A 144,179-nucleotide genomic window follows, 5' to 3' on the forward strand; every position below is an offset into this window, starting at 1 on the left:
GCCCCGCGTCAGGCTCTGGGCTGATGGCTCGGAGCCTGGAGCCTGTTTCCGATTCTGTGTCTCCCTCTCTCTCTGCCCCTCCCCCGTTCATGCTCTGTCTCTCTCTGTACCAAAAATAAATAAAAAACATTCAAAAAAAAAAAAAAAGGGAGTGGAAAGGGGATTATGGGCTGAACTGTTTTCTTCCCTCAAATTCATATGTTGAAACCCTAACTCCCAGGACCTCAGAATGTGACCGCATTTGGAGATAGGGCCTTTAAAGAGGTGATTCAAGGGGCGCCTGGGTGGCTCAGTCAGTTAAGTGTCAGACTTCAGCTCAGGTCATGATCTCACCATTTGTGAGTTCGAGCCCTGTGCCGGGCCCTGTGCTGGCAGCTTAAGAGCCTGAAGCCTGCTTCGGATTCTGTGTCTCCCTCTCTCTCTGCCCTTTCCCCATTCGTACTCTGTGTGTCTCTCTCTCCCCAAAATAAATAAACAGAAAAAATACTAAAGAGGTAATTCAATTAAAATGAGGCCATTAAAGTGGTCCTAATCCAGTCTGATTAGTGTCCTTGTACAGGGAAAAAATTAGGACATACAAGAGAGGCCCCAAGGATGCTCAATTGCACAGAGGGGTGGCCATGTGAGGACACAAGCTGAGAAGAGGAGCCTCAAAAGGAGTCAATCCTCCCAGCACCTTGATCCCAGACTTGTGACAAAATAAATTTGTGTTGTTGGAGGCACCCAGTCTGTGATACTCGGTTATGGCAACCCTAGCAAAGGAATGCAGGGTGTGTGCAGTTAGTGACCCTGAGTTTTCTAGTACAGCTTAAAAAAAAAACTTTTTTAATGTTTATTTTTTGAGAGAGACAGACAGAACATGAGCAGGGGAGGGCAGAGAGAGAGAGGGAGACACAGAATCCAAAGCAGGCTCCAGGCTCTGGGCTGTCAGCACAGAGACCGATGTGCGGTTCAAACCCATGACCTGATCAGATCATGACCTGAGCTGAAGTTGGACGCTTAACCGACTGAGCCACCCAGGCAGTACATTAGTACAACTTTAAACTCAAACTTAGAGTGATCCCCTGTGGCCTCTGAGAACCTGTACATGATTTGTTGCACTGATAGGAAATGGTGGCATAAATGCCTTCTGCCTACACGTAATTCCAAAACTCTTATTAGCCTTTCCTCTCAACCTTCCCCCATACCAAATCTCCATGGTTTCTAGAACTTTATGGCTGAGGTGTATCACCTGGGTGGCTCATTCAGTTAAGTGGCCAACTCTTGGTTTCAGCTCAGGTCATGATCTCATGGATTTGTGAGATCAAGTCCCATGTTGGGTTCTGCACTGACAGCACAAAGCCTGCTTGGGATTCTCTTTCTCCCCCTCTCTCTCTCTCTGCCCCTACCCCCTCCCCAAATAAATAAATAAATAAATAAATAAATAAATAAATAAATCTTTGTGGCCAAGAGACCGGTTTGAAGTCCCAAGTCCACCTGGGATTCTGAGATAGCACAAGCAGATCAAGGGCAGGCACAAAAAAGGATACAGGAAGTTAGAAGTCTAGAAAATACACCATCCAGTTAATCAGCCCCTTTACAGATAGTTCTAAGTTAGTTGCACCTAACGATGGAAATGAAAGCTTATAGTGTAGAAAAAAGAAACTGACAGATTATTAGCCTGACACTCTCCATTTGCTAAACAGAGATAATAGATTCATTATCTCAGCCCCCCTCTCCTTAACAGTATGGGTTTGATTGCCCTCTTGCCTACAGGTAATTCTCCATCAAAATTAAATCCGTCAGCTAGTTCTCAATTTTATAAACTATGCAGGCAGGGGGAGAGAGGAGGTCGGGCGGAGGCTGACGCTGGGTGGGAGGGAGGTTATCTTTCCCGGGGCTGCTAAGACACCTATCCAGAGTTTCTCTGAACCGAGGACCTTGAAATATGCCTGCATTCACGGTCCCATAGTGACATCAGCTGGTCAGATCCCAAACAACAGCCTAGCTAGGGAGGAAAAGGTTCAGGGAACAGATTAAAAAGTTAACTATAGCCAGGAATCACTGGGTAAACATTTTTTTTTCCAGCCCTGGCACATAAGCTAGATTTTCATATTTCTTCCAAATACATATAGGCATTCCTCATGTTATCGCACCTCGCTTTGTGTTTTGCAGATATTGCTTTTTTTTTCTTTAATAAATTGAAGGTTTGTGGCAACTTGGTGTCAAGCAAGTCTATCAGTGAGATTTTTCCAACAGCATTTGCCCATTTTGTGTCTCTGTGTCACATTTTAGTAATTCTGACAGTAGTTTAAATTTTTTCATCATTATATTTGTTATGATGATCTGTGATCAGTAATTAGGATTCACTGAAAGCTCAGATGATAGCATTTTTTTAGCAGTAAAGTATTTTTTAAAATTTTTATATGATTTTTCAATGTTTATTTTTGAAAGAGAGCATGGCGGAGGGGCAGAGAGAGAGGGAGACAGGATTAGAAGCAGGACCCATGCTGACAGCGCAGAGCCCAGTGCAGGGTTCAAACTCACAAACCGTGAGGTCATGACCTGAGCCCAAGTCTGACACTTAACCTCTTCACCGACTGAGCCAGCCAGGCGCTCCAGCAGTAAAGTATTTTTAAATTTAGATGCATTGTACATTGTTCTTTTAGACATAATGCCATTGCACTCTTAACAGACTATACAGCAGGGTGTAAACATAACTTTTGTATGTACTGGGAAACCAAAAAAGTCATTTGACATGCTTTATTGCCATATTCGTTTTATTGCAATATTCACCCTATTACTGGGAATAGAACCCAGTATCTCCTGGGCATGTCTGTAATGTTATAGCTGGCGGTAAGTTAGAAGCAAGCTCCTAGAAATGGGACTTTAAAACCTTCCAGTGACAACAGGATGATAATAAGGCCAAGGTAGCTACATGAATTTTATAGATCAGGAATGAATTTTAATTTGAGAATTTAGAGTGACAAGTGAGCGCAGAGTGAGATCCCAACTGACACTGAACTGATAGAGTTTCTGACAATATTAAGACATAAAGTGACTCCTTTTGGAGAGTTTTGAAGCTCTGCCAGTTAGCCCAGGCCCAGTGTAAAATACAAGAAAATAAATGATTCAGAGGGGTGGTTATAAGAAAATATAGCCACGGGGCATGTGGGCAACTCAGCTGGTTGGATGCCCGACTCTTGATCTAGACTCCCATCATGATCTCACAGTTTGCGGGTTCCAGCCCCAAATCACAGTCTGTGCTGACAGTGCAGAGCCTGCTTGGGGTTCTGTCTCTCCCTCTCTCTCTGCCCCTTCTCGGCTCTCCCTCTCCCACCCTCCCTCTCTCTCTCTCTCTCTCTTTCTCTCAACAATAAATATTGAAAAATCTTAGGAAGAAAGAAAGAAAGAAAGAAAGAAAGAAAGAAAGAAAGAAAGAAAGAAAGAAAGAAAATATAGCCGAGTCTATCTTAGTCAGACCTCTTTTACTGGTAGATCAGCAGAAGGCCTTTGGTGGGAATTTTGGCACGGTGCTGATAATTTCTTAACTGTCATTTCCATTTTTGTAAGTTTATTTACTTATTTTGAGAGAGAGAGAGCACGAGCAGGGGAGGGGCAGAGAGAGAGGGAGAGAGAAAATCTGAAGCAGGCTGCATGCCATCAGTGCAGAGCCCAATGTGGACCTCGAACTCCCCAACTGCGAGATCATGACCTGAGCCGAAATCAAGGGTCTGATGCTTAACCGACTGAGGCACCAGGTGCCCCTCCATTTTTTTCTTAACGGTACAGGAGGTTCTGTGGTTGAAGAAGAACCAGAATGCAAGTATGGAAGAAGAATCTAGAGCCCTATGCCTGTAATTCACAGTAGGGAGCAGAGGAGAGATTTAAGAAATATTCTTGGGATCCATAGAGAACAGTATAAAAAAAAAAAAAAAACTGTCTCAAACCTGAAATATGCTCAGGAAAAGAAATCAAATGACCAAGTATTAAGTGAGAGAAGCTGGGCACTCAGGAAACGATTTATTTCTTAATTCAAAAAAAAAATTTTTTTAAGAGTAAAGGAAATATATTGGGTTTTTTGTTTTTAATTTTTTTAATGTTTATTATTTTTGAGAGACAGAGTGCAAGCAAGGGAGGGGCAGAGAGAGAGGGAGACACAGGATCCAAAACAGGCTCCAGGCTCTGAGGTGTCAGCACAGAGCCTGACGTGGGGCTCAAACTCATAGACCTCGAGACCATGACCTGAGCTGAAGTCGGCCACTTAACTGACTGAGCCACCCAGGCGCCCTAGTAAAGGAAATATATTGTTAAAGAAAGAATAAGGAGACTGGTTAAAATTGAAAAAGCCTTAACACTTAGATACTGGAATGTTGTATTATCATAAAAATACAACCGATAATTCAGTAATTTGAGCTGATTTTCTCATGCAGAAAGTCGCTAAGCTCTTATTCGTACCTATCACCTACAATAAGATTTCTTGCTCACTACCCGTCTCAGCCACAGGCACACACTTGTTCTGTTTTATGTGCCTTCTTCATTCAGACTCTAGGCTGAAGAAGTGCCCCGTGTTGAGGACACAGTAATTTTGTGGCAGAGAAAAGAGCTAAGACCAAACCACTTGATGGCGTTTCACGTTTCTGCTTACATTTCATTGACCAAAATAAGTCAAACATCCACCCCTGACATCAGCGAGGCAGGAAAGTGTAATCCTCACGTAGACACTGAAAGCCAGGTGGTTACAAACAGGAATGGATAATACTCTTACAGAGAGGGCAGAAAACAATTAGAAACAATAATCCAGTCTACCATTCCACAGAACGCCCATTGTCTAGCGCGGGGTCTTGTAAAAAAGAAGATGCTTAATAAATGCTTTGAATTAGTACGTGAATGACGTAACTATTATAATTAGTACGTGAATTAGTATGTGAATGTATGGTAACCTCACACTAAATGCAGAGAGATTCATCTTCTCTGGTGTAGAGTTTTATCCCATGGAGCATTACAGAATAACTCCACTTTTCTACCATAAATGACCTACTAGGAATAAATCTCACAAACGTGCTGTTAAGCAAAAAAAAAAAAAAAAAAAAAAGCCAGATGCCAAAAAGTACCTACTAACTGGTGGATGGATAAAAAAAAACCATGGTATATCCATACAAAGAAATACTACTCAGCAGTTAAAAGGAATGGATCTTTTGATACACACAACTGCACGGATGAGTCTTAAACTAATTATAGGGAGTGAGAGACAAAAAAAGGAGAGTACATTCTGTAAGATTGCATTTATATAAAACTCTATAAAATGCAAACTAATCTGTGGTGACAGAAAGTGGTGGCCTGGGGAGAAGAGAGGTAGGAGTGGAGACAGATAAGGAAACTCTGAGGATGATGGATATGCTCATTATCTTAATCATGGTTTCATGAGTGCATTCATACGTCAAAACCCAGCAAGTTGCTCACTGCAAATATATGCAACTTATTTATGTCAATTATGTCTCGATAAAGCTTTTAAATGCTTTTAAAGGAGAACTTGCCGTACGGTTACATTTCTATGACATTCAACAACAGGCAAAACTAATCTATGGTGGTTCCTCTCTGGATAGGTCGTGACTGGAAAGGGTGCGGGAAACCTCGCTTCTTGATCTGGATGCACACTGGAGTCACACACGTGTGTTCTATTGGTGAGATCGCATTGAGCCATATGTTTACTATTGGTGCACCTTTCTGTAGACAAATTGCGCTGCTGTTCTTTTAACAAATAGCAACTATCTTAAAAATATGAAAGAAAGCCATCTTCACCAATAATTTATCCATCGCAGAAAAATAATAGTTATGTGATTGCATTCAGTTATCATCTACCTTTGAGATTCAATTCGAGGGCTGTGTGTGGATTTTTTCTGGCAAGTCTCCACGACTGGGGACAGGCCACAGAGACATATAGGCTGTAGTCAAGGGGAGTGAGCAACCACAGGGACCAGTGGAGGAACGTATCAGCATGTTGACCAGGGGGCCATTATCTGTCCCCAAAAACCGTGCAAATCCTCATGCTTCTGCTCTCTTTTGTGTCCCTAATTTCACTCACTGTCACCTGCAGTCTCTTTTTATGTAGGGACACTGGGGAATCCACACATATATCCAAACGGTGCACAGGCACCCAAAGCGACTCGAAAAGCAAGAGAGCCATGTCAGACTCACAGATGGAATAATGCTACTGCAAACAGCTGAGCAAGATAAGAAATAAAAATTCCCATTTTCATGAACTTATCATTTGCACTTTGTGATATATTTAAAAAAGAAATGGTTCAGTCAATGGTTTGGTGGCCAAAGGGGATTGTTTCCCTTCCTCACAAGAATAAGCTTAAATAGGGACACCTGGGTGGCTCAGTTGTTTGAGTCCCTGACCTGGCTCAGGTCATGATCTCATGGTTTGTGAGTCAAGCCCCGTGTCAGGCTCTGTGCTGACAGCTCAGAGCCTGGAGCCTACTTCAGATTCTGTGTCTCGCTTTCTCTCTGCCTCTCCCCTGTTCACACTCTGTCTCTGTCTCTCAAAAATAAATAAACATTAAAAAAAAATTTTTTTTAAGAATAAGCTTAAATAAAAATGATTCAAAAGTTTATCGTTTACAACAACCCCCGCCTCCCAAAAAAATTAGTCTGAATATCAGTCAGAAAATCAGTCTGAATATCAAATAACTTTGACCTTTGTATTTATTTTATACACAATTACTTGGTTACTATGAATGCCCCTATGGAGTAAAAACAAATTACGATGTCTCAAATTGCATGCTTAAGTAATTTTATTTTTTAAATTTATTTATTTACTTTGAAGTATTTTTTTAACATTTATTCATTTTTGAGAGACAGAGTGCGAGAAGGGGACGGGCAGAGATTGGGGTGGGGGGGGCGGGCGGGGGGAGACACAGAATCTGAAGCAGGCTCCAGGCTCCGAACAGTCAGCACAGAGCCCGGCGCGGGGCTCGAACCCACGAACTGTGAGATCATGACCTGAGCTAAAGTCGGACGTCCAATCGACTGAGCCACCCAGGTGCCCCTATGTATTTATTTTGAGAGAGAGAGAAAGAGAGAGTGGGGAGGGAGAAGGAGAGAGAGAGAGAGAGAAGAAGAGAGAGAGTCCCAAGCAGGCTCTGCACTACCAACACAGAGCCCAACACAGGGCTTGAACTCATGAACCACAAGATCATGACCTGAGATGAAATCAAGAGTCAAACACTTAACTGACTGAGTCACCCAGGAGCCCCACGTGCTTAAGTAATTTGAAAAGAAAAGTTTTCAAAATGCCATTGATCCATTGTAAAAACCACTATTCTCTTCTCATGCATAAAACTTTAAGACAAGGGGGCGCCTGGGTGGCTCAGTTGGCTGAGCGGCCGACTTCAGCTCAGGTCATGATCTCGTGGTCTGTGGGTTCGAGCCCCACATCGGGCTCTGTGCTGACAGCTCAGAACCTGGAGCCTGCTTCAGATTCTGTGTTTCCTTCTCTCTCTGCCCCTTCCCCACTCATGCTCTGTCTCCCTGTCAAAAAATAAATAAACATTTTAAAAAATCTTTTTTAAAAACTGTAAGTCTCCATCATTAAAAATGTGAAAACAACAAAAATAAAGAGCTGACAATTCAGTTCCACAGCAAATATCCACTACTCACCAGGTGCTGTGCTGTGGATGACCTAGATAAATTTTAAAAAAATTTTTTTAAAGGGACGCCTAGGTGGCTCATTCGTTTAAGCGTCTGACTTTGGCTCAGGTCATGATCTCATGGTTCATGGGTTCGAGTCCCAAGTTGGGCTCTGTGCTGACAGCTCAAAGCCTGGAGCTTGCTTCAGATTCTGTGTCTCCCTGTCTCTCTCTCTGCTCTAACCCACTTGTGCACTCTCTCTCTCTCTCCCTCTTTCTCTCTCTCTCTCAAAAGTAAATAAACATGAAACATTTTTCAATTAAAAAAAAAAAAAACCAGATTTTGGTACCCAGAAGTAGGGTACTTCCCTCCCCAACAATATCATAGAATACATGCAGGCTTTCAGACTGAGTGGTTGGAAGAAGTCCTGATGACCTTCGGGAGGCTGTTAAGCAGAATCGTGACCATAGCCCCAAGGAGAAGGTTGCCAAATAACTCAAAGGAAAATGAAGAAAATGTTCCAAGAAGCTTAAAGAAAAGGGATCCTTGTGATGTAGTAACAGAAAATTTAGCAACAGCATTGCTGTGGGAAGGTGGAATAGAAGATGTGTTTCTGGAAGGGATAACCTAGCTCAGGGGATACCCAAGCAGAGTACTGAGAATACAACCTGCCTTTATTTGCTGTGTATGGTAAAATGTGAGTAAGAGAAATAAAGCAAATTAGATAAGCTAAGGAACATATACATACAAAGGATCCAGGATTGCATTCAAAAATAAATTCTTTCTAAGAAATACCTTCTGGGGGCGCCCAGGTGGCTCAGTTGGTTAAGCGTCTGACTCTTCATTTCAGCTCAGATCATGATCTCATGGTTCTCAAGACCAAGCCCTGCATCAGGCTCCATGCTGACAGCGTGGAGCCTGCTTGGGATTCTCTGTCTTCCTCTCTCTTTCTGCCCCTCCCCTGTTCACTCACACTCTAAATAAATAAATAAATAAATAAATAAATAAATAAATAAATAAAACCTTCGGAACAAAGATCAAATCCAAGGCATGATCAGGAAAACCGTCTAAAGATGAGGCCAAGGGTGTGACCATACAGTCTTTTGTTGAGATCTCGGAAGACAGTACCCCTTTAAAATAGAAAAAAAGTCATTGTCCCTCAACTGTCTTAGAGGGAATCTAAGCTGCAAAGGGGTTTATTCAGGGGATTTGGAGTGTTGCTTTCCGCCTAATGAGATGGGTTACAAACCAAGTCCCGAAAAAAACTTGCGAATTTTTTAAAGGAATAGTATTAGTTTGAATTGAGAGGGATAGACAGTACAAACGGAATGGTAAAATTTGCATGCTTAAGAATTACTCAGCTTTAAACAAGGACCACATTTGATGGAAGAGGAAAGCTATTTCAGCGGATGAGGCCAAGAGCCACAGTGAATCACTTCCAATCTTTAAGCCTGAACCCTAATTGTGGAATTGGCAACACTTGTGCAGCTGGATTTCAGGATTGCTATGAACCCTTAAGGGCTGTGTACCTTCACCTTCTCTGAACAGAATGCTTACAATGGTTATCCCATGCCTATCCCATAATTGTGTATTGGGTTAAATGGGGCCCGTATACTGTGTCACTGTACTTACAGCTGTTTCAGTCAAAAGGAAGAGTTCTCATGGTGCCTGGGTGGCTCAGTCGGTGAAGCATCCGGCTTTAGATCAGGTCATGATCTCACGGTTCGTGGGTTCGGGTCTCTCATTGGGTGAGCAAGAACCCTGCACTGGTTGAGCACGAGCCTTGCTTCAGGTGAGCCCCGCCTCTCTCTCTTTCTCTCTCTCTCTCTCTCTCTCTCTCTGGCCCTTACTCAATGGCACCCTCTCTCTTTCTCAAATAAAAGAAAGAGTTCCCAAGGAGTTGTTTCAGAGGTGTAATGTTCAAAAGCCTGCCTCATCCTCACCTGGACAAGATTTAAATGATGGGATACTGGATATTGAGTTGGAGCTTGCTCCTGGGATGAGGGTTTGGGCAAGTGCGGTTTCCATGCAGGACAGACTTGAATTATTGTGGCCAGAAGGGAGATGTTAGCAGATTGCATTTTCTAAAAATGGCTGCAACAATAGTTTTCATCCCATATGCTCTTCCAGAACTTTGCAGCTAGTCTTCCAGAGGCAGAGTCTACTTCCCCTGCCCCTAAATCAGGGCATCCTTGATTAATAGACTAGGATGGAAGTGATACTCTGAGACTTTGAAGGCTTGGTAATTTTAGAGGTAACTTTTTCAAAATGCCCTTGATCTGTATGAAAGCTGAACCCCTCTTCTCACCCAGCATGCTTTAAGATTCCCCACGAATCCCCACCAGAAGAGAGGGAAAAATTCAATCAACCAGAATAACGTCTGACCATCACTTGAAATGTGAAAGAGGCCAAAAGAAAGAACTAGAAGTGCAATTCGGAACTGGATATCCACCAGTTCTGGCTCTGTGATAAGCCTGGGTGTGCCCAGAGGAAAGAGAAGTAATCTCCTGATGGAGTTCACTGACAGAGGGGACAGAATGTGAGCCATTATTATAACACAAGGTAAGAAGAGCTATTAAAGATGCCCAGATACAATGGTTTAGATATAAAATAGGACAGCAAATAATTCTTTTGTGGAGAAGACCAAAAAAAAAAAAAAAAAAAAAACCAAAGAAACCTAGCTTCAGAGTGACTATATTGGAATTAAATGCTGAAGGATGAATAAAAATCTTCCAAGTGGACAAAAGTCATTCACATAAAGGCCCTGAAATAATTAGGACTAGGTTTCACTAGGTGTGTGACAGAAAAACACACACACAAACAAAAAAAAAGAAAACTGGCTTCACAAAACAAAGTTTTATTTCACTGTTGCAAAGAAGCACCTGCAGCTGGGATGGCATCTTTATGACCATCAGTGAGTCAGGCTCCTTCCATCTTGTTCATCTGCCGTCCTCCACGTGTGTCTTCCTCCTCATGGTCCAAGGTGGTTCTTCCAACACAAGCCATCATATCTGGACTCCAGCAAAGAAGGGAGAGCTCTTTTGTGTGGTGCTTTAGTTTAAATCATGCTAAGCAGAACGCAGCCTCACCTGGATGCATGAGAGACTGGGAAATGTGGTGTTTATCCTGGACAGTCAAGCGTCCAGGTGAGAATCAAAGGTTCCATAACTAAGGAAGAAGAGAACAAGTATTGGAAGATATGATGAGTCTCTGCCACAGCTGTGGAGGAATTAAAGTGTGTGGCCCATGGAGGAGCTGGAGGAAATTCAGCATTGTGAGACCATAGCGAGTGCAGAGGTGAGAGAGTAGGAAAGGCAGCTGGGAGATAGGAGGGGGCCACTTGATGATGCGTCCCTGCCAAACTAGGGAATTTTGGAATGGCTGTCTCAACACTAAGGAATCACGAAGAGATGGACTGGATTGAGCATTGTTTTAAGATAATCCTGGCAACAGTGAGGTGATGGCTCTCACAGTGAAAGAGAATACAGGTAATATAGTACGTGTGGCCAGCTAGCATCTCTGAACATCCTCCCTACATTCTGGTAATTTCCCTAATTATGAGTTCCACCTTCTCAAGGTAGAAGCTGGAAGCTCTCAACCCCAGACTCCCTTGGAGCTGATAAGTGGAATCCAGGTCACAGCCCCAGACCCCCTTGGGAACTTGTATAAATCTATGGATGGGAGAAATGGGATTAAGATCTGGGAATACCCATGAGGGTATCCTGGGTATGCTCCTCAGGAAGGGTATAACTTCTGGGATAGGGCCAGTTCTTGAACTAATGGGCCAAATTTGGATTCAATTTTAGCCTTCTTCCTTTTGTTATAATTCCCTGTAGTTGCCTTGACCCTTCAGGAAAATCAGGTGGTGTGAAAGAAAACAAAGGAAGACAGCAGAAAAAGTTGTGAAGCCTGCCTATCTTCACCCCTCCACAGGCACACAGAGAGGGAGCAAAATGTATCAAAAAATTGTATCCAGCAGAGAAATGAGTAGATGTCCATGGGAAAGTTAGGAGCAGAGATGGAGAGGACCAGCGGCCAAGAGAATAGCTCAGGAGGAGCACAAATCAAAATCTTCTCTTTCAATTTACACCAAGACCCTTCAAGACAGGAAAGTTTAAGTTCCCTATAAAATTGAATCATGGGAACTTGTGATATCACCCCAGCCAGCAGTTTCTAAATTCATTTCCTGTGGCAGCCCCTGTCTTCAAAGGAAATGTTATAATTGTTGAAACTGAGGGATTGGTAATGGGGATTCATTCTAGTATTCTACTTGGTGTGTGTTTGAAATTTTCCATAAAAAACTATTAAAGAAAAACTGCATTGACATTTAATACATAAAACAAACTAAATGTATGGTTTGAACACTGCGAAATTAGTCTTCCAAGATCCAGCATACTTGCTAAGAACCATTTCCAAGGAGTCCTTGGCAGATGGTCTACCATTGCCTAAATACTTATAATGACAAGAAGCACACGGATCTTGAGGCACTCGGAGTTGGCTCTGCTTGTCAGAAAATGCTGATATTGATCCAAAATATGACCCCCTTACAACTTCAATTGAGAACCAGATAGTTCCTCTATCAAGGAATTAGATTTATCCTTTTTACTTCGTTCAGTGCATTTTCAAATAATCCCAAATAAGTGGCAAAGTTTGGTATTCTATATCACAGTAATACATGCTACGAAGTCTGTGAGAGAGATGCTAAGGGCCATGTTTCTATCCTCTGGGTTAAAAAGATGTGAGCAAAATGTTTAAGTTCAATTAAGATGCCTACAGGCAAAACCTGACAGAGTGTTTTACATTGTGCTACATAACAGATTGAGATTTTTTTTTTAATATCATGGTACTCGTCCGTCTTCACCCACCTGTCAACTCCACATCATTTGTTATTAATTTAACACCAGAGAGCCTGGAAAGAGCTGCAAGCTACCAAGGGCACACAAATCAGGAGCGAAGACAGCAAAGCCTCCCTGGAGATTCTTGTTCACAAACTTTAAAGGAATTTGAAAAATGCCCCTCAATTTGGAAAATGCTTGATATGAAATCAAGGGAAGTCTAGAAACACAAGTCTCAGTTGCCTAATCTCAATGCAGCAACTGAGGATAAGGTACGAATAGACAAGTCATCCGTGGAACCCCAAGACCACTGTGGGAACACATACCTGTCCCTCTGATTTTCTTTGGCATCTCCTTCCTCAATTACATGGACCTGTTTCCAGCACCAGCTGATTCTAACACAGGGACATCTATGTGCACCTCAGCAGGATGAGCTGGAGGAAGAAGTGTGTCTAGTTTTCAGGCTGATCCTTGAAGTAATGCTCCCTTACAAAGAATCACAGTTGGCCTTACACTGGAATATTATATGAAACATGCTTTTCCCATGTTAGCCAGAGCCCAGTCTCAGATGAGTAGTGTTCATTCCATGTCTAAATGCCATCCTACTCTCAAAAATGTTTTAAAACAAAGTGACACTTTAGCGTCAAGTACATGGAAAAAAATCCTCCTCTACTAAATGCCCTAATCAAATCCCATCTACTTACGTTGGCATGCATATATATCCAAATCTGTTGAAAGCCAAGGATAAAACTTAAATATTGGCACTGACCATCATGCAACAGCAACTAACAAAATGCTCAGCAAACCTGCTATCTTTTCCAGCGTAAATCAGGATTCTTGCAGGAAACAGAATCCAACTCTGATGATTCAAGAAACTTTAATGGAAGAACTATTTACAGAGGTGTGGACATGATTAAGGAAAATCAAGAAGGGATGATGAGGTACCCAGGGATTAGCAAGAAGAGAGAGCCATTGCCACTACTAGGTTGCCAGCTGCTCTCAGATAACATGGCCTATCTTCTGCTCATTCCACACACAGGATGGACTCCTCCTCAAGGCTGGCCATCTTGACTGACAACACTTCTTCATCCACTAAGAGAGTTGGAAGGAAGTCTATTACACACACCCAACGGACTTCAGGGGAAAGAAGGGTAGGTGCAAGGCAGTCTAGAATGGCAAGAGCAAAGAGCAAAGAAGGGCTTTGGCCTTCATCATGCCTAGGGCATCAGAGCGGAGAAGAGTTCCCATACCCAAGCTAGGACTATAAGATTCAAGTTTCCTGTTGATGTCAAGACCTCAAGGAGGTATGTGGAGTTTCCTTACATAAAGTACCAGATGTGCACTGGTGGGGAAGGGTTAGGTTGATGCCTAAAAGCTGTCAGCCATCAAACCTCAAAACTGGAATCAGACTCTATCAGATAACCAAACAAATGCAAGAAGGGAGAAAGATATAGAAACTCCAAACTCTAGCCCTCCAATCTCCTGCCTGTGCCTACCACATTGAACCTTTCTGGAAGCCTGAATCTGAATCTGGAAGATTCAGAGATCTTGGGTGATGTCATCCATAGTGTGATGTCAGTCTTCTGGGGCACAGAGCAGAGCTAAAGAGAGTGGAGAATGGAACCAAGGGGCAAAGGAAGAAGAACCAGCTGATACACAGACACCATTACTCAGCCTCCCTTCAGCTAGGTGAGGCTTCGTGACAGAGTTCTAGCATGTGGACAGAAGTGATGTGCCACATTTTTGGTCCTGGCCCATAGCACTTGGCATGGCCCTCAATGCTCTGTCTGTGCTCTCATCTATGGCTAAGACTGAAAGGATCCAGAGGATTTTTGAGGTCTTCAGTGATCATGGAGCCATTAGACTAGCTGAGCCTGGGTATTTAAATGACTGTGTCTGTCACAGACCCACACTCAACAGTGACATGAGTGAGAAACCAATTTGTATGTGCTAAGCTTCTGAGATTACGGAATTACTTATTACATAGACAAATGTAGCCAATACTTACATGAATATTTGGGGGGGGGTGGAGAAAAATTCTAAAATTAACCAAAGTTTGCAAAAGATTTTAAGAATAACTTTAAAAAATCTATCCTAACAATTATTAGCAGAAAAGGACCATGAAATAATAGGTTACCCACTTGGGGCCAAAGCAATCAAACCTTTGCATCTTAAGTTTCTCCTGTACTTTCTGTCAGTATTATAGAAGCTGTGCCCTATTGGATGGAGGAAAAGGAAAGAAAAATAGCTTCTGGGTATGAATCCAACAGTAGCTGCCATAAATGGGGACAAGTGCGGCCCTTCAACACCAGCATGTGGACCAATAGTCCTTGGGTATATATATAGTTTGGACCCCCTTTCTTCAACGCTATTCTGTCTCCCTAAGATTTCATTCCTAAGATTACTATTCATTTAACCTTCATTCCTTCATTCTAGAAACATTTATTGAATGGCAACTCTGTGCCAGTCACCTTCCCAGTGACTTAGTGTCTACTTGTAAGAGACCTACAGGTCAAGTGTAGCAAGTGCTTTGTTGGAAGGACCTATGGGGTTCAGGAGGACCCAAAATGGGGAGTGACCAGCTCTGCCTTGGTCAGGAGCAAGGGTATGGATGGATTAGAAAAGTCTTCAGAGAAAAGGTGACCCTGAGCAGGCTGAAAAGTAGTAGCTATATGGACACCTGTCCTTCTAACAGCCTGTACTCTTACGTGAAAGAATTAGCCTGTGCCAAGAGATGGGTCAGTGTATGCTAAGTCTTCACTTTAAGGGTAGCACGGAGGACACGCCGCGCCTGTGGGCCTTCCTCCAGAGAGGTTGGGAAGATATTCTGCCGCTACAAATCCTGTGATTATCTGCCATCATCGCCCCCAAGGCTGAGGTTGAAGCTGGGCCAACAGCTCTTCCCTAACGCATTCTCAGCTCAGCAACAATATTGGCACCAGCAGCAGCTGCTGGCAGGCGGGAGAGCCGCCACGGCACAGCAGTGACCCTTGGATGGCTCTCCGGCTGAGTTCTAGCTGAGTTGTGATGAACTGCTGTCCCCAAGAAGAGCCTGGAGCTTCGCGGAATTGCCACTGAGTCTGAGAGTTATGAGGCTGTGAGAACAGGTCCAGCAGGGGCGGGTCTCAAAACCCACTGGGAATTGGATTCTTTCTTTCTTCTAAGGCATTTCCCTCTCTGAATGCTCTAGAAATTCATTTTCTTACCCTTATTTGAGCCTCAATTTCCTAATCTGTAAAATGGAGTTAATAATAGTATTTGCTTCAAAGGTTGTGGTGAGGATCCGTAAGTCAATACAAGAGCCCAGGGCGCTGTCCAGCACACAACAGTGATAAACGTTTGACAGTCCAATGAAGAGAATAAGATGGCCGTGATGAGGTGATAAGTGGCCACTTCCAGAGCTCAAAGAAGGCAGGCAGTTCAGGAAATCAGTAAAGGAGTGACTGGGGGCTGCTGAAAGGAAATGATTTTTCCTTTAGGAAACTGCTTGCCAACTCCTGATTTGTAGTTTTCGGAATCGTTTTTATTTGCACTGGCCCACCCATCACGTGTGGATTTTTTGCTTTTTGGGTTTTAATATTTACATAAAGGCAGAACTCTACAACATCCTCATGGTTTGTGTGTTCATTGCTTTGACCCATGGCCCTCGCTTTCAACATCATTCTGTGTCTCTGTGCATCCATTTTTTCATTCAACAAATGAATTTATCAAGTCCCCACTCTGTTCGGAGCCTTGTACAGGTGCCAATGACTCAGCAATAAATAGGACACGGTCTTTGTCCTCAGGGAGCTTGCTGGCGATGGGCAGAGAGACAAGAAAGCAGTTTCAGTGCCATGGGCTACTTCTGCCTTGTGGAGGGAACATTCCCAAGGAGGCTCTGAGAGCTCTGACCTCAGCCCTAAGCGAGGGTGGTGGCATTCTTGGTGGGAACAGATGCAAAGACCCAAAGGCAAGAGGGCACATGGAGCTTTCAGGACTGTGAGGAGACAGGCAGGGCTGGAGCAGAGAGCACCAGGCAGGAGGCATCGAAAAGTGAGTTTGAAGAAGTCAACGGCAGTCAGGTTATAAAGGACCTTCGTTGACAGGCTAAGGAATCTGGACTAAATTCTCAGTCCTTGGCAGGGGACTGACAAAATAAACTGGCACTTTAGATAGATGTCTAAAGCTGCAAGGTGGAGGACAGAAGGGAAGAAGCCAAAATGATGTGCGGAGCCCATGTAGGAGCTACCCCAGGTAGCTGAAAAATTTCACACAGTCGATGACAGTATTTATGCTAAGGCATGAGCAGTGAGGATGGGGAACAGCAGATACAAAAAGCAGCTTTCAAAGGCTAACAGTGACCAGAAGGCAGTCTGGGCTCAAGTACAGATCCAGTGTAGACACTCTGAGCCAGTCTGCCCATGCTAGGGAGGCAGGGAGGGCATAGAAGACTGCCTTGAATCCACCCTGGGTTGTCCTGCAGTGGGACATGAAGGAGAGGGAAGACTCAAGGTTGGTGCCTGGACTTCTGACTTGGGCAAATGTTTGAATGTCATTCAGTGAGATGGAGACCAGGAGAGAAGGGGTGGCCCTGGGGAAAGGGCACGAGACAGTACAGGGAGCTCAGTTCAGACATGCTGCGTCTGAGGTGCCTAAGAGACTTTGGAGTAAAGACTTCCGAAGCAGCTTACAAGGCTCTTCTGACTCAGCCTCTACTTACCTGTCCAGCCTCCCCTCTCACTACTCACCCTGAGCGGTTCCTGCAAAGAATCAGGTTCTCCTCACATTACAACCTTTGCACATGCAATTCCCACCACCTGGAACTCTCCCCTAACACCCAACCACCCCAGCTCTCTCCAGACCAATCCATGCATTCTTCAGGTCTTGGGTTCGGTGCCAGGACCTCCTGGAAACTTCCCTGACCTCCCCCAGTTCCACATTAAGTGTCTCTCTGTGTGTTCTTGTCACTCTCTCTATTTCCCAATCATTGCCTGCCACAGGATCCCAATTATCTGTTTTCTAGTCTCTTCCCTCAAGAGGCCCTAAACCTAATAGGGCGGGGGTTGCTCATCAGTGTGTCCCTAGTGTTTGGTTCAGTGCCTGGCACATAGTAATGGCTTAACACGCACATGGAACACCTGTAGATGTGTGAGGTGCCTGTGACAAAGAGAAACGGGCGCACAGGGTGCAGGCATCACCTATGTACCTTTCAATCGATGTCGCTTAAACATGCGTTCAAAATCCCAACATATTCTGAAATAGAAAGTTACGTTCCCCCAAACTGCTAAGAGCAATCTGATACAGTAACAGTTTCTGGCATCTGCAGCTCATTTTAACAGATGCCAATATGACACACAGAAAGCTGTCAGGCCTGCTCCGAAAAGGAAAGTCAGCCAGTTCATGTTCCACTTGCCAAATTAATTTCACTTGACGTTCAATTCGTATCCTAAGGTGCTGTGGACTTAAAATTTGACTGTAATAAAAGCAGATTAGAGAAGTGTTCCATCTGACAAACTCAGGTCCTCGAGTTATCTTTATTGTGAGTAAGGCTGCCTCGACAGGGAGCTCTCCGATCAAATATGCGAATCATCTAAGAAATGTGTCCATTGATTATTTTAAATAAAATACCTTTCTCCTCTTTCCTATGCCTGATGTTGACTGGAGAGGAGGCCAGCTCACCATAATCACAGAGAAAGGAGACAGCAGGAAGTTAGAACTCTGGGGGCTTGAGGACAGAAAACTGAGTTGAAATCTCAGATCCTCTATTTGTTTAATGTTTATTTATTTATTTATTTTGAGAGCACAAGGAGGGGAGGGACAGAGGGAGAGGAAGAGAGAGAATTCCAAGCAGGCTTTGCGGAGCCTGACGTGGGGCTTGATCCCATGACCCTAAGATCATGACCTAAGCTGAAATCAAGAGTTGAACACTTACCTGACTGAGCCACACAGGCACCCCTCCTCTATTAAAGGGGGTCTCTATTAAAGGGGGTCTCAACCCCAGTTGCACATTAGAATCACTTGGGGACTGTTTTTTGTTTTCTTGTGGGCTTTTTTTTTTTTTTTTTTTTCAATACCAATGCCTGGTCCCAACCCAGATAAAGTAAATCAGGATCTCCTGGAATATAGCATGACATCTGCATTTTTTAGAACTCCAGGTGATTCATGCACGTATTTATTAGCTATATGAATTTGAGTAAGTAATTTAATATCCCTGGTATGCAAAATGGAATGTGGTCGATGTGTGCCACTGTAATGGCTGACTGCCAACTTTTTTTTAATTTAACAGTTTTTTGCTAGAATTAGGTTTAAGAAAATATCCATACATTGCAATTGATTGATATGTCCCTAGACCTCTTTAAATTTTTAAGTTCTACTTCCCTCTTTTATTTTTTCTTCACAATTTATTTATTGAAACTGATCATTTGTTCCAAAGAGTTTCCTATGATCTGGAATTTGCTGATGGTTTAACGTGTTCTTCTTTCCCCCTATGGGTTGCTAGAGCAAAAAGCTTAATTACATTCAGATTCAATTGGCAAGACTACTTGTTTTTAATTTTTTTTTATTTTTTATATGTTTTATTTATTTTTGAGGGAGAGAGAGAAAGAGACAGAGCATGAGCAGGAGAGGGGCAGAGAGGGAGACACAGAATCTGAAGCAGACTCCAGGCTCTGAGCTGTCAGCACAGAACCCGACATGGGGCTCGAACCCATGAACCGTGAGATCATGACCTGAGCCAAAGTTGGATGCTGAACCAACTGAGCCACCCCGTCGCCCCACCTACTTGTTAATGTACCTTTCTCTGAAGCACTTTATATCTATTGTCTCCATTTTTGTGATGTGAGCAACTGTTAATAACCATTGCCTAGATCTATTATTTCATTGAAGGATGCAAAACAATGATAGTCTATTGTTTTATCTTCATTTCTTAGCTTGAGCACTTCCATAAAGAGAAAATTACCCCTCAACAGTATTTGGTTTCCCCAAAATGCAGTAACTATATAATAATCGAGAGGGAAAAAAGTTCCCTTTTTTGATTCTATTATTTATCATTTTTCAAAATGATGAACTGGATCTCTAGAATCACCCAAAGGTGATCAATGAGGGTCGCTTTGATTTTGTTCTTTTTTGTTTTTTAGTATCATTATGAATTCATAGATTCAAATACATTTAAAGTGTTTTAATCCACTGCAGTCTTAGTGACACTCAAATGATCTTATCTCACCCTTTCACGCTTCCTTGTCACTCTTTGATAACTTCTTTGCTTTCTGCTCTGACAAGATGATCCAGGATCATCTGATACATGTCTTGTCCCAGATCTGGAATCAGTTCTCCAAAGAACGATTATTCCTTTCAGTGGAAATAGTATTCGAAACTAAAACCTGGGTCTGATTGACTCTCAGTGTTATGCAGTTGTTCCTGTTTCTAAGACTTCTAAGTGAACAGAGCTAGATAGAAAATACTTTTCATTTTCTTTAAGATAAAATCATTATGAGCTCATATTAGGATTTCAATTCAACGAAATCTTGCCATTTGCAACTACGTGGATGGAACTGGAGGGTATTATGCTAAGCGAAATTAGTCAGAGAAAGACAAAAATCATATGACTTCACTCATATGAGGACTTTAAGATACAAAACAGATGAACATAAGGGAAGGGAAACAAAAATAATATAAAAACAGGGAGGGGACAAAACAGAAGAGACTCATAAATATGGAGAACAAACTGAGGGTTACTGGAGGGGTTGTGGGGGGGTATGGGCTAAATGGGTAAGGGGCACTAAGAAATCTCCTGAAATCATTGCTTCACTATATGCTAACTAATCTGGGTGTAAATTTTATTTTATTTTATTTTTTTATAATTTTTGCTTCAACCATCAAAGAAAATTTATTTATTTATTTATTTATTTATTTATTTATTTATTTATTTTAATATATGAAATTTATTGTCAGATTGGTTTCCATACAACACCCAGTGCTCATCCCAAAAGATGCCCTCTTCAATGCCCATCACCTACCTCCTCTCCCTCCCACCCCCCATCAACACTCGGTTTATTCTCAGTTTTAAGGGTCTCTTATGCTTTGGCTTTCTCCCACTCTAACCTCTTTTTTTTTTTCTTCCCCTCCCGCATGGGTTTCTGTTAAGTTTCTCAGGATCCACATAAGAGTGAAAACATAATGGTATCTGTCTTTCTCTGTATGGCTTATTTCACTTAGCATCACATCTCCAGTTCCATCCACGTTGCTACGAAGGGCTGTATTTCATTCTTTCTCATTGCCAAGTAGTACTCCATTGTGTATATAAACCACAATTTCTTTATCCATTCATCAGTTGATGGACATTTAGGCTTTTTCCACAATTTGGCTATTGTTGAGAGTGCTGCTATAAACATTGGGGTACAAGTGCCCCTATGCATCAGCACTCCTGTATCCCTTGGGTAAATTCCTAGCAGTGCTACTGCTGGGTCACAGGGTAGGTCTATTTTTAATTTTTTGAGGAACCTCCACACTGTTTTTCAGAGCGGCTGCACCAATTTGTATTCCCACCAACAGTGCAAGAGGGTTCCCGTTTCTCCACATCCTCGCCAGCATCTATAGTCTCCTGATTTGTTCATTTTGGCCACTCTGACTGGCGTGAGGTGATATCTGAGTGTGGTTTTGATTTGTATTTCCCTGATGAGGAGTAATGTTGAGCATCTTTTCATGTGCCTGTTGGCCATCTGGATGTCTTCTTTAGAGAAGTGTCTATTCATGTTTTCTGCCCATTTCTTCACAGGATTATTTGTTTTTCGGATGTGGAGTTTGGTGAGCTCTTTATAGATTTTGGATACTAGCCCTTTGTCCGATATGTCATTTGCAAATATCTTTTCCCATTCCATTGGTTGCCTTTTAGTTTTGTTGATTGTTTCCTTTGCAGTGCAGAAGCTTTTTATCTTCAGGTCCCAATAGTTCATTTTTGCTTTTAATTCCCTTGCCTTTGGAGATGTGTCAAGTAAGAAATTGCTGCGGCTGAGGTCAGAGAGTTCTTTTCCTGCTTTCTCCTCTAGTGTTTTGATGGTTTCCTGTCTCACATTCAGGTCCTTTAGCCATTTTGAGTTTATTTTTGTGAATGGTGTGAGAAAGTGGTCTAGTTTCATCCTTCTACATGTTGCTGTCCAGTTCTCCCAGCACCATTTGTTAAAGAGACTGTCTTTTTTCCATTGGATATTCTTTCCTGCTTTGTCAAAGATTAGTTGGCTATACTTTTGTGGGTCTAATTCTGGGGTTTCTATCCTATTCCACTGGTCTATGTGTCTGTTTTTGTGCCAATACCATGCTGTCTTGATGATTACAGCTTTGTAGTAGAGGCTAACATCTGGGATTGTGATGCCTCCCGCTTTGGTCTTCTTCTTCAAAATTACTTTGGCTATTCGGGGCCTTTTGTGGTTCCATACAAATTTTAGGATTGCTTGCTCTAGCTTCGAGAAGAATGCTGGTGCAATTTTGATTGGGATTGCATTGAATGTGTAGATAGCTTTGGGTAGTATTGACATTTTAACAATATTTATTCTTCCAATTGAGTGTAAATTTTAAAAAACAAAAAATTAAATTAAAAAAAAGATTTCAATTCAAGTTCAGAACTGAGGAGCTTTGATTCAACTCTTCTTTCTTGCATCTGCTTCTCTTTTCTTGCAAACCATAATTACTTCTTTGCTTTGTGCCACAGTATATGTGCCTTCGTAGGCATACATAGTGCACACGCCTTAGAATACCAACACTGCCAACATGCTAATCAAACAAACAAAAAAAACCCCTGCAGATCTTCATGAACTTTTGCCTTTAGAGTATATCTCACTAAAGAATGTACAACTAAATTATTGCGTTACAAAGCCATTTAAAAGAGTTCCAAACTATGTGATTGCACCCCCAACTTGACGTACCATTTTGCTTTATTTTGCTTTCAGTATTTTAGGGACAAATTCTTAGATGTGATATGTTTATAATTATGTGAAAACGTGTATCTGGTTCCAAAGTCAAACCTATAAGAAAAAATGTAATCACAAAAGTCTAGTTTCTATTCCTGTCCACTTCATTTTTTTTTTAAGTTTTTGGTTTATTATTCCCTTTTTAAACAGAAGCAAAAATATACGTGTATTTATACTACCCACACTTCGTTCAATGAATGGTAGGATGCCATAAACACCTTGTCTACCTTGCTTTTTCACTTAACAACATATTCTGGAGATCATTTTCTACCACCATATAAAGACGTTCTTTATTCCTTTTTTAGAGCTACTTAGCACTCTGCTCCCTATTTCTTCAGCTCATCCTCTATTTCTTCAACCTGCTCCCTCTTTAAGGACATATGGATGTTTACAGTTTTTTACTATCATAAACAGGATGGCATTCAATAGCCTTATACACATATACCTTCTTGTTTCTATATTTTTATCAGTATTCCGTGGAATCAAGCCTGGTGGTGGAATTTCTGGGCCCAAAAGTAAAGATGTTTGTAATTTTGCTAGGCATCACCCAGTTCCACTCGTGGGAATTATATCATTTTGCTGTCATCTGAGATGTATGAGAGCACATATTTCTTCACATAGCCGATCACAGATTGTGATGTCACCCTTTTGGATGTTGCCAATATGACAGATAAGAAACGGTATCAATGTGGTTTATAATTTTCATTCCCCTTATTGTAAGTACATTTTATATTATTATGAGTACATAGTGTAAGTACAAATTACCCATGTTTTCTTTTGGTACTTGTATGCTTTTATTTTATACACTTAAGTCTCTAATATATTTGGAATTTATCTCTCTGTGTGTGGTGGAGGCTATTGAAAAAGTCCAGGGGCGCCTGGGTGGCTCAGTTGGTTGAGCATCTGACTTCGGCTCAGGTCATGATCTCACAGTTCTTGAGTTCAAGCCCCACATCGGGCTCTGTGCTGACAACTCAGAGCCTGGAGCCTGCTTCAGATTCTCTCTCTCTCTCTCTCTCTCTCTCTCTCTCTCAAGAATAAATAAACATTTAAAATAATAACAATAAAATAAAATAAATGGTCCATCTTTTCCCCCACTAATTTGAGTTTATTGCATATTAACAAATACAACTGGGTATCTATCTGGATTTTCTATTCTGTTCCACTGATCTGTCTCTTCATATGTCAATACCACCCTGTTTTGATTATAGAGGATTTATAATAAAGTTTTTTTTTTAATTTTTTTTTAACGTTTATTTATTTTTGAGACAGAGAGAGACAGAGCATGAACAGGGGAGGGTCAGAGAGAGAGGGAGACACAGAATCTGAAATAGGCTCCAGGCTTTGGGCTGTCAGCACAGAGCCCAACGCGGGGCTCGAACTCACAGACCGCAAGATCGTGACCTGAGCCGAAGTTGGACGCTTAACCGACTGAGCCACCCAGGCACCCCTATAATAAAGTTTTAATATGGTAAAGGGCTCTCCCGGCCCCCAAACTACATTGCTCTTTTTTCACACACAGAATTTTTATGGCTTTTTATTATTATTCCAGAATAATAATAGTAATAAACTACCTGTTAGATTTTTCTTGCAATTTAGTAATTTATAAATTAATTTACAGAGGCTTGACATCCATATGGCGTGCCTGCCCATTTGTTCAAATGTACTTTTGCAGCTTTGAGTTTTTATATTGTTTTACATATAAGTGATACCTATGTTTTTACATCTCCTTTTTTTAATATTTAATACAAATGGGATCTTCTCTTCAATTATAACTTCTAACTATTGATTTTTTAATGTTGCTATTATAATCTACTGCTTTGGTAAATTCTTCTACTATTTGTAGTTTTCCCACTGATTAGCTTGAGTTTTTGAGATATAAAATCAAATTCTCTACAAACAGATTTGACCTCTCATTTCCATTTGTATGCCTCTAATTACTTTTTCTTACGTAATTATGCATTGGCTAAAACTGTCTCACACAATATCATGAAATAGTGGAGATGGTGAGCACTGTTACCTTGTTCCTGATTTTAACAAGAAAGCTTCTAATGTTTTCCCATTAAATAAAAAATAAACTGCTACCTTTGGGATTTTGGCACACACTCACTCATACACATATATGTATATACTAATTGCCATTGTATTCAGTGTTCTTAATGCGAATGAGTATTAAATAATGTCAAATGACTTTTTTGAGCCGGCAAAAAGATTATATGATTTTTCTCCCTAGCCATATTAACATGATGGATTATACTAACAGATTTCCCAATGTTGGACCACCCTAGCATTCCTGGAATAAAATCCACTTATTCGTGATGTATTTTCTTAATATGCCATTGGATTCTGTTTGCTAATATTTTATTTATGATTTTTACATATATATGTATAACAGATTGTTCTGTGGTTTTCTTGTTAGGAAAAATCTTTGACAGGTTTAGGGATCAATCCCTTCATCTCCTTGTAAAACAAATTTCCAAGTTTTTCTCTTTCTATGTTCTGGAATAATTTCACCAGCATTTAAATGATTTGATCTCTAATTTTGGTAGACTCCCACTGTGAACACATCTGGAGTTGGTACTTTTTCGTGGGCAGTTCTACCACTCCTCCCTCTATTTCTTCCCTAGTGACTATTAGTCTCTTTACGATTTTGTTCTCACTGGTGTCAATTTGAAGTCACATTTTTCCAGAAAATAACTCAAAACATTTTTCTTTTCTTAATTTTAATTTTTTTAACGTTTATTTATTTATTTATTTATTTATTTATTTATTTGTGAGACAGAGAGAGACAGAGCATGAACAGGGGAGGAGCAGAGAGAGAGGGAGACACAGAATCCGAAACAGGTTCCAGGCTCTGAGCTGTCAGCACAGAGCCCGACGCGGGGCTCGAACCCACAGACTGTGAGATCATGACCTGAGCCGAAGTCAGATGCTTAACTGACCAAGCCACCCAAGCGCCCCTCAAAACATTTTTCTAGGAAGCTTCATCTAAGTGTATATTTACAGGGACTTACACAAAACAAATCTCTTATGATTTTGAAAATTTTCTCCGTTATGATGGTTATTGCCTTCCTGTCACTTCTAATTTTGTGTATTTATGCTTTCTCCCTTTTATATCTTTCACTACATACAGTAGCTGGTGGTTTGTTAATTTTGTGAATTTTTCACTTTTACAATTTGATTTTATTCATAAATTCTACTCTCTCATTGTTATTGTTTTCTTACACATTTTTTAATATTTATCACTTCTTTCCTTGTGCTTTCTTTTGGCTTATTTTTAAATTCCCTATCTACATTTCAATTTTAATTTATTTTTCATTTTTATTAATATAAATATTTCATAGTATAAATTTTCCTCTCATAACTGTATTCATAGATCCACAAATTCTACTATTTCATCCTGTGTTTCCTCTTTGGTCCAAGAGTCGTTTATTAAAATGTTTTTACATTTCTTTTTTTTTAATTTTTTTTAATAGTTATTCATTTTTGAGAGACAGAGAGAGACAGAATGTGAGTGGGGGAGGGGCAGGGAGAGAGGGCGAGAGATAGAATCCCAGGCAGATTCTAGGCTCTGAGTTGTCAGCACAGAGCCCAACGTGGGGCTAGAACTCATGGACTGCAAGATCAGGACCTGAGCTGAAGTCGGATGCTTAACTGACTGAGCTCCTGTTTTTACGTTCTAAAAGAAGTCTTAAAATTTTTATTTTATTCTTAGTTTATGATTCTACTGCATTGTGGTCAAAAAAGGTCCCTCCGTTTTTACATTTCTAAAAGAAGTCTTTTTAAATTTTTATTTTATTCTTAGTTTCTGATGCTATTGCATTGTGGTCAAAAAAATAATGCTTTTGTTATTTTTATTCTTTAGAATGTATTACTTTTCAAATTTATTTATTTTCTTTGTGACCAAAGATGCAATGAATTTTCATGAATGATCCAGGGGTGCATGTGAAATGAAGGTATGGTAGGTGACAATTGCCCCCAAGAATATCAGGTCTTATTTCTAGAACATGAAAATATATTACTCTATAAAGCAATATTAAAAAGATATGCGCAGATACGATTAAGTTAAGGGTTTGTAGATGGGGAAATTATCCTGGACTATACAACTGAGCCCTATATGCAACTACAGGTGTCTTTGTAAGAGAGGGGCAGAGGGAGATGTGACAAACTAAAGAGCAGGGCTGTGTGAAGACGGAACAGAAAGAAATCTGAGGATTCTGGCCTTGAGTATTGGAATGAGGCAAGCCGCCGACATCTTGATTTGGGCACAATGAAACTGATTTTGAACTTCTAGCCTCCAGAATGTGACAAAACGAATTTCTGTTGTTTTGATCCACCAAGACGGTAGGAATTTGCCACAGCAGCCACAGGAAAACTAACACAAAAGGTGTTTTCTCAGGTTTCAGAGATTTGTTCATATGCATGTGTTCTACATTACTGATTCTCTTATCTGGATTTTCTATATTCTTCCTGATTTTTTTTTTCCACTTGCTCTGTCTCAGATTGAGAGAAATATACTAACAGCCCCTTTTATTCCTGAGTTTCTATTTCTCCTACCATCTCCTGTTGTATCTGCTTTGATAAAAATTTTGTCACATTTTGGGGCATATAATATGGGGTATATATCTTTAGCCTTTAGCATTATAAAGTGCCCTTTGTGTTTTTTTGGATGTGGTCTTATAAATAATACAATGTGAATTTTGCTTGTCAGCTAATACTTGGCCTCATTATTTCTGTCATATTAGTAGAGACAGACATACAGTCATCCACTTACATGGTCTGTTCCATTTACTTGCATTATCTCTTTCTTTTGGTGTTTAGGAAAGTTTATATTTTTGTTCTAAGGTTACCTTTAGAATACTACCTTTATATATTAATCAAATCCTCTCTTCTTTGGGATACTGCTTATCAGTTGCCTATCATGAACAATATTGGAACTAGCTAGAAATCTTTTCTTTCTCCTTCCCTCCTTTTCCTTCAGCACCTAATGTAAAATAATAGCTTTTTTTCCTTCTAATTAACACCAACAGAGCAATCAGCAAGCTGCTCTCATTCCTGTATGTTCATCATCTTATCTTCCCATTTTTGATAGTCTTACAAATAGTTATAGTTTTTAATAATTATATATTTTTTATCTTAGAGAGAGAGAGAGAGCACATGTGCAAGTTGGGGAGAGGGGCAGAGGGAGAGAGAGAGAATCTCAAGAAGGCTCCACACTGTCAGCACAGAGCTCCACGCAGGGCTTGATCTATGAACCATGAAATCATGACCTGAACCAAAATCAGAAGTCAGACACTCAACCAACTGAGTCATCCAGGCGCCCCTGCATTTTTTATAGTTATATTGTTCCACATTTCAGAGCAGATAAGCAATGTATAATGACCGCCTCCATTATTTCTGTAATTTAGATATGATATTAGAGATAACTGTAATATCAATTCTTTGAATACTGAATACTGAAGTCAAAACTCAATTTCTCAGATTAGCTTACAGCCAGGACACAAGCAAGTGACTAAATTATGCCAATCAGAACTTTGATCCAGGGGTGCCTGGGTGGATCAGTTGGTTGAGCATCCAACTTCGGTTCAGGTCATGATCTCGCAGTTCGTGAGTTTGAGCCCTGCATAGGGCTCTGTGCTGACAGCTCAGAGCCTGGAGCCTGCTTCAGATTCTGTCTCCCTCTCTTTCTGCACCTCCTCGCTTGTGCTCTGTCTCTCTCTGTCAAAAATAAATAAACATTTAAAAATAAAAAAATAATAAAAAAGAGAGTAGTCAGGGACACCTAAACCCCTCTCTCTATTTCTACCCCTAAATTCTGTTTAAAACAAGCAAGTCATGATATTTATATACCACAGCTGGCCACAGCAAAAGGCTTTCCAGCCAACCATACAAAATTGCTTTAGTGGTGCAGTTACATTTCAAAATTACAATTACAAAATTACATTAGTCATACAAAAATACATGTTCACTTTAAGGCAAAAAGTGAAACATATGATCACCTTAAATACTGAAAAACCGAATATCAATGCCAAAAGGAACCAGAGAGAATCCAAGCCCATTGGGTTTATATTTAGGGAAATTGAGTCTCAACGAGGCTAACTCCCTGACTAGAGTGACATAAACAGCGCTGAATAGAGAACAGAATCTTTGGGCTCCTGAAATCCGGTTTAAATTTGCCTCTTTTTATGTGTCACCACCTCCCTTCCTTTTCATCTCAGCAGCCCTGCAGTGGTTAATTTTCTCCCCCAGTCATTAATATCCACAACAAAAGTAAGAATACTAGAGAGTAAAAAGACATCCAGTATTAAAAGTCATCAGGGCTTGAAGGGAAGCTTTCTACATTAAAACAAATTTTCTTTTCAATTACAAATCTATCCGCAATAATTCAAATCAAAGTGCATAAATTAAAAGATGATATTCTACCTGATTATCCACTCAAACTTCCCAAAACTTTCACGTCTATCATTTAGGGGAATATCCATTCAGTTATTTTTATCCCAGAACTCAAATCATCAGTTCAGGTAATTTAGATCAAGCCTTATTTTAAATACACCATCCACTAGAATCACATAACTGTGGCATCTTTTTTATTGTTTAAAGTTTATTTATTTATTGTAGCAAGAGAGCAAGATGAGCGGGGGAGAGGGAGAGAGAACCCGAGCAGGCTCCACACTGCCAGCGAGGAGCCTGAGGCAGGGCTTGAACTCAGGAACCGTGAGATCATGACCTGAGCAGAAATCAAGAGTTGGAGGCTTAACTGACTGAGCCACCCTGGCGCCCTTAACTGTGGGATTTTTTAAAATGTTTCATTATAAACAGAAACTGAACCTAAATATTGAAAATAGATTATGTGAATTTTCTTAGAGTACTGACCTTTTTAGAAGTAGTGAAATAGTCATTCAATTCTCTGTATTTTGGAAAGTAAAGAGAAAATAGATGCACAACAATCCACCTACACCAGAATTTCTTTTGTATTTTGTTTATGTTGATTTGGCCAAATTCTCTTTTCTCTACATTTAATTCTGCTACCAGTGTTAACTCATTAAGTATTTTGGAGTAAGGAAGGTGTCACACAGGGACAGCACTCTCCATGAAACTTCCATATTTCTGATTTAGTGAACTACCTTGTAGTAATTCTTTTCCATTTTTCTCAGACTGACATAAATTTTGTTTATTCACTCAATTTGGAAAAAAAAAAATCTTTCTAGAAATCTTTCGGAAATTCAAGGCTTCAACATATGCTACCCATTTTCTGTCTTGAAGATGTAAGAATATAGCGGTTCAGGAGGGAAACGTCACTGCATTGCTTATTTACATGCCAAAAGCTACTTAAATTACATCATTACTTTATCTTCGTGGCATGGCAAATAAAGCTCATTAAAACTATTAATGGCTGATTTTCTTGGGCCATAGGAATTGCTTGATGTTATCTAACATACCAGTGCTCTATAAATAGTCTTTAAATTTATATTTCTACTGTTACTATTAAACTGTAGATTGACAGACGGAAAATTAGTTTTTCCAATACAGCATTACGACGCTATTAAAATTCCTATGACTAACACCATGTTAGAAACTCCTCATAGATTGTGAACTCTTTGCTATTCAATCTGATTGTTCAAATTCACAGATTCCTAAGCCAAACTAAAGTAAATCTTGGTTCCAATTATGCATAAAAAGACTCTTAGCATGCCAAATCAGCTAACCAGTTAACTCTGGCAGCCAGGAAAGCAGCCTGCTGTCTAGAAGTTTGCCGACTCCGTCTACAGCAAAGCCCAGCTCTGCCAGTAAGCTCGGGAGCTCCAAGACCTCACACAGGTGTTTGCTACCACCTCTCCACCTGTCTCACACCCATCCTTCTGCCCCGCCCCTTACCTTGACCCCGCCTCTGCGCTCAGCGAGACTTCCACGCCCCCCTTGCGTTCAGCCAATAGATGGTGACATTGGTGGGAGCGGGCCTTCCCTCCCAGCCAATGCAGGAGATCCTTGCTGTTCTGGTCCCGCCCCTGCCAAGAGCTCCTGCCGGAAGATGGCGGCGGCCGCGGAGTTGAAGCTGCTGGAGAAGTCCCTGGGACTGAGTAAAGGGAACAAATACAGCGCTCAGGGCGAGCGCCAGGTGAGAAACGGGGGCGGCGCGGAGGGGGAGAGGTGGACAGGAGCGGGGCTTGCTGAGCCCAGGTAGGACGGGGTGGCCGGCAGAGGCGGACAGAATGAGGAGGCGGCTTTCCTTCTCCCCACGTGTCTGCGCCGCAGGACCGGCTGGCGTCTCTCGGTCTCCCCCTGCGGCCCTGGCTCCTAGAGGGTGCAGGGGAACCTCCCCAGTTCGGGTTCAGCCTGAACGTTTTCTCCTGGGAAATTGTCGTCATCCCGTTCTGGGAAAGCGAGAAAGGGCCTCAAAGAGTCCAGTCTGGAGGCCCCGCGTTTGCATTCAGTGACAGCATTAACTAGAACACTACCTTTCATTCAGTGTCATTCAGCCACTCCAGAGAGCTAACAGGATGCCAGGTAGCGCTGTGCTGGAGCTGGGGAATGCAGCAGTGGTTGAGACGGACTCACTCCTTCCTCCTCCGGAAGCTTGGTTTTTTTCTAGGTGGACAAACTTTGCTGCTGTTTTAATTACAAGTGAAAAGTGCTACATTGAAGCGCAGATGTCTGAGAGAATACATAGTTGGTTTTGCTCCAATCTAGGAGATTCAAGGAAGATTTTTCTGTTTTTCAAGTTCAGTGTGCAGCGTGCAGAAAATGAAGGGGAAAGGTACTGGGTATGAAATTGACTGGGAAGGTATAAGGACTCCGATTTCTCAGGGCGTTGAAGAACGTTTGTGTTTCATAAACATCGTTGTTTGACGTGGATGGAATGTGTTAGAAAAGAGGAATGATTGTAAGCAGACAACTTTGGATAAATACATTTTTCGTCCCTTTGAGATTTTTTCCATGTGACGCTTTTCTTTTTGTGTTCCTCAGTTTGGTCCATGGTAAAAAGCAGTCCTTGTGTAGTTTTTATACATAAGTTAACCTGAAGCCTAGAAAAGTCATGGGACTTGCCTAAGATCAGCCCATTGATTGGTGGCAAAGTAGACATTGGAGACAAAAGGCCTGCTGTTGCGTTTTCCTCTGGCCTCTTGCTGATCCCTTCCCTTCGCCCACTATTCCCTAGTTCGGTTTCTGTTTTTTAGAGAACATTGCCAAGACGTGAGTCTTGGAGGCTTATCTAGTATGAGAAACAGTCTTTGGCAATTTAGGGCAGAATGGAATATATACTAAGTGGAGGAAAACGTTGAGGAATGTGAAAGGAGAAAGTTAATTTTAACTGTGAGATTGGATTTGTAAACTTCACAGAAAAGCTGCTATGGAAAGTGTGTAAGACCAAAATTATGAAAGATTGGGAAATTTGGAGCAAGAAGTAGACCAATATGAAAAGTGCTGCAATGCAAAGTAAGCCCAAAATTATAGTTTGAGGGCAATTGTGAGGGCTTTGGAGTTCAGAGTATGGTTTTTTACTTTATTTTAATTGAAACTTTTTTTTTTTGTCTTAGCAGAGGGTAGCTATTGAAAGTTTCTATTTGTGTGTTTGGGGAAAGGGTTGGGATTATATGAAAAGATTCAGTCATTTTGGGGGAAGACAGCTGACAGCAGTAAGCCAGCAATGATATGAAAAGTTGGAGTTCAGGAGCGAACAGTCGAGAAAGAATTCTTGACATGTCTTTGGTGCAAAAAGGGTGGTTTTATTAAAGCACAGGGACAGGACCCTTGGGCAGAAAGCTGCACTGGGGTTGTGAGGAGTGGCTAATTATATACTTTCAATTTGGGAGGGGGTTAGGGATAGCGTAAGTCTCTAAGGGGTTTGGAATCAAGGTTTCCAGGACCTGGAGGGGCTAGCTGTTGTTAGGAAAAGGTCATTTACTACTATCCAGTAAAACCTTCTGAGACCCTTCAGATGTATATCAGTGGGCCACATGCTTGGAAGATGATTGGTAACATGTATCTTTGAGGAGGGGTAGAGATAAAGAAAGTTTCCAAAGGAATTTTTTTGTGAGACTTACAGGTTCCTGGAGATTAGGCTAATGTTAAGCTTAGGTTGCCTTTTCCCCTTAGCACAGTATTAACATCAAGGCAGTTGAGTTTCTAGAGGAAGGTCACTCTGCCTTTCTCAAGGATTGTCAATGGATTGTAAGTTGTAAGAAGGTTTAATTTTTTTCTTCTGCCTTCATTCTCCACATCAAGCAATAAGGCATTCTCTGTAATATTACCAATTATACATTAGTCACCTGTCTGTGTACCACCTCCCCATCCATAGTTTCAATGTCTGCACTTTCAGTTCCCTATGGTTAGTCATGTCCAGAAATAGACACTATGTCAGAAGGTCGGGAGTAGCCTAGCACTATGTCACAATGCTGATGCTGTCCACCTCACTTCATCTAATTATATAGGCATTTTGTCATCTCGCATCATTGCAAGAAGGGTGAGTATAGTAGAATAGGATATTTAGAAAGAGAGAGAGACCACATTCACATACCTTTTGTTACATTATATTGTTATAATTGTTCTACTTTATTATTAGTTATTGCTGTTAATTTCTTCCTGTGCCTAATTTATAACTTCAACTTTGTCATAGGTATTTATGTATAGGAAAAAACATAGTATGCATAGATTTGGTACTATCCAAACCTATGGTTTCAGGCATCCACTGGGGGTCTTGGAACATCTTCCCCACAGATAAGAGGGGACTAGTATAATTAAAAATTGACAGGGCACCTGGGTGTCTCAGTCAGTTAAGCTTCCCACTTCAGCTCAGGTCATGATATCATGGTCCGTGGGTTCTGAGCCCCACATTAGGCTCTGTGCTGACAGCTCAGAGCCTGGAGTCTGCTTCAGATTCTGTGTCTCCCTCTCTTTCTACCCCTCCCCCCTTGCACTCTTGTCTCTGTCTCTCTCTTTCAAAAATAAATAAACATAAAAAAATTTGTTTTTGTTTTTTTTAATTGACAACAATCCAGGGGCACCTGGGTGGCTCAGTTGGTTAAGTGTCTGACTTAGGCTCAGGTCATGATCTCGTGGTTCATGGGGGATTGAACCCATGAATTCAAGCCCCACGTTGGGTGTAGAGATTATTTAAAGAAATTTTTTTAAAAAAATTGAAAACAATCCAAAGATCCAGCTTTGGGAGAATGGTTCATTAAATTATGGTACATCAGCACATTGGAATATTACTTATATAGCCACTGATGGTGATTACTTAGAAAACCATGGCCTTCTAAGAATAATATGAAAATAGCCTGTGCCCCATGATTGCAGCTATGCAAGATTTGTGTACTTCAGGCTGTATAAAGGAAAGAGAATGGACTTTACAAGTCAGTCTTACTTTATCCAAACCCTGACATTATCCACCTTGCCATTACAAAGCAGGTGACCCTGATTCTTTGTAAGATGATGATGAAATTACTTTCCAACTTAGAAGATGTAGTGATTAAATGAGAAGGTAACTGGGAATTTTTTGAGTTAGCATGGTGGGATTGTGGATAATATATTTTTACAAATAATCCTCTTTAGAATTAAATGTCATTTCCCCACACACAGTCATTGTTTGCAGGTTCTTTTTCTGGTTTTGTAATGTTTGTTTTTTAAATATAACATACATTCAGAAAAGTGAATAAATCTTGATGAGTTGCCACAAAGTGAACACAGGTAGGTAACAACACAGTCAAGGAATAGAACATTACCAGCAACCCCAGAGGTGCTGACAGCAAAAAGCCTGATGCAGGACTCGAACTCACAAACTGTGAGATCATAACCTGAGCCACAGTCAGATGTTTAACTGACTGAGCCACTCAGGTGCCCCTCCATGCATTTTTTTTTTTAAGGATATTATCAGTGATCTTAGAGGTAGAGGCTTCATTTGAGTATGAAGGCAAAAGTGAAATTTCAAGGAGCTAAGTAGTGAATGGGAAGTAGGTAAGGAAGTGGGAAACCAGAAAGTACCTTTTGTTACTTTAATTTTTAGGAGGTAACCTTTGAATTTGTATCTGATAATGTTAATCTCTCCATATACTTCACAGGGTCCTGTTGACCTAAATGTGAGCGTGAAAGTGTCCCACAAAGTGTAAATCACTTTACAAGTACAGATACTATTTAGTGACTGGAAAAAGCAGCCATCTTCCCAAGAAGATATTCTTGTTTGGTTTGTTTGGGTTGTTTAGATTGTATACTTTTTTTAATGTTTATTTACTTAGAGAGAGAGAGAGAGAGAGAGCGCGCATGTGTGTGTGTGAGCTCAAGACAGGCAGAGAGAGAATCCCAAGCAGGCTCTGCACTGTCAGCAAGGAGCCTGACACAGGGCTGGATCTCAGGAATCCTGAGATGACCTGACCTGAAATCAAGGGTTGGTCGCTTAACTGACTGAGGCACCCAGGTGCCCTTGTATACTTGTTTTTGGGTAATTGGTCAGTCTCCCCATCAGGTGATACTTTTTCTTTCTTTCTTTCTTTTTTAAGTTTATTTATTTTTGAGAGAGAAGGAGAGGAACAGGGGGAGAGAGAATCCCAAGCAGGTTCAAGAGTTAGATGTTCAACTGACTGAGCCACCCAAGCACCCCACCTCCCCATTTTCTTTTAAATTTCTCATAGGTCTTTGCTTGGTTGTACATCAAAAACATTTAAATTAATTAGCAATTTCTTATAAGCTGACCTTTTGTATTACTGTTCTAATAAGGGAAACAAAAACAGTATTATTTTTCAGATGATTACCTGAAGCCCAGACTATTATCATTGGCCCCAATTATATTTTAGAACGTTTTTAAAAATATAAGATATTGGCCAACAGTGACCTTACTCTAAATAATTCCAGAATTGATGGATATGCAATTCATAGCAACCAAGTCACCATCACAGTCCATACCTAGTTAATGAGATCGCTAATTATATTAAGATCACATATCACTAAAAGCAGCCTAGATCTCATTTGGTGGTTGTAACTACATCAGCATTAAGTGAGTGTTACTATAATTGTATCTTTTTGTTATTACAGAAGTCAGGTTTATTTAAGTATGTTCATCTTGCTAAAATAGGGTATTGGTAACCTTGATTGAAATTAATGCAGTATTATTAGGCTTTCCATTTTTTCCTCTTGTATAAGCACAGTTATAAATTATGTAGAAACATACTGATTTTTGCAATGTTACTACGAGTTTTACTCCAAACATCTGTTACCAAATTGTAAATAATAGAACAACTATTTTGCTGATTTTCATTTGTATATAATTTAGTACCTTAGAGTAGAATCCTAGATTGTCTTGAAAAACCAGTGAGGGATTTGATACGTAGAACTTAAAAACATGATGGTACTTGTTTTTTAAATTTATCTGAAGAATTTTTTTCTTTTTAAGATTCCCGTTCTTCAAACAAACAACGGTCCAAGTCTAACAGGACTGACTACTATAGCAGCCCATCTTGTCAAGCAGGCCAACAAAGAATATTTGCTTGGGAGCACCGCAGAAGAAAAAGCAGTAGTTCAGCAGTGGTTGGAGTACAGGGTAACTCGAGTGGATGGGCACTGCAGTAAAGACGATGTCCGCACTCTGTTGAAGGTATTGTGATTCGCTGTAAAGGCTAAAATAAATGCGTGAACTGTTAATAGCAGGAAGCTCTCTCTCCCCTGAGATTCCGTAGCTGAAGCTATGGGCCTTCTTGCTTCCTTTTGCCTCAGGGTAGTTTGTACCTGTTATTACCTGTGCTGGTAAGAGTCCACCAGCCCTCCGCCTTCAGATCTCAGCTCAGATACCCCTTCCTCAGAAATGTTCTCAGCCACCTCTCTCTCTCTAACAGATGTAGGTCCTTATTCTATGTCCTTTTTCTCATAACGTTCATCATAGTCAACAATTACTTGCATGATTTTTATTTAATGTCTTAATACTTATTTTCTCCATTCAGCAGTAAAGTACTTTGCAAGGGCAAGAAGGGAATCAGAATCTTTGGGAGTTACTAAAAAACACTGTTAGATTGATCTGAGAAAGCCCACATTTTTTCCCTTGAGACGTATTGTTTTAAGATTTGTATTTTCTTTCCAAAGAAGCTAGATCAGAATAAAAGAATCTATTGATATAAGGTATAAACTGAAGATGGCTCCAGAATCACCAATAATAAAAGACATTGTGGGGCACCTGGGTGGCTCAGTCAATTAAGCATCCAACTTCAGCTTAGGCCATGATCTCCTGGTTTGTAGGTTTGAGCCCCACATGAGATTTGCTACTGACAGCCCAGAGCCTGGAACCTGCTTCAGATTCTGTGTCTCCCTTTCTCTCTACCCCTCCCCCCCCAAAAAAAAAATAAACATTAAAAAATTTTTTTTAATTCCAAATGATATTTTTTATTAATTACATAAAAATAAAGCAGGTTAAAAAGTTTTTATAGAAGTTTAGAATTTGAAGGATCCTTAGAAATCATCCAGACAACCACATACCACTGCAGGAATCCCTTCTGTTTTCTAATTTTATTCCCATTATATAAATTGGTAGTGTAAGTTGTGTAAGAAGTTCTCATAGTACGAAAAGCTTTTCATTTATCACTCGGGGAAATGGTTTTAAACTATATTCTTGATAGATATCATCAAGAGAACTGGTAGATTTCAGGCCTTGTTTCTTTATAGGTGCTATCCTGATCAACTATTCATGCTTAATATCCACACTAACCCTTCCTGCTGGCCTCTGCCGTGCTCAGCAGCATTTCCAAAGGGAAGCAAGCATGTCTGTTCTCTCAGTGAATGTGAGATTTCAGGCAAATGTAACTATCTCTTGTAATTTCCCAGAAGAAAGGATAGTAATAGTACTTAATTCTGAAAGGTATGAACAGGATTTCACTGAATTGGGTTTATAAGTCCAAAGTTGTATTCAGAGATTTGGTATTAGGCACATGGAAGTAATTCCACCAAAACGGTGTATCTGGGATATATAAATAGTATTTGAAATTCCAATCCAGAGAATCTGACCAGAGATACTACCATTTTTGAAATGTAAAAGGGGATAGGTGACTTGGTTGTCCTTGCCCTGCCATAGTTTCCTAATCTGTACCTACAGTGATGTGTCAGATGCAGCTCTAAGGGCTTGTGATCCAGTGACCCATTAAGGGTAGGCTGTAAGAACACAGCCCCTGTCCTTACAGAACGCAGACTGGTAGGGAGACTAATGTATGTATAATGGACTGCAGTGTGATTTTTGGCCATATGAGCATAGATGAGAAAGTGTTGTCTTCTGTTTTGCTTTGCTTTTTGCTATTTCGTGATAGTGTTTTTATCTTAAAGACAGTAAATACTTATTAAAGAAATTTAGTAAATACAAATAAGGGAAAAAAATTTTAAGCATTTATAGTCCCACCAAGAGAGAACTGCTACTAACACTTTAGTTGTCAGATATTATTGAACTCCTTTTGTGCTCTTTCCATGCTTTTCCTTTCTGTATATACATGTGTGCATTTTATTTTAAAAGTGGGTAGCTATTGGACACTGTAACTTGTTTTTTTGTTGTTCATTGACAGTGAGTTCTGAATATCTTTCATGTCCCTAAATATTCATTTATACTACCTTTTTGATAACCTGTTAGTATTGCATCATATAGTTGTACCTGAATTTAAATGATTTTTAAAAATTTGCTTGTATGTATTCTTTGCCCAGTTTTATAATGGGCTATTTATCTTTGTATTACTTATTTTTAAAACTTTTGCTAATAGAATATTATGAAAGGGTTTACTTCTTACTCTCTATAGAGTTCCATTTCAGGCTAAAACCATGATTGTAAGTTTAAATGGCTCACAAATAAGGTAATACAGAATTTCAAAATGGCAGGCATTGCAAAACATTAACATTTGTTGAATCTAGAAAGAGGATATATAGCTGTTTATTATACCACTTTTTCAATATTATTAGGAAGTTTAAAACTAATTAGGAAAACAAAACTCAGAACTCTGTAGGGGGAAAATATCTGATAAAGTTTGGCAATGGCATGGGAAAGACTTTAAAACAAAGGAAATGAACATCAAACATTAGTTCTGTGACTATCTGAATATGTGAAATTCTGTAATGTGGTAGGGACAATTTGATTTATATCACTAATCAAAAATATTATTTAATTGTAGTTTTTTAGTCTAAAGGTGACAACCTTGAGAGTCTTTATAGCTAAAACATCCATATGAATTCTATTTTAAGGATATATACCCAAAATAATTCACAATGGGTCTTAAAGAGATATTTGTACACTCATGTCCATAGCAATATTATTGACAATAGCTGAGAGATGGAAATAATCCAAGGGTCCTTTGATGGATGAATCGATGAACAAAATTTGGTATATGTAAACAATGGAATATTATCAAGCCCCAAAAGGAAGAAAATTCTGACTCATGTAAGAGGTTATTATACTAAGTATAAGCTAGTCATAAAAAGACAAACTCTCTATGAGTTCACTTATATGCTGTATTGAAAGTAATCAGTGCATAGAAACAGAAAGAATGGTGGTTGCCAGGGTCTGGGGTGGGGGAGATGGGGAGTTGTTTAATAGGACAGAGTTTTATTTTATTTATTTATTTTTTTAATGAAATTTATTGTCAAATTTGTTTCCATACCACACCCAGTGCTCATCCCAACAGGTGCCCTTCTCAATGCCCAAAACCCACTTTCCCCTCCTTCCTACCCCCCATCAACCCTCAGTTTATTCTCAGTTTTTAAGAGTCTCTTATGGTTTGGCTTCCTCCCTCTCTTTTTTTTTTTTTTTTTTCCTTCCCTTCCCCCATGGTCTTCTGTTAAGTTTCTCAGGATCCACATAAGAGTGAAAACATAATGGTATCTGTCTTTCTCTGTGTGACTTATTTCATTTAGCATAACACTCTCCAGTTCCATCCACATTGCTACAAAAGGCCATATTTCATTCTTTCTCATTGCCAAGTAGTACTCCATTGTGTATAGAAATTTCAGTTTCTTTATCCATGCATCAGTTGATGGACATTTAGGCTGTTTCCATAATTTGGCTATTGTTGAAAGTGCTGCTATATAAACATTGGGGTACAAGTGTCCCTATGCATCAGGACTCCTGTATCCCTTGGGTAAATTCCTAGCAGTACTATTGCTGGGTCATAGGGTAGATCTATTTGTAATTTTTTGAGGAACCTCCACACTGTTTTCCAGAGCGGCTGCACCAGTTTGCATTCCCAACAGTGCAAGAGGGTTCCCGTTTCTCCACATCCTTGCCAGCATCTGTAGTCTCCTGATTTGCTCATTTTGGCCACTCTGACTGGCATGAGGTGATATCTGAGTGTGGTTTTGATTTGTATTTCCCTGATGAGAAGTGACGTTGAGCATCTTTTCATGTGCCTGTTGGCCATCTGGATGTCTCCTTTAGAAAAGTGTTTATTCATGTTTTCTGCCCATTTCTTCACAGGATTATTTGTTTTTCGGGTGTGGAGTTTGGTGAGTTCTTTATAGATTTTGGATACTAGCCCTTTGTCCGATATGTCATTTGCAAATATCTTTCCCCATTCCGTCGGTTGCCTTTAGTTGATTGTTTCCTTTGCAGTGCAGAAGCTTTTTATCTTTATGAGGTCCCAATAGTTCATTTTTGCTTTTAATTCCCTTGCCTTTGGAAATGTGTCAAGTAAGATATTGCTGCAGCTGAGGTCAGAAAGGTTTTTCTTCTGCGTTCTCCTCTAGGGTTCTGATGGTTTCCTGTCACAGTTAGGTCCTTTATCCATTTTGAGTTTATTTTTGTGAATGATGTAAGAAAGTGATCTAATTTCATTCTTCTGCATGTTGCTGTCCAGTTCTCCCAGCGCCATTTGTTAAAGAGGCTGCTTTTTCCATTGATGTTCTTTCCTGCTTTGTCAAAGATTAGTTGGCCATACTTTTGTGGGTCCAATTCTGGAGTCTCTATTCTATTCCATTGGTCTATGTGTCTGTTTTTGTATCAATACCATGCTATCTTGATGATTACAGCTTTGTAGTAGAGGCTAAAGTCTGGGATTGTGATGCCTCCCGCTTTGATCTTCTTCTTCAATAATACTTTGGCTATTTGGGGTCTTTTGTGGTTCCATACAAATTTTAGGATTGCTTGTTCTAGCTTCGAGAAGAATGCTGGTGCAATTTTGATTGGGATTGCATTGAATGTGTAGATAGCTTTGGGTAGTATTGACATTTTGACAATATTTATTCTTCCACTCCATGAGCAGGGAATGTCTTTCCATTTCTTTATATCTTCTTCAATTACCTTCATAAGCTTTCTACAGTTTTCAGCATACAGATCTTTTACATCTTTGGTTAGATTTATTCCTAGGTATTTTATGCTTCTTGGTGCAGTTGTGAATGGGATCAGTTTCTTTATTTGTCTTTCTGTTGCTTCATTGTTAGTGTATAAGAATGCAACTGATTTCTGTACATTGATTTTGTATCCTGCAACTTTGCTGAATTCATGTATCAGTTCTAACAGACTTTTGGTGGAGTCTATCGGATTTTCCATGTATAATATCACGTCATCTGCAAAAAGCAAAAGCTTGACTTCATCTTTGCCAATTTTATCTATTTGGGTCATCTCCCTTTTATCTATTTGGGTCATCTCCCTTTTCTTTTTGAGAAGCCCATCTAGAGGTTTATCAATTTTGTTTATTTTTTCAAAAAACCAACTCTTGGTTTCATTGATCTGCTCTACAGTTTTTTTAGATTCTATATTGTTTTATTTCTGCTCTGATCTTTATTTCTCTTCTTCTGCTGGGTCTGGGGTGTCTTTGCTGTTCTGCTTCTATTTCCTTTAGGTGTGCTATTAGATTTTCTTTTGAGGATTTTTCTTGTTTCTTGAGTTAGGCCTGGATTGCAATGTATTTTCCTCTCAGGACTGCCTTTGCTGCATCCCAAAGTGTTTGGATTGTTGTATTTTCATTTTCATTTGTTTCCATATATTTTTTAATTTCTTCTCTAATTGCCTGGTTGACCCATTCATTCTTTAGTAGGGTGTTCTTTAACCTCCATGCTTTTGGAGGTTTTCCAGACTTTTTCCTGTGGTTGATTTCAAGTTTCATAGCATTGTGGTCTGAAAGTGTGCATGCTATGATCTCAATTCTTTTACACTTCCTAAGGACTGTTTTGTGACCCAGTATGTTGTGATATATCTTGGAGAATGTTCCATGTGCACTCGAGAAGAAAGTATATTCTGTTGCCTTGGGATGCAGAGTTCTAAATATATCTGTCAATATAGGATGGAGTTTTAGTTCTGCAAGATGAAAAAATTCCAAAGATTGGTTACACAACAGTATGAATATTCCTGATATTTACACTTAAAAGTGGTTAAGGTGATAACATGATTCTACTGCAATTAAAACTTTTTAATATGCATATATAAAAAATACAGCAAGCCAGTAAATTATATAGTACTCTTAAGAGAAATTATTGAAGAGTTTTTTTTATATTTTGATGGAAAAAGTAAATCTAACATCATAATTTACAAAATGATCTCCCCAACCCTGGGGGGAAAAATGTGTGCCTTTGAAATGGACATAGATGGTGTTTTGAATAACATTTTTAATGTTTTTTTATTTCTTTAAAATAAGACTAATAACGTTTACCCTATTTTTTCAAAATGAGGTGATTGGTTTATGATCGGTTCTTTTGAATGAATCTGAGTCTATTAATGTCAGAAATTAAAAAATTAAAAGTCAGTGTTTTGTTTTCGAATAGTCTTCTAAATGTTCCAAATCTAATGATATGGTAGTTGACTTGATTATTATTGCTTTTTAGATTAATATCTTATTTGTTTTTTCTAGGATCTTAATTCGTATCTTGAAGATAAAGTCTACCTTACAGGATATAACTTTACCTTAGCAGATATCCTGTTGTACTATGGACTCCATCGCTTTATAGTGAGTATTTGAATAGTTGTTAGCTTTTTTCTCTGTAATGTTCAGAATGATTTTTTTATTTGTCTTGAATTTAAATCAAATTTGCATTTCACCTTTTCAAATAAAAATGAATTTTTTTATACAAAGTACCTTATGCACATATTCCTTCCACATAATCCATCAAATGCAGTAGCTTCCTGTTCCTTGACCTGTTTGCTTCCTGTTCTTGTCTCTGCTCCTGTTCGCAGCTACTTCTCTTGCCATTCCGTAGACTTGACTGTCATCATGGCCTGGACTAGCCCCCCATCATCACCCTCCCAACTCTCTAATTCCTTTTTTTTTTTTTTTTTTTAATGTTTATTTATTTTTGAGAGAGAGAGAGAGAGCACAAGCCGGGGAGGGGCAGAGAGAGAGGGAAACACAGAATCTGAAGTAGGCTTCAGACTCTGAGCTGTCAGCACAGAGCCCGATGCAGTGCTCGAACCCTTGAACTGTGGGATCATGACGTAAGCCAAAGTTGGATGCTTAACCAGCTGAGCCACCCAGGTGCCCCTCCTTCTAATTCTTAATTCCAGTACCACGTCTTCTGTACAACCTCTACTTCTTAGCTCTTAATCTCTTACTCATCCCGTCATTATCTGAAGCAACTGGATCCCTTCCCTTTTTCCAACCCTACGTACTTTTTCTCCATCCAACCTGGATCTCCTTTTGTGTAACTTCAAATACTCTTACTAGTGTCTTCAGCTTCTTTGCTCCACTGTACATTCACCACCCTTTCCCTGTAAATCCCCACCTCTTGGTCAGTTCTAATAAATGCTTCCATCCTGTGTCCTTGTCCAGGCTGAGGTCTGTGGGAGAAATCACAAAGCTACAGATTGGTGCCACTGTGAATTTATACTGTTCAGTTTCAGCCGGGCTCTCATCTGCATCAGCTCTTCATTCCTGCTAGGCATACTTCCAGACCCTTAGCGCTTTCCTTAACCCCTCCTTTTCCCCCCTCCTTTGTCTTCATTATCTCGGAGCCTTCCTCCCTCTTTCAGCCATAAGGTGGAGGCTATTGATTTGAATGCCCTCATCTTCCCCCATCTTCCAGCCCCCCTGCCCCGTCCCCATGCATGCATCCCTCTTGTCTCCCTTTTCTGCTCTCTTACTTGAACTCCCCCTCCTGCCCTATTTCTGGATCTTGTCAAATGTTACATCCTTTCTTCCTCATATCTGCCATTTTTCCCTTTATCTGGTCAATCTCTTTAAATTGTTTCCCATCCTAAATTTATTTACAATTATATGGAACTCACTGTGTTCTCTATTCTTCATAAGTGTTAACTCATTTAATCCTTATAACAGCCCTATCAGGTAGGTACTATTATTATTATCCCCATTTCACAGATGAAGTAAGAGAGGCATAGAGAGGTCACATGTCTTCTTTGAGATCACACTGTTAGTGGCAAAACCATGTCTGGAAACCAGGCAGTTTGGCTCCAGAATTTGGGCTTCCTTACGTCTATCTCCCCCTGAAACTTCCTCCCAACACCGATCTTCTTCCTTGTGGAAAAAAATAACCCATTTTCTGTATTCCGTGCCTCGTGCATCCAATTAATCAGGTTCTTTTGTTTCCACCTCCGGGATGCCTCTCACATACATCTTGCTGCGATCCTGGGTGATATTGCCCTAGTTCCAGAATTGATTATCTCCTGTCAGTGCTGTTGAAATGGCCTCCTGCCAGCAGTCTCCTCTCATACAGTCCATCTTCATTGCCACCCGAGCGATTTTTCTCATGAATGTGTCTTTCTTTCTCAAAATAATGAAGTAGCTCCTCACTGCCCGGACGGGAGCCCCTTCTTCATGTTGACCCTCTGGCCTCATTGCCATCATTCTCCCCACATGCCTCTCTCTCTCGGCCGTAACATACTCCCTGGTCTCTTGCCCTGCGCCCCCTCTGCTCAGGGCCCTCACTCTGCTCGTCTCATTTGCTGCCTGGGCCCAGCCCTTATCTTCCTCCCAGATTCGCTCACATTTCACCAAGGGTCACTCGGCTACAGCACTGATTTCCTGGTGAGGCCCCCTCAGGCTCCTGAAGCCTACTGAAGTGCTCTTTCCTCGGTTTCTCTTTGTGCCTCCCAGCCTCCCTCAGCTCTGGCTTGTTTCACTTTATACTGTAATTCTTCTTGGAAAATTTCTTTCAAATCGTAAACTGCTTGAGTCAGAGACTACGGCAATTCGTAACTATAACACCGCTGTCAGACATAATGCCTCCCAAGTGCGTACCGTCTACACTCCCCTCCACGAACACTGACGAATGTAATTAACATATTTCTCTGTATTTTTCAGTTTTATGTATATTTTCTCCTTGTACCTCAGATAAAGGAGACGGAACTAGTGGTACTACCCTCTTATTATACAGAAGGAAACTAGTGCTTTGTGCAAAGACCGCTTGGGTTTTGGAAGGGCCAAGACAAAGTCTGTCTTCTGCTGCAAGTGTCACAATGTGTGGGGATGCCCTTCGTATGCTGTCAAATACTATAATGTATGATAGTTTTTCTTCACGCCCTGCTCAAGCTCTAATTCCTCAGTTGATTTACTTGGCTTATTAAGCATTGTTCCTCTAAGATCCCTGAGGGATTGTGCTCAGTTCTGTAACATCGTCACGGTAACCGCCTAGGTACGGTCCTTCACTCAGCCTAATAGTCTGTGTTCTCACGACGATACTTAAACTGAGTTTATTGTATGTGCCCATTTTACTATCCTTGAGAGACATAAAAGAAGTATAAAGCTTGTTTTCAAGCAACTGTAGATCTCTTCAAAGAAATAAGACCATTTTATAGGAAGAGAATTATTGAATAAAGCAAAGGGCTAATTTCTGGTCAGAATATTATGTGAACAATTAAAGAGGCAGATGGAGTAAAGTAAAATGTAGAATCATCAAATTGTCAGAAAAATATCTGCAGGATTTGGGTGGCTTTAGCTATCTAAGGGAATTTTCATTGCTTCAGAAAGCTAATGATAAGTTTGAATATAAATAATTGCATTTAAGTAGGATGATCATAGGATTTCTCATCCAGAACAACACTTTGACAGTGAAAGGAGAGTTATTAATAATTATTAGTCATTACTGATACAACAAGAATAAAGTGGGACAGATGTTTCCTTATGTTTAGAAGAGGTAAGACTCCATTTCAGGCAAAATAAGGGGACTGAAGAAGGTCATGTCATATCATGTACACCTCGCAGCTCTTAGCAAATACATCGTACAACTAGATGCTTATTGAGATCGGTAGTACTTAGCAATCTCTTCCTCTTTGTGTTTCCTGTTTTAGGTTGTAAATCTTGAGAGTGCGATCTTTAGTTTTAAGCTTCAGTATGATTAAATCTAAAATTATCTTATTTGAATGCAAAGCCAGTGGAAGTAGAGCTGAAATTCTTTGATCACCCCAGCCTCCTTTTAGTCCGTTCCAGATTCAAAATATTTTAGTAGCTTTTTGAATGTAGAAGGGTGACATGGCACGGTTTACCTCATTTCCAAATGCAAAAGCCCACAAGCTAAAGATTGTTCTTATGGTATCTGTGTATCTTTATCCTGGTGGGAAACCTCCATCTTTCAACCAGGAGGCATCTGTGGCTTGACTCGAGGGAGAGTTCATAGCCAAGAGCGTGGCTACTTTCCAGAGAGGCACAAGAACAACATCCGTCTAACAACCACAACACTCTTGTTGACATTTTTTAAACATTTGAGTGTGACACTATTTCATTTTAAAGCTTAACACTAGGAGAAATGTAATCTAATCCTACGTGTGGCGCTATCTGCAGGTAGGGAAGGCCTGTCGGGCCTTCCCTAGGCCTGCCTCCTTGTAGTGTCGAGCTCTCACTGACAAAGAGCCATTTCTCCCATCTAATTTAAAAAAAAAAAAAAAAAAAAGACAGTAATGAAGTGTAACTCTTACAACCTGAGTATGTATTTACATTTTTCTCTCTTCTGGCTAATGCAGGTCACGTGGTAGGGAAAGGAAATACTCTGAGAAGGAGGGAGCTTGTATGGAATTTCTTTGCCAGCAGAGTGACCAAGGTCATAATTCTATAATGCAAAATATTCATAGCATGAGCTGCAAAGTTACTTAGGTGCTCCCAAGGGTGTTTGGTTTTCAAGCAGTTTAGAAGTATTTTGTCCAATGCAGCATGTTAAAATTAGGGTTACGTTAAGAATATTTAATGATCCATGCCTATTTATATTTTCCTGTTTCGGAATGTATACCTTCTTTACATGTAGTGACCTAGGATACTATGATGAAGGATATTATACTTCTCTTTTTCAAAACAAAAGTGAGTAGAATAATATGTACATCATGTAGCAAGGCATGCATTTGGCTTCATGAAATGAGTACATAACCAAAGCGTGTCTCTGACCCCGGTCCAAGTGCAGGCAGAGTACGTCAGAGAACAACTTCTCAAGGAACCCCTCACAGACTAAAACCTCTACTGTGATGGACTTGCACTGTGGTGTTAAATGACATCCCTGTTGAGTTAGGTGTAAATCTATCCATATGAGAAAAGGTGATTACTGGGCATTAAGTTCAGACAGAATCAATGTGCTGTTCAGTTTGGCTACCTGCTCGTATTCATCAGACAGTTTTTGTGCTTCATTTGCTTTGGCGGTATATATTTATCTTTGCCCTCATGCATTCCTTTGTTTTCATGTTATTAAATACTTTGTATGTAATCAACGCAGTGCCCTAAACAGCAGTCAGGGAACCTTCAAGTCCTCAAATAATCCCACAGTATTTTGTTTCAGTGTAAGCCCAACTTTAGTTGTGGCTAAGTTACTCTAATTATAAGATCTGGTCTATCGTAATTCCCTTTGAGGAATATTATGTTGTTCTCCCTTTGTTAAACTGCCGGTTAGTGTGGCTGTTTATTGTCATACCAGTGACTCATTGCTTTCCTAAAGTGATTTCACTAGTAGATAGCAGTCCCTGTGAGCAGACTGTTGCTCAAGATTATGAAAATCCTTTGTAGGGTTATCTGTTGCCTGACTATCAGATTGTTATCAATTAAATTACATTTGTTCTGAAGTCTGCAACACGAGTGGAGGTATGTCGTTCTTTTAGGAAAGAAAGGAAAAGTAAAAGAAATTGCTGTGGTGCTGTCCAGGAACACTAACCATAAAGATTGTCCCAGGGGTTGCATGGTGCCAGTCGGAAAGATAGCAAACCAGCCTTACAGCCTGATCTGGAATGGGTCACTTAAAGTGTTTCTCATGTGTCTTCATGGGAAATTAGTGTCTAAGAATATTATCTGTTTGGCTTTGAAGTTCAGGCTAGGTATAGAGAGCCAGTATAAATAAAAAGGAATGATTAGGTAGAAAGAGTCAAGCATTGTCACTGTAGACACAGTGGCATGTGGGCCAGTGAGAAGCAGGAAATGGTGACTGGAAAGTTGCATTGTGTTTCCTGTTGCAAGAAAGGAAAAGAAGCCAACTAGAAAGGGATGCTGTAAAACCAGTGTTGTAAGTGAAGTGGCCCAGGGGGTCCCATCTAAGAAGTTCTAAAAACCTGTAAGGTTACTTGGGGGGTGGGGTGAGATCTGTTTTGTGTTTGTTTATCGTGAGTTCAGAAATAGAACGTCTACCAAAAATGTAGAAGAGAGCTAACAAATCGATCAGTCATAATTTTCTCAGACTCAGGGGACAAACTCTACAGTTTAAAAGGAGGGTAAGTGGTAGCCTGAGCCTTTTGGAAAAGCTCTTGTATATTTCTGTCACTTGAGGTTTTTTGTTTTTTGAGAGAACGAGAGAACGTGCACTTGTGGGCAAGGGGCAGAGGGAGAGAATCTTAAGCAGGCTCCATGCCCAACGTGGAGCTGGATGCGGGGCTCGATCCCACAACCCTGGGATCATGATCTGAGCCGGAATCAAGAGTCAGACGCATAACCGATTGAGCCACCGAGGTACCCCACTGGCACAATTTTCTGAGGGAAAATGAACAGATTCACGTTCTCTGAAATAGATCCATCTTGTTGGAATAGATTGGAAATGTTAGAAGAAGGTTTAGAAGCTCTTGGAATAGAAATTATTTCATACCATCTGCTGATAATCTCTATACTGGAGACTCTAAACGTGAAAGTTTTAAGTTGGAGAATATTGGTTTTGCTGTGTGTTATATTTTATTGTTATTACTTTAAATAATAGTCTGAGTAGCGGCATTAGCCAGTCCTCCGTGATAGCAAATGCTGTTCTGAAATGTAAACAGTAAACAGACATTGCCCTTTTGACTTATGTTTGGAATCTGATTGAATAACTTGAACATAGATCATAGATCAAACAAGCACTTTATTGTTTGGAAATGCTTTCTTCTCAGTGTGTTTTAATTCATCCTGAAAAATAGCATCTCACACAGTGGCTGAGTGGAGACTTTTAAATGGAAGTTTTGAAAAGAGTAAATTGTAAGGAAGTGGTCAGATTTGAATCATATATTGCAGCAGCTAACACAAAATCGAGTTGGAGTGGAACTTGGTCTGTTTGCTTTAACTATTGGTAAAGAGGTTTGCTGAAGTTGATTTGGAGTTTACATACGTATGTATGTGTGAATGAATGAATGAATGAATGAATGAATGAATGAAGAAAATTCACCCCCCGTCTCCTGCTAGACTTGCAATTATGTTTAGTAGTGGTTGAGCTTTTTCAAAACCTTATATTTGGGGGCACTTGGGTGGCTCAGTCGGTTGAGTGTTGGGACTCTTGACTTTGGCTCAGGTCATCATGATCTCTAGCCCCACTTCAGGCTCTGCACTGACACCACAGCGCCTGCTTGGGATTCTCTCTCTTCCTCTCTCTCTGCCCCTCCCTTGCTCACGTGCTCTCTTTCTCAAAATAAATAAGTAGACATTTAAAAACTATATAAAAATAAAGTCTATGTAAAAATTTTTCTTTTAAATCTTACATTTTCTTTTGAAGTCACTGGTGAAGTTCACATATGGAAAGCATTTAGAAAAAGAACAAAACATTAGCTCTTTTACAAAATGTTTTTTACCTTTTGAAACATAAACTGATAATTCAGTTTATTCAGCAATGTTTATTTTCCTCCTGTTTATAGACCAGACAGTTAGGAATAAGATAATTCTTCACATGTGAAGCCATGAATTCTCTTGTAATAAAAAGTACCTTATATATATAGATGTGTATATATATATATGCACACACATATGTATACATGTATATGTTTATATATACATGCTATAGACTAATGATATTGTAAGTGAAACAGTTATAGTAACAGATTTCTGATAACTAGAGTCAACCTTACACTGCCTTAAACAAGATGAATATGTTTTCATCATTTGTGTAGCAACTTATATGTACGGACTTAAACCTGAAACTTAAATTTTTTATGTAGCAGAGGCAGAAGATTCTCACTGCTGATAATCTAAGTAAACTGAGCCAACAGAGATGGACTTTTGAGACTACCCAAGACAATGTTAAAAGATCAGATATTGATACAGTAGTATCCTCATGTCGAAGGTAAAAAAGGAAGGCAGGATGATTTGTATCGGTTTTGCTTTTTTAATTGCCTTCTAATAAATATAAAGTGGAAATAATGAGTTCAGTTAAACATCTGAGAGAATATTATGCGACTGCCTTTTAATTTTATCAACATTATTTTATATTCTGCAATAGAGTTTGCATACTAGAGTGATTTGTCCTCAGTTTTGTTGACCCAGGCAGAATATTTGCCTGTAGACACAAGTATATGCTAACTTCTGAACAGCCCCAGGACAGCTCTCTCACTAAAAGTGCCTTCCAGTAAGCAGACCTCTAATGGATTTGAACCACAGGAGGCTTTTTCCCTTGTGTAAAATGTTCTAGTCAGTTTTACAGACACTTGTAATATCTGAATAAATGTGGATTCAACAACAGCAAAAGGAGCCACACTATCGTAAACATGGGCCATGGCTGTTAGTTACTGGCCCACTGGCTCTCTCTTTACCTGACAACTCTCCTTGATTCTAGTTTAAGATTTGGCTTAGAGAAAAGTCGTTGAGTCACCTACTTTGGAATTTGAGCCCAGTGAAATGATAGGACCGACTGTTTTTATTACGTCTTTTTCTAAGGAGATCTCTGGGCATTCTTGTAGCTTGACAGGAAATTGTGTGACCTGCTGCACTCAATGGAGATAGAGTTCAGCTTTGTGACAAACTTAATTGAGAAGGTCTGTTCATCTGAGGCACATGCCACTGGAAATAGCCCTTCCTTGTATTAAGCAATAATCACTTGAAATTAAGTGGGTCATTGTCTTCCTGAGTACAGTTCTTCCTCAGAGTTAATGAAAAGGAAGTGATAGTCTCTCTCCCTCTCTCTCTCTCCCTCTCTCTCTCTCCCTCTCTCTCTGTGTGTGTGTATATATATACATATATATATGTATATATAGCATCTATATGTGTGTATATATGTATATATATATATATATATACACACACCAGCCATCTATTGATGTGCGTGTATATACACACATGTATTAGAGTTTACATAGTATTCTCTTGTTAAGCATGTTAGATCCTAATAAACCTTTCTTTTAGATTTGCTAAAAAAAAAAAAAAATATTGTGGAAAGAACCAAGGTCTTACCTTTTGGGAGCTATTCTCTAACTTTCTCCTGTCTTCCTTTCCAGTAAAGTTAAAAACAAACTCTTTCGGCCTCCAGATGCTGGGTTAATGTAAACTTTTCATTTGTTGAAAATTTGAGACTTCCTTAGAAAGCATATCTGGTGTTGAACTGAACATAAAAGCATTAAATAAATAGCTCTTCTAAGTGGCTGAAATTATTTAATCCTATCCAAATATATTGGCTTTTGAGAACTGGGGTTGTTTTTTTTCCCCCCAGTTTTTATCTTTTAGTCAAATGATATTGATAATTGTTCTTATGTAATGTCTGTGTTGTGTGTGTTTTTAATCTCTATTTAGGTTGACCTGACAGTTCAAGAAAAGGAAAAATATCTTAATGTGTCTCGCTGGTTTTGTCACATTCAGCATTACCCAGGGATCAGGCAACATCTGTCCACTGTTGTCTTCATCAAGAACAGACTATATACTAATTCCCACTAGAAGCGATCCATGACATACAGAAGCGTGGTCACAAATATTTTAAATGGAAAGTATATTCCGGACCAGAGGACTAACGTAAATTGATACGCAGTCATTCTTTGTTTGCTGAGGTTGATAGAATAAACTTATATCCGAATGTTTTCTGTCTTCTTTAGTTGAAATTTTGCAGCTTTTATATGTAAAAATTCAACTGTCAAAACTTTGAGTTGAGATCAAGTTATAAATTACTTTGTTTTTATAGATGAAACTTATTTTAGTATATAAACTTGCAAATCAGTGGCTTAATCTTAAGAGAAAAAGTAGTCCTTTCAGTGGCTGACATATTTGACTATTTATTGACCTCTCCCTCATATTTTAAAATTCATTTTCCGCTTATGGATATTTACAGTAATTTGTTTACTAAAAACTATAATAAATTGTGCCAAGGATACAGAAAGGGAAGACAGATGGATTTGTTTTCAAATATTTATGTGAGCCAGTAAATGTGGTTGAAAAACTCTTTTTTGTTTGTTTCTTTCTTTCCTGTAGCCAGTATTCATTGAGGTGAAACTAACTACTGAACTGCCCTGGAGGGAGCTGGAATAAGATACATTCATTGGAGTTAATGGTTCTTTTGTTGTGGTTGGGCTTATTGGAATAGGCAGTGGCTAAAGACAAGAAGGGAAATTCTTGCTATCCCACCAATTTTAGGCCTGACAACTAGTAGGTTTTTCTGAACTAAGAGCCAACTCAGGCTGCTGTTGAAGCGCTGTAAAGAACAAAGAGGCACATTATTAACAGATCTATACATTTTATAACTTACTTGCTGGGTAAATAATCAATTACTGAGATCTAAAGAACTTATATTTCTAAATAATAAGAAAAATAGAGCCTTTGAGCACTTACTGTTTAATACTGTTATTTTGGTGCTGATGCTGAATCTAAGCGGTATACAGTTCAAAGGTCAAGTGAAAAAAGAGATTTGGGAAATATATAGCCCTTTGGTTGAGTTCTTTTATCACTTACTAGCTTTATGACCCAAAGCAAATCAGTTAACCATATTTCCTTATCTATAAAAATAAAGATCACTCACTTACAAGGATTAAATGAGGTAATATATGTGGAAAAGCCTAACATAGAGCCCATGTCTATCAGTAAAATTTTCTCTTTTTGTTTGTAAGACACCCCCCCCACCCCGCGCCTCCATTTTTGTCCTTTATGTTACTAAGTCAGGTTTAAGAGGCCAACTGTGGTGAGTGCTTTGTAAAATAGGACAGTTTTTATAGGATTAAATCTCAAAATGTATTGCCCTTAGGAACATTTTTAATTTTATAATACAGCCTTTAAATTAGAAGCTATAAACTTGTATTTGCACACTGAGACTAGAGGGCTCAAGTCAATCTTGGGAGTTCGTATGTGTGCCATAGAGGCAGACCCAGTCTGTGACATTTCGTTCAAACCACCACCCCAGCTGGGTCTGCCACAAGTATCCCGTGTCATGTTTTACTGCTGCAAATTCCTCCTTCCCCCCAATACTTCTCTCTTCTGCCCCCGGAACTGCTGGGGGAAGTAAGCAGGACAGACAGGATAGCTGAGAGATGGCTACCTAGCTTTCCCATTCCAGGCATCTCCCTCGTTCCCTTCAGGGTTAGGTCAGTTGTAAGGAAGCGGCAGGAGGACCCCTGTCTACCTCTTTGCCGAATGCCCCCTCCTCCCACATCTACCTCTTGAGTCCTTGGTACCCTTACGTCTGCTAGTCAGTTCTTTATGTAGGTGCATGGCATTGCTTCCACAGGTGTTATCTGGTGCTGCTAGGTACCAGGACTTTCCGTCACTAACTTGGGTCTTAGAGGATGAGAGAATGGCAGAAATGTAAAAGACCTGGCTCCAGTAAGCAAAGGTCAGATGATGTTCTCAGCATCTAAAATAGAAACAATTCGGGGTGCCTGGGTGGCTCAGTCGGTTAAGCGGCCGACTTCAGCTCAGGTCATGATCTCGCGGTCTGTGAGTTCGAGCCCCGCGTCAGGCTCTGGGCTGATGGCTCAGAGCCTGGAGCCTGCTTCCGATTCTGTGTCTCCCTCTCTCTCTGACCCTCCCCCGTTCATGCTCTGTCTCTCTCTGTCTCAAAAATAAACGTTAAAAAAAAAATTAAAAAAAATAAAATAGAAACAATTCATTTCCGTGTAGAAATATTGCAGTGCCTCCTAGGTCATTTCTGTCAGGTACTTCTCTGCCAGAAATGCCCGTCCCATCTCACCTGATACTCTCTTCAGTATTCAACTATGTCTCATCCTCCTGAAAGTCAGGTCTATCCTGACTGACCCACCTCCCCATACCCCTGCTTCTGGCAGTTGACATTCTGGTACCATTAGGATTCTGTCTCTCTTCTGCCAGACTGTTAATTCCTTGGGAGCAGAGACTTCCCTTACATATCCATCCCTCAAAATAATGACTGGCACGCAACAACAGACGCTAGGCGTATGTTTGTTGAAAGACTATAGTATTATTTTAAGTCCATTTTGTACTGACCAAGAAAAGTCTGAGGGTGAGTTGCAATTAGGTACAGCTGTAAGTAGCAGAAAAACCAAGTAACGTCATGAAAGTGGTTTGTTTCCTCTCATGTGAAAGAATGCACACAGTCCACAGTTGGTATCAGGCAGGCAGCTGCCATCTTTCTGCTTCTCGGTACTCAACAGGTAGTTTCCTTTCTCTCAATTTACAGTTCAAGATGGCTACCAGAGCCCCAGACATCAGGGTCCATGATCAAGAACCAGAGAAGGGGGAAGAAAGGAAGGGCAAAAAGACGGTCTTCTCCCAACTGAATCAACTGAAGGACCTTTCCTGGAAGCTTTATTCAGCACTATCTGTTTACATGTCTGGCCATCTGAGCTGGGAAGAAGGCCGGGAACCTAGTTCTCTGTCCCACACATTGTCATCCAGAATAAAATTGGTGCTCTGACAAGAAGAAGGGGTGAAAAAGGATACTGGGCAGACAGCTAGTATCTGTCACAGGAAGTAGTGTTTAAATGGGGAAATACCTTCTGAGTGCCAAAGTGTAAAAGAAATTTTATTAGTAAATTGTTGACATTCCATGGATCATCAGTTTGCAAACAATTAGAATACAGTAAGTACTTTTCACTGACCACAATTTCCATGGTTCAGAAGCTATTTCAGAATTCTACAATACTCAAGAGTTACCAGGAGGGTCTATTAATGTACTTTTAATAATAATAGCTAACACTTATTGAGCATTTAGTATGTAGCAGGCAGACTTCTAAGTGCTTTAAGTGAATTCACTCCTTTAATGATTATTCTCTTTTTTGCAATTAATGAGACTGAGGCACAGATTTGTTAAGGAACTTACCCAGGATCACACAATCAATATCGAGGAGCTGGGGTTCAGACAAACGTTTGGCTCAAACTTAACCTGTAAACTACTTTACCCGTGGACCAGTAAGTTTCTGCTTAAATCAACTTGAGAAATCAGTTTTTACCAACCTTAGGGGAAAAAGCTGCCCTCCTAAGCATTGGATAAAATAAATGAGTAACTTCAAGAATAAATGAGGTAGTTACACATTCTGAATATGCTTAAACTCATAGATCTGTACACTTCAGGTGGGTTAAATGGGTAAACTTTGTAATATGTGAGTTATAGCTCAGTAAAGGTTTTTTTTTGTTTACTCTAAGGCTGGAATCATAGGGGGAGCCTGGGTGGTTCAGTTGGTTAAACGTCTGACTCTTGATTTTTGGCTCAGGTCATGATCTCACGGTTCTTGAGTTCAAGCCCCACATCAGGCTTTGTGCTGACAGTGCAGAACCTGCTTGGTATTCCCTGTCTCCCTCTCTCTCTCAAAAATAAATACATAAACTTAAAAAAAAAAAAAAAAAGAATGGAATTACGTATCAGCCTCACCATATAAGACCTTGAATAAGTCACTGAACATGAAATTCCTCTTAGGAAATAGAGATGAAAATTTCTGATCTCATTGTTTAATTTGCAATGATAATGTATAAAAAGTATATTGTATAGTGCCTAGCACACAGAAAGGGATCAGTACAATCTACTATGGAAAATTGTAAAATCATAACCTACAATTTTATAAAGTGAAATCCTTAATCTAATTCTTAAGTCTTTTCCCTTCTGCTGTCCCTGGGACACCTGTGCAACATGAGCCCATCTGAGAGAAGACAGTTGGGCAGAGCATCTTATGATTTTGGAAAACATGAATTTGTCATATTACTTACCAACTTAAAAATCTCTGCTCCTTACATCTTTCAAGCTGTTCCAAAAAGGGACCATACTATTCATTTTGTTTTGCTTTCTAAAAGATCAGTGAGACTCCTTTAAAAGAAAGTGGGGCAATCTTTGTGCATGTTATTTCTTCTGAAGAGTGTATGCCCCTTTCCAACCATTTTCTTTGATTCACAGAAGCCTGCATCACTGATCATTCGATAATCCCTCAAATATTTATTTAGCACCTACTATGTATCAGAAACCGCTAGTTCCTGAGGATGACAGTGGCATTAGTGCTTACATTTACAATCTAATGGTCTATGACCAAATTTCTGAAACAGCGTGTAAAGTTTCTTTGAGAGGCCGCCATCACTCAACATTGTTGGAAAGTAAATAAAAACAATCAGGTACCATTTACTGAATGTCTACTATGTTGCAGACTCTTTTTTTTTTTTTTTTTTTTTTTAATTTTTTTTTTCAACGTTTTTTATTTATTTTTGGGACAGAGAGAGACAGAGCATGAACGGGGGAGGGGCAGAGAAAGAGGGAGACACAGAATCGGAAACAGGCTCCAGGCTCCGAGCCATCAGCCCAGAGCCTGACGCGGGGCTCGAACTCACGGACCGCGAGATCGTGACCTGGCTGAAGTCGGACGCTTAACCGACTGCGCCACCCAGGCGCCCCATGTTGCAGACTCTTTACTAGACACTACACATTCAGATTATCTCATATTAAGAAGTTAGGTTGGGGCATAGGCCAATCCACATGCTAACCAACACCTCACTTAAACTGTCATTGGAATGAGCAGGAATTGTACAATTTCAGAGTCAGAGGACATAGTCTGCCACCATAGTCTGTTACAGGGGTTGATTTGACTGCCCTGAGTGGACACATGGCCCTGTCTCCATATTCCACATGCAACTTTCAAGAACAGATAAAAAATTTCAAATAGGGAAGGGTCATTCTTCAGTCAAGAATCCATGGATTTTTCATTCATTAAAAATGAACACTGGTTTCAAAACACACAGATATAGTAGGACTGGAGGCAATTTCTAAAGGTCATCTGACTTTAGGCACAGTTATATCCAAAGCTTCCAGATGTCATGAAATATTTTGTGCAGTTCTGTGGTTGTAAATCTCAAGTAGCTGCTGTCTCAGTATGGTAGGAAAATGTAACAGAGCTTCAAGAATGACCTAATCACCTATCCATACCTGACTTTCTGGTTGAAACTCCACTCCCTCCTCATCCAAATTCAGAAATAAGATTATTGCACTTAACAGAGGTTCTTAACAGATATGTGGACATTCTCATTTTTACTCCTTGTTAAATGGACGTCCTCCATTGGCTCCACCCAACTAAATGTGAAGCCATAGTTAACTACAGTCAGTGAGAAGCTCATAAGGTCTTCTGCAAGGATGAAAGCAGGAAGGTAGGAACAGAATGAACAGGAAGATCACCTCCTGCCAGTGCATCATATGAGAGCCCTGCTAAAAGTCCTTCCAGAAAAGCCTGAAGATACGTTGATAAAAATTTAAGCAGACCTATCATTGGGAAAGAATAGAACTCTATTACAATCAGGTACAGGTGCATCCCACTGTAAGATCGAACACGCAACTATTGGACAAGTAGTCAAATTAGAATTATTGTGAAGTATAGCTTTTTCATTTATATATTTTTTTCCATTTAACTTCATTCCTTTTAAAAAAAAAAAGTCAGATGTTACCTGAACTTTGATATTAATCTAGCTTTGGCAGAGATGTGGTGGTTTAATGGATTAGAGCATTTAGCTTTTTACCCCAGAGAGCAATATTTCTTCTTTCTCTCCATAATTAGATAATCTGCCCCTACCCATTACCAGGGCACTAAATTTCAAGTTCTCCATACACCTGAGCAGGCTGCTACATATCTGGCCATCTTAATTTTAGTCTTGATTTATTGAAGCTGAATTACATTTCTAACTTCCTGGAGCTCTGGGTGAATTTTATTGCAAAAGCAATGGGGAGAAAGTTACCATCATATATCTCTCTTGCTGGGCAGAGCTTTTAGGTACACAAGGGGCTCTGTATCCCACTGCTCCATGTCTTATATGCTGAATTTATAACACTTTGAAGCCCAGCTCTAGGGTTACATACAGGCATATCAGAGATGAGATGGGGAATTTGATTTTGCAATAATGATTACTTGTTGCTGAAGCCCACATTCCTGCAGGCTCTGCCTTTATTCCCAATACTAGTGGTGAATAAAACCAATTCCAACTGCTACCTAATCTAGCAAAACTCATCTTTCACTTACGAGAGAGGCCAAAAGAAGGTAGACGGGAAGTCAGGAGCATTTGAGATGTTGGCTAGTTTTACTATTACGTCTCAAGGATTTCTGATTCCATTATCGTGATTCCTTTAGGAATATTTTAATCTTTTAAACTTTCATTTCTTTGTGGGGAGAATGAAAGCTTTGCATCTTTTCCGGCCTGGTGAGTTAATGTGATGGCTCATTCGTGCTGTCTCTTCCACTTCAAAGAGACTGGGTCCCTAGGGCTAGCCAATTGTATTATGGATCCCGCAGATTTGGCTTGCCATTCCTGCTGAGTGTCATCTGCCCTCAGTCTTGCGGTGGGTAATTTTTGTCCTCCCTAACATCATCTGCTTGAGAAATTTGTGCCTGGCAGGCCTGTCTGTCCAAGTTAAGCTTGAAATACAGTAGCCACACAACTAATTTGACAAGGCATAGCTCTAAACAATAAAGCCACAGGCTTGCTTTGACCAAGACCACAAACTTCCAGCCATCTGATTACCAAGTCCCAAGTTTCTTTGGTGCGGTCCATGAGCTAGTCTGTTCATGTCATATAGGCTGTCCTTCCTCTACTGCCTCATTTTTCCGGAACTTCTACAACACACACACCTTATCTTAAAGTCAGTTAAGAGATTTTTAACCCTCTGGTTGGCCTCATCCACTTGGCAGTTTCTAACTGTTTTCAGCATTTGACTTGAGCCCTGTCACTTGGATAAAAGAATCTAAGAGTTGACTATCCTTGCCAGAAGTTTGGGGAATGCACGATAGACATTGCACTAAAGCAGTGGTTCTCAGACTTTAGCGTGCGTGGTAAATCACCTAGGACTTCTATACAAGTTGCTGGGTCCCAATCTGTGTTTGCGTGGTTCAAGAGGTCTGTTGTGGTTGGCCCTACCCCGAGGACCCCGGTACGACACTTGTCCAAAGATTGGGCGACAGTAGGCATAGAGCAGCCTGGTCACTCAACGATGGGTGCTTTTGTCCTTTGGCATGGCTGAGTCGAATTTTCTGAAGGTGTGGCCAGCATGGTGATAGAGCACTCTACGTTCTGATCCATTGGCCCTATCACAGGAGCACGTCCCTCTCGTGGTGGCTCTGCAGTAAAGCATCACATGCACTCCAAGCGATGTATCTACACCAGAAGCATCCGTAGGGGCAACAAGCAGGATTCAGTACAAGACTATGGAGTGGCTGTCCCCCGGAAGATGGTGGATATCAAAGCACAGCATGCTGCTTCCACCAAATGGCCTCTCAAGCCTGGTGTGCCAGGTGCATTCCCAAAACTTCATGAGATGCAGTAATATTTACCATCTTACCTCAAAAGACCCTCTAATCTTTCCTTCTCCTTTGCTTTCAGTCGTTTCTTCCATTTTTAATTGTTTTCATCCTCCTCAAAAATAGGTTAGACAGAAGAGGATAAACAGTGATGTCAACAGAGAATGTTCCAGAGGAAAATCTTGTGAAATAGATATGATAAAAAGCAAAATAGATTTAGGAAGTCCCCCCCCCCCCACCCCCCAGCGATGCCTCTAAGGATGGGCTTATACCAAGGAATGAATTTCAGTGTTGTTCTCAATATGTATATAATTAAGTGCTCATTTTATTTCTATTTTCTAATTTTCATAAGATTCAATATGGATTTAGCAAATACTACCCCGAAGTCAGAACTTTACTCCTATTAAATTAACATTATTTCCATGATTTAGATATCTTAACTCTCATAAAGCACAATAACTGGAAAAATCCTTTTGTATTTATATGGTCTGAAACTGTCTGATATTGAGCCTCTGGAAAATGATCTTGGATCGTGTAAATATGAAGGTGAGAATACCTGCTCTTAAAAACACAGAAGTACTTAATGTATGATTCCATGCATATAATATTTTTTAAAAAGACAGAATTTTAGAAATGGAGGATATATTATAGGTTGCCAGGGATTGGGATGGGGACAGAGAGGAAGTTGGTTGTGGTTACAAAAAGGCATCATGGGCCGTCCTTATGGCTTTGAAACTGTTCACTATCTTGACTGTGATAAAATTATATAGAGCCAGAGGCGTCCGAGTGGTTCAGTTGGTTAGGCATCCGACTTCAGCTCAGGTCATGATCTCACAGTTTGTGGGTTCGAGCCCTCGTCGGGCTCTGTGCTGACAGCTCAGAGCCTGGAGCCTTCTTCAGATTCTGTGTCTCCCTCTCTCTCTGCCCCTCCCCCACTCACACTGTCTCTCTCTCTCTCTCTCTCTCTCTCTTTCAAAAAGAAATAAAAACATTTTTTAAAAATTTTCAAAATTGTATAGAGCCAAATACACGCACACTCTCTCTGTCTCTCTCTGTCTCTGTCTCTCTCTCTCTCTCTCTCTGTCTCTCTGCCTCTCTCTCTCTCTCTCTCTCTCTCTCTCACACACACACACACACACACACACACACACACACACACACACACACACACCATCAATATAAGAAAATGGGAAACCTGAAAGATTGGTGAATTGAATCAATGTCAATATCCTGTTTGTGATATTAACATTTGCAAACCATTACCATTGAAGGAAAACCAGGTGAAGTGTACAAGGAATCTCTCTGTATTATTTCTTACAACTGTGTGAGAATCCATAATTATCTCAAAGTTTCATTTAAGAATACAGAAAAATCTCATCAAGCCAGACAGCAAGAGGTAATACCAGACCTTTGGCAGGATGATATAGGGTCCAAGCAGCCCTAATCCTAGCTGAAGTTTCCCGATGCAACAGCACTGCTAATGTGACTCTTTTCTGACTCCTTGCTATGAACCTAACCATCCCAGAGAACAACATAACTCAGTAGTAGGTAGAGCAATACAATCAAACAGCTGGAACTTGTATCTACAGATTATAAGCAACAGAATTGCAGAAAAGTAATTGTACAGTATTTTAATATTGTTCCCTCTGGTAGATTGTACCCTCACTGAGAGAAGGAAAAGGCTGAACGGTCTTGCTCACTGCTATATCTCAGCTCCTAGCACTTCACTTGGTACATAGAAAGTGCTCACTACATGCTTGTTAAATGTGTTGGAATGAAGTTTACAGCCCATCTGCCCTTTTAGAGGTCAAATGGCTTCTCTCTTCCCTCCTTCCCAATCTCCCTTCCCCACTCTCTACTCACCCATGTAAATGCATGCAGAGAGACCAAGGTTGTTTCTGCCACACGCAAGCTGGGCAGTCATTTAACCTCTCTGTCTCTCAGCATCCTCATCTGTAAGATGGTAATAATAACAGCAGTATCTGCTTCAAAGGACTGACATGAGAGTTAAATGAATTAATATGTGTAGAGCACTTACAACATTATCTGGCAAACCATGGTTGCCACGTAGGTGTCTGTTCAATTGCAACACAATTCTGACACTGATTACCAGAGTTAGCTTAGACCCCACAGGTAAAGGACACCAGTCCTTGTAGAGACAAGACTGCCCTTACTTCAGACACCAGGCACAAGCTCCAGGTTCCCAAGCTACCCATGTTAGCTGTCTACAAATTTTGGAGGTGCCCACTCTATCCCCTCAGGTTCAGGAATTCACTAGAATGGTCCTTGGAACTCAGGAAAGTACTGTACTTAGGATTGTAGTTCTGTTGTAAGGGATACAAATCAGGACCAGCCAAAGGAATACATGCATAAGGTGAGACCTGGGAGGGTCCCAACAGGAAGCTTCTATATCCTCCGTATACCTCACCCTCTAGGCACATCAGGGGGAGATTGCCAAGTAGGAAGCTCACCAGGGCTTGTACAGGTTTTATTTGGGTTTCATTACTTAGACATGGATGCTTGAATCATTGGCCACGTGATTGAACCCCCTTGCCAGGACCCACCCCCCTCCCCCCAGAGGTCAGACTGATATTTACATGGCTCAGAGCCCCAACCCTCTAATCACACAGTGGTCTTTGAGCTCCCATCCTGAAACCATCTAAGGGCCTTTGAGAGTCACCTTGCTAGCATAAACTCAGGCCACCATGAATAACAAAGTCAATATCTAAAGTGAGATATTCCAAAGATTTAGAGGTTATCTCCAAGGAACCAGGAACAGAGATCAGCCAAATCCTTTACTATACACCATAAATAAAGTTTACTGAGTTGAATAGGTGGAGGGGTAAGGAAGGGAGCGCTCAAAGGGAAGAAGCAGAAATATTCCTGCCACAGCCATGGCACAGTAGAAAGACCCCCTAGCTGACTGGGCTTCGCTGTATTGTAATGCACCAGCCTGGTCATCTAGGCTGATGGTCATGGACCATCTGTCCATGGTTCCGCTCTTTGGTAGCTGTGATGTCATCCTGTGGGAGTACCCGGATCATTGTAAGCCATCTTAAATCCTGTCGATGACAGGGAGGGCGATGACAGGGAGGGCATAATTGGAACACACAATTTAATGGATTTATTTATTTACTTACTGTTTCTCAAAATTGTATTATTTCTCACAGAATTCATTATTTCTCACAATACAGATCAGGCAGCTTTCTGGCTTCATGTGGTGGTATCAGTTTCACTGCAGATGGTGCAACTGCATTCAAAAGGCTGATGGTCGGGATGAAGGAACCAAGAATGGCTCCCTCATATTTCTGCGGCCTGGTGCTGACTGCTTGGTGCCTTAGTTCTCACTCACACAGCCTCTCTTTACATGTGCTGTCTCAGTTCTCAGGGCAGGAGACCCTGGACTTGCTGACAAGAGAGCAAAAGTAGAAACCACCAGGTGTCTCAAGGGCCTAAACCGGCACAGCATTTTTTTTCCCACCATGTTCTATTCGTCAAAGCAAGTCAAAGAGCCAGTCCAGATTCAAGGGGATAGGAAACAAACTCCAGGTCTTGAGGGGAAGAGAGAAGCATGTTGCATGTATACACAGGGAGGGAAGGAATCACTGCAGTCATCTTTGGAGGCTCTCTACCGTATCCTCTGAACCTCAGTTTACTCATCAAAATGGGTATTTTAATAGCTACCTCAACTAGATTCATGAAAAGATTAAGAGACATGGGGAAGATGGTATGTGATAACATTTTATAAATTGTAAAGTCCTAAAAAACTACAAGATATTTTAGTGGTGGGTGATACAGGTGGATTGTAAGAATGAGAAGAGATTATACAAGGCTTTAAAAGGAGATAAGAAGGTTGTTGTAATCATAATAACATTTATTGAGCATTTGGTTTGTGCCAGGCATTGTACTAAGTGCTTTATAGGTATTATCTTTTTTAATCATCACAACCTCATAAATGGATATTTTATTGCCATTTGACAGGGAAGGAACTGCAGGCAAATGGCAGAGCCAGAGCTTCAACCCAATTCGGTCTGGTTCTAAAGTCTTAACTACTGCACCTAGAATTCTTCTATCACTTAAATCATAATCAATCGGCAGTTGGGTAAGGGGAGGTAGGAGCTACCCCGGAACTACTGAAACAGAACTTTTGAATATGGAACCCAGGATCTGCATATGTAACAGCCACATTAATGTGGAAGAAGCATTAACCTTCCATAGTGAGCCTTTTCAGATTTTTCAGTAATTCAAAGACACTAAATGTTCCTTTATTTTCTTGAGAAAGAGAGTAAGAGGGAAATTGGAGGAGGAGCAGAGAGAGAGACAGAATCAGAAGCAGGCTCCAGGCTCTGAGCTGTCAGCACAGAGCCCAAAGGGAGGCTCGAACCTGTGAACCGCAAGGTCATGACCTGAGCCGAAGTTGCATGCTTAACCAATTGAGCCACCCAGGAGCCCCAGTTATTCAAAGACACGAGAAGACAAGCTATGAGAGGAAATTTGGGTTTGCAGGTACAGAAGAAAACTTGAGTAAGAAAAGTACCTAGAAGGGGGGAGAACAGTGAAGGGCTTTAAAAATAATTATATTTTCTAGAGGTTGATGCTAAAGCTAGGGAAATGAAAGTGAGACTAGAAAGGTTACAAACCAGAGGCAACAACTTGGAATTAACCAGCTGTACATTTCATGTATTAATCCATCTATTTTATGTTTCTGCCTTTGGGCTTGTTGTTTCCTCTGCTAGAAAACCACAAGTTCCATCTTCTTCTCACATACCCTGATTGACATTTCTTCATTTCAGGTCTGAGGACAAATAGGTTGCCTCCTCTGGGAAGTCTCTCCTGGCCACCTCCCACCCCCCGGGGTGTCCCACATGTGCTGCACCTTCCTCCATGCTGTTATTTGTAGGATTTACACTTTAAATGTTGGTTTATGTTTCTTCAGCACTCGACTGCAAGACCCTTGACAGTAAGGACTGTACAGAAAGTGGGGGGGCTGGGGAACAAGTGAAAGCATAGAGATGATTCCTAGAACCACTGGATGAACACAGGAGGTGAAGGAGCCATTGCAAAGCTGCACATTGTCTGCACAAAGACTTGTTGAGGCTTCAAGGTGAACTTTATGGAGTTTAACAAAGAGCAGCAATTAGATATATGCATCCCCAAAGCTGACACTTCATGAACACAATTCAAAGCAGCCCAGCAAATCTTTCTCTTTCATAATTACATGTATTTCCTCTTAGACCATATAATACACAACCGGTTGATATTTCACAAACGCAAATGCCAAGAACAAATTTGTTTTTTCTTCACAGCGGCACGGATGAGGCTAAGTGATTAGACTTAGACTCAAGTTACTTAACCTTTAACCCTATTTCTTCATTTGTTATAAAGAAATGATAAAATCGTTTCCCTGAGTTGCTAACATGACCAAACGCGGCAACGCACGTCAAAATGCTTTATAAAATATTGGTGGCAGGTATAACAGAGATAATATACTTCTACTACTACTAATATTGATATTATTCTGCGGCTGTATCTTCTCTCTTTCAATCTCCCTAATCCAGAATAAATTCCAGCCAGTTTAAGGTGCAATAACAGACGTTCACTCTAATTTTCAGGCAAATTCCAATTCCGCCAGCATCTGCCCTAACCCAGCATGGCGGCATCGGCTTCTTCAAGTTTACAACTCTGGCTACCCAAACACAACTTGTTGCCCGCCGAGTGGACTCAGTTTCCCGTATGCCCTTTGATGACGCTTCAAGCCTGCGCCCGGAAGGCGGGCAGTTCAGGTCTGCGCAGGCGCAACGCGGAGGCGGGTGGGCGGAGCAGGTCGCGATGAGTGGCGGAGGGACGGAGACGCCTGTGGGTTGTGAGGCCTCCCCGGGCGGCGGCGACAAGAAAAAGGACTCGCTGGGGACCGCGGGCTCTCCAGCGCACCTCATTATCAAGGGTACGGAGTAGTGGGGCTGTCGCTCTGGTGGATCCCGGCGCTGCTCCACCTCCGGGGCGGCGCCCTCTGACCCGGGCCGCTCCCTGGGGCACCCCCCGGCTGCAGGGCGGCCTCGCGTTCGTGGGAGGTAGGGGGAGTCGTGGCCGGAGTCCGCATGGTTCCCCACGCCAGGTGCCTTCCAATAACAACCAGCCAACTCAGCCCCTGTTACTACTTCGAAAAACCCGCGGACGTGAGTCTTGAGGCCCGCCCCCTCTCCCCTTTCCCAAGCCCCGGACCTTTGGGCGCAGAACTTCTTTGGACGCCGCCTCTTGATGGTGCTGTAACGCGTAGATACAGCATCGGGCTTAGGGGTCGAGAAGGGTCTGCTCCCTCAGTCAGGTCGTTTAGGAGTTGGGTGACTTTGGTTCGGCCGCTTTACCTACTCTGCCCCTGTGTGCCCCTGGGTCATGCAAGGAGTAAATGAGATATACGAAAGCATCTTAAAACATGAAAGCGCCATATACAGCTACAGGTGTCCATTTGGTTTGTCGGCTTTACGCTGGGAGAGGGTTACAACCTGGATTCTCACAGAACTTGAGTAGGTTTGATTCCCAAAGCTCACAACAACCCTGTTTTCCCGTAGCAGGATCTTTGCCGGTTAAATACTGCACTTTCTCATCCTCGTCCTTTCTTAACCCTGTGCTGGTCCTGTCTGTCCCAACATCTTGCAGCGTTGAACACCCCCACTCCCCCCGTAGGATTCCGGAGTCCTTCAGCACCACCCAGGGAACGACATCCTTCGGTTGCTGCTTATTTTAACCTTATCTGTCAAGATTGTAGACAGCCCCCAGCACGGCTGGCTGTGGCTATTTGTAGACTTCATGTTGTCTCTTAAGTCTAATTAGGAGTGTTGAGAGTGGTGCGTGGGTGTTAGGGCTAAATTATAAATGTTTTTATGTGCGATCTAAGTGAACTGCTACTTAAAAATGTTTTAAATTGCGGTGAAATACATATAAAGTTTATCTGAACCATTTTTAAATGGACAGTGTTGTGCCATTAGTACATCCCTATTGTTGTGCATCCATCACCACCGTCCATCTCCATAACTTTTCATCCTCCCGAACTGAAACTCATTGTAGGGATGAAACACTGACTCCCCATCTGACCCTTCCCTCCAATCCCTAGCAACCACCATTCTACTTTCTGCCTCTGTGTGACTGCTTTAGATAATTCATATACATGAAATCTTACAGTGTTTGCTCTTTTGTGACTGGCTTATCTCACTTTGAATAATGTCCTCAACGTGTCCTTTATCCACTTTGTAGTCTGTGATGGAATTTCCTTCCCTTTAAAAGCTGAATAATATTCCATTGTATGTCTATACCACATTTTCTGTATCCATTCGTCTGTGGATGGACCCTTGGGTTACTTCCACCTTTTGATTTTTGTGAATATTGCTGTGAACATAGGTATGCAAGTAACTGTTTGAGCCCTTGCTTTCAGTTCTTTCGAGTATATGCCCAGAACTGGAATTGCTGGACCAAATGATAATTCTATTTTTAATTTTTTGAGCAATCACCATACTGTCTTCCATAGCGACTGCACTATTTACAGTCTCACGGGGCACAAGGGTTCCAGTTTCTCCACATCCTCACCAACACTTGTTATTTTCTGTTCTTTGGTAGTGGCCCTCCTAATGGGTATGAAGTAGTGTCTTGTAGTTTTGATTTTCATTTTCCTAATGATTAGTGATGTTGAGCATCTTTTTATGTGCTTATTGGCCATTTGTATGTGTTCTTTGGAGAAATGTCTGTTGAAGTCCTGTACCCGTTTTTTGATCAAGTTTTTGTTGTTGAGGTAGAAATTCTCTGTATAGTCTGGATATTAACCCCTTTTCTCATGGATGATTTGCATATATTTTCTCCCATTCCATGGGTTGTCTTTTTCATTGTTGATTTTATCCCTTCATACACAGTTTTGTTTTGTTTCTTTCATGTGTTACTTTAAAAAAAAAAAAAAAGATTATTCAGGGTAGATTTTTTCAAGTTAATCGAAAAGTGAGTTTTAATTAAAAATCTGTCTAGAATTTTCTTGGCTTTTTTATGGAACCATTCACTCTTCATTCTGAAAGTCTATTTTTAGTTCATCCTTACTTGAAGACCATTGGTTCTGAACAGATCATTGTTGAATTTTATTGCGAGAATTCGTGAAAAAGAAATAAATAAATTATTTCACTGCTTATGCCCTGGGTCTGTAAGGGTTTGTGGCCCAAGGGTTTGTGGCCCATGGGTGGGGGTTAGGAGGTAAAGAGTGGGAAATAGGAAGGGCTTCCTGAACTTTTTTTTACTGAAGAGTAAAGTGTTAGCAATTAAGAAAAGAGGGCAAGGGTATTTTGGACTTAGTTTGCAACAGCCTGAGCAAAGGTGTGGAGGGCTCAAACAGCATGGCCATGTTTGGGAAATTACATATATTGCTACAAAGTGACTCTCAGAGAGGTGGAGTTTGGTGGAAATCAGACAGTAGAGGACTTCTTGCCTTAGATTGGACTTTTTCTTAAATTAGGAAACTAACCAGCAAGTATGAGAATCATGTGGTTAGATTTGTATTTTTTTTAATTTTTTAAAAATGTTTTATTTATTTTTGAGAGACAGAGTGTGAGTGGGGGAGGGGCAGAGAGGGAGAATAAGAAGCAAGCTGCAGGCTTTGAGCTGTCAGCACAGAGCCCAGCATGGGGCTCAGACCCATGAACTGCAAGATCATGACCTGAGCTGAAGTTGGACACTCAATCGACTGAGCCACCCAGGCACCCCAGATTTGTATTTTAAATAAAGCACTCAGGCAGATAACAGTGGATCCTCATCTTGTGGATTAGGTATTTGTGAATTTGCCTAATTGCTAAAATGAATTTGTAACTTCAATATCAATATTGATGATGCTTTCATGGTCATTCCCACATGCACAGAAGAGAGAAAAATTTGAGTTTTTCTACATGCACATTTGTAGTTGAGGCTGAACAAGGCAACCCTTTGCTTTTTGTTTTACCTCTCATACCGTAAATGGGTCCTTTTTGCTTTTTATTTAGTATATTTTTCACATTTTTGTGCTTTTGTTGCTGATTTTGCTTTTTCAAGTGATCCCCAATGTGTAGTGCTGAGTTTTCCCTAAGTACACACATATTCTGTTGTGTACCTTACAGAGAAAACACTGTAGAAGACAAGTTTCTTTCAGGTATGAATTACAGTGCTGTTTGCTGTGAGACGAATGTGAATTAGTCAACAGTCCACAATAAGGAAGGAGATTCACCAATTTGTGCGTTCGGCCATTCCAGAAAGTGCCAAAGCAACATTCATAGTGTGTGATGAAGTGATGGGAAAGCAGCTAAATTTGTACATTCTTGAGATGATTGACCGAGCATAGTGGACAGCATTGTCGTAAAGCTGAAAGCCACAGAAATTTATGGTCAGTTGTGTAAGGTCAGGAAAACGTTCAACTCTTCTGTCTAGTGCTAGCCATACTTTCAAAGGTGGTACAGGATGAAAGTGTTCAGCTTGCAGGTGAAGTAGGTTATGCAGGTCAAGGGGCTGTGGGAGAACTTTAAGAATACCTGGTAAGTGTTATACACAGAAAAGGATTCTATTGGAAGAGCAGATGGTAAACACTAAGAGTTGGGGCGCCCAGGTGGCTCATTCGGTTGAGCATCCGACTTCAGCTCAGGTCATGATCTTGAGGTTCGTGGGTTCGAGCCCCGTGTTGAGCTCTGTGCTGACAGCTCGGAGCCTGGAGCCTGCTTCCGATTCTGTGTCTCCTTCTCTCTCTGCCCCTCCCCCTCTTGTGCTCTGTCTCTATCAAAAATAAATAAAATATTTTTAAAAAACTTAAACGCTGAGAGTGGCATGTTTCACAAGGATGTTGGAAAACAAACCTGTGTGACACAAGTGGCATTTTGGTTTGACAAAAAAATGTGACCAGAAGCTTGCAGGAACCCAACTTTGTATTTCCTGGAGGACCAGTAGTTCAACGCTTGCTAGTTTAGTGTTGGAGGCAACTGTGTAAACATTGCTACTGGGAATGACAAGAACTGACTCTGTGTGGAGTGGGTTATAGAGAAAAGTGACTAGTTAGTTCAAATAGTCCTAGTGAGACAAGCAGGGATGAAAAAGAGGGAGTGGTTTTGAGACCTGATAAGGAAGAAGAGCATCTTTTTGGTGATGCCGTGGGAGTTATCAGAAACAATTGCAGTAAATTGTTCCTTATGATATTACAATAAAGGCCTGGAAATTCAGGGCCAGAGGAGAAACTTCTTCTGTTAGATAATGAGAGCTCTACAATTGACCATATTTCTCCATGTTCCATAGCCACATGGCATATTGATCTTCCATTAAAGTGCTTATTTTTCTCTGTCTTTTGTGTGAAGGGGTATTTGTCCAACACTCATATTAGAGGGTGAACTTTTGGAGGATGAAAGATTATTTTACCTTATATATCAAACAACAAAAGAATGCTTTGCAGGGTTAGGGTTGAACTTACGTGAAACTCTGTAGCTTACATTTACATGATCAGACTTAGAGAATTTGTCCTTGGGACTCCTGAATTATTATTATATGCTTGCTTTGTTGTTGTAATGTTACAACAAAAATATTTAGTGGCTTAATTTCTGTAGTAACATGTATGTTCTCTGCAAGTCTTTACTATCTTAAGTTTTGGGGTACAGTTTTGGAAGTGATCACTATCCATTTCTAAACAGAATTGAATTCTCTCTCCAAAGGCCACCTAAATTCTATCAGGCTGCAGAAGATCTCCCCAAATCAACAAAGCCTAATAGCTTCTCATCATATAGAAAAATACATGTTAATCCGCATATCCTCTGTGGGTGATACAAATAATGTTGTCTCTGAGATACTCATTGGAGGAGAGAGATAATTTCCGGACAATATAGTAAGTAGTAGGATAGAAGTAATTGCCCCGGGTGCTTTGGGAGGCATAAAATAGGGGCACTCCTTGAAACCTTGGAGGAAGCTGAATAGAACAAACGAAAATTTCAAGGAAGTGTGATGTCAGCGGTTTGGAAGGAAGAGCAGGGATTCAGGAAGGTTCCCGGTGGTGACGAGAGCACGAGCTGTGACAAGGATGCATGAGATAGCGCAGTGTGTTTGGAAAACCGCCAGTCGTTCAGAGTTGTCAGCATGGGGGGAGATGAGGCTGGAACCAGGCATATGGAGGACCCTGTGTGGCTACTACAAGGCGTGAACTTCAGCCTGTTAGACAGTTGTGTTTCAAAGACACTGGTGTTTGTTGAAATGTGAACAGTATTATTTGCCACATAGGTTCTCTTCATCAAATAAGGTCCATGAATTTCTGCATAGTGCAACCCTCGCTTGGGCATTAATAATTCATATGAGTAACTATCGGCTCCCAGAAGATCTGAGGTAAAGGAACTTGTCTAACTTGATTTTATCTAGTGTTTCCCAAATTTAACTAAGCATAGATCTTTTTCCTTTCTCTTTTTCTTTTTTTCAAAATGAACTCCTGTTACCTTCTTATAGAAGTGTTCTGGGTAATGAGTCATTGAAGGACTTAAGCAAAAGTTACGTATCTGTTTACGTTTTTTTACTTAGCATACTTCCTAAGATGTATCCTAATAAACTCCTTAAATAGAGTAATGAAATTTGCCCCATTGCATGTCTGCAAAAATAAAAGATTCGAGGAACAGGTTATACCAGTAAATGAACATGAATGATGCATGTTACTTATTTGGAGACTTAATTTCCTCTAGGAGTTTTGAGGTTTACCCCTTGCACAATATAATTGTTACAAAGTAGAATGAATAGAATGACTTACCAAAAACAGTTAAAATTTGGAACTGTTTCCTTTAATTTTTTCAGACTTGTCAAAAAGTATAGAGACCTGTAAGGAACACTCTACCCATCTTAATAAACACCCAAAGCCCACTGGGTACCTTGCTCTAATTGTGTTGTCCTCTCTCCTCTCTAAAGGTAGCTACTGTTTTGGATTTGCTGTTTACCGTTCTCATGCATTTCTTTCTACTTTTATTGCTTCTGTATGTGTCCCCAAATTAAGTGTCTTTTATATGTTGTTTAAGTTTAGATAAATACCTTTATTCTGCTGAAACCGGCTTTTCTGTTAAGCATTATATTTATGGGATTTATCCATGTTAATAAATGTAACTTTAATGTATTGGGGTTATTTTCTAGTTTATTTTGAGAGAGCGTGAACGGGAAAGGGGCAGAGAGGGAGAAAGAGAGAATCCCATGCAGGTTCTGTGCTGACACGCGGCTCTATCTCACAGATTGTAAGATCATGACCTGAGCTGAAGTTAAGAGTTGGATGCTTACCCGACTGAACCAGCCAGGCACCCCAGTGTATTCATTTTTATTTGCTGATTTATAGTATTCCATTGTTTGAGTATGTTTAGGTTGTTTGCTTTTTTTCTTCTTTTGACATTATACTCATATTGTAGTAAACATTTATAAATTTCTTTCATTTGTGCAAGAGATTTTCCAGGGCACATACATAGGCATGGAACTGCTAGGAGTGCAGATCCTAAGCTGTATTAGATATTGCCAGATTGCTCTCAGAAGTACTTGTACCTATTTACTGGCGATGGATATGATTTCTTCTAAATCCAGTCTAAACTAGATTTTAACCTACATGTATTCGTGGGAATTGGGAAGAGTGAATCACGCTAGAGATTGTGCCCCCCAGTGTGGATTAACTTTGAATTTCATTTTGTCTTTATAGACCTTGGAGAAATTCATTCAAGGCTTTTAGATCACAGACCAGTTATTCAAGGTGAAACCCGTTATTTTGTGAAAGAATTTGAAGTGAGTATTTAAACCTTACTTTGTAAAAATGCTGCCCTAGTTGTTAGTGTGTTAATATACAGAAGGGGAACTCTGTGGTTTTAAAATCTCTGATTTCCATTCATGTGTTCGTAACATAGACAAAGTAGAGCTCATTAGGAGGCATTGCCATTCATGGAAGGAGCGGAAGGAGGAGAAGGAGCAGGGGTTTGGGCTCAAGTTTCGGTGCCTGCTCTGGGGTATTTCATATCTGTTCTCAGCTTTTTTCATCCGTAACATGAGATACAGTGAAAAAAAGATTTTAAAGACTGATGGGTGTAGGTCTTCCAGATCCATTTTCTATTTTTTTTTTCCTCAGTTGGAGCATCAGCACCCACCCAGAGCACTCGGGTTAAAGCATGAGACTCATCCTTGGTTGTTCCGACCCGGTTAGGACCCACATTCAGTGACCGTTTCTTTTGGATGTTACTCATAAATCTCCATCCCTTCTGATTTGTGTGCCTGCTTCATCAGCCCAGTCAAAGCCAGTGTTTCCCATGCCGCCAGAGTGCTCAGACATTATTTCACTTTTTAAAACCCTTTGATGGTATTTGCTATGCACAGGATGAAGTCCACGCATCCTTGACCTGGCCCCTGCCTTGCTGGCTTTGCCATCTGCCAGCCGACCTTTCATGCTGCGCTCCAGTGATACTGATGTGCCAGCCTGCCATCCTGTTTCATAGTACTGTTGTTTTACACGTGTATAATTGGTTCATTGTGCATTAAGCAGCAACATGCCAAGCTACTGTCAGATAGATGGTAAATGGTGTTGCACAAAAAATTTCATGGTTCTGTGTAAGTTGGGGTTCTATTTCCAAATAAGACTCCAAGCAGGGAGTCTAAACCTACCAAAAGGAGAGAACCTTTTCATAAATCCTTTAAAACTTCAGAAAGCCTGTGGTACAGAGCGCTCAAGATAGAGGGACAGAGCTGCAACATCAGATATCATTTCTAGGTTCAATAGACTCATACTCAAAATCTGCATAATACCTACCTCACAGCGTTGTTGGAAAGATTAAAGGTATGCACGTTCACACAATGAGTGCATCTCTGTGTGTGTATCTTAGAATGTTATCTGGTACCTAGGAAGAAATAACTGTTAGCTATTTCATCATCATTACTGTCGTGGTGGGATACACATAATCTGGGACACACAGAATATTATCCAGAGATGATTCCCTTTTATGCTATTTGAAGATTATTGCCAGTTCCTTAGAATAAAGTCTGAGCATCACATGGCTGGGTTCTCTGCTCACACTCTCTCAAGGTTAAAATCAAGATGTTGGCCAGACATTGTTCTTATTTGGAGCTCAGAGTCCTCTTCCTAATTGACATGATTGTACCAAAACTCAGTTCTTTGCCCTGATACAGTGAAGTGCCCATTTCCTTATTTGCTGCCAGCCAGGGGCCCCTCTGAACTCCTAGAGACCACTAACGTTCCTTGGTACGTGGCTCCTTCCATCTTCAAAGCCACAAATCAGTCTCGCTCATGTGGAGTCTCTCCCTCTCATGCTTGCCAGGAAGAGCCTAGACTCTGTAAAGGACTCACCTGATTAAGTCAGGCCCACTGAACATAATCTCCCTTTCTTAAAGTCAGCTTATTTGGGACCTTAATAAATCTGTAGAGTATAGATACAGTGGCACCTAGATTAGGGTTTGATAGAATAACTAAGAGAAGGTGTGTGTACGCTGGGTGGGGGGGGGGGGGTCTTGAGGGCCATCTTAGAATTCTGTCTACCATAAGCTCTTATAACTACCTGACATTTTTCTTGTTATTTATTTGTTCATTGCCTGTCTTCTTTCATTAGAATAGAGGTACCATAAGAGTCAGGACTCCTGATTGTTTAAAAATGCCTTATTCTCATTATATTAAAAATGCCTAAACCAATGTCTGATGCACTGTGAGTGCTTAATATGATTCAAAAGAAAAACAGCAGAGCCTTGACAAAAACTTGAGTTTCCTAATGTCTAGTGATGTCATAAGTCATCTTTTTCATAAGTTATCTTTTTTTCTTTTTGCTAGTCTGATTAATTTGAAATACTGAATAGTTTTTAAAATATAACTTTAGAGATCTACTTGGTATTAAACATAGAATTTTGGACTTAAGATGGATTTTCTGATCCACCCCCCCCAACCCACTTCATAGAAACTGAGCCCAGAGATGGAAAGCAACATTGAAAAGTTGCACATTGCTAATTAGTGGCTGAGTTATCCCTAGAAAATTTATCATTATACCTATATCAGCATTCTTTTTTTTTTTTTAATTTTTTTTAATGTTTGTTTATTTTTGAGAGAGAGAGAGACAGAGCGTCAGTGGGGGGAGGGGCAGAGAGAGAGAGAGGGAGACACAGAATCCGAAGCAGGCTCCAGGCTGTGAGCTGTCAGCACAGAGCCTGATGCGGGCTTCAAATTCACAAGCTGTGAGCCCATGACCTGAGCTGAAGTCGGACACTTAACCGACTGAGCCACCCAGGTGCCCCTATATCAGCATTCTTTGAATAATGTAGATGGTTTTTGTGAAAAGGCTATCTATACAAGTGAAACTGAATGTTGAATTCAAAATGAAAAAAGTTTTACATTTACGCCGTTAAGAGCTCACTTCCTGTTGAAGCCAATGCCTCTTCTAACTGGGATAGAAGATAGTTGCCAAGGGAAGATGGGCATGTGTCTCAGAGGAGAGAGATTACCTGCATTCTGCATCGTGAGCCCTTCCAAGGTCTCTTTGGAAAGGAGGCTGTGTTGAGGAATGAAAAGAACATGGGCCTTGGAGCTTGACATCTTTGGATTCAAATCCCGCCCCCGTCTTACTAGCTATGATTACTTGCTTTACTGAGTCTTAAGTTTCCCACTTAAAAATGGGAAGAGCAATATATACTGTGCAGTTTTTGTGAAGATTAAATGATAAGTTATTTTTAAATCCCTGATACATAGGTGTTAGACAAATGTTGGTAACTGTTGTTATTAAGAAAAAGATGGTAGCAAATACAGTCAAAAATTTTTTTAACTCAGAATTTACAATAATTTGAGCTTGAGTTCAATTTTTAATGATTTTAGGGAAAATAGAGTTTTGCTAAGCAGGTGGCAGAACTGTTATCTTAGAAAAATGTTTGTTTACTAGGGACACCTGGATGGCTGAGTCATTTAAGCATCCAACTCCTGATTTTGGCTCAAGTCATCATCTCCTCATTTGTGAGTTCAAGCCCTGTGTTGGGCTCTGTGCTGTCAGTGCAGAATCCTGCTTGGGATTCTCTCTCCCTCTCTCTGCCCCTATCTCTCTCTCTCTCTCTCAAAATAAATAAAACTTAGAAAAACAAAAGATGTTTGCTAGAAAATAAAATTATCACATCGGGTATGATAGAAACAAGCTTGTTTTGCAAGTGTCTCGAGCACTTACTTTGTGTGAGACATAACATAGAAACCAGTGCTGCTCTGATAAAGAGGACGGACACAGACGCACCCTTCATGAAGCAAGATATTCTCATATTGTCATTGAAGACTGGCCTCTGAAGGGCTCAAAAATATCTTGTCAGCTAAGTTTAACTTGTTACCTTCAACTAAATGTAATATAATTCCTTTTCTTGATAGATACTTGATCCAGGATTTTACACGATAACCTCCCCGGTTGGTCTTCCTGAGGGTTTGGAATAGCATGGAAACTTCCCTGTATTTTCTGTGTATTGTATTCTGACATTTCTCCTCAAATTAGAAGAAAGCTGAAAGCATTTTAGAGGCTTTGGATTTGAATATATATCTGCATTATTTACAGTTCCTTTTCTATCTTGGTCCAAATAGTAGCATCCACTAATTCACCTCAGATGGCATGGTTGGGCAGAGAGGAGTGGCAGAGCAGTGTTACCAGTACACCCGAGAACTTTCATCTCTCTTGCATTTAAACGTAGTTCACCTTAAGAAAATCTGACTAGTATGTAAAACTACAGATGTTTATAGTTTTTATATTTCAGAAAGTTAATGCACGGGCCAACAATCATCTTTTTCTATATAAAATTTTATTTCTAAAGGAGGGGAGTAAGTGCCACATGGTGGCAGCATTACTTAAAGTATTGAAGTTCTGTTATATTTAAGCTCTCTTTTTGTGTTTGTTAGTATTTCTGGACAGTTGACTGACTGTCTTTCTCCTGACTTTATGCAGATCTTTTATATCCGTGATTCTACTGAACAGAGATCCCTGTAGGGCCTTTTCCATGAGCATCAACTTGGTAGTGTGAGTGGGGAGAGGCATTGTCTGCCGTACCGTTATCTTTCTAGCCCCAGAGGGTATGTTGTGGCCTCTCATGTGGAACAGAGGAAAGACCCACATTAGTGAGAATTTCTGATGTGTTTTGGGGATATATGGTCCTGTACAAGTTCTTTATTTCTTTTTTTTTTTTTTTAGTTTCATAAATCTTTTTAATGGAAAAACATTTTTTATTGATTATAGTTGGCACACAATGTTATATTAGTTTCAGCTATAGAATGTAGTAATTCAGCAAATCTATCCATTATGCTGTGTGCCCCACAAATGTTGCTACCATCTGTCACCACACAAGGCTGTTCCAGTACCATTGACTATACTCCCTGTGCTATGCCTTGTATCCCCAAGACCTATTAATTTTGTAACTGGAAGCTCATGACTCCCACTGTCCACCCATTTTGCCCATCCCCCCGATACCTCTCCTCTGATTGCTTATTTCATTTTTAGCAAATTTTATTCCTTCAGTGCTTTATAGAACAGTTGTTGATTACCTACGTGTATCAGTAAGGAATATGTTTAGGTACTAGTAACAAACACCTGAAAAATAGTGTCTTTAACAAGTATTTATATTTCTCTCACAATACCTGGAGCCTAGGGCTCTATGATGTCAGCTTTTTCTTCTAACTTTGCCTTCTACCTCCCTGCAGTGTTGCTCTTACCCTTATGCTTATAAGGTGGCTCTGGGAACTCCAACCATGATATCTGCATTTCATGTAGCAAAAAGGAAGGCAGATGGGGACGAGAAGCAGTCTGTGTACAGGCACATATAACACCTCAAATAATACTTGGAGACTGATAGGAAGAAAGAGGAGGAGAATGGATCCAGAACTGTCTGTCACAGTAGGTATATAAAAATAAATAAGAAACAGTCTATCTCCAGAAGTTGACAGTCTAGGGAGAAGACCTATAAACAGTGAATTTTCATGGTGGAATTATTATGATAAAATAAGCACAAAGCACTTGAGATCTCAGGAGGAAACAACTCCAGAAACAACTCCCCACAGAGCTGGGAGGAAAGTTTTCATAGAAGGGGTGGTGTTTGAGCTGAGAAAGGAAAATAGATGTTAGCAAGTAGAAAAAAAAAATGGAGGAAATGATGATTATAATTAGAGGCTAAAAAACAAAGGTATTCAAATAAGTACAGTATTTGCAGGAGTCAGGAGGGATTGTGTCGATGAATTTGAACGTGGATTGAATTCATGAAGAGAAAATCCTTCAAAAGGCAAACAGGTCAAGCTAGAATTTCATTTGATGTCCTAATCTCTCATTTTTGGTTAATAGATTATTGGAGTAACTGGCAGATTATTAAATATCAGGGTAAAGTATGTTCCATATAGCATATAATAAACATATGTATATACAATATGGTTTTAAATCTTGTTGGACTGACCAGTTTAGTGATTGAAAGAAAATTTTAAATTCTTATATTGGTCTCCCATTTCCCTTCTAACACTATCAAATTACATCTTAAATGTAAAGGTTATAGTAACTGTACTAATATTATTAATAATTGCTAGCACTTTTGAGCACATACTTAACCAGGCACTGTTTTAAGAACATTACATGAGCACTTGCTATTCATTTCAACTTAGAAATTAACTGTGTGATTTTATGGAGTGTTACACATCAGAAGCCAAGCTTCATTAGTGCTGATCTTTGATATTTATGCACCAGAATATATGTGAATATATATGCAGTTAAATAGATGTTAAATAGTCTTCCTTTTGTAATGAGTGTCAACAGTACACCTTGGTCAAAAATACCAGCATAAAAACAGGCACGTACCAGAGGGTAAGTTCAAGGGCGAGACTGTTTTCTAATTTCTAACATCTTTTCTAACACTATCATTGGGCCTATATGTTGTTTAAATGAACGAGGCTATAAACTCCCTTTCTACAACGTGAGACTCCCAATTTGCCTGCTAGAAGAAATAACCCTTTAAATAAGTGGTTCTTTTTTATCTTTATTTTTATGAAAGTATAATTGACACAACACGTTACATTCGTTTCAGGTGTACAAATTAGTAATTCAGCAAGTCGGTGTTATGCTGTACTCACCATAAGTGTAGCTACCATCTGTTACCATGTGATGCTATTAACAGTACCATTGACTGTATTCCCTCTGCTGAGCCTTCTGTCCTTGAGACTTCTTCCATAAGTAGAAGCCTGTACTTGTCCTCCGCTTTCATTTCATTTTGCCCATCCTCCCACCTCCCTCCCTTCTGGCAACCATTTCTTTGTTTTCTTTATTTATGGGTCTGTTTCTGCTTCTTGTTTGTTTTGTTGTTGAGATTCCACATATAAGTGAAATCACATGGTATTTGTCCTTTTCCATCTAACTTATTTCACTTAATGTAGTAAGTGCTAGGTCCATTCATGTCATTGCAAATGCCAAGATCTCATTCTTTTTTATGAGTGAGTAATATTCCAGTGCGTGCGCACGTGTGTGTGTGTGTGTGTGTGTGTGTACACACACACACACACACACACACACACACACACATACATATCCCACATCTTCTGTATCCATTCATCTATTGGTGGACACTTGGGTTGCTTCCATAGCTTAGCTATTGGAAATAATGGTGTAGTATAGGGGTGTGTGTTTTCATTTTCTTTTAATTTTTTTTTAATGCTTATTTATTATTGAGAGAGAGAGATAGAGCGTGAGCAGGGGAGGGGCAGAGAGAGAAGGAGACACAGAATCCGAAGCAGGCCCCAGGCTCTGAGCCATCAGCACAGAGCCCAAAGCAGGGCTCAAACTCACGAGCTGTGAGATCATGACCTGAGCCAAAGTCAGATGCTTAACCGACTGAGCTGCATAGGCACCCTGTGTGTTTTCATTTTCTTTGGGTAATACCCAGTAGTGGAATTACTGAATTGAATGGTATTTCTAGTTTTAGTTTCTTGAGGAACCTCCATACTGTTTTCCACACTGTTTGTACCAGTTTACATTCCCACCAACAGTACATGAGGGTTCCTTGTTCTCCACATCCTTGCCAGCACTTGGTGTTTCTTATCTTCTTGATTCTAGCTATTCTGACAAGTGTGAGGTTTTGATTTGCATTTCCCTGATCATTAGTGATGTTGAGCATCTTTTCATGTGTCTGTTGGCTGTGCATATATCTTAAAAAGAAGTTGGTTTAGGTCCTCTGCCCATTTTTTAATTGGTTTATTTGTTATTTGGTGTTGAATTATGTAAGTTATTTATGTATTTTGGATATTAACCGCGTATCAGATATATCATATGCAAATATCTTCACCCATTTAGTAGGTTGCCTTTTCATGTTGTTGATGGTTTCCTTGGCTGTGCAAAACTTTTTTTTTTTTTTAATGTTTATTTATTTTTGAGAGAGAGAGAGACATAGAATCTGAAGCAGGCTCCAGGCTCTGAGCTGTCAGCCCAGGGCCTGTTGTGAGGCTCGAACTCAACGAACCATGAGAAGACCTGAGCCAAAGTCGGACGCTTAACTGACTGGGCCACGCAGGCGCCCTAGTGCAAAAACTTTTTATTTTTGTGTAGTCCCATAGTTTATATTTGTTTTGCTTCTTTTGCCTAAGACCAATATAAAAGAGATCACTGTCTGTATTTTCTAGGATATTTATGGTTTCAATCCATTTTGAGTTTATTTTTGTGTATCAGGTAAAATAAGTGGTCCAGTTTTATTCTTTTGCATGTGGCTGTCCAGTTTCCCTAGCACTATTTATTGAGGAGACTATCTTCCTCACTGCATATTCTTGCCTCCTTTGTCATAGCTTAATTGATTATATAAACATGGATTTATTTCTGGGCTCTCTATTCTGTTCCATTGATGTAGGGGTCTTTTTGTTTTGATTGCTACAGCTTTCTAGTAGATCTTGAAATCTGAGATTAGGATACCTCCAGCTTTGTTCTTCTCTCTCAAGACTGTTTTTGGTATTTGGGGTCTTTTGTGGTTTCATACAAAGTTCAGTATTCTTTGTTCTATTTCTGAAAAACGCTGTTGGGTGTTTTCATAGGGATTCTTAACTTTATATTTTAACTTTGATAGTGGTTCTTAACATTAGTAAGTCAAGGTGTCCTTGAAGAATTTTTTTTCTTCCAGAAAAATGCATAGAACACCTATATGTATTCAATTTGAGTACAATTTCAAGGGGATTCTGGAACCCCAAAGCCCATCCATTGACCGCCCCCCCCCACCAAGTAAGACCTATACCCTGAGTAGAACTGCAGAACTCCACTCTCTGTTCTTCATTGTCTTTGTATTTGAATTGAGAGACCATTCCTTTGCATCTTGACAAAGAAAAAATGCACCATAAGAAAGGAAATAATCTTTATAATCTTGATTCATTCAGATTCCAATGCCATGGGGGGAAGATGGCAGCAAGCTTTGACATAGTTTTTTGTTGTTTTGTTTTGGGATTTTTTTGCTTCAATCTGTCTATAGAAACAGAACTACTAGGGTAGCAAAATCAGGCAACATCTATAATAAAACCAGGGGACAGGGTATCCCCCAAATACCAAATGACCAAATCACCAGCTAAACAGCTAAAAAGCTTCTGTGGTATCAGAAACTAGAGGAAGACATGGACGGATGGCAGAGGGTCTTGTGAAGCTTGAATGTTGTTGCTTATAGTAGGGAACCAACTGACAATAACCAAATACATGGAGACCAAGGGTATTCTATAAGTACTAATATAAACATAACCATGAGAACAGAAACACCAAATTTTTCTCAATCCTGAAAGATATACCAAAAAAGAACAAATAGACCACATGATCACACAAAGGTGATATACATTGTGTGTGTGTTTATGAATTTCATAAAGTAAAATAAGAAAAGTCTGTATATCATGTTTACATTTAAGAAGGAATTGAAAATATGTATATACTTATACATATGAATAAATGCATATATACATTTATATATACCTTTGTGTATATATGTATATGCATGTGTATATATATATATATATATATATATATATATATATATATACAGATGTGTATCCTTATACTTAAGACAGTAGTAGGATAAAGTTTTAAAAGAATTACCTAAAGAGAGAGTTAGGAGGTAATACAATGCAAAAGACATACATAGAAGCTAGACTTTATATATATAGATCTATATGTAGATATATATGTGTGTGTGTGTGTGTGTGTGTGTGTTTTAATACAGTTTTGGAGACATGTAAATATCTTACATAATTTAAAAGAAAATTTTTAAGGAACAATCCCTAAAAAATCAAGTGAAATGTAAAAAAGCAAACCTGTCTTTCTGGATGGTGGCATTGCCATGCAGAAAGAAATTGTTCCAAGTAACTATAAAACATAGTAATTTGTGCATATATAGTCAAATATCCCTTCAAAACAGCAACAACAACAAACCATTAATCTGTTTTCAGTAATCATTTTGTTGATACTAGTGTTGCTGTTGTTTGATTGAAGTAGTGATAAAGTAAATTGTAGTTCTGTCTGGTGTTTTGAGAACTGCAAAGAGACACAGGACTGAGAAGTATAATTAAAAGCGTTATTTTTCTTAATTTGTGATTATAAACTTAAAATGCATCTTTTTAAAAATTATTTTTAATGTTTTTATTTCTTTTTGAGAGGGAGAGAGAGAACTAACAGGGGAGGGGCAGAGAGGGAAAGGAAAAGAGAGAATCCCAAGCAGGCTCTACACTGTCAGTGCAGAGCCTGATGCAGGGCTCGAACCCATGAACTGTGAGATCATGACCTGAGCTGAAATCAAGTTAGACTTCTGACTGACTGAGCCACCCAGGTGCCCCATTAAAATGCATCTTTTAAAAACAGATACCTTGGGGCATGTGGGTTAAGTGTCCTACTCTTGATTTAGACTCAGGTCATGATCTCATGGTTTGGTTTGTGGGATCGAGCCTCGTGTTGGGTTCTGCACTGACAGTGAGGAGTCTGCTTGGGATTCTCTCTCTCCCTTGCTGTACCTTCCCCAGTTGCAGTCTCATGTGAATGCTCTCTCTCTCAAAAAAAAAAACCCAAACATTAAAAAAAAATAAAAACACTTATTTCATAGCCTTGTTCACTAAAAGGCCTAGAAATAATGACTGACATGGTAGCAGTGAGCACCCCCAGTGATCATTCTCTAAGTACGATTTCTAAATAGTGGCATTTAGAGACCTGCTGATTCCAAGTCTGAGTCTAGAAATGTACTAGGTGAGCCTAGAGCACCCATTCGTATCAAAAGCAGAGAGGTTACTAAAGAACATAGAATTTTGTCTGAAGCATTGCAGAGCCAACTTAACTAGGCTCCCATTGGACAAAAATAGGACAGTTTGAACACCAATAAGGAAAAATACTGTAATGGCTTGAAGAACCTCAAAATTGTTAAATCTATGAGTCATAGGAATGCATAGAACAAACAGAAACCTTTAGAGAATACTAGGGAACCATATCATTATTTTTGTTAAACAAGTTAAACTGTTAAGTAAGAGGAAGTAATCAAGTGTTTTATTTTGCCTTGCATATGTAAACATTCCTCAGAGTAACCAAGTGGTTATGGGGAAATTTCCCTTTACAGAGGTTATTCCTGCTGATAAATGAAGACGGAATGCTACCAACATCCTGCTGAAAGTATACAACCCACCTCCCTCTGAAATATTCCTGCAAACAAAAACCAAAACAAAACCCTGAATCTGATCAAGCCTCTAGTTCTAACTACTAATTTACAGGAAGGAGAACAGACAAAGGGATATGTTAAATTACACCATGGGGATTCATTCAGCCAAATAACAGACTGTGGGAAACTGCAGAACAGATGACTCAACTTTTTTCAACAAATTGCAAAGACGAAAGTGATGGAGGGGAAATCTATAGATTAAAAAAAAAAAAATTAAGAAACATACTAACCAATTGCAATATATGTTTTCCTTAGATTTGGGTTTAAATGGGGATCAAAAAGAACATTAATGGGATATTTGAGGAAATGGGAATATGACTTTGATATTTAATGATATTAAAGAATTGAGTGTGTGTGTAAGTGAGTGAGAGTGAGGGGAGAAGGGGCAGAGAGGTGTATTTTTTTTTTCTTAAGAAGAGTCTTTGTCTTTTAAAGATAGATGTTGAAATATTTACAGTTGAAATTATATGCTGTCCAGGATTTGCTTCAAAATAATCTAGGATTGTGGGTAGGAGGATGTATGGAATGTTACAGGGGGAACAAAATCAGCCAGGAGTTAAGAATCGTTGATTGGCGATAAGTACAGGATTCATTGTTTATTCTTTCTCAACTTTTGTATGACTTTTTAATTTTTTACTATGGAAATATTAGAGTAAAAACCCAGCCATAGCTGCTCCATAAGAATGGCTCAAAACAAAACAAAAACCCCAGTGTCACAACTAACTTATTACTTCTCTACAGTCAAGTTAACTGCCCTTCTTTTTTTAGTGAACTTTTTATTTTGTATTAATTTCAGATTGACATTAAAGTTGCTCAGTTAGTATAAAGAGTTCTCCTGTACCTTACCCTCACTCAGTTTCTGTCGCTATTAATGCCTTATATTACCATACTAAATGGGTAAAAACTAAGAAATTAACATTGGTATGTTACTATTGATGAAATACCAGACATTATTCAGGTTTCACCAGTTTTTCCATTACAGTTGTCTTTTTGTTCTGGGACCTTATCCAGGGTACCACATTGCGTTTACTTGTCAGTCCTGCTAGCCTTCTTTGGTCTGTGACAGTTATCTCTTTCCATGTTTTTCATGACTTTCACAGTCTTGAATACTGGCCAGTATCCTGTAGAATGTCCCCCAATCTGGGTTTGTCTGGTGTTTTTTTTCAGATTAGACTGGGGTTATGGGTTTTGGGGAAGTGCCCTTCTTGTCACATTACATCAGAGGGTACATGTTATCACCATGACATCACTGATGATGTCAACGTTCATTGTCTCCACCGTGCAGTTAATATTTTTCTCTTTCCCTACTCTGTTCCTTGGAACCAAGTCACTGGCCTACCCTCAAGTGTAGTGGTAGGTAGTGTTAAAGTCTGCTTTCTGAAGCAGGGTGTGTTAGGGATCAGGACCACATCCAGGTTCAGCGACTGACTAAATAGGCCTTAGCATATGGTCATATTGGTAGCTAGGCTTTAATATGGCAAAAGGATATAGAGCAAAATCAACAAAGGGAACAGGTGTGTGACAAGAAGTTTGGAGAAAACCAAATAGAAGCTTCCCAGAGTCCTCTCCCAGTGGAGTCACACAGATGTTCTTCGGTCCCCCAGCAATGAGCTGTGACAACACATGTGAAATGTCTACTGGAGAAGCTCACCTGAGTATAGGAGTCCAGGGATTTGATTGGCGACTGGTCAAGTAGGCACTCTCTGCCCAGCATGTATCAAAATTCCAAACTCCCAGAAGAAAGGATGTGTCTTTTCATTTATAGAAAGTTTTCTACCAGCGTAGGGAACTATTTACTGGTCAAGTTTCTAGCCCCCAGCCAAAGGCCAACCATGCAAGCAGGCCTTTCTAAGGACAGTGGTCAGTGTCAACTCTTTTCTGCATAGGAAAGTATTCCCTTTATGACGCATTTTTTAGAAAAATGGAATTAGTTTTAAAAACAGCATAATAGTAGGACCTATTATGTATTTTATATAAAAACAACAAAAGTAAAATTAGATCAAGGGTGTCTTAATTTCCCTGCTGTACAGAATGAAGTATGTGGCAATCTAGGCCTCTTTTGGTTCATTTACTATTTCTCATGCCCATTAAAAAAATTTTTTTATGTTTGTTTTTGACAGAGAGGGGGAGAGGGAGGGGCAGAGAGAAAAGGAGACAGAGAATTCCAGGCAGGCTCTGCACTGATAGCAGGGAGCCCAGTGTGGGGCTCGAACTCATGAATGGCGAGCTCATGACCTGAGCTGACTAGACGCTTAACCAACTGAGCCACCCAGGCGCCCCTTCTCGTGCCCATTTTTAAACATTGTTATAAAAATATTACTGCAGCTTTTGAAGCATTTCATAATTAAAAAATGCCTCCAGGTTGTGACTTCATTTATTGCCAAATAATTGGAAGAAAGCTGTGTAAATTTCAGTAATAACATATAACCAAAACCTGGGTGGAAATCCCAGAAAGTAATTACTGAGATTTAAGACACAATATGTATTCATAATTTACTTTCTTTTAATAGGAAAAACGGGGTCTTCGAGAAATGCGAGTTCTTGAAAATTTGAAGAATATGATCCATGAAACAAATGAACATACTCTTCCCAAATGTAGAGAAATAATGCAGGACGACTTAAGCCAAGTTCTCCAGAGATGTAAGCCAGCATTTTTTGTGTGTTTTTGTTTTGTTTTTTAATGCTGTTTTATTTCAAAAGAATGCTATGCCAAAATGTATTTCCTTCAGTGTTTTGGTGGTAGGTGGAGAGAGAATTCTTAATCAAAACCTATAAAATGGAAGCCCTGTCACAGAGCATGTGACTATCTAGTGATTAATGTGTGTTGCCAATGATGTTGAGAGCATTAATCTCCAAAGTGAGATGTGTGCATCGGGGGTACACAGATAAGCAGTCCTTTTAGGATGTGAGAAAATTGTAGCATTATTTACCTTTTTTTAAATTTAATTATGCATAAGAAGTTTGATGACTAAGAATTAGGCAGTGAAATGAAACTTTGTTTTTCAAACAGGATACTAGAATTTTTAACTCTTTTTAAAAAAGGATCCCATCATAAATGTTTGTAAACATTTTATAACTTTTTTCATTAAGCAAAATATTGTAATGTGGAGACACATTAAAAAAGAATCCTTATTAAACATATAAAATAAAAGGAGTTTTATTACTAACTGATTTTAAAATTAGAAGTATATCAAAAACTCAAGGTTTCTCCTTGGATCTAGATCCATACTGACACTGTTCAGCTTGTGTGAGGGTAGATAATGCTGGCAAATAATGATGGATTACTGAAGTGCAAATGAAAAAGTACCTTTCTGGGGGGCGGGGGGGGGGGGGGTGGGGAGAAAACAAAACTAGCCAGTAATATAATGACCTGTGAAGGAATACAGTACGGAGATTTGGTTAATAATTGAAATTAGCAAGTGTTTGTATTCAGGTCCAAGTTAGTCTCATGTACTCTAATGTTAAAAGGGGCTTGGAGAGAATTAATGCCCCAAGATTACATTTGGTATCTTTGAACGAAACAGCAGAAAGTCTAAAATTGACTGTAGGCTTTTGCATCTTAGTACACACATCATTTGTTTGTTCAGACTATTACTTCCTTAACCCTGACAAACATTGTAGATATTATACTAAAAAACTCGATTATTAGTAAGACTACTTATGTATGCATTTGAGATGTGCCTGTAACTGTTCTTTTCTACACTTTGAGTCATAAAGATAAATTGGGTAAAACTTGGTAAAAATCTGTGAATGGTTATTTTGATTTAATTCATTCTTGGGCTAACATAACTTCTGATGTGAAGACTAGCCTCTTAAAAGTAGTCTCCACAATGAAATAGAAAAGTATTACTAGTAAAATGGAATTCAGACTGTAAGTGTATCCTGAAATGAAGAATTAAAACACATAAAATCCAAAGTTGATAATTAAGGTTTTAAGATCTGTGGACTACTCTGGGTGTAATTAGCTCTGTGGACCTAAAAAATGGCTTTGGAGGTGTTTTCCTGCTAGAAGCATGGAAGGCTTCTTCAGTAGGCTTCAGCCCAAGTATTTTCTGCTAAGTATTACGAGCATGGGTAGAATGGAGATGATTATGTGCTTTAATTTTAAAGCTTTGCCTGGGCCCATCTGTCGTTCCCAGGGAATTGCACGTTTAAAAATCTGACATTTTAAGTCAGAGTGCTGGCTTGTTTATTTTCGATACTGATTCATCAAGGAGTTGTACAAAATCATGCAAGCCAGCTTATATGGAATGTAGTGGAGTATATTCTGGTCTAAGTAGTACTCTACAAGCCTAGTGATGAGTTAAGTTTTGTTTTGTGCCTGTTAATACAGCTGTCACATTTATCTCTTCCTGTGCTGGTGGTGCGGTCAGCTGTGCCGCTCAGAACTCTGCAGCTGTGGACCTCTGGCTGCTGGTCTCACATGTTGCGCAGAGCTAGGTAACTGTGGAGCAGTAAGGTGGGGACATCTTGAATTATTGGAATGTAGACCTATTACAGAATCCTCAGCTTGGAACTGTTTCCACTTTTGGCTGTGTGGCCACCCACCTTGTATAGTGTCTTTGGATTTGATGACCAGAAGCTTTAGAACAAAAACTTACCTGTGGTATAAAGTCATCAACATACAGCCTTTATGGGGGCACCTGGGTGGCTCGGTTAAGCGTCCGACTTCGGCTCAGGTCATCATCTCGCAGTTTGTGGGTTCAAGCCCCACTTCGGGCTCTGTGCTGACAGCTCAGAGCCTGGAGCCTATTTGGGATTCTGTGTCTCCCTCTCTCTCTGCTCCTCCCTGCTCACACTCTGTCTGTCTCTCTCAAAAATAAATAAACATTAAAAATTAAAAAAGAGGCAGCCTTTATGTTATTTTTTAATCCTGAAAACAGTATTAGTGTCTATGCCCTGCTTATTAATTATTTAATAGACTTACGGATTTCACCACATTTGTTATCTGGAGATCTTGCCTTAGTATTAAGGACCTAGACCTTGATTTTAGAGTAAGAAGGACAGAGCCTGTGGGTTTTCCTTACGTTAACTAACACGGTCATAGGAAATTAATTTTCTTTCCTTACCTGCTTCCCTCTTTTTTTTAGAGAGACATGACTTTGTTTTTTTATTATTATTTAAGCAGAAAGATGTATGTTTAAGTAATAAGAAAAAAAAAAGGGGGGAAGAAAGCAATAAATCACCCTAGTAACTACCTGAAAATAACCATTGCTTTTTAACATTGGTGAACATCATTTTAGACATCTTTGTGTAAATCCAAATAGAAGGATGGATAGAGACATGATAGCTGAATGAATAGCTGGGCCGGTATGAGGGAGAGAGCGCATTTGATAATGAGATCATACACTTTTTTTTTTAATGTGTATTTTTGAGAAAGAGAGGGAGAAAGAGAGAGCGAACATGCCAGTGGGGAGGGGGAAGAGAGGGAGGGAGACACAGAATCCCAAGCAGGCTCTGAGCTGTCAGCACAGAGTTGGACGCAGGGCTGGAACTCACAGACTGGCGATATCATGACCTTGAGCTGAAGTCAGATGTTTAACCGACTGAGCCACCCAGGCACCTCTATTTTTTTTGTTTTTATTTTTGTTTTGTTTTTGTTTGTTTGTTTGTTTGTTTTGTCTTATGGGGAGGGTCATACACCTTTTAAGCTTAGGTATTAATTTTTAATTTTATTTGAATTTAATGCAACAGATACTTAAAACTGAAGGAAATACCTTAAAATAAGTGTCACTTTTGCATAAAAGATAGTATTTACTAAAAGATCGTTCAAGGAAAAATAATTATAAAAAACATTTAGAAGTTAGAGTCATGATGTCATTATTTCTGCATTAATTAATGCCTTGAGAGTTGGAGGCATTCAGACATTCACAGCTTCCCTCACCACTCTCTTCCCCAACCTCACTTGTGAATTTTAACTTGATCAAGGTTTATAGTATTTGCTTTCTGTCCTGAAGTCCTAATGCTGCCACTTATTTATTTAGTCTTAGACTCTTGACTTCCTTCTCATTTGTTTACTGGATCTTTAACGATGATATTATAATTCTGTTTGTTTCCTTAGCCCTGTACTTTCAATTTTTATTTCACGCAATATGTTTGCTCTCTTTTAATAAAGAGAGATTTTGTATAACGGAGCACCTATGGACAATTTTATTAGGTTTTCTTTCAGAAGGGAGGCTGTGTCTGTTTCATCTGTCTCTCACATATTGTGAGCCTTTCTCCACCCCTCATATCTGTTTCTGTACAAATTAAAGCATATTAGAGTTCTAACAATTTTGTCAACTTATTTTCTTTTTCTGACTTTTGGGGGATGAAATAATTAGGGGTTAGGAATCTCAGTTCTTGGCCATCATACCACATTTCAAAGTTTATAGTATACAATTATAATTTTTCCTTGTTCAGTAAGTGATGGAATTTTTTATCTCTTATTTTTTTTTAACTTTTTATTTATTTTGTGAGTGATTTAGGAGACTAAGTTTGTGTGGTTTTCCTTCAGTCTGTCTCTACCTAGAAATGTTTAAGAAGTCAATGATTTAAAATACCAATTTTTATTTTTTTTATTTTAGGGAGAGAGAGAAAGCCCGAGCAGGGGAGAGGGGCAGAGGAAGAGAGAGAGAGAGAGAGAGAGAGAGAGAGAGAGAGAGAGAGATCGAGAGATCTTAAGCAGGCTCTACACTCAGAGCAAAGCTTAACATGAGGCTTGATCCCACGACCCTGGGATCATGACCTGAGCCAAAATCAAGAGTCTGATGCTCAACTGACTGAACTACCCAGGTCCCTAAAATTAACCAAAAATTTTATAGCACTTTACTAGTTAGAATTTTTACCAGCATCCTCTTCACTCACTGCCTCTCCCTTTTCTGTTCTCCCTACCTCTGCTCACATGTAGCTTACTAACAGATTTTTTGGGCACAACTTTGAGAACATAACTGGGATCTGACCATCCTCACCACTTCACTAACTGCTGCCACCCTGGTCTAAGCCACTCTGATCTCTCACCTGGATTGTTCTAGTAACCACATAACTCATCTTTATGCCTTTCCTGCCTATAATCTGTTCTCCACATAGGAGCCTGAATGATCCATTTGAAATGTAATTTGGCTCTTGTCATTACTATATCAGAATCTCCTCCTCTTGCTTACAGAACAGCCAGACTCCTCACAGTGGCCTAGATGATTCTACATAATGGCGCCCACTCTTTTATTTCCTTCCATTTTCTTTTCCCACACTTCATTCGAGCTACTCTGGCCTCCTTATTCTTCTACTATGTGCCAAACATGCTTCCACTTCAGGGCCTTTGCACTTGCTTCCTCTGGAATACTCTTGTCAGCCTTTTTTTCTTTTTTTTAATTTTTTTTAATATTTATTTTCGAGAGAGAGACACAGAACGCAAGCAGGGGAGAGGCAGAGAGAGAGAGAGAGAGAGGGAGACACAGAATCCAAAGCAGGCTCCAGGCTCTGAGCCATCAGCACAGAGCCTGATGTGGGGCTCGAACCCACGGACTGCAAGATCATGGTCTGAGCGAAAGTTGGCAGCTTAACTGACTGACTCACTCACGCGCTCCATTGAATACTCTTGTCAGATATTTGTACATTCTCATTTCCCATCCATCTCTGCTCAGGTGTCAACAGTGAGACCTTCTTAGCTACTCTGTAATAATCATGTTCCCTCGCTCTGGCATTCTCTGGTCTCTTTACCTTGCTTTTTCCTCCAGAGTATCCACCCCAACCTGGCATGCTAAGTATTTATATGCTATCTGTCTCCTCAACCAGAATATAGGTTCCATGAGTTCGGGGACTCTGATTGTTCTCTCCAGTACCCCTGGCACCTAAAACAGTGGAGTTCCGAAGTAATTATTTGTTCCTTGAGATGAATGAATGAGAATTCAGCTAACATCTAATACCAAGCCAAAGTTACTTGCTTATGTATGTATTTGAGGTTCACACATACCCATCATGATAGAATGTATTTGTTTTTCTTGTGTGAGGACAGTCGGGACATTGTCACCTATCATATGTGACACTACTGTATGTGGTGCTAATTTCAAAAAATCTTTTGGTTGAGAGAAAGTAATTTGACATTTCTTGACTCTTTAAAATAAGTATGGTCTCCTGAAACGCAGACAACAGGGGAAACGGCTTCCTGCTGCATTAGGTACAACCAGTAAGTGATGTGGAAGTGATAGGAAGGTTGAATAATAGGCCTTTTCCTCTTGGGGTCTCTAATCATGAAGAAGGAATGTTTGGTATGGTCACGTGATTGTCTTGTATTTTAGAAAAGCAGGTTTCATTAAATTTAGGATGTAAACCTTTCTTATTGTGTGGCTAAAGAATTAAAAAGTCAGCAACTTCTAAGGGACTGAAATTTCTAAAAATGGGCGTTCTGTCTGAGCACAAAGACAATCCCTGTAAGAAACAAAAGTGTGCCTTTGTCAGATGTGTTCTAATTAAAATTTTAAAGGACATAACAGATGACAAAATAATGTCATAGTCTTGTAATTCTTCTCTTAGGTTAAGCCCAGAATGATCTGAAAATGATGAAGCACCCAAAGACCACAGAATGGATTTTTTTTTAAGTTATGTTCAGAGTCAGGGGGAAAAAAATCCAATCAGGAAATGATAGAACCACTGCTTGGGAAGAATGATGTAATATTAATATGCCACAGAAAGAAGGCAGATCTAATCAGCTCCCATTTTGTTTTGTTTTCATCTTTTCTGTTAGAACAAACAATGATTGGGAACATAATTTTCAGGGCTAAAATATTATCTTTGATATAACTAAAATAAATGGCTACTGATAAAAACATTACTTTTTAAAAGCAGAATCCTCCTCTTTTACCATATTCTCACAGGGAGGGACCTAACATTTTTCTGAAAGGGAAGTCACAGTCCCTGCCCTGCTGAAGAACTTGGGACCTATTCGGGACTAGGTTTGGGTAGGAGAGGAAGGCATGTTGTGAAACACTACTAAACCTCTGTGTAAGCAAATGCAAGGTAAAGTGGTGAAATACCCACATACCTGGTAAAGGAATTTCAAATAAGAGAAAATCCTTATAGGGAAAGCATTAATCTAGGAGGGCTTTATTATGAAGGCAGGACACCATAAACTGTTCTCTTAAGACAAGTAAAACATTGTCATTAGGAGACAGGACTAAGGAAAGCATTTTCAGTAGGGATAGTAAGTAGAACAATATTAATAACAACCTTCCTTGACTGCTTACAATGTGTGAGGAACTGCTCTAAGTGCTATTAGTATTTAAATTACTTGTCAGCCTAGTATCCACTCTGTTATCTCACTTAATGTCAGTTCTGAAGTCCTCTCATTAGTTGTTCCATTAATTTTACAAATGACGAACTGAGGTGCTGAGGTGTTAGGAAAAGCAACAGTGACAGTGCCTGGCTCATAGCAGATGCTCACTCGGTATTTGGCAAGTGAATGAGTGAGCAAGCAAACATGCAAGTTACACAACTAAGTGCTCAACTGTACATTTGACTACAGCTCCCTGTCACCTGCGTGCAAAACAGTGAAGTGAAAACACTTGTATACAGAAATAAAATGGGTTCAGTAAATGAAGAGGTCTGAAGAACTAATGGATGAAAACCAGTTTCATTGATGAGATCACAAGAGGAGAATGTTGAGGGTATGAGCCATGCCTTTAGAGGCAGGGATCTGATTGTATTTATTTTTGAAAAAATTTTAAAAATTTTTATCCAGTTTTTGAGAGAGAGAGAGACAGAATGCAAGTGGGGAAGGGGCAGAGAGAGAGGGAGACACAGAATCTGAAGCAGGCTCCAGGCTCTGAGCTGTCCACACAGAGCCCACCATGGGGCTCGAACTCACGAACGGTGAGATCATGACCTGAGCTGAAGTCGGACACTCAACTGACTGAGCCACCCAGGCGCCCCTTACAACCTGCTTTCTGCACTTATTAGTCATATTACCTACTGTTTGTACCTCAGGTTTTTACAGATGCCAGAAATCTGTGAAATGGGATAGTGATCCTCTCCTAATTTAGGAAGATGGGATTGAGAGGAGTAATACATGGAAAGTACTTAGGACAGGTCTGGGCACATAGTAATAATAAATAACTCTAATAATTATCATGAGCAGTTGTGGTTCATTAGAAAGGGAAGTCACTCGAAGGAAACAGTCCAGAGAAATTTATTTGAATCTGGCAGTGGCAGTCAGGATGAACTAGCAGGCAAGAGCAGAAGCAGGAATGGGAAGTTGTTGAAGCCTTATGGGTACCAAGTACTGCCTGCAAGAGAGAAGTTTGTATGAATGAGAAAAAGGGAGAGGGAGGGCTAATGAATCAGAGAGACACTGTAGACATAATGAGAATGTAATGATAAATTTATCAGGCATTTTATATCTTTTTAGAGGATTCTGAAGCCATTGTTGACAACTTGCCATTGGAATTAGTACCTAAATGCCCTTGGCTTATACCTCAAGGCTCATGAATGATGTTGGTTCTAATTATGACATCCTAAATATATTGGCAAAACTTCTTTTTTCCCTTCTAGCCAGCCTATCACAACCAAAATAATATCAGTTTTTTTGCATAGTTTCTTGAGATCTAAAACAATTCAAGTTTTGGGGGTGTTTCTTTTAGCTAAGTCTTGAACAAGGGCTGCTGGTTGAAAACCCATTGTCTGTTTTATTTCAGTGCAAACAGCTTCTGACGCAGTCTGTAGACTCCAACAGAAGGAGCAGGAACGAAAGAAGGTAAAAGTACATCATTTGGATAATGGGACCTACAGCTCCTATTATCATCATATTATTAGCAGTTGCTTTTTATTTAAAAAGTCTCTGAATTTGTTTTCTTTATGCAGTGATTTAAAAAGTTTAAAAATGGCTAATTCATTGAAGATGTGTTAAGGAGGTATGAACACTTGATTGTACCACCCATATTTTTATAATTCAAATTGCAGATCTCTTTTTTTTTTTCCTTTTCAACATTTCCAACTATTCCCTGAAAGCAGTATTTGTCTCATTGAGGAGAGAGAATAAGACTTTTACATGGAACAAAAAATGCCTACCAGATTGGGAATATAAATCTTTTCTTTGAGCCTGAAGCACTGATGAGTATGTTATGTGTATTTCTTCTAGAAAAGGAAGCATTCATGCCCATGGATGGGTTACTTAATGAATAGTCATAAGAGTATGCGAAACACTTGCTGGGTAGTGCTTTGCTTATTGAAAGTATATCTTAAGTAAGTTTAGATGTAGAAAAACAACACAAGAATTTAAGGTCCTGTGATCATTTGCTATTTTCACTTACAGTTTCCATAAAGTATTTTTATAACTTATTCATTGTTCTGAACTAATAAAGATACACTTTTTAAGAAATGCTGAAAATACTGAGTCACTCTGAATATAGTGTCTTTTATGGGTAAATAAGTGTTGCTATCTCCATTTCTCTGGAATGTGCTGTGGTTAATCCACAATAATAGTTCAGATCTGCACTGTATATAAAAATACAGTGGAATAAACCATGCCAGAGTTTACATTTCTGTACCCTCTGCTCAACTCTAAATATTGATACAGAGTTTAAAATTCAGCAATTTGGTGAATTAGGCCTTAGTGAAAGGACTTAACATTTCAGGCAGGTGGGAAGGCTGCCCGAGAGGTGTAAGGTCACAGCAGGCTGGGTCAGGAGGCAGGGCCGTTGAGCATGTTGATAAAATGGCAAGGCAAGGCCACGGGCAGGATCATCTGTTACGGTGTCATGCTTGCATCATGTCCAGAGAACACTGTAAAGACAAGCACAGGACCTTACATAGGCCATGCCAGGCTGACACCGGATGTGTTTCTTTAGTTCTCTCCTCTGCAAGGTGCCAGTGGCGATATTTCAATTTGTTAAGTGTAAGGCAGTTCATACACTCAGGAACTAGCAGTCTAGAAGAGGGAGCCCCAAACCACTAACACTAGTGCAGTGTAGGATAAACTAAGAGCTGTGATCAAGTTCCGAAGAACTTTGTAGGATCTTGGCTAATGTATTCAGAAGATGGTGACATTCAAGCCCAGCCTTGAGTAGTGGGTAGGAACTCAGTTTGATAGAGGATGGGAAGAAAGATATTGTAGGGCGAGGGATACAGTGTAAGCAAAGGTAAAAGATGTGAGAAGTCAGCAGTCTCACGCAGCTGACATGTAGAGTATCTAAATGGGTATTTCCAGAGATAATTGTAGAGTCTTGAATGCTGTATTGAACAGTTTGTTGTTGAGGGCATCAGGAGTATTTCTGTTTAAACAGAAATACTAGTGGATAGAACGCTGGCTGTACTGGCTATTCCTGTAAATAAGCAATTCTCTTGGTTTTCAAAATAAAATAAAAAAGAGTTGTGGTAGCACGTTGCTATGTGATTTAAGCAGATTCATGTGAATGTGCACTCACACATTATTGGTCTTCCTAAGACATTGTCAGTGCAGTTATGATTGTGATTAAATGGCAATTTTTGTCATTATTGAGCATAACTAACCTAAAATTATAATTGGAATCGTTCCTCTTGTCACTTGGAACTTTTATCACATTTGGTGTATTAACTGTATATAGGCAGGAGAATGGCCGGCTTAGGTGAAGAAGTAACTGGCGTCTTCTACTTGTGGTAGTTCCTTTTGTCAGCCAGCCGTTTGCCCTTGGACAGGTCCTTGCCCTTCAAGCTCCTCATCTGCAAAATAAATACCGGTTTTGCTTACCTGATAGGTTGATTCTCTCCTTACCAGATAAATTGTATTACGTAATCTACATGAAACAGCTTTGCAGATTGTCTCTCACTCCAAATGTAAGGCACCATTTCTCCCCTTTCAGCCCAGTCGTTTGTTTAAGGTGCAGGTGTTCACTGTGCGGATAAGAGCCCTGCTGTGGTCTGGTTAGAGTTGGTGAAGCATTGGGAATCCTGCCCATTCATGATTTTCTAAATTAAAAGATACTAAGATACCATCACATGGTTTGAAAGAAAAAAAAAAATGGCCTCAAGAAATAATAAAAGCCCTTAGATTATGTTGATCTTAAATATACTTCTTACAGGTATTATGTTAGAGAATGTTACTAAACCATTTTTTAATGTGGAATACACAATACAATGTACTGAAATGTGTTTCACTAAGAATTAGTATGCCATTTATGAAACCTACATGTATAAGAATCTGTTCTAGGGGCACCTGGGTGGCTTGGTCGGTTAAGCATCTGACTTCGGCTTAGGTCATGATCTCACGGTCTGTGAGTTCGAGCCCCGCGTCGGGCTCTGTGCTGACAGCTCAGAGCCTGGAGCCTGTTTCAGATTCTGTGTCTCCCTCTCTCTCTGCTCCTCCCCTGTTCATGCTCTGTCTGTCTCAAAAATAAATAAACGTTAAAAAAAAAAAAAAAAACTGTTCTGAATATTTTCTCACGATAATTTAATAAAATTAACCAGCTGAATGTTACACAAAATGTATTTCTCAGAGCTCAGAGAAAAGTAAAAATTCCTTATATCCTTTCAGGGCAATAAACTTTTAGTCTTTGTTTCTTTTCTAGTACTTCTCTAATTAGCAGAATATTTGAAATATGTATCTTTAAGGACTTTTTTTTTTTTACTGCTGTATCTGGTTTTTGCTGAAACTGACATGGCAGAGGTTTCAGATTACATATATATGTATATAAAAGATGTAGACATAAAGTTTAATGTTTTATCTAGCAAAGGCGTACAAAGAAAAATCGACCTGTAGCTTCATTTTACAATCTAATGGTAATTGTTGCCCTTGGTTATACTTTTGGCTACATTTTGTATATTTGAATACCTCTCAGGACAAAGAAAGATGGGAGTAGTAATGGAATAAAATAGACTATTGCCATTAATCATTAATTCTTTTATGTCAAGACAATTTGTGGAATTCTGTGGGAAGTAAATTATGATAAACGTCATTCATCCAAATTACACTTCCCACAATTGATACCTAAAAGTACATTCAGAAGAACAATAAATGCACATTCCCCAGTTATTTGACATATGTCTTGAAAAAGTACCCACTAACGCAAAGCTGCATTTTGGAAGCTAGCATTAAGAGTAGCGAAATGAAAATACAACTAGCTTAGAAAATTAACTGACTCTGAAAAATATTCCATCAAGGGAAACGAGCTGTTAATATCTATAAGTAGTTTAAACTTAGGTTCATGCACAAGTGTCAGTTTGTGAAGCCGTATTCAACCAGACTGGACATGATAATAAAATAAACATGAATCCTTTAATTCATCTTGTCTCTAGAAATTTATTAGATTTGGTTATACCCCTGCATGATTTTTTTCATGAGAGCAGTGAAATAGCATATCCATTATTCTTGATAGAGCTTAAAAATACAAATAGATCAGTATGTAGTATTCTATTTAAAATCCTTATGATGGCAGTTATTCTGACACTTCTTACTAAATGAATTAAATTCTTTATTTGTTGGTGTAAGGCATAGGTAAAATTAGTGACAGCGTATTATTGACAGATGTTTGAAAGGGCCTTAGACCCTCATTGGCTTATTCAGAGTTTTCCCTTAGACTAGGGTTTCCCAGCCTCTGCAGTATTGACATTTTGGAACAGATAATTCTTTGTTGTGGAAGCTGTCCTGTGCTTTGTGGGATGTTAGCATCCTTGGCTTTTACCCACTAGATGCCAGTAGCCCGTCCTCTTGTGCTGTGATAACCAAAAATTTGAGGGACAAGAGGGTCAAAATCCACCTCCCCCCACCCCAGTTAAGAATCACTTAGACATAATATATGCAAAACTTTTATGTATCCCAGAGTTCATTTATAGACCTGTTTAAATTTATCTCTAAAGAGGTATATGTAAGCCAATTTTTATTACTAGTTCTTTCTCTCTTGTAGAAAGAGATGAAATCATTAGAGCTAAGTACTTCTGGTACACAGTTATGGTGTATTAATAAACTTTCTCTTCATTTTCTTTTTTTTATGTTTACTTTTTGAGAGAGAAAGGGAGAGAGAGACAGAGCATGAGTGGGGGAGGGGCTGGGAGAGAGGGAGACAGAATCCGAAGCAGGCTGCAGGTTCTGAACTGTCAGCACAGAGCCTGATGTGGAGCTCAAACCCATGAACCATCAGATCCCGACCTGAGCCAAAGTTGGAGGCTTAACCAACTGAGCCCCCCGGAAGCCCCTCATTTTTTTAAAGTTGGCATTTTCTAATTTTATCTTGAGAAAAACAAACGTATCCACTTATTTAAGAAATGCAGTTAATTTCATTTAGGAGGAACACTCTGAAACCTGATTTGAGAATTTTTTTGTTGTGGTAAAATACACAGAACATAAATTTTAACTATTTTTAAGTGTGCAAATCTGTGGCATTAAGTATACTCCTATTCTACAGTCATTACTACCATCCATTTCCAGAACTTTTTATCTTCCCCAGCTGAGACTGTGCTCATTGAACACTAGCTGCCCATCCCCACCCTCCCCCTCCATTCCTGGCGACCACCATTCTACTTTCTGTCTCTATAATTTGACTACTCTTGGCACCTTTTCTAAGTGGAATCATACAACATTATCTTTTTGTGAGTGGCTTATTTCTCTAACATAGTGTCTTCAAGGTTCCTCTGTGTTGTAGCAAGTATCAGAATTTCATTCCCTTTTAAGGATGACTAGTATTCCATTGTATGTATATTCCATATTTGTGTATCTGTTCATTTGTGGATACTTGGGTTGCTTCCACCTTTTCGCTTTTGTGAATAACACTGCTTTTAACATGAGTGCATGGTTCTTCTGGGTATATATTCAAAAGTGGACTTACTGGATGAAATGGTAATTCTGTTTTTAATTTTCTGAGGAAAATTTCCTGTTTTCCATGGCAGCTGCATTACTTTATAGTCCCTTCAGCAGTGCACAAGGGTTCCATTTTCTTCACATCCTGGTCAACTCGTTATTTTCTGTTTCTTTGGTAGCAGCAGTCCTGATGGGTGTGAGATGGTCTCTTATGGTTTCAATTTACATTTCATTAAGGATTAATGATGTTGAGTATCTTTTCCTTTGCTTATTGGCTGTTTGTGTATCTTCTTTCTAGAAATGTTCATTCAAGTCCTTTGTCCATTTTTTAAACCAGATTGTTTTTGTTGTTGTTGAATTGTAGGAGTTCTTTATATAGTTTGGATATTAACCCTTTATCATATATATGATTTACACACATGTTCTCCCATTCTATGGGTTGACTTTCACTCTGTTCATAGAGTCCTTTGATACACAAAAGTTTTTAATTTTGATGAAGTTCAGTTTATTTTTACTTTTGTTGTCTATTCTTTTGGTGTTCTAACAAATAAGTCATTGCCAAATCCAATGTCTTGAAACATCCCTCTCTTCTAAGAATTTTATAGTTTTAGGACTTAACATTTAGATCTTTGACCCATTTTGAGTAATTTTCGTATATGATGCAAGGGTCCATTTTCATTTTTATTTGCATGTGGATATCCAGTTTTCCCAGCACCATTTGTTGAAAGGATTGCCCTTTCCCTATTGAATGGTTTTGACACCCTTATCAAAAATTACTTGACCTTATATGCAGGGGTTTATTTCTTAATTCTTCTATTCTGATGGTCTCTCTATCTCTGTGGCAGTACCACACTATTTTGATTATAGTAGCTTCGTGGTAAGTTTTGAAATCAGGAAATGTATTTTATAAAATGTAGGTTTTATTATTATTCAGATATGGTGAGGCCAACAGATTAGGGGGTGGTTGCCATAGAAAGGTTGTTTGTTACTCATAGTTCCCAAGAAGAGGATGCCTGCCATGCACATGGGACCCTATGAGGAAGCACCAGAGTTAGTCAGGAGGCAGAGCAGGGAAAATGGGTTATTGTAGTTGCAGCAGGAAGGAACATGTGAGGCAGGATTAACAGGTTTAGGATTGGCTAATTTGAATGATTTCAGCAGACTCTGGGGCATAGGGCTCTCCCTGGCTATCTGACCTTGTGTGATTAGGGCAGGTGGATAGTGGCCCAGAGGGTGAGAGCCCAGTAGAGGTGGTTGGGGTATAGGCTCTGGGCTGGTTAGCTTGCATATAAAAGGTATGCTATGGGGGAGTTGTTTACTATCTCTAGGAATAGGCTGGCCCTGGGAGGGACAGTCTCTCCAGGGCGAAAAGGGTCCCAGATGTCAAAGCCTCCTGGACACATGGTTAATAGAGTGTGAGACCAACTTTTCTTTTTTCAGGATTGATTTGGCTATTTGGTGTCACTTGAGATTTCATACGAATTTTAGGATGAATTCTTCTATTTCTGCAAAAAACATCATTGGGATTTTAATAAGGATGCCATTGACCCTGCAAATCACTTTGGATAGTGCTGACATCTTAACTACATTAAATCTTCCAGTCCATGAACATGAGATGACTTTCCAATGACTGTGTCTTTAATTTCTTTTTCAGGAATGTTTTATAGTTATCAGTGTATGTCTTTTTTCCTCCTTGGTTAAATTCATTCCCAAATACTTTATTCTTTTCAATACTGTTGTAAATGGAATTTTCTTAATACCTTTTTTGGATTGTTCATTGTTAAGAGTATAGAAATGCAACTGATTTTTGAGTTTTGATTTTGTATCCTGCAAAATTTGCTGACTTTGTTTATTCTAGTAAGTTCTTTGTTGCAATCTTCTGGTTTTCTACATATAATATCATGTTGTCTGTAAGAACAGATAATTTTACTTCTTTCTTTCCGATTTGGATGCTTGCTCGCTCTCTCTCTCTCTCTCTCTCTCTATCCAAATTGCCCTGGTCAGGACTTCTAATACTATGTTGAGTAGAAGTGGTAAAAGCAGAATCGCTGTCTCCTTCCTGCTACTGGAGGGAAAGCTTTCAGTTCTTCACCACTGGATATGAGGCTAACTGTGAGTTTTTCACCTATGGCCTTTATTATGTTGAGATAGTTTCCTTCTATTACTAGTTTGTGCAGTGTTTTTATCATGTAAGGGTCTTGAACTTTGTCAAATGTGTTTTCTGCAGAGATTGACATGATTTTGTGTTTTTCCCCCTTCATTCTGTTGATGTAGTATATTTCATTTATTGATTTGCATGTATTGAACCATCCTTATGGTCCAAAAACACTTGTTTATGGTGTATGATCCTTTTAATATGCTGTTGAATTCAGCTTGCTAGTATTCATCAGGAATATTGATCTGCAGTTCTTTTTTCTTATAGTGTCTTTGTCTGGCTTTGGTCTCAAGACATTGATGGCCTCATAGAATGAGTTGGGAAGTCTTCCCTCCTCTTCAGTTATTTGAAGAGTTGGAGAAGGATTAATGTTCATTCTTCTTTAAATGTTTGGTAGTATCACCAGTGAACTCGTCTGGTCTGGGGTGACTTGATTTTTAATGCCACGTGCTTTTTCATATGACCTCTTGCTAGAAAAAGAAAAACTAGTGCAAAGTTAGTTCCACCTTTGTTTTGAAAATTAGCAGGAGTCCCACATATAAGTCCCCAAGTGGGTGGTACACAGTGTGTGCCTATGGATTTTTTTTTCTGCCTGTTCAGGCATATTCAGTCAGGTTTTTTAAAGCTCTTAATTACTTTTGAAACTGGAATGTAAAATACTTATTAGTTTCTGTCATTTTTAAAACATTGCTGATCCTGAGAGACTAATAATTTAAATATTTCGTTTAAATAGCATTATATAGCAAAAAGAGTAGAAAACTGGATTTTTAACCTTACTCTACCCTGTTCTCACTGTGTGACCTTGGAAATTGGTCTATAGGAGCAGTGTATGTACAGTATTTTATACCTAGAATAGACCTGGTTTTAACATCCCCCCAACAAAATTATTTTTAATTAATAAACCTGATGTTAAAGAATAATAAGAAAAAAAAATGCAGGTGGTGTTCTTTTTAACTTTATGTATGTAGTCACACCGGTAAAAAAAAAATTAAAAATTTAAGAAATATTACACCACCAAAGGAAAAAAAGAAGAGATTAATAAATTTAAGTACATCAATTATTTTTTTTTAAAAAAAAAAAAGGAAGCACCTATTATCCAAATTAATGTTATGGTAATGAGTAATAATATTTTAGTTTGCTTTTGATTCTTATGCAAATTTATTAATAACTTCATCTAATTTGATCTTTGACTATTTAAATAGTATAGACGGATTTATCAATCAGGTTTGAGTCATAGTTGATTAAAAATGCTTTTTTTTATAATTTTGAAAAATTTCTCACATGAAGCAATAGATACATAGTTCAGAAAAGTTTTAAGCATAAAGTAAGTCTGGAAGAGCTTTATAAAAATCACATATCACGATCAATTCCAGAAATGCAATGCTGTCTTTGTTTCTTTGGCAACTATTCTAGTGGCTCCCAATGCCCCCACAGTATAAAAAAGTTTAAGTACAAATAAAAACATATGCAAGTTTAAGTACCAAGAAAAGATAACATAGAAGAATGGATTGGAACTAATTCAGGTTTCATCTGCAGTTGCTCTACTCTCATTATTTAAGTGCAGTAATATTTCATTACTCCCAGGGAGTTGGACGGGCTGAGCATCTAAAGAAAGCTTAAATGATTCTGAATTATTAGGAATTTGCTTTTTAAATAAACGTGTATAGCCGACTTCACCTTTGTCTGGGACGGGCTACGTAACTAGAAGTCCTCTAAATTAACTTCAGTGTAAAACACAAAACTTATTAAAGGATAAACAATAGAAATGTGTTAATTTGAAACATACTATTAAAATTCGACAGTAACCTCAGTAATTATTTACAGCTTTAGACCAAAGAGAGATTTTTGGTTTAGGAGTATTTTGTCACCAGCATTTTTCAGTATTGTCAGTGTCTGCTGATGATAAAACACAGTCTTTCATTTGTTTGTGTCATTGATTTAAATTCTCTACAGACAATACACTCTTATTGCTTGCACCCAGGGCAGAGCTCTCCCACCCTCCTGCTGTTGCTGTGCCTCTCGTACATATTGTGTCATTACTGAAAAGAGAAGGCTGCAGACCATCCTATGTAATAGGACTTCATTTTGTTGTTCTTAAAGAAATATGTTTGTATAAACATCAGGAAAAAATCTTCAGTACTCATTGAACTACTAATAATGCCAGGAAAAAGGATCCTAGAGAAAGGATTTGGTATGTATGTAGGGGAACTGTCACTTCCTATTAGACTTGTATGAATCTGTTTGAATGTAACTGTAGTTTGATGGGATTGTTTTTCAGATGTGTTTTAATTAGAGGAATACTTATTTCAGACTAAGTCTTCTGTAGAACCCCATTAATTGAACATAAAAGCAGAATGGCTATTTTTGAAAGTGATGGGCACAGGTGATGGTAGTATACAGTTAGTTCAGTATTTATAAAAGATTTTTCCTTATTTTTCTGAGAGTTCTTTGTATTATAAACAGATTCATTGGCACGTCAGGCTAAATCTGTGGATTTTCTAAGTGTATGAACTGGGGTGCATGCTGGCATTAGAATGGCTTTGGTGGCACCGAGGATGTAGTGTGGCAGTCTGTCGGGAGGCATATCTGCTGCTTCTGATGAAGCAGCTGCTCAGCTCCTTGTTATTTTGTCCAATAAAGTCACAGCTGGCCAGGTCGCATGTCCTCACATTTGGAGTAGATACACCCTAGGAAAACCTTCACGCCTATTGACTTAGAACACTGTTTACCTTTTGCTTGAGTGATAAGTGAGAGACAGCTAATTGGGGCATTTTCTGCTATTGTATACAGTAAAACCTTATGTGTCTAGGAGTTTTAGCCAAGTTTACCACAAGGCTGAGGTTTTATCTTCTTCAAGCACACCACTTTTATAACTTTATCTTGGATGGAAATCTTTAAAAACATCTTTCATACTTGTTTAAGCAGCTAATGTGTTTTGCAGATGGATTCTGAGTCCCATGGTCTTTGGGACCTGCAGGGCTCTAAGAGTAGGCAGCAGCCTGGGGAGGGCAGGAGGCTCCGTGATGTCCCCGAACCCCCAGGACCTCCTCTGCCTGCACGTGCTCCACACTATGTACACATGCTGCTTCACAAAGAAAATAATAAGTTTAAGAATCAAAAAAATTTATATATGTGTATATATATATATATGTATATATATATATATACACACATATATACATATATATATATAATTTCATACTTTCCTGGTTTTTGCAAAAAATTTACTAAATGTTATAGACTAACTTTCTTTACGAATTAGGAATTACTGAGAATATACAGTTTTACATTATGGTGAATATGGAGATGTCCTCAGGGAATTAAGAGAAAGAGAGAATGTTCTTTTTTTTTAATCTTTTTTTTTTTTTTTTTTTTTTTTTTTTTTAGAGCGAGAGAATGTGAGCAGGGGAGAGGGCACAGGGAGAGCGGTAGAAGGAGAGAGAGAGAGAGAACCTTTGACTTATTTATTTGTTTGCTTGTTTATTTTGTGAGAGAGAAAGACAGAAGGCACAGGCAGGGGAGGGGCAGAGAGAAGGAGAGACAGTCCCAAGCAGGCTCTGCACCATCAGCACAGAGCCTGATGCTGTGCCCAAACTCACAAACTGTGAGATCATGACCTGAGCCGAGATCAAGAGTCAGACACTTAACCAACTATGCCACCCAGGTGCCCCAAGAGAGAGAATATTTAAGCTGGCTCCCCACTCAGCACGGAGCCCAACACAGGTCTCAATCCCACAACTCTGGGATCATGACCTGAACCGAAATCAAGAGTTGGATACTCAACCAACTGAGCCACCTAAGCACCCCAAGAGAGTGGTTTTCTGTACCAAATGCCCTCAAAGACTGTGTTTTAAGTTTTTGTTATCTGTGTTCTCCTGCCCTATATGTAAGGCTGATGCCTATCATTTCTTCCGGTCTCATTTATCAGCATTTTTTTTCTAATTTGTGACATTTAATATGGTGTACTTTTGGAAACCCAGTTAACTAACGGTTGGAATTATGTGTAAAGTGGGGCGCCTGAGTGGCTCAGTTGGTTGGGTGTCCGACTTCAGCTCAGGTCATGATCTTGCAGTCTGTGGGTTCAAGCCCCGCATCAGGCTGTGTGCTGACAGCTCGGAGCCTGGAGCCTGCTTCGGATTCTGTGTCTCCCTGTCTCTCTGCCCCTCCCATACTCAACGCTGTCTGTCTGTCTGTCTGTCTCTCTCTCTCTCAAAAATAAAGAAACATAAAAAAAAAAAGAATTACGTGTAAAGTAAGGTAAGTAGATTCAAAATCAGAAGAGCTTTTCAGGAACACCACAATGCTTGTAATTGGACTTCTTGGTATCTTTTTTTTCTTTTGATGGATTAAGTCTTACCATATAGTTCTCAACTAAATTTCAGGAAGATGTTATTTCCGGGTAGCCAAATTTTATTTATGTATATAAAGAGTATGGGATTGTCAGTATATGAATGTATAAACTGCCTTCCATTTTTTGTTTTTGTTTTTGTTTTTGTTTTTACTGATTGCTATGAAGAATGCAAGTTTGCATAGCACTTACTGTTATTAAAAGTGAGAGGCTATGAAATAGAATGACTTTAAGAACTTCTTGATAAGAAAGCAGGACTAGATTTTCAACTGGATTAGAAACTGGTCAGCATTCAACATCTTTTCACCTGGACTGTGAGGCCAAGACATGATCTGTCTTCTGTGCAAAAGCTAGTTGGATAGTTACATGTATATATATAAAATATCATAACATCCTGAAACTATAAAATAGACATACCAGTATTTAGCAACATCTTAAAGTCTTTTCTTAGAACCAGATAGTAAATAGTGGAATCATCAAGGAAGATTGAATTGAGTACAGGAATGGGAAGAGGAAAGTCACTTTTATTTGAGTGCCTGTATTCATATTATTACAAGAATCTGTTCCTGAAATTAAATTATTAAAATTAAAGGGAAAAATGGGGAAGATAAAAAGTGGTTTGATCTGGCTTCTAGATGTTTTGCTTATAATTCATATAATAGTAATATCAGTTTTCATTAAGCTCCACAGGCACTGAGCTAGGACCTTAACATGTATTACCTCTGGTCTTCATAAATATTATTTATGACTGTAAACTATTAGTCTCCTCATTTTAAAGTTAAAGAAACTTTAACTTGCTCAGCCTCATGCAACTAGTAGCAAGTGAACCAGAATTTGAAGTGTGCTTCCCAAATCTTCATTTTTCTGTGGAGTTGTACTAGAAAAAGTGCTCTCTGGTGGGAAGTGGAGTCCGGCCTGTTGCCTTATGGTCCAAATCACAGGGTTGGCTGGGCCAGATATGGTACGTATCCTAAAAGAATAAGAAGAAAAGAAAAGGCAGTTAAACAGCATCTGAGCGTGCCTGTTTCGTTAGTGTTTTCTGTATTTATTAAAAAGTAAGTTACAGCTAAAGCAGGATTCCATTTTTGAGGGAGCTCGTTTGCATTTTCTTCTCTCTCAGAATATAATATGTTTGCCAAAGTTCCATGAAAAGAGTTTAATGAATTCTTCATGTTTTATTCATCTTTTGGAGAATTGTAGTCCATGAGGCTGAGAAGTTAAAAGGTAAAGTGGATTTTGGTTAACCTGTTTCCCAAATTTATAGCGTCAACAACCCCTCCCTAGCCCTCTCACCCACCACCGTAGTGCCTGTGCAGGTCCCAGGGTCTGGGACACATACTAAAAGGGAACATTTGACTTTAACTCAAACCTCAGCCTCTAATCCAGCCTCTTTTCGCTTGAAAAGGCTTGGTGCAGAGGAACTTCAGATCACATTGGCAGAAAAAGCTCTTCTAATAGTTGTTTCTGTCTTGCGAAAGAGACTTTTAGCTACCTGTGTAAACCTTCCTCTGGAAAGATCCGATTTGCTCTTTGTGATAGAAAAGGCATGGGTTGGGTATCACAAAGACCTAAGTTTGAGTCCAACTTCATAGCTGAGTGACCGTGAAGAAATTAAATGTGGTGTCCTTTAAACCTTAATTTCTTCATCTGTAAAGTGAAAGTAATGTAATTTTATGAGAGCAGTTTTTAGAAGCAGGTAAGATAGACAAAACAGCTAGCAAAAATATGCGCTTCATAAATACCTAAAGAATGATGGATCGTCCAGCTTTTCATCCTGTTTATCATCAGGACTCAGAGGGGAGAGAAACCAGAGCAGCAAGGACACATGGCAGCATGAAAACACAGCTTCCTTTTTTTCCTGTTACCTATCTTTCTGGTGTGGCCAGGCACCTGGGCACCAATGTCTGTGTATACCAGGTGTCCTGTTTCCGTTAGAGTGCTGGAAATTAGTGCTGACTTGAGGTGCTTTGTAACTTGTTATGGTCTGCATCTGTCCCAGTTTTTGTTTGCTTCATAGGACTTAGTCTGTATCAAAGCTTAACTTCTGAAGACATGTATGTAGAGCATTTAAGGCAGGGATAAAGGATAAAGTTATTTTGCAGACTCTCTTTTCCTCTTCAGCTCTTTGTTGTGCATCTTCAAAGATAATTTTAATTGTACTAAATGTATGCCTTTTTGACGTGGTTTTATAAAGATACAAAGATACATGTCTTTATAAAGACGTGGTTTGACGTGGTTTTGTAAAGATACACGTGGTTTTATCTTTATTGTCGTGGTACTCAAAAGGAAATGTTTTCGTCTTCATCTAGAAATACTAAGAAAATCTCAAGAAGAACTTAATATATCTGACACAGACGCGTTAGGTGTTTACTTACTTTAAGGGATGGAATTGAAGACATGTCTTCCATTCTTTTCCAGTGATTCACAATCTATACTTTTTTCATGTATCTAAATATGGAAGACCTGCACTTTAATTTAATATAATAATGCTTCTTTTTGGCATATATTCTTTAAACTTGATGTAAAATTTATAGGTAGTTAAATGGAACTTGAGGAGAAATAGAGGCATAAACTTTTACTTGGATTGTGTTTGATTTTGTCATTTAAAGATACCAGACATTTTTGAGATTTCAGAAATATGGTTACCCATGTTCAGTCATGGTAAGAGAAGCCTTAGATGTTTCTATACGTCATGTTCCTATTGGACATTAAAACTGTAATGCAATTTTAGCATGTGTCTTTCAAACTTATTGCTGTAGTAACCAAATATTAAGAGGTAAAGTTATGTTTGTCTCTTCTGCATAGCAGAATAATTGTCTGAAAAATGTCATGTGACTTTTAAATTTCTTTTCTCAGATTCTTAATGACCATTTAATAGCTAGTGAAAAACAGCATATAATCCAGTGGGAAGATTTCATGAAAGAACAACACAGCAAACAGGCTGAAGTGGATGAAGAACACAGAAAAGCCATGGAGAGACTTAAAGAACAGTATGCCGAGATGGAGAAGGACCTAGCAAAATTTTCAACCTTTTAAGAACTTGAACCACAAGAGTGACAAAGTAATAAGAAAACATTGACTTCCCCCCAAAAACTGTTCCTACCAAACCATTTAGCCTCTGCTTCAAGCTTAGCAATATATTCAGTGGCACTTTTACATCAGAAGAAAGAAAGGTCTTACTGGAGTCTTAAGTGTTTAATAGAAGAGAGCTACATCTTTCCAGTTTTAAGTGCCTATATATAATTATTTGAATGGGGAGGAGTAGCAGGAAAAATGGTACAAATTTGTTTTTTGTTAATCAGAATTGGGTGTTCTTTCCATTGATCATCTCAGAGAACTGTTAAGTACAGGCTTCTTAGAAAAATAATTTAATTCATTCTCACACAGGGTGAACAGTAGTTAATTTGACTTAGAAGCAGATACAGTAGCTGCCTGTCATAACGTCCTTGGCTATTGGAAGAGTGTTATACAGTATTATTCCATGAGTAATGTAGACAAAAACAAGTGTCTTTGGAGCAGAGATCATATTTAAGAGAGGGGACAGTCAAAACCTTGTCTCTACTGAGGCAAAGATGGCCACGTTGGCCTTTGAACTGCCTGCTGGGAAAGGTTACAGATTTTGCAGTTCAGCATAATGCCGTGTGTTTCACTGAGTGACAGAACACACTTGTTAAATTTTGTGGCCTTCCGGCACTTAATATTTTCAACTTTTAAAACATACTTAGAAGGAAAAGCTTACCAAAAATATATTTGACTTTTAGCCTTTCCAAGAACCATAATCTTGTCCGTAGTATTCACCTCATTTACCTCGTTTTTGTGTCTGTTTTGCTGTGGGTAAGCTTTGTAAGATAAATAATGTCCATACATGTTTCAACTGTTTAATGAGTAATCAGCAGAATCTGCCAAGGAGTCCCTCTGGAACCATATAAAGATTCTGGCTCTGAATAAACCAGAAGTGTTTGCCCACATAGCAAATGATCCATGTTAAATGTAAATCCTTTTTTAGTGTTCAACGTCTGTTCTCATAAGCAGGTGTATTATGATGAAACATGTACCAATTCTGTCATCACTGTGATCTTTAAAAAAAAAAAACCTGCTTTTAACAGTCTAATTGAGGAACTAAATTGATTTTTTTATTTGCCATAAACCAAGCAAAATTAAATGCAATAATTTCTTGAGATTTATGGCAAATGAATTTGAGGTATGGGTAAATCTTTCAAATATTTTTTTAGTGCTCTTCAGTAAAGAAAGGGGCAGGAAAGAAAATACCCGACTCTCTTGTGTTATCTCAGTCTTGCTACTGCAGAAAAGTGACAATGCTTGCTTGTGTAAATTTATGGCCCCCTGTCAAAGCTTCATTCTTGGCTCCATGTTGAAAATGTGATTAAAGTTAATAGAGGAGATGAAATAAGTATTTGAGATTTCTTTCAATAACACTGAACTTCTGCCAACTTTCTCTGTCCGCTACTGTAGGCTTGACAGGTTCATCAATCATTCTCTGGTACCTGGACTAAAAAAGAGCACTTGCTGACACAAAGGCATGTTGGAATTTTCTTAATTCTCTTTCAGTGGATGGAAAAAAATAAAACCGTACTTCCAAAAATAGCCCACACATGAAAAGGGAGGGGAACCTGAAATGAAAATTCCCTTTGTACTGTAGGCAGTTTTTGGAATGCTGTTAATTGCCTGTGCACCGTTTGAACAGATGCTATAACCAAGAAATCGGGACTGTGTGTGTGAGAGCAAATGTACTCTTAACTGGTTCCTCCATCCACTCGTGCAGCAGAGGTTTCTGATGGTGTTTGTTCATCTCATATGAATAATAAATACCATTATAAGTTCGTATATTTTACATAAGGATCTAAAGGACTTCTTAAACTAAAATGAATTGGTGGGCATCTTGAACTTTAAACATTAAGATAGTACATTCTTTATTTATAACTTTGTGAGCTATTCAACATAGTGTGTAAAAGAGACAGTTGGTTTGCCTTCCCCTTAATATTTTCCCTCGCATCTCAGTTTCCAAAGCACTTTTGATAGATATTTTATTTACATAAAAAGTTAACTTTAATTTTCAACATTTCTACTGTTTACGTGGTTGAGCAGAGGTAATATAGGTTCTGTGTAGCTCACAGGATTATTTTATAATGATCAAATGAAATAATGTTCTGTCCTTTTAAAGTGCTATAGCAACATTTGTTTTTAAGGCCTAAGTATTTTCTGTTTTTCATTATGATTTCTTTTTTTGACTTAATATTTGCGGGTGGTTTTTCATTTCATAACCTGTAGATTTTTAAATTGTTCTTATAATGAATTTATGCTGTAATTGGATTGTGGTTAGAGAATGGGGCCATATCAGACTGGTACATTGAAATTTATTTGCTTTATGACCTAAACTATTGTTAGTTTTTGTAAGTGTTTCACTAGTGTTTCAACATACACTGTTTTCCAGTTATTGGGTATCCATTAAAAAAACTTACAGTGTCGTTCAAATTATCTGTTTTACTGTTTTCCTTCTCAGTGATCCCTCAGATTCTGAGATATGTTGAAATTTCCTACTCTAGTGGATATTCTAATTCTTCCTGTCATTCTGTCAATTTTCATTTTCTGTATTTTGAAACTTTCTTATTAGGTACATATAAGTTTAGCATTTTCTTTCTTCAAAGCTTAGAATAAATCTTACATTTATAGTATAGCTTCTATTCCTAGTAATGTTTTGTATTTAGTTTTGTATTACTTTTAAATCTGTGTTTTTTAACAAAAATTCTAGGTGGATTTTTTTCTATCTGATTATCTTTTAAGTGGAGGGTTTAATCCATTTAAATTTGTTGAAACTAGTAACTTACTAGGATTCATTTATCTCATCTCTTGTGCTTTTCTGTTTGCTCACTGCCCATGTTTTGTTGGTTAGTTGTTTTGTTGCCTTCTTTTAGATTGAGTTTCATTTTCTTTTTCTTTTTTTTTTCTTTTTTTTTATTCTTGAGAGACAGAGTGTGTGTGTGTGTGTCTGTGTCTGTCTGTGTCTGTCTGTCTGTGTGTCTGAGTGGGGGAGGGACAGAGAAAGAGGGAATCTGAAGCAAGCTCCAGGCCCCGAGCTGTCAGCACAGAGCCCATCGTGGGGCTCAAACTCACCAACCATGAGATCACGACCTGAGCCGAAGTCAGACACTTAACTGACTGAGCCACCCAGGCGCCCCTTGCTTTCTTTTTCCATTCACACTCCCTCTACTAGTTTAAAAGGTAAAACTTGGGGCGCCTGGGTGGCACAATCAGTTAAGCGTCCAACTCTTGATCTTGGCTCAGGTCATGATCTCAGGGTCCATGAGTTCGAGCCCCACATTGGTCTCTGCTCTCATGGTGCAGAGCCTGCTTGGGACTCTGTCTCTCCTCTGTGCCTCTCCCCCACTTGTGCTTTCTGTCTCTCTCTCTCTCTCTCTCTTTCAAGATGAATAAACATAAAATGTTTTTTAAAAAAAGGTAAAACTCAATTTTTAACTTTCAGTGCTTACCAAGAAGTTTAACCTGCATAGTTAACAAAATCCAAAGTTAGTGCCTTTCCTATCTTCCTAAACAAAGTTTTATTTCCTCAATCAATTAGTGTCTAGAATTTTAATTTTATCTGTTTCACTACAAAAATAGCTATTTTATTTTATACAGTCAGTATTTATTTAGATTTATCCACAAGCTTATCATTTTATTATCCTTGAAAGTTAGCTGGCTCTACAGTTCTAGATTGATGATTATTTTCTCTCAGTATTTAATGATATTCTTTCATTATCTTCTTGCATCCATTGTTGCTTCTGAAATCACAGTTGTAGCTGATCACTACTCCTTTGAAGCTAACTGTCTTCTCTCTCAGGTTCTTTATAGTCTATCTTTGGTGTTTTACAGTTAAAGTCATCATAATAAAATGTGTCTAGCTGTGGATTTTCTTTTTTATTTTAATTCCAGTATTTTTGATCTTTTTAAAATTCTTTTTATTATCCTATTCAAATTCATTGAGCTTTCTAAACCTGAAAATTAGTGATTTTTCACAATTCTGGAAAATTCTCAGCTACTGTCTCTAAATATTGACATTGCTCATTCTCTCTGTTCTCTCCTTTAGGAAATCAAATTACACTTATATTTTACCATCCCACTGTTCTTCGAATCCCTTTTATATCTGTTTCATATTTTGTCTCTTGTCTGCAGTGTGTTGAATTCTGGATATTTCTTTAAAAATCTATTTTCCAGTTCCCTAATTTGACGTTCTTGCCATCTCTAACCAATTTATATCTTATTGAGTTGTTTTTTTTTAATTTTTAAAAATTTATTTATTTAGAGAGAGCAGGGGAGAGTGGCAGAGGGAGGGAGGGAGGGAGGGAGGGAGAGAGAGAGAGAGAGAGAGAGAGAGAGAGAGAGAGAGAGAGAGAGAATCTTAAGCAGGCTCCATGCTCAGCACAAAGCCCAAAGTGGGGCTCAATCTTTGTGACCCTGGGATCATGATCTGAGCCAAAATCAAGAGTCAGACACTCAACCAACTGAGCCCCTAACCCATTGAGTTTTTAACTACAGTTGTTTTTTTCTTTACCAAAAGTGTTGTTTCTTTCTTTCTCAAACATTCCTGGTCATTTGAAATAGCTCCATTATTTCCTCTTTTTCTTTTCTTTTTTAATCTGATGTTTATTTATTTTGTGAGAAAGAGAATGAGCAGGTAAGGGGCAGAGAGAGAGAGAGAGAGAGAGAGAGAGAGAGAGAATCCCAAGCAGGCTCTGTGCTCTCAGTGCAGAATCCAACTCAGGGCTCGATCTTAGGAACCATGAGATCATGACCTGAACCAAAATCAAGAGTCGATTCAGACACTTAACCGACTGAGCCACCCAGTTGCCCCTCCTTTTCTTTTCCTAAGACATAGTAAATGTTTATATTCTGTATATGATAATTTCATGTTTTCTCCTTTTTTGTTACTCTAAATCTACCAATTTGTTGTATGTTGTTTGGTCTGAAACAAGCATATTGGTGATTTGTTTTCTAATATGATCAGTGATTTTGGTTATGAGTTGGTATTCCTCTAAACTTTATTTTGGGGAGTTTTTATTTAAAATATGTTTCTATAGGGAGATAGTGTTTTCATTTTTCTCGCACCACCAGTTTGTATCTTGTGGCATGACGAACCCTGGATCCCTTCAGTTTTCCTCTGGGGTTTCCTGCCTCTCTCTCCCCTGTCCTTCACTGCATGCATGCACATGTGCACATACACTTAGAAGTAGTGTGAATTTCATTCTCAAACATAGGTGAGTGTTGGGCTGTGATAAGGCATTCTCAGAGGAGACTTTTTCCCCTTCATGGATCTCCTTGGAGTAAAGAAAGGCACATTTAGGTATTTTCTAGTTTACTCATTGAGAATGACACCTTTTGGGGGTTCACCAGTCCTACTGCTCATCCAGTTCAGTCCCTGTTGCAAACTGAATTTGTCCTGCCAAATTAATATGTTGAAGCCCTAACCCCCCCGTGTGATTGTATTTGGAGATAGGGCCTTTACAGAGGTAATTAAGGTTAAATGAAGTCATGAGGGTGGGGCCCCGATCCCGTAACCAAGTCCTTATAAAAAGAGGAAGAGACAACAGAGCACTCTCTCTCCACTTGCACACACAGGAAAGTTCATAGGAGGACACAGCAAAAGGTGGCCATCTGTAAGCCTCACCAGAGGTAGAATTTTCTGGAATTGTGATTTTGGACTTAGCACCTCCAGAACTGTGAGGAAACAAGTTTGTTTAAACCATCCCATCTGTAGTATTTTGTTACGGCAGAGCAGATAGTCCCAAAGTGTAATTCCTGTCCCCCACGTAGGCATGGCTTCTTAAAACTGGAACCCTTTCAGGCTACAGGGATGGGAAAATGCTTTTAGGACTGTTACCAATTGCCAGTCTAAATGATGCTATGGAATTTCACTTTTTCCTATCTGCCTTCAGTTGTTTTCATTAATTTGCCATTACTCAGCCATGAATAAAAAAAAAAAAATGTTTTTCTCATTGTTTTTGGTATTCAGTATCTAGTGAGATTTCTCTGTACAGAAATAGCATGTCAGACAAATACATGTTGATTTGATTATATTAAAATTTACCTACCCCAAGGGGCACCTGGGTGGCTCAGTTGGTTAAGTGTCCAACTCTTGATCTCAGCTCAGGTCATGATCTCAGTTCCTGAGAGCCCCAGGTTGGGCTCTGTGTTGACAGCATAGACCCTGCTTGGGATTCTCTCTCTTCCTCTGTCTCTGCCCCTCTCGCAAGAATTCACATGTGCGCACTCGCTCTCTCACTCTCTCTCCCCCCCAAATTAAAAAAAAAATTTTTTTTACCCCCAAAAGAAAAATTTCCCCCCAAATTTAAAAAATTACCCCCAAAAGAAATGTCCATATTCTTGTATAAAAGGTGATACCTTTCCTTTTCATTATTGTACCAAATATTGTTCATTTGATTGTTTATTATCTCTGGACTAATTTGATTGTTTTTATTACTTCTGCTGGAGTCTTCCTTACTATTTGTGAGCTCCTGAAAACAAATGAGAGTATAATAGTCTTTCTGAACCTACATCACTTTCACCTGAATACATCATTTTGGATTCTTTTCAGGACATTATTGTTATTTGTGAATATGTAGATAGATATTATGGTTATGTAGATAGAGGTATTAGATCTGTGGTATTAAACCTGAAGTGCCATGAAAACCTGGAGGAGTCACAAATGCCTCCAAGATACATTGTAAATTGTCGTCTTTGCTCCTGTAACACACATAGGCTTTCCATCTGAACACTTCCATTCACTTTCTCAACTGGTTTTAAATGTACATGTATTTTGATGTGTGAGGTTCTTGTTGCCATTGCAAATTAAAAGTAGAGCCTTGTATTGCTTTGGACGTTAGCATGGTGACTGTCTTTCCTGAAACCACCTTAGAGGCTCTTTTTTGCAATTTGGGGCTATAAGTCTGTATCTCAGGATGAAAAATACCAGAAAAATATTTTAAACACTAATTCAGTGAAAATATGTGAAGCTACCATTCTAGAAAATGTACTTTCTAGTAGTTTTTTCTTAGTCTTTCAGAAGAGTTTTACAATCATTTCATTAATTTTCAACTTCAATAAATATGGATATTAATATTTTATTGACTTAGTGTAATTCAAGGTCATAGAATGAAGAGAGGATCAAAATTGCTTGGGGCGCCTGGGTGGCGCAGTCGGTTAAGCGTCCGACTTCAGCCAGGTCACGATCTCACGGTCCGTGAGTTCGAGCCCCGCGTCAGGCTCTGAGCCCCGCGTCAGGCGCTGGGCTGATGGCTCGGAGCCTGGAGCCTGTTTCCGATTCTGTGTCTCCCTCTCTCTCTCTGCCCCTCCCCCGTTCATGCTCTGTCTCTCTCTGTCCCAAAAATAAATAAAAAACGTTGGAAAAAAAAATTTAAAAAAAAAAAAAAAAAAAAAATTGCTTATATCACTGCCTGCCTGCTCATCCTTTTCTCATTTTTAAATTTTAACTGCTAAAAACAGTGGTTTCTTGTCACTGGTCTGGCAAAATTAACAAAGCAGTGTGGCCTCTGAAATTTTTATCTTTATGTTCCATAAAAAACAGAAAATGAGATTTTTAAATGTGATGCATTATAAGAGCAATAAATTAATAAGTAACACCTGATCCTCACACAAATTCAAGATTATAATTATTTCTGAAGAAATAATCCAAATTGATTTAAGGTAAGTATACATTCATACAACATAGCTTATAGCTTCCAGTGTACATTGTACTTTTAAGTGCCTTACATGTAATTTAATCTTACTTCATCCTTGTAAGCAAGACATACACCCTGTGTTCTTTTGGAGAAAAAGTAAAATGGTAGAAATATAGGTAATACAGTGTTTTGCTCACCTATCACTGAGCCAGCAGCAGTACATTAGATAGATTAAAAATACCTAATGTTTTTTTAAAAATATTCCATAAATACTATCATGAAAATCCACATTATAGATGTGTCTGCCAATTTTTCTTTACTATTACATAGTTTTTTTTAAAAAAAGAATGTTTCATGTGCTATAAACACTAATAAGTCAATATGTGAAATTTCCGTGTTCTAAGATATTCTAAATTACTGAAAATATCTACTGTTTCATGCTGTGCCACAGGATAGAAAATGGTATGAGTTTGGCCAAGGTTAAGAGATAAGTGCCACTAGGGAAGAGACCGCTGTGTGATTTGAGGTCACTGAGAACAGTCAACACACACCAGGCCCAAGTGGTCCAGCCTTTACTTAAATAGCAAAAGGAGAGACAGGATAGAAGAACCAACCTTTTGCAGTGCATGTAGCCCTCCTGGCCAGCCAACCCCCTCCACAGCCAATGTGGGCAGTAGTATAGTATACTTTTTAAAAATGGAAGTGAATACAGAATGTGGTTCCCATTATTCCTCTGGAGTAATTGTTTTCCTCCCTTAAACTTAAAAAAAGAAAATCAAGTTTGATTGAGACCAGGCAGGCATGGAGTTTAGACTTCATAGCAAATCTTACCATTTATGAGTGAAAATTTTGACTGTAAGAGAAGTCAATGTCCTCTGCAAAGAGAGACAGTTTTACCTCTTTCATGATATTATATATAGAAAACCCCTGAAGATGCCACCAAAAAACTGTTAGATCTAAAGAACTAATCAACATTTTCAGCCAAGTTATAGGATACAAAATCAATACACAAAATGCAGTTGTGTTTCTATACACCCAACAATAAAAGTAAGAGAAATCAAATTAAGAAAACCCATTTACAAATGCAATTGCCTTACAAATTGCACATCTCAAAAAGAATACCTAGGAATAATTTTAACCAGAGGTGAAAGATTGATACGCTGAAAACTACCAGATATTGATGAAAGAAATTGAAGAAGACAAATAAATGAGAAGATAATTCTGTATTCAAGGACTGGAAGAAGAATAAAATGTATAAAATGTCTGTACTACCCAAATTCAATACAATTACTATAGATTTCAGTGTAGTCCCTAACAAAATTCCAATGGCATTTTTCACAGAAATAGAATAATCCTAAAAACAGTATGGAACTACAAAAGACTCGGTAAGCCAAAGCAGTTTTGAGAAAGAAGAACAAGTCTGGAAGCATCACATTTCTGTATTTCAAAATATATTACAAAGCTATAGTAATCAGAACAGTGGAACACATCGGTGGGACAGAGTATAGAGCCCAAAAATAAACCCATGTGTATATGGTCATTTAATTTATGATGAGAGAGTCAAGAATATACAATGGGGAGGGTGCCTGAGTGGCTCAGTCAGTTGAGCATCTGATTCTTGATTTTGTCTCAGGTCATGACCTTGCAGTTCATGGGATCGAGCCCTGCATCCAGCTTTGTGCTGAGAGTGTGGAACCTCCTTGGGATTCTCTCTCCCCATCTCTGCCCCTCTCCCCACTGCGCACATGCACACTCTCAAAATAAATAAACTTTGATATATAAATATATATATATATCATATATGTATATATGTGTGTATGTATATATACATACACACACACATACATACACAATGGGGAAAGGATAGTTTCTTCAATAAATGGTATTGGGAAAACTGGACAGCCACATGCAGAAGAATGAAACTTGATCACTATCTTATACCATACACTAAAATGGATTAAAGACTTGAATATATGGCCATAAAGCCCTAGAAGAAGGAAGGCCTAGAGGTAAGCTCTTTGACATTTGATGATTTTTTTTGCATTTGATACTAAAAGCAACAAGTGGGACTACTTTCAAAAAACTTATTTCTGTACATCAATAAAATGAAAACTGGGAGAAAATATTTGCAAATCATATCTGATAGGTTACTATCCAAAACATATAAAGAACCCATACAACTCAACAGCATAAAAGCAAACAATGAACTGGAAAATGGTCAGAGGAACTAGATAGACATTTTTTGAAAAAAGTGATACAAATGGCCAATAGTTATAGAGAGAAGTGTTCAACACCACTAATCGTCAGAGAAATGCAAATCAAAACCACAATGAGATTTTACTGCATGCCTGTTAGAGTGCTATCAAGAAGATAAGAAATAACAAGTATTGGCAAGGATGTGGAGAAAGGGGAACCCTCACACACTGTTAGGGGAAACATAAATTGGTGCAGCCACTATGGAAAACAGTATGGAGGTTCCTCAAAAAATTAAAACTAGAACTACCATAGGATCTAGGAATTCCACATCTGGGTATATATTTATAGGAAACATTATCACTATCTGGAAGAGATATCTACACCCCTCTGTTCATTGCAGTATTCACAGTAGCCATGATGTGGAAACAACCTAAGTCCGTCAACAGTTGAATAAAGAAAACGTGATACATATGTACACACTGGAATATTTAGCAGCCATAAGAAGGTAATCTTGTCATTTGCAAAAACATGGATGGGCCTTAAGAGCATTGTAAGTAAGTTAAGTTACAGAAAGACAAATACTGTGTGATCTCACTTATATGCAGAATCTTAAAAAAAACAAAAAACAGAAAACACAGAAACAGATTGGTAGTTGCCAGAGGTGGAGGGTGGGGAGTGAGAGTGAAATGGGCAAAGAGGGTCAAAGGTACAAACTTCAGTTGTAAAATAAATAAGTCACGGGATGTCATGTAGAGCATGGGGACTATAATAAACAGTACTATATTGTATATTTGAAAGTTGTTAAGGGAATAGACCTTAAAAGTTCTCATCACAAGAAAAAAATTATAACTGCAAAGTGATGGATGTTAACTTATTGTGGTGACCATTTTGACATATATACATAAATCATGTTGCACACCTTAAGCTAACACTGTGTTATATGTCATATCTCAGTAGAGCTGATAGAAAAAAGTCAATATATGAGATTAGCTAGATTGTGTTTAAAAGTTTCTCTAGGGGCTCCTGGTTGGCTCAGTTGAGCTTCCGATTCTTGGTTTTGGCTTGGGTCACGATCTCATGGTTCTTGAGTTCAAGCCCTGCATCAGGCTGGCCGCGCGGAGCCTGCTTGCGATTCTGTCTCTCCCTCTCTCTCTCTGCCCCTCCCCTGCTCATGTGCGCATTCTCTCTCTCTCTCTCTCTCTCTCAAAACAAACATTAAAAAAAGTTTCTCTATTGCATAGATGTAATTCTTAACTTTTATGAAATTGCTTATATTGCTAAAATTCTAATTCTACAAAGAAAATACCCTGTAAATGATTTTAAGATTTAATATAATGCATTCCCTTAAAATATATTTGTAGAGAATTTGAAAAGAAAGCTGCAAGTCAAACCACTTTTTTAAAAACATCATGTACTCCAAAAGGCTTAAAAAGCTTTTGTTTTTTTGAAATGTATCATTTTTAAGAAAACAGTTTATAAAGTTAGATTATTATCACAAAAATTTTTTAAATGTCAATTGCATATTAAATAAATTTGTCTCAAAAATTAATTATACATCAAATAAACAATTTCTTCAAATGGAAGACATTAATGTTTAATTTTACTAAGCAAAATTTTGATTCTAAAGAATGTGTCCTTTGCTTGGAATCTAAAATTTATAGCTAAAACCAGCAGGTGTCACTGTGATAACAGATTTGTTTTCTTTTCCCCTCCATTTAAGCAGTTATGTGTAGATGGGTACATACCATCTATGAACAAAGATGTGTAAGAGATAATGAATTTAAGGTACGTCACTGAGCAAAAATACTAGAATGTAGAAAAGTATGTACAAGATTTCAGGAGGATTAGGAGTACATTTGAGAATTGTATTTTTTCATAACTTTATTCCTGTCTCAAACATACATATTTTTTCATTATATAATTGATGTGCGGGTTTTATTAGCAGTAAAAATACATAGTAAAAAGCCTCAGGTGATGTTTTGGACTTTATACCGAAGTATATAGACTAGTGCACTGATGATTAGGTTACAGCTGTGTAATGAAAATCAAATCAAGAAACAACATTTCCAGGGGCGCCTGCATGGCTCAGTTGGTTAGGCATCCAACTCTTGATTTCAGTTCAGGTCATGATCTCACAGTTTGTGGGTTCAAGCCCTATGTCGGGCTCTGCACTGACTGTATGGAGCCTGCTTGGGATTCTGTCTCCTTCTCTTTCTGCCCCTCTCCCTCCCTCCCTCCATCTCTCTCTCCTCTCTCTCAAAATAAATAAACATTAAAAAAAAAAGAAAGAAAGAAAGAAACAGCATTCCCAGGAATGTTTTCAAATGAATTTTTGAAAAACTCGGTCCTGTACTCCAAATAAAGGTAGAGTTATAATTTCTAAATGAATGTTTAGAGACAAACATATAATTGGTGGAAAATAATAGGAATTGAAGAGGTGGTTGTCAGGGCATTTTTCCCCCACCTAGTATGGAAGCCAAAGTAGGATTTAATAAGCATTTATTCCTTGGCACATTGTGCAGAGTCTGGATTTGATTCCAAGAGAAATACAGTCAATATAGCATTCAATCTTAAAGGAATTTATAATCAAGTTGTGCATATATATAATAATAGGAAAGCCAAGACTATAATAATAATATGATATCAAAGACCGTAATATTTTATAATATGTCAAAGGCCATTTTATATATATAAATATATATGTATACACACACACACCCCATAATATACAAGCGAATTCCAGGTAGGAACTATCTTTGTGAATTATAATCAGGAAATCATTCTTAATAGAGATAAAACTTGAATTCATTAGATCTTAGAGAACAAAAAGGATGGCAGAATATGTCTGGTTCAGTTTAGTTCAATAAGCATTTATGGAGCACCTATATTCTAGCCACTCTATTCCTCAATAGATACTAGGGATGGAGAAGTGAATAAAGGTTGGTTTCTGCCCTTGTTTATCAAAAACACAGATGGAAATACGCCCAGCAAATTCAAAATAGTAATTCGTAGACTCTTCGATGTTGAAAACAGTGATAGGGAAGACTAGATTTTGGAAAGCACACTGGTTTGGGAGCCAAAAGACTGGCGTTAGTCATACCATCACTAAATTTATACAGGGACTTAAACACATCACTTAGAAAATTTTCACATCATTTCCAACTTTAGTAATTTGTGTTTATCCTGTAGGTAATGAGACTATTAGAGTAAGTGGCACTATGAAAGTTACAGGAAGGTTACTCTGTAGACTCAGAGGCATGACTGATTGATAGAGGAAATTACTAACCTGCTCATGGATCTTGAGAATGTACTTGAAAACAGCAGTTCCTAGTCTAGACAGGGCAGGGTTAGAAATGAAGATCTTGGTTTGGAATTTAAGGTAGTGGGGATTGTTAACATCCATATATAGATATGTTTATGTGCTATTTATATTACTTATGCCAATTACTAGCACAGTTTCAGATTTAGATAATCAGCCCCATTACCCTTTTTATATGATTCTTAATTGTTTTCCAAAGTAACTGAATTCTTGCTTTTGAGAGTACGATCACTATAAATTAGGAAAGTCAAAAAGATATTGAAGGGTCTTTTCTTCATCTTTTAGATATTTTGCTTTCATATAATTAGTGGGAAAATACTATGGGGTTTTAAGCAGCTACCCCCGTTTAAGGATTTCCCATTTCCTTTCCCAGAAGACTAAATTGTTCAAGTACAAAGAATGTGTTTTATGCTGTTTTATATCCCATGCTGAGAACATGTGCTGACTATGATTTAAACAAGGGAAATTCTCTCCATATTACAGAGCTAGTCATGAGTTTGTTAAGGAAGATTTGAATTATCTACGCTACTTACATTTGTGTTTTATAATGATTGAATATGAAGACATACATAGACTAATGTGTTCCATTATTTTTAGTGTATACATACCATCAGGTTTCTGGTCTATCATCACCTAATTTATTACTTGCTATTTCTCTTAGGAAGCTTTTAACGTGAACTATATACTGCAAAAATAGAAACTTGAAATCTTACCTCTTTGAAACACACACACACACACACACACACACAATTACTCCCAATTAATCAATATATACATATTTTTTTTCCCCAAAAATTTAGGTCATCTGTTTGGAACTTGGAATGAATCTCTAGATGGAAATAATGATGTACATAGTGATTAGGCTCTTAGCTAGCCCACAAAACTATTAGGTCTCAAAATATTATGGTACCAGTAGTAGAACCAGTAGTATGTAATGATGTAAGCCACTATATTTAATTTTTTTTTAATAAAATTTAAATGTACCCAGATTTTCAACTTGAGAGACCTGGAATGAACCCCTCTTGCTGTAGCTCTGAAGGTAATGTTGCCAGATAGGAACAGAGGAAGGAGAAATCCCTTAGTTCATGAAGAGAGACTTCTCTAGTTTAAACCAAATCCTTCTTTGTCGCCAGTCCTGGCCTCACACCAGTCAGCTTGCGTTTCTATTGCTACTCTTACTGCCTCAAAACAGAAAGTTTCTTCTCTGGTGCTGAAGAGATTTTGGAATTCTTAACATGATTTGTTAACAATAGGAAGCAGATGACAGAAAAGAAGCACTCTTCCCTACCGCCATCATGCACACTCACACATTTTTGAATGTCATTAGGTGAGGATTGATGGAGGGAGGTGCGTGGGGGGATGGGTTAGATGGGTGATGGGTATTAAGCAGCACCCTTGTGATGAGCTCTGGGGGTTGTATGTAAGTCATGAATCCATAAATTCTACTCCTGACACCAGTATTGCACTGTATGTTAACGAACTAAAATTTAAATAAAATTTTTAAAAATGTACTCAGGTGACAATGATAGCTGTTTAAACCCACCACTGGATAAAGGTATCTTCATTTGCAGGTTCAATGAACTTCATACATTTTGTCTGAGGTTCTTTCTTTTTTTTTTTTTTTTTTTTTTAATTTTTTAAATGTTTATTTATTTTTGAGACAGAGAAAGATGGAGCATGAATGGGGGAGGGTCAGAAAGAGAGGGAGACACAGAATCCGAAGCAGGCTCCAGGCTCTGAGCCATCAGCACAGAGCCCGACACGGGGCTCGAACTCACGGACCTGGAGATCATGACCTGAGCCGAAGTCGGAAGCTCAACCGACTGAGCCGCTCAGGTGCCCCTGAGGTTCTTTCTTTTAAGTGTGGGACGTTCTGTGAGGTGACTGAGTTGGCTGTGAGGGTGCCACCTAAGGGCTTTCTTTGGGTCTTGAGAAATGACAAGTGGCTGTAGAGAGCAACTCCTAAGGGTTTATTTTCATTTTTTTCCCTCTTCCCTTCTTTCATGTCCAAACTAGTCTTCCCATCATAGATCTGGGTTACCATGAAGTGAGTTAAAGTGGTGTTGGAGATCCCAGGTCCCAATGGTGTCTACAATTATAAGATGGTAACAAAACACCTTCCTATATCTGATACATGTGTATATGTATATAGCTCTTGCATTGCTCTTGGGTTTATTGTCTTACAATCTCTTGTAAGTATCTTCTTAAGGTCCCAGAGTGAGACTGACTTGAGTGCTGGAATGCACAGACACTACTGTCAATCACCTGAGAAAGTGGTAACTCTTAGGGCCAAAGGGGTTGAGAATCCCTCCATTCTCCCCTCCCTTTCCCTTCTCCTCTGTACTTTCAGAAATCTGGGCACACTTGATGGCATTCCTGGTGGGTTGGGGTTACAGATAACCTCTGCTACATGGAGCTAGTCAGGGAGTCTCTCGATAGGAGTGCTTGAGCCAAAGATGAGTGAGTTATGTTTTATAAACCAGATTATCTAGTTTTATTTTATGCTATTTCCACTTTGTAACCTCCAAATCCTTGGTGAAACCTTTTTTCAATATTCCAACATGACCTCAGTGGTGTGTGTGTTGAGGGGGGGTGGATTTTGGGAAGTGGGTGTCCCTTGGCATCATACATGGTGGTGATAGCAGGGAGAAATCGCCAAGGGAGAAGGTGGACATTATACCTGGGAGGCCTGGTTACTGTTCTCCAGTAGAAATTTCATCTGCACTGCCCACCTAGGAGCATCTAGATTTGATTTTAGTAAATAAAAGGGCAAGTTCCCTTTTAAAGTGTGATTACTGTTACTGGAAAGTAAGAGGCAATACTCATAGTTGCTATGGCCAACTGACCGACTGAGCCAAGTCTAGATGCCCATTTGTACACTGCCTTGTATCCTAAAAAAGCAACAAAACAAAACTTTGATTAAATGTGTACAGAAGAGGGGCGCCTGGGTGGCTCAGTCGGCTAAGTGTCCAGCTTTGGCTCGGGTCACGATCTCACGGTTCGTGAGTTTGAGCCCTGTGTCAGGCTCTGTGCTGACAGCTTGGAGCCTGGAGCCTGCTTTGGATTCTGTGTCTCCCTCTCTCTCTGCCCCTCCCCAGCTTGCACTCTGTCTCTCTCTCTCTCGCTCAAAAATAAATCAACATTAAAAAAAAATTGTAATGTGTACAGAAGAAAAATGCATGTTTCAAACATAGGTTATAACCAGTTAAACTAATTTACTTCCATTTTTTCAGATGAAAAGATAAAAAATTTAGAGATGATGCAAAATCATTAATTTAACAGATTACAAATGTGTTAAAACTACCATCTAGACTCATGAGGCCCTCCAGAGGCTCCCCATTTACCCTTAGCTACTGCTCCATTTATCTGCTCACATTTGCAGTAAAATGCCTGAAAATTTGCTGTTGTCTCCACTTACCCTACCTTGTATTCTCCCTTGAGGCCTTTCCAGCCTGCTTTTCAGTACCACTCCTCCACTGAAACCCCTCTTGGCAAGGTCACCAGCAGCCTCTATCGAAACAAATCCAATGAGTTCACAGTTTTCTACCCCAGCAGTTGATACTGTTGGTTACTCCCTCCTTCTAGAAACACTTTCTCCACTTGGCTCTCTGATCACCATACATTCCCAGGGTGCTTTCCACTTCTCTGGGTATGCCTCTTCTTTCCAACCTCTAATTTTATATGTGCCTCAGGCTCAGACCTCCAAACTATTCTCTTGCCTACAGCCAGTCCCATGACTTTATCCCCAATTTATATCTCTAGCCCTGACTTCTCCCCTCACACATTCAAAAATAGGCCTGGGCAGCGTCTCTACTTGGACATCGAAAAGATGTCAAACTTCATTGTCTCCACAGAACTCTTGATGCCCCTTCCTCCCAAACTGTCCCTCTCCCACCCTTCCAAATGTCATGAGTATGAGGCTCCACCATTTATCCAGTTGCTTGGATCAAAATCTCGGCATTGTGCTTGATTCTTCCGTCACACACCACATCCAGTACATCATTGAGCCACGTTGACTCAGCCTTCATATAATATCCCAAGTCTAACCACCAGTTTTTACCAGCTCACTGCTGCAATTCTAGTCTAAGCCACTACCGGTTTTCTACCTAGATCTTAGATCCTAGACTACTGCTTCTTGACCAGTCTCCATGCTTTTTCTCTTGCTCCCATCAATTCATTTCCCTCACAGCAGACATGTGTCTTTCAGAAAGCACAGATCAGAGCATTGTCATTCACCTGCTTAAAACTAATGACATCCTCTCCCACTCAACAAAATCCGTGCTTCATGGCATGGCCTATGAGGTCCTGTCTGTGTCACATTTTATCTCCCACCCCTGTGCACATTTGCTTAGTTTCATCTAGCATGCTGGCCTTCTTGCTGATCTTCAAACATATCCAAGCTCATTTCCACCCAGGAGCCTCTGACTGACGTGCTTTTGCCCCATATCCAATCACGACTCCCTCCCTCATTTTCTTTAGCGCTCTGGTCAAGACATCACCTCCTCAGAGAGGCCTTCCCTGACCACTCAGCCTAAAATAGCACCCTCACATTTGTATTTAATGTCCCCTGACTAAAATATAAGCCCCATGAGGGCAGGAACTTTGTCTGTCTTACCCATTCTGTATTCACAGTGCCTGGCATGTGGGACTTATTGATTGATTGGATGGATGGATGGATGGATGGATGGATGGATGGATGGATGGGTGAATGGGTAGGTGGATGAGAGGAAATGCTGTAGTCTAGCACTCTTCACCTGTATTTCTTCATACCTGATTTTTTAAAAGTGTAGAATAAAAACAAATGTAAGAACTGAGGTATTTCTTAATAGCTTAATTCTACATTTGGTAATGGATTTTTTAAAAAAACTTTAGAGATGATGTATTCTTAAACTTTTGAATGACAGTGCTAGACATAGATATTTCATATAAATGGCTTTCTCTTTATTGACCCATCCTATAATATAGTAATATGCTATTCAAGGGGAAAATAAAACTTCTCTTCCGCAACTATTGGAAACGAAGGTTGAATCATAATAGAGACTCTACCTAGAAAATTCTCAGGACTTCTCATTTCATTAACAAACCATCCAAATAATAACCTCTGTTAAGAGGAGATATGACGATTGTAATATACATAACTGAATCAGACAGAAGTATCTGAGAACCGCGAAATATGGGCTAACGGAGGGGGTAAAAGTGTCCATTGTGAGTTCAGTTCCACCTTCACGACTTATTCATTAGGTGACCACGGGCAGGTTACTTAACCACCCTGTGCCTCAGTTTCCTCATCTGTAAAATAGGGGTGGTGAAAGTACCAAAACTTACCTCATAAGTTTGTTCTGAGGATTAAATGAGCTAACTTGCGTACTATATTTCCAACGTAGCCTGACGTATAAGTACCATATTTATGTTTGGTTTGTTTTTCAACAGTTTTATCATCATCATCAATTCTAGATATCCATTTGGGAATTCACTCTTTGCGGTCCATCCATAAAAAGGTTGATAGGTCATGATTGTAAGTAGATTAAGCTTCTTAAAGTGAAGTCCATAGTAGTTCCCCTTGGAGCACTTAACTGGATTAGACTGCTTTCTATGGTCTTAAAATACATACTAAAGCCAAAGAAATACTAGTTTTGTAAATCCTTAGATGACACACCCATACAGCTGGTACCACAAATGATGTCACATTTCAGGAAGATCAGCTAATATATTCCATGGAATCAAAGGTACTTCTCAGGATGAAATGTTTTACTTCTGGTTCCCAGGCTGGTCTTTGATTCAGACCCAAATTAGAGAAAAACCTAGCCTTTCAAACAGGTCTTTGCTGAACCAATTTTGACAGCACTTAATTCACCAAAGTTATTTATTACCACATTTAGTAATTTTGGTGAAATTTCTCATTTCTCAAAACAAGTTTTGCTTACACCCTTTCAAAAGAATGTTATTGGTATGTGGGTAGGTTGTCTGGGGCCAGCCTCTTATCTAGAGACCAGATTCAAAAAGTCTGAGTTCAGCGAAGTGACTTACTTAGACTGCATGCTTTTGTTTTGTTTTGTTTAATAAGCATGTATGAGTCTTGCTAAAACACAGTGCTACCCCCATCTAAGAACAATGCCGCACACATCATTTCCTGAAATAATGGAGTTGGAAGGCAATTATCTACTCACAAAACAGGCTGAAACAACAGTTCCTGATATTCTTCTCAAATACTTTAACTTCCCAAGGAATCCGGAAAAAATAATTCCATGAGCCCATGTTGTGAATGAAGGTATGACATTTCAGTTTCCTTCACTGGAATCCAGTGACCAGCAGTAATGAATTAGTACCACTTGGCGTTACTAAGAGGGGCTCTGGCTGGGTAAGTTGTTTGTCTTTGCTTTGGGAACACTGTACTGCCTTATAGCCTCTGGTGAGATGATGGCCTTGGGTCCTTTTTTGTCCATTTCTGGGAACCTTCCCAGAGATTACCTGCGGCCTCTGGAACTATAGTTATTTACGACATTGTTTTCCTTTTACTCCTGAAGAGAATTTGGGACTTCTGTTTCAGGCTTTCCGATAAGAAACATACACTTGCTAGAGAGAATGAATATCCATTTCATCAAAACATGTTTTTGAGTAGCGTGAGAGCTTTTTGAACCCTGTGGGTCCTTTGTCTTCAATGCGGGTTGGTAGATATTCATAATAAGAGCTGCCTTCTCTGTGATCCTTCACAATCTGGCCATCACCGAGGTAGCCTAATCATGTTCGTGGCAAACAATAGAAATTAACATTTCTAATATTTAGACACTACCTTCTGGAAATCTCATCTGAAGGACAGTGGCATGACAAATTACTTCATTACTTCATAACTTCATATTACGGGTTTTCTTCTTTGTGTCCAGAGAAAAAATTGGGGACGGTCATTTGGACTTGAAGCCTATACTATGCCAACTCTGAAGCTATTTGGAAACTTCCAGAGGATTGCCTGTTTGAAATGTCATCTGAATATTGGACTTTGTGTTGACATATCCTCCCTATGAAATAAGAGGTATAATGTATTCTGTGTAAGTGTCACAGGGAGTAACATTTAACAGAATGAAGAGAAACCTGAGACACTTCATTATGTCAGGAGGTTGCATAAGCTGCGTCCAAAAGTTTTTCACAGTCGGGTAGACTATTTTCAGCCTGCCTTGTTTAGGTATTCATAAATCTTTTCCCTGTCTGGAAGCATAGATACTGATTCAGTGCCTTTTCATTAGGATACATCAGAATCAAATTGTTTGACATGCTCTCTGGTGAAATTTATAACTTTCAGAAGTGCAGTGTGAAATTTGCATTTAAAATTGTTTGTTTCTGATTTGTATTAGACATAGACCAGTTCTTCAGAAATAGCGGAAATAGCTATATTGAGGTTTCCTTCCTTTAAGATATCTTTCCATTTAGCCCGGCCCTCACTTGGCTGACCTGTGTGGTTGGCAACCTTCATCTAGCTCCTTCTAATGGCCGTTATGTCCACATTAGAGAATTCCTTACCGCTTGACGTTGTCTTCTTTTGACTCCTGTTGACCCTTCTTAAGCCAAGAGGCCCAAATTGAGAAACTGTAGATGGAGATGGTCAATGTTTTAAAGAGGTAATGGATGAAATTAAGAACATCTAAAGAAGAGTCCATCAAAAGCTGAAAGCAAAAGTAGGGCCTGTGCCGTTACGCAGTGCTGGTTGGAAAGTAGACCACGTACAGTCCCAGGATTGTGGATAAAGCCGTCTCTCTGGGTGGAAGCGGGCCAAGCATGAGGTTTGGTACTTTGTTCCTTCTGTGGAGTGTGCCAGGGCCAGGTTCTGGTGGTCTTAGGTCTAATTTAAGAACTCAGAGAGAATGAGCTGTGTTTGGATCCTTAACTCAGTTGCCTTTGTTGTTTGGCTGTGGTTTCTATCAGTGGAATCATTTTTTTGGCTTTTCATTTTGGCTCACTCCCAGGATTGGCTTAACACAATAGTTAGCCAATTCTACAAATTCCAGTTATTTTAATAGTCTTTATAATTACCTCAGAGGGAAATCACCAGCTATGAATAATTAACACATCTGTGAAGCACTTAAATCCTAATTGCAGCCATACATATTCAAGGTTGGGTGCTATTAATGTTTTCTAGTATCAATGTTATTTCCCTGGTAATATAGCAATTTGGAAGACATAGTTGGTTTTTTAATAACAAGAGTTTGTTAGCCTCGACATCACAGGCTGTAAGCAAAGAGAGTTAGAGTTTGTTCCTCATTTTCTACTCATTGTTACCCAGGCTGGATAAATGATAAATCACGAATCTTTTTTTTTTCATAATGCCTTTTCTAATATAGAAAGCTCTTGTTCTAGGGATACGTGGGTCGTACAGGCAGTTAAGTGTCCAACTCTTGGTTTCAGCTCAGGTCATGATCTCATGGTTTGTGAGTTTGAGCTCCACGTTGGGCTCTGCGGGGCTCTGTGCTGACAGTGCATAGCCTGCTTAGGATTCTCCCTCTTCCTCTCTCTTTGCCCCTCCCCACCTCACACATTCTCTCTCTCTCTTTCTTTCTCTCTCTCAAAATATATAAAGTTAAACAAAATGCACTTGTTCTAAAAAAATTGTTTTTAATTTTTTTTTAACATTTATTTATTTTTGAGAGAGAAAGAGAGAATGTGTGTGTGTGTGTGTGTGTGTGTGTGTGTGTGTGTGTGTGTATAAGCCAAGAAGGGGCAGAGAGAGAGGGAGACACAGAATCCAAGCAGGCTCCAGGCTCTGAGCTGTCAGCACAGAGCCCGAAGTGGGGCTCAAACCCACAAACCGTGAGATCATGACCTGAGCCGAAGTCCAGCACTTAACCAAGCCCGGCACTTAACTAACTGAGCCACCCAGGTGCCCCAAAAATGTACTTTTTCTTTTTTTTTTTTATTAAAAAAAAAATTTTTTTTTTAACGTTTATTTATTTTTGAGACAGAGAGAGACAGAGCATGAACGGGGGAGGGGCAGAGAGAGAGGGAGACACAGAATCGGAAGCAGGCTCCAGGCTCTGAGCCATCAGCCCAGAGCCCGACGCGGGGCTCGAACCCACGGACAGCGAGATCGTGACCTGAGCTGAAGTCGGACGCTTAACCGACTGAGCCACCCAGGCGCCCCAAAAATGTACTTTTTCTAAAGCAAGATCTATTTTAGACCATATCCAGGAGGCTATAATGCTAATCCAGCCAACATTTATCTAGTTCTTACCACGTATTTTGCAAAATACAGGGGATGTGAACAGAATTTAATATGTAGCTACTGCCTACAAAATATTTTAGGTGGAGATGCAAAGTCTAACCTAAAGGAAATAGTTGGAACACAATTTAAAACTAAATATTAGAACTCCTGGATTGTACAGGAGGAAGAGATCATTGTAGGCTGAAGTGGTTCATTCTTTCTTCCAAGGAGGCTTCATGAAAGAGACAGAATGTAAAAGATGAGTGGCACATAATTGAACAGAAAAGAAAGGAGAAATATTTATAGAGCCTCTTGAATGCCAGATTCTGTGATAGTAGCTTCATATACATAATCTCATGAATCCAGTAGAGTGGATATTTATATCCCTGTTTATACAAGAGAGTCTTAAGGATTGGACAGATTAAGTAGCTAACTCAAGCTCAAATATCCAGTGACTTGCTAATCAGTAATGGTTAAGGTCATTGGCTCTGAGTTGCAGGCAGTTTGGGATTTGAATCCCAGCTCCTCTGCTGACTGGCTGTGCTTAGTTTCCTTCTGCCCCAGTTTTTTCACCTATAAACTGGCAGGAGATAATAACAGCTGCCTCATAGGTTTAACTTGATGGATAACTATTTAATGAGACAAAGAATTTAGCCATTTCTGATGTACTGTAACCAATCCATAAATGTTTAAAAATATATAGAGAGAGAAAGTTTGAGATTCTCACCTCCATCTTGTCTGACCCCGAAGACTACACTCTTCGTATTAGATCACCTTGCAGAGGGAGCAGATAGAAAATCCCACACAGAGTAAGAACAAACATTTTGTCTGCTAAAGAAGAGTCAAGTCCTGTGGCACCTAGGTGGCTGAGTCAGTGGAGCGACCGACTTCGGGTCAGGTCATGATCTCATGGCTCGTGAGTTCGAGCCCCGCATTGGGCTCTGTGCTGACAGCTCGGAGCCTGGAGCCTGCTTAGGATTCTGTGTCTCCCTCTCTCTCTGCCCCTCCCCTGCTCACACTCTGTCTCTCAAAAATGAATAAACGTTAAAATTTTAAAGAAAAAAAAAGTCAAGTGCTCTTCATGCCTGAAGTAGGGTTGGATTGATGAAATCATGAAAACGCGACTGGCTAAATCCTATGGAAGTGAATGATATAGGGCCTTAGGAGCTAGATGCCATAGGGACCAGAAAAGCCAGCTGGTTTATGAATGGGAGAGCGGCATGGGAAAGTGTTGCTCTAAACAGTGTAGGCGGAGGGCTGGGGGTGCTGGAAGTCCTCTTGGGGAGCTGCCCCGTAAAGCGTGAGGTGATGTGGTGCTGCTCTGGGGGAAGCAACGGGACGTCCAAAGAAAGGACACCCAAGGGAGATGCTGGTCCTGGTGACATGACCTCTCTCAGCTGACAGCACGGCCCCTGGGCTCTCGGTGCTGCCCTTGCCGCCTGCAGTCCCCACGCATTACTGGTGCCACCCTGCTGTGGGTTCTCTGCTCCAGACCTTAAAACCTCCAGAGCCGCGGTCAACTTGCTCTAAAAATAATCCTGTCTTGAGTAAAAAAGAAAAACCAATAATGTTTTCTGCTAAATAAATCACAAAATAAACTGAACGAGATAGTAGACTACAGAGTCTCTCCCTAGTTTTTTGGCTGCAGCAAGCCTCACCTGCTGTTTTAATGCCTACCTAAAATTTGCGGAAGATTTGGTAAACTGAATCAGCACTTCTCAAACTGACTTCACATTTTCAATTTCATATCCCCTACTCCCCCATTTTTTACAGCTCCCCCCCACCCCTGCAAGGACTTATATGTCCAGTTTGAATATAATAATGCCCAATCTTTTTTCTTAGCAATATAGGTGAGTGGTTATACCAGCTAGGTCTTATAGGTAGCTACAAAGGTTAATCAAACAGATTAAAAAAACAAGTGGCATGTATTAGCTGAATGGCCCCTGCATGAATCCTTTGTGATTAAACTAAAAGCTATCATCTGTAGGTATTGCCGATAGAGGAGCCTGAGTCTGGCAAATGATTAATAACCATTATATGTTCAGCGAGGAGCTGGAATTAAAACATACAAGAATTGTAATAATAACAGTAATAATTAGATGATTAATTGGGAAAGGGTGTATGGTAATGATTAAGAACATGGAATTGGAACCAGGCAGCCAGGGGGTCAAGTCCTGGCCTTACTCGTCTCTAACCGAATAAACCTAGCACATTACTTTACCCAGAATCAGCCTCAGCTTCCTCATCTGGTGGCTACAAGGGCTAGAGGGAGTAATATTTGTGTACAATAATACCCAGCGCTTTAGAAATGCTGAGTAAATTCTTTTGTTGTTTGTTTTGTTTTTTGCCCAGTAAATGTTAGTACTTACAGTTAATCACACATTATACCTTCTAGAAAAAACTTGCCCACCTATATATTTGCTTTGAACCCGTCAGTCCTGTGAAGTAGGCAGGAAAGGTGTTAGTATTCCCATGTGATGTCAAGAACTGAAGTTCTAAGAGAGGTTAAATAACTTAACTAAAGTTAATTAATGGCAAATCCAGGACTCAAAATCCAGTGCTGTCTCCTCTGGGCTTTACAACCGCACATATCAGAAAAGAGACCGGTGCTAAGGGGTCCTGGCTTTCGTGAATTCAAGAGCCAGTCCCTGATCACGGTAACTTCCAAGTGCCAGTTCGCAATGATAGTACGTGACAGAGTTTTGCTGTATGCACCATTTGGATGCTTGGGCCAGATGACTGAAACGAGAAAATGAGGGTCAGTATAGGGAGTTTTAAACAGTTAAATGTATTCAATTTAAAGAACTCTGCCTTTTACTCTGAAGTTTGTATCTTTCCTACTTTTTGATGTTAAGATACTCTTATGATGGCAGAACAGAAGTTATTATTATTTTCTTGTTGTTGTTGTTGTTGTTGTTAACATCTCTGCCTGATGTCCTAGAACTTGGGCAAAATCACACTGGGCCACAAGTTTTGTTTTTGAAATTTTTTCTAACCCCAAATTTGAGAACCGATTCTAGCTCTAGCATGATTTCATTATTTTATGTAATGATAGTTTGAAGTTTACAATGGTAGTTTATCTACATTCGGCCATGAAATCAGGCACTTGGGTGTGTGTACAGTTTTACTTTTATCTCTTTCCCTTTTTTATTATCTAGGTTACTTATTCTTAGCCTTTTGGGCTGAAGTAGGTCATTTGGGGGATCTAATGAAAACTACGGACTCCCCTCTCTGCCTCCACCCCCAAAAAGCACATGCATAAACAGTTATTGGTACAAATTGAGCTGTTCACAAACTTGGTGGTACTGGAACCCAGGAACCTCTAGGTGGCTCTAGTTGTTCGTCCACGTAACCCATTTTGTTTGTTTCCATCTTGTTTTTCTCTATGGAATATTAGGGCTGACACAGGTGAGACTGGTTTTACAGGAGTAGAAGGCTCAGTGTCAGGACTCAGTGTTGATTTGAGGTTCCTTACACCGTGTGTGGTTTTTCAGATAGAGCTAGCATTTGATGGAAGATTGCAGGAAACAAGGACTCTTAGGTATGGTTGGTGACAGTATAAATTAATGTAACATCTTTGGAGGGCAATCTGGAAATATCTACCAACATTTAAAATACATATACTTATATTTGTATGTTAAGGCATAAAGGGGCGCCTGGGATGCTTAATGCATCCAACTTCAGCTCAGGTCATGATCTCCTGGTTTGTGAGATCAAGCCCCACATCAGGCTCTCTGCTGTCAGCACAGAGCCTGCCTCGGATCCTCTGTCCCCCTCTCTCTCTGCCCATCCCATGCCTGTGTGCACGCACTCTCTCAAAAATAAATATTTTTTTTAAAAAAGGCATGTATACAAAGATCTTTGTTGGGGCTTTTCATATATGAGCGAGCTAATGAAAACATGTAAATATCCATCAGTTTGGAACTGGTTAAATAAATTAGGTATATTCAAATTAGTACACTATGCAGCCATGAGAAAGGGTGACTCTAAGATATGTGAAAATGCATTTTAAAATAAGGAAATGCACACATCCGTGGGTTTGGATACTCCTGCATATTTGGATATTTCTGGATATTTCAGCCATTGGTAACAATACTGCCCTTAGAAGTGGGGACTGGGAAGCCAAGGGTCTCCAATGGGAAAGATATTTGCTTTTTTAATTTACTGTAGTGACTAAATGATTTTAATCAGGTCCCTGTATGACTCATTCAGTTTTGTAAAAACTAGCTTAAAGAAAGGAATTAATTTTTTTAACTTCCTATGCAATACGAGAAAAAGAGATCAGAGTATATTTAGCTTAAATGGCCTCAGTGAAAAGGGTTGATACAAGAAAACAGGCTTTTCTCTTTGCCTCCTTCTCTAATGTGAGAACAGGGAGGGTACCTGATAGCATTACGAGCTGGTAAATGAATAAATCAAAGGAAATAGCTGTTCACACAGCATGTGGCCAGGGTAAGGAATTTACCACCACAGGCAGTCATAGAGTCAGATTTTGTGGCTGGATCTTTTTTTTTTTTTTTTTTTTTTTTTTTTTTGGAAGTCTGGTCACCTATGTCCAGTCATAACATTAGTAGTTATGCAAGAAAAGATAAGGATAATCAAATCTGATGGTGCAGGATGCAAGCCGATCATTGCAAAGGAAGGAATTTCTCCCCCAACCTCCCTTCTTTTCTGGCTTCTTCCAATGCCTCCAAATAACATTACACAATTAGCTAGGTTCACTTTGAAGAATTAACAGTACTTCCTCTGACTCATTAGGTATTATCCATGGCTGGCCAAGGGAAGGATTCCAGACCTGACAGGGCAACAGAGCTCATAACTCTTTTTTCTTTTCTTCTTTTTTTTTTTTTTTTTTTTTTTTTGCACCCTGAGCAATGTCCTCTCGAGCTCAGAGTTAAACGTTTTGGCAGGCCAGCTCTCCCACTGCTGTGCTGCTCCGGCGATTCCCAGGAAAGAACATGTTCAAAGGGAAATAATGGGTTTCAGTTCTTCTCCTGTGGAGCTGGCAATCTCGTAGAAACAACAAACGCTAGATTATTGAGGGAGGGACTGAATAGATATTCAGGAAATAATTCATGCTTTTTTCTCTGTCTCTTTCCTTCTTTGGCTACAACTAGTAATGAATCCCTCCACCAGGGGGTAGACAGAAGACATAAACTAGCACTTACCAAGCTCATTTAGCCCCAGTTACAGGTCTGACATTGTTATTGGTCTCATTTATCCGCATGACTCAAGAAATACTGCACCTATCCATGTGCCTCTGTCTTATGTCTGAAGATTAAGAGTAGAATGTATCTAATTGTCTTGGATCGGAGCAAGTAAATGGAGTGTAGAAAAGCATACTGTGTCAACGTGAGCAAGATAAGTTGCACTTAACGAAATCCACTGCAGAATGACTCCATTCTGTCCCTCTCATGTGATCAGGTCAAGGGCAAACTTTTAAGTGTCTAATCACATGAATAAGAGTCCCCTCTTGTTCTAAGCATTTTCTCTCATATTATGGAATCCAGTAGTAGGCAGACAGGGTATTTGTTAAATGTGCAGGATGAATGTGCATCCTTATTTCAGTGCTTTGTTTCAAAGGGCCTTTTCCATCAACCAGCAGCTGGATGACACAGAGACCCCAGGCACCATCTGGTAGCTGGACCCAGGGACACGGCATTATGCATATCCCAGAGACATAATTCAGACACTTGGTCGTCCAAACACCCAAAACCAGGAGAAAGTTTGTCTCTATCATTATTGCTTGACTTAATTACATTCTACAAAGTTCAACCGGAAAAAAAAAAAATCTCTCATTACATTTAATTACAATTCCTCGTTTAGCTATCCAAACCCATTGGCACCTTCAACCTTTTTAAGGAAACCCATTCCATTTACTTTTTGTGGTGATGGAAATGCTCTGGATCTGCGCTGTCCAATGTGGTAGCCATGAGCTGTACATGACTATTGAGCACTTAGGATGTGGCTAGTGGGACTGAGGAACTGAACATTTAATATAATTTGATTTTAAAGATTTTTTTTTTAAGTAACCTAAACACTCCACAGGGGACTCGAACCCATGACCCCCCAAATCAAGAGTCACACGTTCCACTAACTGAGCCAGCCGGGCACCCCTAACACGATTTGATATTAATTAACTTGTAATCAAAAACACCACCGGAACCTCGGGATTCCTTGCATCCCCACTCCAATTTGATGTTAGCATCCCAGCAAGTGACATAGCCATTTTCTTCTTTCCTGGGCAGAGCGTTGGTTCCCTTTTTTTTTTTATTTTTTTGTCATTAAGATTAAAAAGCACTACTGAAATATATTTTGCTGTGTTCACACAGTCTTAGCAAAAGTGATACAGTCGTGTCGCTGCGTAAAGGCTACGACAGTTGTTACTTAGACTCTGTTGTGGGGCCTGCCCTTATACCTAATACCCCAGTGGCCGCATCAGTGAACAACCATAGCGAGGCGTCTTTTTCTAAATGGAGTAACCTTGACTGAAAATCTAGGAATCTAATGTTTGCATAACCAAGAGCAACATGGGGTACTAGGAAATTCCACCAGTAAGCCAAGCAACTTCTTGGCAGCAGGGACCATGCCTTTTATCTGTTTCCTTAGTTCCTAGCATAAATTATAACATTGAAGAAGTCTCAGGAAAGCACCCACCACTCTAGCAGGTATATTTATTAGCAGATATGTTATAGAAACATGCAGTACAATGAATAAGAATTAGGCAACAGCTAATATAAAGACACTGCAAACGCACCGATGAGTCATTTGAGTTCTGTACCAAATAAATGGTATCCTACATTTATAAAATCTATGAGTCCAGAAAAAAATTTCCATTTTCCACTACATTTTTACTTCTGTTTGGATTTAATTTTTATGAGGGGCTCTACCCCTTCCTGGCCATTCCTTTCCATCTCGACTTGCTTTCTACCATTGCACTGACAGACGTGATATCGTCAGCTGCTTCCCCCTCCCTCACCCCTGCCCAATTTTACCGTCACTACAGTCAGGGGTATGAAATTACTTTGTAAACTAAAGCGCAGGGTCATTCCTTTTGCAGATAACAAAACAAGAGCCTCGCTTTTCTACTTTGAGATGCTTTCACAGGATCACCTCCACTTTTCCTAGTCCCCTGTCTGCTTTCTTCATTGTTCTCATCAAAACAATCAATCAGTTTCTTTCCCTGATTAACTCATTCCTGCCTTAAGCCCTTTTTTTTTCGAGTTGTATCCAATGACTTATATGTCTTACCATCTCAAGTGCTCTGGCCTCATTCCCTTCTTGGTATCAAATCCTTGAAATCCTAACTCACACATAGAAGTTTTCTCAAACAGCAAAACCAGTGTGTTATGGAAGAAAGAACTCAGCGGCTCCAAGAAGTGTGATTAACTGATTTAAGAATCAGTCTCTTGTGTCACTAGCTGAGTGTATGATCAACTATACTTTGATTTTTTTTTAATGTAAAAATAAATACAATAAAATGAAAAATGATGTTTAAAAATATAGAAAGGTTTTTTTTTTAGAATCCCAGCAATAATCAGGAGGGGTATAAATGAAATTACTCCAAGGTCCCTTGCATTTAGAAGTAAAAGTGTTAATGATATTAGCTATTAAAAAAATGCTATTTATTTTTAATGTCATCTCTACCCCCAACACGGGGCTCGAACTCACAACCCCAAGATCAAGAGTCACGTGCTCTACCAACTAAGCCAGCCAGGTGCCCTGATACTAGCTTTTGATATTGAATAATACATGTTGTAATCACTCCTATTAAAAGAATAGCAAAAGATTGAAAACTGCCAAGTTAATGGAAGAAAATTAACTTAAAATATTGTGTCAATTCTAAAGAAGGCAAAAAACAAGATGGGGAAAAGAGGACCTGCAACAGGCAAGACCAGCATAAAGCTCATAGGAAGATGGCAGATTTCGAAACAAAGGTATATGAAGATGTACCTTGAATGCAAACAGAGAAAAAATGCTTCACTTCAAATATAAACATTGAGGGGCGCCTGGGTGGCTCAGTCAGTCAGTTGAGTGTCTGACTCTTGATTTTGGCCCAGGTCGTGATCTCACAGTTGTGAGTTCAAGGCCCACGTCAGGCTCCGTGCTGACAGTGCAGAGCCTGCTTGGGATTCTCTCTCTCTCTGTCCCCTGCCTCCACCTCGCTCACTCTCTCACTGTCTCCCTTTCTCTCTCTAAATGAATAAACATCTTTTAAAAATCAAGATACAAACCAGTGATTATGTTTATTCAAAATAGGCCTTATTATTTACTGAACTCTGGGCTAAATGCTAGAATTGGAAAGGGGGATCAGAGGTAGTGTCTGCTTTCCAGGAGCTCAGAGGAGCTGTGGATCATGACTTACAGACAAATGGCTGTGACAAAGTAATGTGCTAAGTGCCATCAAGAATCAATACACAGAATAGGACCGGTCTTGCCTCATGGGATCAGGATTGATTTCCTAGGGAGTCAGCATGTGAATTGGGGCTTGACGTATGATTGGCCTCAGAACAAATGAAGAAGATGACTAGGGATGTTCAGGTAGAAAATGTACGAACACGAGCAAAGTTTAAAAGTGCAGGCATGTCTGCTTCAGATTCTGTGTCTCCCTCTCTCTCTGCCCCTCCCCTGCTTGCACTCTGTCTCTCTCCCTCTCTCAAAAATAAACAAACATTCAAAAAAATAAATAAATGTTTTTAACTGCAGGCATGTTCACTCAACCACTAAAAAAAAAAAAAAAATCAGAAAAATCAATACTTATTAAGTTTTGCATTCGTACTAAAGACTGATAAAACAGAGAATGGTCTGCTGCCAGGAGGCATGAGTAAAAATAGAAATCGAAGGAGAAGGCTTCTTTGTTCATCTAAAACTCCATGCCTGGATCTTAGCTTCCATAGAGTGGATTTATTGTATATATTTGATAGTAGCCAAGCTCTGATAGGAGTAAATGTTGAAATTAAAAATCGTGCATATCCTTTAGGGAAAATGTGAGAGCTTCTTTTTAATCTCTATTTACTTTTGAGAGAGAGAGACAGACGGACAGAGCACGAGTGGGGGAGGGGCAGAGAGAGTGGAGACACAGAATCTGAAGCAGGCTCCAGGCTCTGAGCTGTCAGCACAGAGCCCGACGCGGGGCCGGCCCAACCTTGTGAACCGCGAGATCATGACCTGAGCCAAAGTTGGACCCAGGTGCCCCAACGTGAGTGCTCTTGTGAGTTGTTCACACTCTGCTCTCCAGATGCTGATAATGCTCCCTGACGCACAGCGAGAAATGTGTCTGCTCTACAGGTGTGGGGTCTTCTGTCTGCTCACGCTGCTCACGCTGCCACCGTGTCCCCACTTGCAAGCCAGCGCATACCCTGGACCATTTTCTAAGTGGGCAGGCAGCTCTTCACTGAATGGCCATTTTGAAGACACACTGAGGTCCAGGCTTTGTGTGCGCATCTGCTGTGCACTTAACACAGCACCCCACAGCCATCTCCGGATGAGTCTGTCTCTCATATTCATGTTGTTGTCCCCTTCGCCTGCCACAGGGGCAGACCCCCCGTGGGTGCTGAGCAAATGTTTGCTGCAATCACATTAAAAAAAAAGCCTAGGTGGTGAGTGGCCCTAATAGTGAAGTTGTGGCATCAGGAATGCGTCTCGACAGCCCCATTAGGGTGCGGACCGAAAAGGGGAGCATCTATCATGCCAACCAAGACACTTCTGAGTGTGAAAAAAGGTGCTATTCATACATATGCCAGGGCAAACCCAGGATTTTCTGGAGGAAAGCGGGAGATACAGTCACCCTCTTATGACTGTCTCCCCACAGGATTATTGCAAAATGGCCCTGTGTCACCCCAGGGAGGGTGATCCTAATCCCAGGTGACCTTGGAGAGTCATACAAAGCACCACTCTTGTCCATTCTAGATCTCTGAGAGGAAGGCGGTCCCGGGACTGGAGCGGGCTTCCCCCACCCCCCCCCCCCCCGACCCCTACCGTGTTTCCTCAACAACCCCAATTGTGACCCACCACATTTTTAAGGTTGAGCTCTCATCCCATGCGGGCCTTCCGGGTTCCTGCTAACTTGCCAAAGCCTGGTGCTTGGCCCACACGTGGCCCATGCCAGATGCTGAGAGGTGCTTGGTTCCCACGCTGTGTTTGCCGGGAAGACATGGTGTGACAGGTGTGATTCGCTCTTCTCCTGCCCTGTGCTCCTGCCGCAGACATAGAACCTTCCCCAGAGCAAGGTCCCCATGTTGCCTCTCTGTCTACATTAGGTGAAAGCTCACAGTGTTGATCTCACTGCACGCGCTGCCGAGGCCACAGTCAGGGTGGTATTGCTGATGGCAGGGGAAGAAGTTCAGGAGACAAGAAACGTCTCAGTAGACCGAGTCTGACAACGGGCGAGATGAATGGCGATGATAGACGTTTGCAATTAAAAGCACCCCCAGCACCAAAAAATAGTTTCCATGCTATGTAAGAAGTACGTAAACATTACAGCTGATTAACATTTGATAAACTCTTAACTTCCCCATTTCTCTGATAGGAAGGCTGTGAAGTGAGATAAAGCAGACGCGCGCCGCCCGAGGACAAACATCTCGGCATCCCATAAGCCTTGAAATGTTTCTTTTTTTGTTTTCAAGACTGGTTGCTATTTCCTGCGCGACTCTTGTTTATTAGCGCGTTGACTCATCTAGAGTCGAGCGCCCCGTTTGCACACCAGGGAGATGGGGCTTGCACGTGTGCTAAGCGGAGTCGCAGGGGGAGATAACAGCCAGCGACAACAATGGTCTTCCTCCATCCCCGCCGGCCAACAGGGCTTTTGGCACAGTGGGCTGAGAATAACTTATCATCGGTGCCCCAAAAAGCTCTAAAGTTCTGGAAGCCCAGAGTGGTTGTTTGCCAGGCAGAGATAACAGGCAGGATACGGCCGAGAGCCAGACGCGCTCGGGAAGTCAGGGCTACACCTGGCAGAGCTTGCAAAGGAAAGGGGATGAAGCGGCCACTTAGCGCACGGTTTCCTGGTTGCCCCGTCCTGGCTGGCCTCGCAAGCGAGATGTTCTTAAGTTAGCCCAGAGGACTGACTGTATCACGGGGCCATGAAAAAAAAAAAAATACTTAATGGATTATGGTGCAGGGAAGAATTTCCACAGACGTGATTTAAAAAAAAAAAAAAAAAAAAAAGTATTGCAAGCAACTCATCCAGGAGAGAAAATCTGTTCCTTTTCAGTTGCTCTCGTTAAAAAATAAGATTGTATGAAGTTAGGGTTTGGTTGTCTTATGAATCGGCGTCTCAACGGATGCCACGTCCTACATTCTTTTTTTTTTTTTTTTTTGAGTTTATTTATTTTGAGAGACAGAGACAGCATGAGCAGGGGAGGGGCAGAGAAAGAGGGAGACAGAGAATCCCAGGCAGGCTCCATGCTCTCAGTGTAGAGCCCAACGTGGGGCTCGAAGTCATGAAATGGTGAGATCATGACCTGAGCCGAAATCAAGAGTTGGACACTTAAATGACTGAGCCACCCAGGTGCCCCCAACATGTCCTACATTCTTAAAGCATGGCTCTGATAACCTAGAGAGGCAGTTGAAGATGCCTCAGAGACCGGATCTGCCTGTGCTGAGCTTTCCAGAGCATCTGAAACCAGTATTAAGTGCTCCACTCACCAACTGTGCCTTTAGATTCGGGACGATGCACACTGCTCCACAGGCTTCTTCTGCTCAAGTCATTAGATGCACCAGATAGCACGCTTACCAGTTTCCACTATACATTTGTGATGAAAATTTCCTTCACTGTCTCATTGAAACTTTTAGGGTAACAACTAAGACATCAATAAAGGAATGGTTGTTTTGGTAATAAGTTCGGTGCCATACTGTGAATCAAGCTACAAAGGGCTACGCTGCAGTGTATCAGTGCTAATAGCCATTATTAATTTGAGGGGAGGGGAGAGCAAAGAGTCTGAGTTGTGTTTCATCAGTTTTCAAAGCCACAGAGCCACAGAGTCACTGGTTCAGCAGTGACTCAAAGCAAATGGCGGAGTCTGCTGAGTTATTGGAATTTTGATACATAATCGATATTTACATGTGACTTAAGATTCGGTCATGAAAGCCCCCATGTCGATACTAAGTAACTTAATTACATTGTGTGTAAATACAGTATATTCTTTCCCCTCCTCCAGCACCTACTCCTATTCTTAGTTGTTATAAACTCATCAGCAACATCTCCAGGAGTATTTCATAGGCATCTATCATGGTATTGTGCTAGATCACCTGAAAAAAAAAAAATCCATCCGGATTTTACAGCACTCCATTCTTTTAATATATGGATAGGTTTGTTTTTATGTTGGTTATTTAAATCCCCCAAAGAGAAGAAGCTCAGTAACAGCCATGTGTTGTTTTTTGTTTGTTTGTTTGTTTGTTTGTTTTGGCTATGATACAACAGATTTTCAGTAAGACTTTGGCAAGTGAAGGCTATGTTTAGCTATCGATTATTTCGGCATGGGCAAGGACCACACCCTGCCGAGTTTTATCCTTAGTCTCTCGGTCTAAGTAAGATTGTGATTGGCCATCTGATCTCAATAGTAGCTAATTTCTTACAGTGGGTGGCTCATTAATTTAATATAGATAACTCAAAGAAATTCTAAGGCCAGAAAGGCATAAATTTGACCTACCTGTTAGGAAGGGATTTTAATGCCCAGAGCCCTAAAAATAGGATTATGAATTTTGTGCATTTGCCTCCCTTGGGCTGGCCATCTGGAGGGCAGGTGGGAAACGACACAGCGATCCAGAAGCCCTAGGGTTGACTTCTGAATCATCTTCTCCATATAGAAAAACAGATCCTAATGGGAGAATAATATCTGGCCCGCTCCACAGAAGGCCTACAGTTTATATGTATATATGAGACAAAACTGATTTCGGTCAGTGTAGAATGTATTGTGTGATTGGTGAAGAATTGTTTTCCAAAATTCCGTTAATGTGGAAAGTCAAGTATTTTTTTCTTTGCAGAATGTATTATAAACAATTATGCTTTGGGACAATAATATTTGAGAACAGAAAAGTGATTAAGGAAAAAAGTGATTACATTGAACACATTTAGGGCAAATCATCTGTTAAAGAGGAGCAAAAGCACTCTTAATTACTATATCGTATTTTCACAAATCTAAGGTGCACTTTATTATTATTACATGTTACCATTTCTGCAGTGGACAGATCATTTCTTACAGTGCATATCTGTATTTAATGTGGTAGTGTTACATTCCTTCCCCACCACCCCCAAAGTCTGTCATTAACTCATCATCTTAAAAATCAGTAGCATTGTGGTGCCTGGGTGGCTCAGTCGGTTAAGTGTCTGACTCTTGATCTTGGCTCAGGTCGTGATCTCGCGGTTCATGAGTTTGAGCCCTGCATCGGGCTCCGTGCTGAAAACACAGAGTCTGCTTGGGATTCTCTTTCTCCTTCTCTCTCTGCCCCTCCCCTGCTCATGCACATGCATACACTCTCTCTCTCTCTCTCTCTCTCTCTCTCCCTCTCTCTCTCTCTCTTTCTCAAAATAAATAAGTACACTTAAAAAAAATTCAATGGCATCTTAGAATTTTTTAGAAAATAAAGAAGCCAAGAATTAAGCAAAGATAAATTTTCCCACCTTTCTGGAGTCTAATTTTACATATTAAAGTTTAAAGATTAAGTATTTTCCTATCTGACTAAGTGGATGTCCTTAAAAGAGTATCCCAAATGAGGGTGATCATTCTACTCTGTATTTCTTTGATGAAGTC

The 144,179-nt window shown here is 39.5% G+C and overlaps 2 protein-coding genes across 4 annotated transcripts; both read left to right on the forward strand.

The window, feature by feature from the left end:
- Window positions 1–30,324: 30,324 nt before the first annotated feature.
- On the forward strand, window positions 30,325–54,300 carry EEF1E1 (eukaryotic translation elongation factor 1 epsilon 1). Of its 2 annotated transcripts, none has more exons than XM_042937948.1 (4): window positions 30,325–30,506; window positions 35,772–35,972; window positions 42,178–42,273; window positions 54,041–54,300. In XM_042937948.1, the coding sequence occupies exons 1-4, from the start codon at window positions 30,420–30,422 to the stop codon at window positions 54,275–54,277; spliced, it is 621 nt and encodes a 206-aa protein (XP_042793882.1). In that variant the 5' UTR covers window positions 30,325–30,419; the 3' UTR covers window positions 54,278–54,300. The 2 variants fall into 2 exon arrangements, with proteins under 2 accessions (XP_042793882.1, XP_042793883.1); XM_042937949.1 differs by lacking the exon at window positions 54,041–54,300 and adding an exon at window positions 51,199–51,835.
- On the forward strand, window positions 42,200–110,525 carry BLOC1S5 (biogenesis of lysosomal organelles complex 1 subunit 5). 2 transcript variants are annotated; one of them, XM_042937947.1, is made up of 7 exons: window positions 42,200–42,273; window positions 64,730–65,061; window positions 71,803–71,885; window positions 85,301–85,430; window positions 93,458–93,516; window positions 107,889–108,093; window positions 109,506–110,525. In XM_042937947.1, the coding sequence occupies exons 2-6, from the start codon at window positions 64,851–64,853 to the stop codon at window positions 108,066–108,068; spliced, it is 663 nt and encodes a 220-aa protein (XP_042793881.1). In that variant the 5' UTR covers window positions 42,200–42,273; window positions 64,730–64,850; the 3' UTR covers window positions 108,069–108,093; window positions 109,506–110,525. The 2 variants fall into 2 exon arrangements, with proteins under 2 accessions (XP_042793881.1, XP_042793880.1); XM_042937946.1 differs by lacking the exon at window positions 109,506–110,525 and having other exon boundaries at window positions 107,889–109,440.
- The last annotated feature ends 33,654 nt before the right edge of the window (window positions 110,526–144,179 follow it).

The sequence above is a fragment of the Panthera leo genome, chromosome B2 (genome assembly GCF_018350215.1).
Source record: "Panthera leo isolate Ple1 chromosome B2, P.leo_Ple1_pat1.1, whole genome shotgun sequence".
Taxonomy (NCBI): domain Eukaryota; kingdom Metazoa; phylum Chordata; class Mammalia; order Carnivora; family Felidae; genus Panthera; species Panthera leo.

Coding starts and splice junctions, on each gene's coding strand:
- BLOC1S5 (XM_042937947.1), top strand. CDS start 64,851: ATGCCCTTTGATGACGCTTCAAGCCTGCGCCCGGAAGGCGGGCAGTTC. Junction 65,062..71,802: donor AGCGCACCTCATTATCAAGG/GTACGGAGTAGT, acceptor TTGTCTTTATAG/ACCTTGGAGAAATTCATTCA. Junction 71,886..85,300: donor ATTTTGTGAAAGAATTTGAA/GTGAGTATTTAA, acceptor TTCTTTTAATAG/GAAAAACGGGGTCTTCGAGA.
- EEF1E1 (XM_042937948.1), top strand. CDS start 30,420: ATGGCGGCGGCCGCGGAGTTGAAGCTGCTGGAGAAGTCCCTGGGACTG. Junction 35,973..42,177: donor ATGTCCGCACTCTGTTGAAG/GTATTGTGATTC, acceptor TGTTTTTTCTAG/GATCTTAATTCGTATCTTGA. Junction 42,274..54,040: donor ATGGACTCCATCGCTTTATA/GTGAGTATTTGA, acceptor CTCAATTTACAG/TTCAAGATGGCTACCAGAGC.